This window comes from Colias philodice, chromosome 20 (assembly GCF_061535455.1).
Source record: "Colias philodice isolate Cphi_HAF_F1 chromosome 20, ilColPhil1 Martin Lab GWU primary, whole genome shotgun sequence".
Taxonomy (NCBI): Eukaryota; Metazoa; Arthropoda; class Insecta; order Lepidoptera; family Pieridae; genus Colias; species Colias philodice.
Window position 1 is genome coordinate 8,159,314 of NC_143105.1, and position 128,283 is coordinate 8,287,596.

General features: G+C 31.9%; 1 protein-coding gene and 1 long non-coding RNA gene across 2 annotated transcripts; both read left to right on the forward strand.

Moving 5' to 3' along the window:
• The first annotated feature begins 1,791 nt into the window (after positions 1-1,791).
• Positions 1,792-105,014, forward strand: LOC149479581 (uncharacterized). Its single transcript, XM_089708116.1, has 3 exons — positions 1,792-2,636; positions 80,200-80,522; positions 104,303-105,014. The coding sequence occupies exons 1-3, from the start codon at positions 2,486-2,488 to the stop codon at positions 104,450-104,452; spliced, it is 624 nt and encodes a 207-aa protein (XP_089564242.1). The 5' UTR covers positions 1,792-2,485; the 3' UTR covers positions 104,453-105,014.
• Positions 29,449-30,337, forward strand: LOC149479582 (uncharacterized). Its single transcript, XR_016317252.1, has 3 exons — positions 29,449-30,021; positions 30,149-30,210; positions 30,285-30,337. It is a non-coding gene; the product is annotated as an uncharacterized LOC149479582 (long non-coding RNA).
• Positions 105,015-128,283: the final 23,269 nt, after the last annotated feature.

A 128,283-nucleotide genomic window follows, 5' to 3' on the forward strand; every position in this document is an offset into this window, starting at 1 on the left:
ATGTACTGATTAACTTCGCTAAGTTCACCTGAGGTTGACACACTTAAAGATGATGATGCAATCTTTTAAATTATTTCTTTCTTAGTCACCATAAACAAAGATATAGGTACCTATATATTGGAGTGGCTCTTTATAAAACATTAAGTGTGTATTATGTGTCCTTTAGTAAAATGCTTAAGATATTGTTAAATAAGTAATAGGTATCTTGATATGCAGCCATGCAGGTGAGATGTTTTTTTTAATATTATAGTGTTAAGTACAGTTATATTATGAGCTAGGTACCTTCATTTTATAAATTCATCAACAGGAAATCTTATTTGTAGGATTTCTTGTTGATGTAAGAATACATTTCTTTGCTGTGAAAATTCAGGATAGAGTAATAATAATTTATGAGTAGTGTTCTTTTTCGTGAAAAAAATAAATTCTAAGTAGGTACCTATTTTCGGTATTTTTTACTATGGGCTGACGATTTGTGCGTTTATGGTGTTTCTGTACTTTTATAATAATGTTTCATTTTATTGTATGATATGATATTTTTATCAGGTATGTGTCAATGTGATTGTCTGTGTTAATACTTTACCTTTTTTAAAGCTGAAAAAAAATCATACGTTTTCATACATTGATGTAGAGTCCTCCTCAAGGTCTGACAATAACATAGACTTTTTAATACTACTTCAATTTAACTTATTTTAATGGGAAAATTCGCAAGGCAAACATATTCAAAGTTTTTTTTTAAATAGACGACCGACTCGACCTATTAAGTCTCGTATATAAACTAAATAAATTTGGCTCTATCAGACTCTACATTTTCTAAAAAATTCTTAACTGAGCAATTTTCACTGATTTCACTTGATTATTAGTTTGACCTAAATAGGTTTGGACGTGTAGTTTGTAGGATATAATATTATTCGAAGTTTTTAAGCGAACTTCAATATTAGAAAATAAATTCTAATTTCTTTTTAACGAAAAAAAATTCTTTTAAATTTTAAAATGTTCAGTCTAGCACTACTCTACTTACAGTCACTTAAACTACGGTTAACAACCATTTGAAAGACAACACTGCCGAATTTTAAATATAATTTATTCCTCAACGCTTTGATACACAATTTCATAATATTTACTCTAAGTGTTTAACGAAACGATTTTACATCTAAAGCAATCATTTTTATTGCTCGTATTGAGTCTAAACAAAGGTTCTCACTCGGCCCTAAACGCTAATAAACCCAAAAGCACCTTCGATTGCACAAACTACCTTATGGCAAAACCGCGAACGTAAAACCGACGTACTAAACTTAACCATTACCGAATTACTACAAATAAAGCACACGCGTAAATTCTATCACGGTATCAAATGGCCCGGTCCTAAACTCGCATTAAAACAAGATTAACGTTAGCGTGAACAAAGAGTCGTTAAAGTCATAGATATCGCGGTAACAGGTACACAGCCGAAAGCTCAGAGCAAAGTGAACGCGCCGGATCCAACAACCCCGTGCACTCGATATCTCCATTCTTACGTCACCTCACCCCATACGAATACGCTCCTCTCATTGGTCCATTCACTTTGCCGCGCTTTCTGCCACCAAATTAAAACCCCAATACGTTCATGCTATCCCTCTCGCAAAGGGATTAATTCCTGAAAACAGACCGAGAACACCTATATCTATCAATGCTGTTATGACAGTGATGTAACCAGCTCGAAATGAGACGGGAGACCTTTTCGCTGCGCGTGCGAAAGGGACGGCAATAGCCGTGTCACAGTTGATTGTAGTGGTAGAGTGCGAAGGGAACGTGCTACCGTGCGTTCAACTATTTATAATCAAATAGGGTGCAGCAGTGTGAGCGTATGTTTACGTTATGCACCACGCACACAGGCACGCGCGCGTCGAGCGAGGCAATGATGTGCACAAAGTATTATCCCTTATTACACGATCCGCTTCCGCGCTGGCTGCACGTACAATAGTTGTCAGTCGACCTCTTTTGTAGAGCGGTGTGCGAAGTTTCAGTTTGTTTACGAAAAGCCGAGCGATGCATAGTGCGTTAGTTAGCGCGATTGTGTCATCGACCGAGCGTCGGTTATCGCTAAATTGCGAGTGAATCACGGACAATGCTAGCTGCGGAGTTTTCGCAAAAACTTTTTGTGTATCTGTGAACTTTTGAGGTCGTAACTTGTGATCTCCTTGCCGCCAAATCGAACTGTGACTGTGTCCAAGTGTTGAGTGAACTTTGTGTGATTTATAAACAGTTTTATATTTTATTCAAGATTGAAAATAAAAAATTTTGAACTTTTATATCGCCGTCAAGTTTGGAAATATTTCGTCGAAATTAAAGTACAGTTGGTAAAAAAATTTAAACATTATATTGGATGAAAATTGAAAACATCACACGAGAGCGAAGTGCATAAAACGCGCACAGCATTTATGTATACAAAACAAACCGCAATCTGTCCACGCTTCTTCCGTCGAAAAAGGCGTTGTGAGAGACAAAGATGGCAATAGCATTCAACTTGCCGAGCGAGAGAGAGACGACAGAGGAGAACTTTTCACGTTTGAACCGGCTTCTAGCCGAGTTGTACGAGGTCCTATGCCACATCTTGGTATCGCGACAACCTGGCCAAGAAGTGCAGGACAATCGCCGAGGTGAGTGCCCTCGCGAGCCTAACATACCACCTTACCACTTAAGATGCAATTCGACCTACATCGTGAATTTGGTGATGGTAGTAGCCATCCTTAAAGTGTCCCTGGCGTCATCTCTCTTCAATACCGTGAGATAAGAGAAGAAACTAGATAAGTATTGTTAACGGTGATACTGCAAAGCAGATTTGGACTATTGTTACGTAATTTTAAGTCCAGTATTTGTATTCCAAGAGATGTTGTGTCAAACTGCACTTAATTTGTAAGTGGTGGTCACGAATTAAAATTTACAATCGCGAAATTGTTCGTTTTAATTCGTCTTGCAATTAACACACTTTTGCTTCCGATGAATTTTGCTTTACAAATTTTGAGTGAAGTTCGACAAAACCTCCACAATAATTATTGTACTCAAATAATACGTGCATTTATAATGTTGCATTACAACGAGATAACATAATTGTTATAATCGATAAAATGTGTTCATAATATTTTTTTTTTACGAAAATTTTCTCTAATTTTTGTCTCATCAAAAAATTAAATTTCTCTGCTGACCGTAGAAAATATAATTGCATTAGTACTGTTAAGTTTTTATATTTAGTTACATTTCCATTTGATCTCTTATTTTGTTTTAATAATTTTGCATAGTATAGAAACAGTTAGTTTAATTTATTGTAATAGTAATGAGGCGAGTAGCATTTAAATATTCGTATGATATAAATTTGTTTGAGGATCTCTTAATTTTAGTTCCAAATGATCGATAGTCATGAATTATTCGTAGATAATTTCGATTTACGCCAAATATTAGTGGAATACGCCTCGGCAAATAAAATTCAAATGTTCTGTAATTTATCTAAATCTAAATATAAGAAATTGTTACTTACATTACCACTTGTAAATATTTACTGAATTTTGTTAAAATAATATTTTAATCGATTATGTTCTGTTTTAATAAAGTGTAAAACGAAAAAAAAAATGTAAAAATCATAAATAACTTACTGGTGTAGAATTCGATTTTTGAATTGTAAATATTGCATTTAAAATTTGTGATTTCTATGTAAGCCTTTCTATACATTTATTATTTCACAAGTATCAATAATTTTAATGTAAGCCGCATGTAATCTTTATAATAACTGGATTGTGTTTAGTTCCCAGCAGTGGGTTAATATTGTGGAATAAATTTATTATTTTCTAGAAGAATCTTTGATTTTACTCCACTCCTATAGTCGTCCCTACATTATCTTTGCAATCAATTTATATCTTAGCTCGTTTATTGTTCAAAATATAATTATTAAAAAAATAAAAATATAATTTTCAGAATAGAAATGTAGCTCTACATCCAATCAACTCTTTAACTAAACTTAGAAAAAAAAATCTTTTAAAATTCGAAATTATTTTTAAATTAAAATGTGTACTATAAATATGTACATTAATAAAATAAACAGTAGATACTATTTTTAACTAAAAATGTTTATGATATACGCGCACAAGTCACAAATAATTATAAACAGTGTTCGTTCGTCAATCAGGACGAAAATAGCCGAACAGCCTGAGACATGTTGTTACATGTTGAAGCATTGTTTAATGACAAACTGTTTTATGTTTAGTGAATACCTATGGCTTTTTGTTCATAATTATTTAAAATTTATTTAGTTAATTTGGTAGTTTTTTTTTACTGAAAAAAAAATATAGAGTCCGTGAGTGATTAATTTAAATAAAAAGTATTAAGTACTAAAACTTAGAATATATATAGTAAAAACAATCTCTGATTTTAGTAGCAATAATTCTGTATACTTATATGTATAATATGTACTAGCCTAAATTCATAAAATACATATTAAGGCTGCAGTCTAGCAAAATTGCGTTTTCAACAAGTTATTTGACAATTTTTTCCCGGCTAATGAAATGATAAACTGAATTTTTTTTTCTTGTTTATCAATTAGTGTTATATACGCAATGCGCGTGAATTTTTTCACATTTGTAAAGTTACTTTATGTTACCTTAATCAGGCCTTCAAGATAAGTCTCTTTCCCCCAAAGACATTTCGAGCTAAGTTTGTGCACTCACTACGTTGCAACCGATTACAATTTACACAATCTGATCAGCGCATTATTATCCTTATATAGTCGTTATTAAAAACTGCTGAATACAATTGCCGAAAAACTTATGGTTTTCTTAATTAGAACGTTATAAATTCATTAAATTTCCCATTTTTTGCCTTACAAAATCTATTGATAAATACTGCTAAAAGTTATTTTTTCCATTATTTATTCGAGTTGGTTGAAGACCAATGAGTATTAATCCTTTAAAAAAATTTTTTTTTGAATTTTGATAATTCTTTAAATATTAAAAAAATATTTAAAATAATTAGGAAAAATCCTAGCGAATTTCTTTAGTCGCGCTCCTTGGGCCGGAGCGTTCTGACGTGTGCTCTACGCTCGATTTTCCTTCATACCGAAGTGAAAGTTGCTCTACTTCATTAAATTTAATACTTTTGTTAATTGATTATTTTTATCTTAGTTTTGTGCAAATATTCGTATTTTTAAACATTTGATTTCGATAATATGGAAAATAAACGAAAAAAATACGCGTGTAACTACTAGAAAAAAAATTATCTTCGAACATAAAGTTAATGAAACCAAATAGATTGCAAAGGTGATTGGCAACAATTTCTTTATTTTAAGGGGTGTCAGTAAAGGGATGTATATTTCTTTAAAACTAAAGTAAGCTCATAAATTTTCTTATAATATAATTTTTTTGAAGTTCCAAAAATGTTTATTTTTCGTTTGAGAAATACGAAATATAATATAAACTTGTATTGAGAACTTGAACTTCCCAAGTTCATCCGGGGAAATCCCCATACGGGGAAAATGATTTGTTTACTCCAAAATTGATCCGGGGTGTTTTAATTTTTTCTTCTAGTCATTTTCAACGTAGCGGCATGTTGTTTGATTATTAATTTTGTAACTTAAATACAGGATGTTGGTTTTATATTCTGATCTTACAGACGCGCTGACAAATTTAGTCCGCCATTTTTAGTTTAGTCTACCAACTCTAAGTACCAATATTAAAACGAATGGATTATCATCACATCATCAAAACTCAGATGTAATGGAAGATCACAATAACATAGAAAATTCAGTGGGTGTTGAGAACTAAACAAACAGAAGTAACAGAGACGCGAAGAATAAAAAAAGAGGACGAAAACGATAATTCGTTGATGCTTTCCCTTTTCGACGTATTGTTAGGGTACATCATCAATCTGCAAAAAACAAAACTGATGATTCCCAATTGCTGATTAAAAATGAAAAACAAATAATCGACAACAGTGGTGAAAATTGATCACAATGAAACATCCTTCAGTGGTAGCAGATTTACTCATTTAAAATGTATCAGTGAACAGCGTAAAGGAGAGGAGGACAGGAAAACATTATGAATGTGGATGGTGGATTGTATACAGGGTGTAATCGATAAGTATGTGCAGGCGATTATGACGTTATTATTGCAGGTATCAAAAAACTTAAAACTGATATCGAAATTACTTTACTTAATGAGCAAAATGACAATAATAACTTTTTAAAAGTATAACGAGAAATATCTAAAAAATTTACTTTATACACTCCCATATCAAAAAGGGAAAATGGGACTAGTAGAAGTTAAATGTCTAATTCCGGCAAAAGACATGAATGCGGAAGATGCGGTTAAAAAAAATTTAATATTTGAAATACAATGCAAAAAATAACACTTTTGTCATAGATAAGAATCATGACTATTTTTTCTAAATTCAGGGACAACTAAACGTTGCAGAAGCAGAAGTCTGCTTATTTGCTGTTTGGACTGGAGTGAATCATTCGTTAAAAATAGAATATATAAAAAAGTATGTAACGTTTAGGCAAAATAAAATGATGGACCATTATCAAGATTTTACATAAATTGCCTACTGTCAGAATTGATTGATTCGAGACTTCAGCATTCGATGCCCATCAAGGACCCATCCTATATCATTCAAGCGATTGAAAAAAAAGAGATAAATCCAGTGCAATCGATAAAGCATCAGAATGCTAGCAAAAGATTTATTAGGTTTATCAATATAAATCTATATATTATACATAATATAATAAATCTGTAGAAGACGCGAAGACTGATATCCGCGCGGACGGAGTCGCGGGCGGAAGCTAGTCAGAAATAAATATCTTTTGTTTTCATTTGCGTATTTTTCTATTTTATAATTTTTTAACACAAACATTACATTTTTTTATTATATACAAAATTTGTTTATCCGTTTTATTACCTAGTTAAACTGAACAACTTTCATTATGAAACTTAGGTCGAAAAAAATGTATAGAGTTATGCATTTTGTATGGAAAGCTTATTTTGCACGCCTCATAAGCGAAGCGTTGAGGTGGGTACTACTGTCACTTCGCGCAAAACATCTGATTTTTCAAACTTAAAATGTCTTTATGTATCATACATTGCACTTGTAAGATAATACATACACACACATATTAAGAAAAAACACTATTTTTAACGTTCATGATATTTTTGATGTCATTTTTGTTATTTAAACTAGTTAAAAAACAGTTTAAAAAAGTTCTGTCTTGGACGTCCGTGTGTCTGTATGTGCGGATCCTTTTTCTTGTTAACACGATAGCGACCGAAATACTTTACTAATCGAGTCTTTTTTTTTCTCTTACGCTTGAGTATGCTCAGGAATAGAACCCTTTCATTTTTCAGGGTCTGATTCGATGTGGTTTAATTGTTATTAAATAAACAAAAATAATAATTAATAAAAATTTATTAAAAAAAAATTATGAGGCGTGCACTTTTGGATTTTCCAAATTATTTTTTATATTTCGTCCAAATTTCTTTGTAAAAGTTGATCAGTTATATAAACATGAAGTTGAAGATATCAATAGAAAGTATTCGCAAATTTTGTGTACTGATAAAAAAAAATCACCCGGTGTAATTTTCACGAAAATTGTTTCAAATTGTCATTTTTAGGGTTCCGTAGCCAAAATGGCAAAAACGGAACCCTTATAGTTTCGTCATGTCCGTCTGTCCGTCTGTCCGTCTGTCCGTCTGTCACAGCCGATTTACTCGGAAACTATAAGTACTACAGTGATGAAATTTGATGGGAATATGTGTTGTATGAACCGCTACAAAAATATGACACTAAATAGTAAAAAAAAAGAATTGGGGGTGGGGCCCCCCATACATGTAACTGAGGGATGAAATTTTTTTTTTCGATGTACATACCCGTGTGGGGTATCAATGGAAAGGTCTTTTAAAATGATATAAAGTTTTCTAAAAAACATTTTTCTTAAAGTGAACGGTTTTTGAGATATCAGCTCTCAAAGTCGTAAAAAGTATGTCCCCCCCCCTCTATTTTTATAACTACGGGGTATAAAATTCTAAAAAAAATAGAGGTGATGCATGCTAATTAACTCTTTCAACGATTTTTGGTTTGATCAAAGTATCTCTTATAGTTTTTGAGATAGGTTGATTTAACTGTAATTTATTATATTTGCTGCTACGGAACCCTTTGTGCGCGAGCCCGACTCGCACTTGGCCGGTTTTTGGTACTTATTACGAATATTAAATTATACGAATGATTTAATTTTTAAAAATTAAGTGGAGCAACTTTCCCTTAGTACATTTGTATTATTTACATATAGGATGACAGGATGCATTTGTTTGCACTACTAGACCAAGCCCTTAAAACAATGTCAAATGTATTCTGATTTCTGATAGAGTCTTGGGCACTCTACCATATGAATTTTTATATTTAAATGATGAAATAGAGTTTTTTATAATTTAAATAATTGTGATAGAGTCTGGTAGAGTCATAATTTACAGAGCAAATTCATAAAATATTAAAATCCCGTCATTTATATCACCATAGAATCTTGGTAGAGTCATACGAATTTTTATATTTAAACGATAAAATAGAATTGAAATTCATAATTAAAATTGTGATAGAGTCATAATTAACATTTTTCTTCTCTACCAAACTTATTAAAATACAGATCCAACAAATATCAATTACGAACCATTTCATGTACCTTCGAGGTTATATATTAAGAAAATTGTAAGACCTTAGAAAGGGACAAACGATAAACTAGTTTAAACTTGAAATAAGACATGAAGTTGCTCTGAATCGTGGAAACGGTCACGAAGCAAAGTGGTCCAAGTTCAATTTAAACGTTTATCGTAGCAATGTTATAAAATTGAAGATATTTTGATCTCTAAATAAAAAATAAATCTCTAAATTAAAAAAGTGATGGGTAAATATATATTTGAAGCTTCGCGTATAAATTTAAATTAATTTAATAACTGGGTTCGATTCCCGGTGAAATTATTATCTTGTGAAATTGTGCACTTGTTTTTGAAGGCGATAAAAATAATGTTGTATAACAAATCATACAATAAAACCTAAAGTAAAAATACAGTGTCTTTCCATAAGAAAAAAGTGCCACGTCTTATATTAATAATTACTACAGATATTTTAAAATTATACTTATAAAGTATATTACTTGAACCGTTAAATATTGATAATGGACTCGACATTCGAGAGGAAAATCGATCACTATCTTGTAGAAAACGAAATCTTATTAAATAGAATAATTATTAAATAAACAAACGATTTGACGTAATTCATTATTTGTTGAGATTTATTACTAAGTAATAAACATTGCCCTATTAGAAACGCTTTTACACTAAAAATTGACTAAAATAGTATAAATATAAAGAATTAACTTTTATAATGTAGTAATCGACAAAATTAACACTTCAAAAACATAGTAAGTATAAGAGTCCAAAATATCCTACTAATATTATAAATGCGAAAGTTTGTGAGGATGTGTGTGTGTGTTTGTTACTCTTTCACGCAAATTCTACTGAACTGATTACAATGAAATTTAGCACTCATATAGAGGGTAACGATTGGTTTTATCCTGGAAATTCTACGGGAACGGGAACTATGCGGGTTTTCCTTTGAAAACGCGGGCGAAGCCGCGGGCGTAAATCTAGTATTATAATAATTTATAATGGTAGTTTTAACTTGTTCATATAAAAATACTTTATCGCTAAGTAAGAAGTTAAAACGGCGCATCGTCACTTTTAAAAGCTACTTTACTTAGAGAAGCCATAAATTAATGAAAATTAGCCAGAAATTTATTAATTTTAGCCTCAAATTCATTCAAAACACTAAATTTTACGACTAAACAGAATAACTAGCGTATAAATGCACTTTAAATATTTCTAATAAGAACTTCACTCAAAGCAAAATTCATCGTCTCGAAGCAAACTAGTTTATAACTATATATTTATATCTTCTTATTGTATATAACCTATTTCAAATGGTCTCCGTATTCCTTAGGTGTGGTCTATTACAATTAAAATATAACAACCAAAGGTAAGTCACGCTTACAATTATCATTCGAGTGGAAAAAGATCGACTTTTTTCCGATTTGTTTTTGAAAAAGCATCGATACCTCAATCGATTATTTTTTCACGCTCTTACAATGGTCGATCATTCTTAGAATAACGAATTAATTTGTGCCTTTCGGTGCAGTGAAAATGTCCCCATGTGGGGTATGGGGTAAATTCTATATTTATTTCACAGATTTTATTATATTGTGAAACTTGTAAGAATTATAATTTAATACATAGTGTATTTGCTAGAAATAAACATACGTAGCTCTGAATCTCAGTGGGTATTGGAAATAAACCATAATATATTTTTGATAGAGCCAATAATAATGTCTTGTCTTATTGGTTTATTTGATTCTAACAAAATATGAATAAAATGTGTCAATATTATTGAAGGAAGGCCTATAAGAGTTTTTTGATTATGATTCGAACACGAAACTTATAACTTGCACAAAATACTATTTAAGGGCCGATTTTTCAATGCTTGGATAAAACTTATCCGTCCAATAAAGTACGATACACGATAATATTAAAATGTCACGTAAACTGTCAAATATGGGCAATTAGAATACGTTTTTAAAATGGTAGTTTTATACATTATTCGACGAATAAGTTTTATCCAAGCATTGTTAAATCGGCCCTAAATGTAACTTCTCATAAAACCAGAAACCACCCTTGAAGATATAATTTAAACAATTATATTCCAAGCAATTAAACTTCTAAACTCCTAGTGTTGGCTAACCGCTATGCAAATGATATTATTTACTAAGGTACATTTCGCAGCATCTTAATAAATTCACTTGTTACATAAATTTCATTCATGGATAGTTCTGAAGAAAGGTATAAAATTGTGGTTAATCTTATTAGAATATGCATTATTTATAACGATATTTGTATTTGTTGTTATATTAAATACAATGGACTTTCTCTCATAGTGTTACTTTTAAATAGTATTTTGTGTTGTTTACATTTAAAGCTTTACATCTACGGTAACGATAGTCTAAAAGAATCTAAGTTTAGCTTCATTTAAAACAAAATTTTAACCTTAAATACCGATATATTTTTTTGATAAATACCAATATTTTATAGGTATTTTTTGGCTTCTAATACAAATATGTCTACTTATGCACTCTTGCCATTTTCTAGTTACACAGTTGTACCATTTTGTCATACATAAAAATAAAACTAAGTGCATTACCAAATACACAAAATATATTTGCACACCCAGTCAATGGGTAGAATGTATTAGACACATAATATTGTAACTAAAACATCTATAATTTGTAACTACATTCTTGCAAATAAATATAATTTGAATTTGAATTTGAATAGATATAAAAAGTAACCTTATATTATTACCTCTCTACATTATATTTAGTACAGGTACAGTTTACAAGATTCCCAATCTCCCTTCATACAAACATTTTATTGTGTTCAACGTAAACTAACAATGCTTTTACACCGATTACCCTAGTGCCAGATTTTTTGCTCCCGAATGGCTTGCACATGCAAGGGGACGTGGAACATAACACAGGTGTTGTATAAAGGTGTTTCTACACGGTCCAAGCATGATGGGTTGGCAAAACTTGACAGTATTGCTGATTGCAGGATGAATCTTCGTAGATCATGAGTGTGTTCTTTCAATTACCTGAAAGCTATGTAATTGAATAAGTCCACTGCAATGATTTAATATGCAAGCAACATGGATACATGAAAACTGATAAACAAACTTGTAGTTGTACAAAGTCTTGGGTTCGATTTTACGCAATATAATATGTACGTAGATAATTTAGCATAAGAATCTGTCAACGACCACAATTGCTTTACCTAAAAACGTATTCCAAACGTCGGAATACATTTAAATCAAGTTTTAAATCGTATAGAATCCTTAATATCTTAACTTCAATATAAATACACATTTTAACAAAATGTGTATGTATAAAATATTAAATTATATTATAACTTATAAGCCAATTCCACACAATTTAAGCATGACAAGTCAACATGAACAATAGTGTGCAAGCCTCATTTTTTCATCGAAAAAGGGGAGTTTAAATATTCCACAGGTGTTGTTTAAAACAGGTGTCTAGTCTTCATTTAGGGTTACGAAGTTTACAGTTTTAATTTGTTTCTTTATCTTCATTCAATGTTTATCTTTCGTGAGATGGAATAAGGATAAAAATAGAATGAGACAAGCGTTTTTAATTAAATGTCGATTTATTTATAGAATAGCATTTGATGATAAATGTAATTGTAGTGTTTTGTAATTATTAAATGCATGTTGTAACCACAGATACAAAACGATACTGTTATAATATCTTACTAGCTGTTCCGCGCGGTTTCACCCGCATTGCTCCGTTCCTGTTGGTCTTAGCGTGATGATAATATAATATTCCTTCCTCGATAAATGGGCTATCTAACACCGAAATAATTTTTCAAATCGGACCAGTAGTTACTGATTAGAGCGTTCAAACAAACAAACTCTTCAGCTTTATAATATTAGTATAGCTATAACTTATAATAAAAGAGAAAGAGCTTTAAGCTCATAGATCCAATATTGCTTTTGTATTTAAGTTTCAAACAATCAACACGCACAAATAATGACATAAATTAAGTATAGTACAACTTGTATTACGTCTTCGAGTATAGCACATTAGCACCACAATATTGTAAGCCAAATAAACCCGATTAACATTTACACATAACAAAATGACACACTGTTCCAAGCTATCATGTCCAGACATGTCCATTCTGTTCAATTGTTTTTGTTTTACGCAGAATAACAATTTATTAATACTGTCTATGAAGCGGATTAGAATACATTTTTATGGTACTTCAAAAGAATTAGTTAAACTGAAGGCTTAGGTAGAGGGTGTTTGAATAATCATCCATTAAGGCTATTGTCACAGAATATAATAATATAACAAGTAGGTAGTATTCTCTTCAGATTCACTCACAAATAACTTAGGATTTAACAATGTATATAACGATTGATAAATTTACTAATTACTATTGTATATAGCCTTGTAGTAGCTCAAATAATCTGTGTAACAAAGAAAGAAAGCATGTAACTTAAACAATGAAAACCCAACAAAGTAAAATTAGCTCTATATATTGAATGTATTATGTATTTATTATTTACCGGACAATGTGTAGTCAGACTGAGACTTTATTTTATTTGTCTCTACAAGAAAATTAATCCAGGTCATCCAATTCTATCCTTACTCATTATTCCTAACTATCCTTACCAATATTAAAAAGTGTATTTATTTCTTTACCTATTTATCACGTCGAGGTGTTTTGACCTGCCCTAAATGTGACCGCACATTCCTCGCTAAAATTGGCTACATTAGCCATCTCCGAGCGCACGACAGGGCATTGTTGATCCACCGTAACAACGACACATAGCAGTAGCTGCAGCCGAAATCGGCAAGGAGCGATTATTAGAGGATAGAGCGATTTTATATGACTTAAGACATTATATTAATTGACTCTGTGTACAATGAAGAATAAATTTATTATAAATGGAGAAGTTAATAATTAGAGAAAAGACAATATAGGTACCAATAACGCAGTGAAACCAACTTATAATTGTGACACACTAACACACTACATTCGAAAGGTTGCTCCTTGACATTTTAGCATTTTGCCCCCCTTGATCATTAGCTGACGAACTAATACTGCAATTTGCGAATAGTCCCTCTTATGCAATGTTTAACAACTAGTATAGATATCGGTGGCTTCGTATAACAAACATTATTTAAGGTTTTTGTTTGATTTATCAAGATGAAGAATACAATGTAGTAGTATAATAGTCTCTATATGGCTACAGAGCTGCTATTATATTTTTAAAAGCTTCTGAAAACTGGTTGTTTAGGAATTTTTTATATAATTAGCTTTACTTCGCTATTTAGGTACAAATAGTTGAAATAAGACTCTAATGTTAATAGAAGCCTTACTTGTACAATATCAAATAAAAAATCTAACTAAATCTACCAGAACTCAGTACATAGAGCAAAAAGTTAAATTCGCAAAATATAACATTGCGTCGAAGTTTATCCAGTTAATATTCATTACTGAACAAGTACCAGGACAACAGCAGAATACAGGCACACAACCACCAATGTACAACGATTCAATTTCATACACATTTAAACTCTTAGAAAACGTACACTTAAGTGTCAACAAATACCTACAATGCCCTAAGGCCCTTTGTCTCATAATTGGACACACGTGGTCAGTCTGGTTACTTTAATAACGCCATAATCATGCTTTATTAAGTTATATAATTTTTTGATTTAATGCAACTACCGCTATTTTAAACGTTTAGTTGTTATAAACAGGTTTTGTTTAGGTTTCTTTGACGTTGTTTAGGTTTTCTGCTATTCCTTCCTTCTAATTAGTTTAAGGATCGTGTTATATCCACGAGTTTATATCTCTATAATATAAAAATGAGTCGTTAAATGTGTTGGTAAGCGCATTACTCAAGAACGGCTGAACCGATTTCGTTAATTTTTGGCCTTTTTTATAATATTTTATGAAGAACGAGGATGGTTATTATGGAGAGAAAACGTTAACATGTTCCACGGGGAGAGCCGGGGCGGAGCGCTAGTCAATAATTATAAAAATGATTCATGATAGTCTAGAAGCAAAAACATTTCCGCGAATAGAATTAATCTTTAGATAACCCTTTACACCGCATTGTAGTAATTCCACAAATTTCTTGAATAAAAATAATAATAAAAACCTCTTTCAATTAAGTAAAATAAATAAACTCTAAAGTACACATTAGCTCTAGTTCACTCTACCTCTAACTTTCGAATAAAGATATTTAATTACTATCCAATTAAGCAAATGTCCAATGCCGATAAAATTTAATTATTTATACTCTATGAATTGATAATATCAATTCATAGAGTATAAATAATTAAATTAATATAATAATAATAAAATTAATATAATATAATTAATTAAAAATATTATTTTAATCACAAAATCTTATTCAACACTTTAATATATCTACAAATCTCCACAAAGTTTCTTGAAGTTTCATAAACATGAATTTAATTATTTTGTTAATGTTAACATGACATCTGAATGTTAATTTACCATTAATTCTATAATATGTAATGTACAATATATTATATTATATTTCAAGAATGAAATTATGTGATTTCGACTGAGTTAAAACATTTATTTATGACTGCTTGAAACTAGGCATTAAAAAATACCTCTGTCACGCAGTAAATAAAAGTGTCTAATTATTTTCTTCTCATTTGCTGATTACTGAAAAACCAATCCAATTTTTTTATTTTATTCGTTACAAAAATGCAAATATTCCTCCTTATCGTGTTCATTTGTTAGTCTAGTTAGGGCCGATTTTTCAATACATGGTTTAAACTTATCCGCCCAATTAAGTATTATACGATAATATTAAAATGTCACCCGTAAACTGTCAAAGACGGGCAAAGAATACATTTTTGAAATGGTAGTTTAATACGTTATTCGACGAATAAGTAAGGATTGAAAAATCAGCCCTTAGTCACTTAATGTATTATATAGGTTATCCTTTATAAATTATAATATTCCTAGATTAAGCCAAATGTGTGTAAAACGTGTATCATAAATCCAAACGATTAATCTGTATTCAAACATTTTTAAACAATTATTTTTTCTTACTCGACTATAAAAAACCTCTGGTGAACGACGATCCACTTAACGAAATGAAGTTATTATTTCTTTGAAATTATAAAACATAAAGTTTACATTTTGTAAACTAAATGTATCATAACAGTAAGTAAAAGATAATAACATAATTATGCATTTAAAAACGTGGGAAGAACATTCTCGCTTCATTGCATGAGAATTAAATTGTTCTAAACTTTTGTTTTATTGACAATTAAGCTGTTTAATTGTAGTCCGAAATAATGAAAATTGCTGGTGTATAGTTACTTGATGAGAAGACATTAAAGACTTTCTTTTCATATATTTTTACTAGCTGTGCTCCGCGGTTTTACCCGCAGTGCTCCGCTCCTATTGGTCTTAGCGAGATGATTTATAACCTATAGCCTTCCTTGATAAATGGGCTATCTAACGCCGAAAGAATTTTTCAAATCGGACCAGTAGTTCCCGAGATTAGCGCGTTCAAACAAACAAACAAACAACCTCTTCAGATTTATAATATTATCTAATAATATAGATGTTAGAAAAATGAAATTTTTGGCAAAACTAATTGCATCGCATTGTATTCAACTATCGCTGATTAATTGGACTGTGATTGAACATAAATATTACACATATTCATGGATGCGTCTGTCTTTGCTTTGTCACAATTGACTGAACTTATCAAACCTAAAAATCTTTCAGGAAACAATCCAAAATAAATACAACTCTTTCAAACGTAAACAGTCCTAAAATTACGACTTATTTCTCATTTGATATCTTCCCATATTATGAACATACGAACATTAAACATCTTCATATCGCAAATCATTTAGAAAGTCAAACCCAGACAAAGGTACATAAAATTTAACAAAAAACATAACGCATTTATTACCTCAACTTGTCGGGAATCTCGCATTTAATGAGCGGTTCAACCAGATTTTATCCAAACTTATATGTCGATTTTGGTCACGACTTACTTTGACGATTATGAGACTTAAAGAATGCTATTATGCGAGATATTTTCATTGAAAAGCTAATAAACAATGTTAATAGCTTCAAAACTGACAATATGAGGCAGATTAATAGCTTTTTTAAATAATTGTGCGTTGTGAGATGGAAAAGAAATAAACAAGGTTCTTCAATGAGTTTTCAGAATTTCTTGAGAATACGAGTTAAAAATACATTTAACACAAATTAAAATAATTTGGAAAATCCAAAAGTGCACGCCTCATAATTTTTTTTAATAATTATTTATTAATTATTATTTTTGTTTATTTAATGTTGTTTGTTGTAAAATTATGATGACATATTTTGTAGAAAAACGCTTGAAGCAGCTCATTTACAGTGATATGATGATCATATTATGTAATTTATATCTAAGAAGATGCAGAACTCTACATAATCAGTAAACTTTTAGTTAGATTTTATATGGTAGTTTAATATTTTGTACCACCTCTTTGAAAGAAATCCTTTTCAAAATTAAGGATACGCGAAAATGTTTGTACATCTAAGTATCTATACTAATTTTGTTAGTTTGTTTGTTTGAACGCGCTAATCTCAGGAACTACTGGTCCGATTTGAAAAAATTCTTCGGTGTTAGATTGCCCATTTATATCTCGCTTAGACCAACAGAAGCGGAGCACTACGGGCGAAACCGCGGGGTACAGCTAGTTAATAATATTATTACGTTAACTTTTTTATTCATTAAAATTTAGTAACACTGTTTTTCACCACAAAAGAAATACATAATCCATAATAACATTGACCCTATTTTCCTGTTATCTTATAATATCTCACAATCATTTTTAATGCAAATATATTAAGATGAACCGAAAAGAAAATGACTAACATTTAATAACTGTGTTTTTAGCTTCTCAGAAATGGCGGTCGATTTTCCTTCAGACCTTCTAAGAACGTTATACACATTTCTTAGAAACTCAGGCTTAATTCGGTCTGTTTGTGGAATAGAATTTAATATTATATTGTTTGAATGTGAATAATTTTAATAAAACTATATTTTACATGAATATGAAAATATAATATAATATGGTCTGCACATGACACATAATTATTTATTATTGAGAATGCGAGTTAAACATACATTTAACACAAATTAAAATAAATTTTATTTATATTTTAATTGCCTATTATACTAAATTTCCTATTTGTAAGTAGGTGGAGCAGTATCGAGAGTAATATTGAATAACTGCAACAACAATTAAGATTTATTAAAATAATTTAATTATACATAAAAAATATCACAAAAATTATAATTCGGCTCCACAAAGTATCCTATTACATATAACTATCACTACATAGTATAAAACAAAGTCGCTTTTTCTGTCCCTATGTCCCTATGTATGCTTAAATATTTAAAACTACGCAACGGATTTTGATGCGGTTTTTTTGTAATAGATAGCGTGATTCAAGAGGAAGGTTTTAGACAAAGCGGGCGAAGCCGCGGGCGGAAAGCTAGTTTACAATAAACTATCATAAACACACGAAAGCCAACTTACCATGCCTATGCTTATATTATCTGTATCATACGTATAGTACCTATTATATTATCTGTGCCCATACGTAAAAACAAAATTACATCAAATCACGAGAAACTTATGAGCAATCAGTAATGGCCCCCAAGCGGATCGGTAAGCCAATAGCTTCTAGTTAAATTACAACAATTTAATATAAACTATCCTATCACTGCACCTCGCCGTGCTTTGAAAAGTATCTGTTTTTTAGTACAAAATGCGTTTAAGATGTACCTACTGTTAATTACCAATGAGAACTTATTTTGAGAAAGAATGGATGGTTTACAGGAGATTGTGAAAAAATATTTATTGTATTATGGCGTAATAGTAATAGGAATTCTTAAAGGCAACGATATTTATCAAAATACAGTTTTGTACTCTATCGAAGCTCTAACTATAAGCTGAGCTTTTACACTTAAAATAAAAGTATGTTTGTCAATTACAATATGGTATGACCATTTTTAATTACAATTTTTTTATTATTTCATTTAAATTAAACCTAAGTTTAATAATTCCTTTTCTGTTTCAGGTATGTTACATTAATTATTTTGAGAAGCTTAAAACAAGAAGGTAAGTAAAAACAAAACATGGTTACAAAAGCCTTTATTTTCTATACAATTTCATCGTTACACGTGTTTATATTTTTGATAAAAAAATATTATTATCAATGAAATTACAGATACATAAATATTAAATAGATTAAGTAATGCATAAAGTCATCATTTAAATACAAATAAACAGATCTTAAGAGGTTCGATTTGAGTTTAAACTCAAATCGAACCGTTAAATTAAGTCAACCATAGGGTTCAGTTACACCTTTCTAATACTTCACCTTTTGTAACCCATCACAAAAAAGTGACACCGAATAAATCAACAACAATATAAATTACATTAACAAAATCAACTCGCACAATCTTGAATCTTATTTAACAGGTAATAAAGACGGTATTAAAACTATTTATTTTGTTCTTTAAACTTGTAAGATGCATCGATCGATCAAGGCGTATATATTAGACGTCAGATTAACTTTCATTTCAAAGTTGGAGGCATAATATGACATGAATTGTGTGACGATAGCATGATATATGATGTAGAAAATCAATAGATCAGTATTAAAGAATAAAAATAAGAAATAGGAGGAGGAATCCTGGTTAGGCCGTCAGCATTTTTTGCGCCATCCATGTCTTGTGATATTGTCTCGTTGACCAATAAATTCGCATTAAAGATTGACTTCGTTTCTTATCTGAAAAAAAAAGCAAAAAGAATATGTAAATGAGATTTAATAAATCATGATAACATAATGAACACCTCATAAAAAATATTTTTGATATATTCAATAACAAATGAAGAAAACTTCAAGAAATAATAAACCTGACGGTTGGCGTGGTTTAGGAAATAAATTGGCACATTAGAATTATAACTATGTTCGCTTTAGTGAACATTAACTAATCTTAAATGCAATTTAGTTTATATCTAAATATTGCATGATCGTTAATGTTTATTTCCATAACTTTATCCACAGAGCAATTTCCACAAACATATCAGTTTGAACTTTGCAACAAAACTGAAAAAAGCGGAACAAAATCATAAATCATTTGTAACACCAAGCACAAGTTCCAATAACTTCTGATGGCTTATTTTGCAAATATAAGAATAAAATGTAACAACTAGATTTATATCTTATGACAAGGGAATAGGGTTGAATTTCTTAAAACGGTGTAGATACGACAGCAAACAAAGGATTGTAATAGATGAGCTAAATAAAAATAGAGAAGATAGCCACTAGCGATATACAAAACCATAGAGTTGGCACGCTTCATTTAGCAAAACTATATCGAATTCATCCTCCATACTGTCTGCCTTATATGTTTTTACTAAAAATTGTGTAGCATAATGGAAGTACTCTATTGCTTTTTCTGTGCTGTGATAAAGTGGCACTTTGCTACATTTTCTTATATTACCATCATTAAAAGTTGTTCTTATTTTAGAATTTATTTACGCTTCACATTTCGGTAGAAAGGTTTTAAAATAAATCTAAGTAACACAATTATGCTGCTTATATAAATAATGTTATCTTACAATGCTAAGTTATTTATGATTATTATTTTAACTCTCTATTCCATTGTTATCGGAAGACATCTGCAATAATATTAAATTATGATGAATATCATATTGGGGAAAAGATCTTAAAAAAAAAAAATCGCTATCGAATTTTAGCGAGTTCTGCGACCGCCATCACCTTCCCACGACTATACTTGTATATCTGGTAAATAATATATGATTGAAAATATAATCAATATTGTCTTTATACTTTCGCCTTATTTATATTCTTCTTCAATACTGAAGTCTATAGAATAAAAACAATATCATTTACATTTATCATTTGTTAATGCATTTGCAAATAGTCACGACACAAAAGGTTTCAGTGGCATTCATCATTATCACACACATGACATTGATGTGCACACAGCCTTTTATTTTAAGTATATCGATAGCAACACTTTACAAAAGTTACTCAAATGAAGCCGTACATTACATACATATGATATTAAAGTCAGAATTGTTTATTTAAAGTATTGAACTGATATTTTTGATACTTGCACTGAAATGAACTGAAAATCTTTTCGATATAAAGTTTAAATAGGTAATTTAAACTCCCTATCTTAGCAAATTAATAACAACAATATTGTACAATTGCGTTAATTCATACAACTTATACTATTTACAATTTAAATAAATACATTTCTAAATATAAGTATGACAACTAAAACTACTGTTGCTGTCTTTCACGTTAAAAATAATCATAAAAATCTAACGGCACATTATTGGTGATTATGACAATTTTTAATACTAAAACATAAAATCTCATACATCCAAATAGTTAACCTACGAACATTAAATGAGACGATCAGCCATAAAACCCATTAAGTACCACATATTATAAGACATTAAATATATTATGCAGTGTTGGATGGCTGGTGATCGTTCTAAATGGTTTTACATTAAAAAAGATGCCATCAATCTCTCGCGATGATATTACAATTATGGCACGTGATTACGCACTGTTTTGAATGGTTTTAATGTTAACTGGATGGACAAATTGCTTTGGAAGTTATTTTCTACCAGCTTTAGTGGTGTTAAAACTAAGCGTATAGTTATTGTATTACGTCGCGCTCGCATAAATCCATTGTCTGTCCTTTTTTAGAATGGAACAGAAACTTCCTGAAATTATAAATAACCGAATTAGGATTTTTTTGCAAATCGTTCTTCATTGCATCGGAAGAAAAGAAATTCCTAAATTGCATTTTATTCGAGAAATTTCATGTCTAGTGTGTATCAAATATTTTATAATCTACGTCTATTATTATTATTACTCAAAAGTAAATTTTCTTACAAAAAGATTTGGTTTTTAAATGACACTACCTCTCTACCATAAAATACCGAGTTGTTTGGTTATTTAGTACAATATGATTTTGATTCTTATCTAAATTTTATGGATTATTTTAGACGAAAATAATTCCAAAACCAAACAGAGCGATAATAGAAGTAGATTTTTAAGGATTGTTTCAATAATGTCGGGTTATTCTTTCAATTCTTTCATTAGCTCACAGTAAATGGCTTTTATAATTATTACAAGAGCACTTTAAATTAAGCACAAGGAGATCAATCGTTCCGAATAACCTAATATCAATTAATGTTAGGAAAATTGGGTGTGTCTGTTTTATTAACTGGGTTCTGTATAAAATTCGTTAAAAAAGGAACTTTAGAAATATTTCAGTGAAGTTTAATTCATCTTTTTGGTAAAAAAGCAAATAATATTTTCCTTATAGACAACACAAACGAAAAGTTAGTTACAAGCTAACAATACTAAAAGTGATAAAGGAAAAATAATTTTCCAAAGTAAAAGAAACCTCATTTTTTTGAAATAACAAATAATGTACTTCTAAAATGTCCTACACCTTACTATAACCGTAACAAAATATCGTAAACTACTAGAAATTTTCTATTTTTTATAAAAGTCAACGGATCCCTAAAAGTTACAAGATTAGTACACGCGCGGCGCCTGCGCATCGTCACCGTGACATGTAATAATGTGCTGATGGCACTCGATATTAATGGACCCTACAAATAAGCCTCTGTTCCTTCTGTTATTGGAAAATAGTGTTATATTTAAGATTGGAGATCGATCTTTTGTGAAAACGGTTGTTGTAACGATATCTCTATTTTTTAATATTTATTTTGTATGCAAGTGTTAGGTAGATCATTCCTATGTACAAAAAGAAAACTATTTGTAAATACTGTACCTCCTCTATTACCCTTAGATAAAATTATATAATGCTTTCTTGTACAATGCTTAGATAAAATCATATGCTTCTATCATCTTACTCAAATTGGTATGATTATTTCTAATTAAAACATATTAACTTCAATTAAGACTATCTTTGTTGATCCCACTTAGTCTTAAATTTGAAAATTAGTTTTTCTTTCAATAATAATAAAGTAATAGCAAAATTAGCATAGCTTATGTTAAGTATGAGGTCTAACAAGCTCGTTAAAGTTCAAGTTAAATCATAAGTCTAAACTTGGCTAAGCTAAGGAATACAAAGTAAGGTTAGCTGGATACAGGAACATCGTAAAACGGATTGCACTGATCATAAGGTTACTGTTACACCGTTGTGTAATGAAATGAATGTATATTAATTATCATGTGTATGATTGTCTGAAAAAAAGTGTATCTTTTGTACATACATAAATGTATAAATAAGCGATTTTTCAATCTTTATTAAAACTTATCCGTCCAATAAAGTAAAACAATAAATTTTACGAGTAAAATTTAAAAATAGACCTTTATTCGACTATTAACAGGAATAGAAAAATCAGTACTCACCTACCTACTAAGCGAAATAAAGTTCGTTTCACTTCCTACGTGAAGGTGAATAATAGAGTTCCAAAAAAGAGAACATACTGGCGGTAACAACCGTATCAAAATGCGTTAGCTTGATGAAATGAAAAGGATAATTTTCTCAAAGATCGTTGAAATACTGCATTTCACTATCACTACATAGTATAAAACAAAGTCGCTTTCCCTGTCCCTATGTCCCTATGTCCCTTTGTACGCTTAAATCTTTGAAACTACGCAACGGATTTTGATGCGGTTTTTTTTAATAGATAAAGTGATTCAAGAGGAAGGTTTATATGTATAATAACATCCATTAAATAGTGGAGAAGTACTGGTATTTTTGAGGTTTCTAATGTGATGTCGTAAAAAATTACATTTTTTCCGCTTACATTGCAAACGCAGGCTGAACCCTACGAGTTTTATCAAAATAATGTACTAAGTATTATACACATTGAAAAGGTCTACAGAAAAGTCCGCGATGGTATATGTCTATCTCTTATGGATAACCCACAATAACTTTTTTTTGTCATTTACTTTTTACGACAAACAATGGCTAATTTTCGATGCGATTTTAACCAATACAGCATTAATCCTTAACCAATTAAATACCTTAAATACATTGTTCATTTAATATAGATCTATATGGATCTTACACCGTATGATTTAAGTGAATATTTTCGAAGATATTACAGATTTAAAAATTGCGGGACGTAGTGTTTGCGGCGGTACCGGCCGCGGCCGGCCGCCCGGCTGGAGAGGGCCGCTATGTTTTTAAATATACAACGTTCACAGTTTTTCTGTAGTGTATTTAGTATCAGGCATCAGCATTGCACCCGTGCGAAGCCGGGGCGGGTCGCTAGTATTATATAAAAGCAAGAAAGTTATGAATAGAATCAGCCTAATTTGAAAATTGAAGGTCTTGACAGAATATTTTAATTGTTTCTTTGCTTCGATTAAGTAAATAAAAATAACTTTAATTACAGTGTACCATCGGTGTAAGGCACAGCCACCTAAGTGGGCACACTGCACTTCATCTAGCAACGAATAAAGCGGCGTTTAAGTTTTGATTTATTAGCCCATTGCGTATCGCGGACAACGGTAAATGTGGTCATTAGTGCGCTTTCACACTAGCCGCAGTTGTATGACGCGTTTGTTGGGCGTTTTTTTTTAACTCATAAATATAAAATATGATTAAAGCGCGAATTATGTGTCAGTGTTTCGGGTCATTTGTAACAGGATGGCGGTTCTACAGGGGTCTTAGTACGCAATGACAAAAAGAAAAATGATGGTCCGAACGCTGATACCGGATACCTTAAGATACTGTAATATTTTATATTATTAGAGAATCTTAACATAAAATATTATAGTATCTTCACCGTGTTTGACGCCCTTAAAGGATCAGGGAGCAATGTTATTGAGAAAATATGATTTAAATTTAGATATAATATACAACAGCAATATAAGAGAGTTAAATCAATATAGTATGATAGTTATTCTCTTTTTTATACGATTGCAAAAATTATTTACTCAATCTCGCAACGAAAAAAATTATCAACCTGTTGATATAGAAGTTGTCTTTCATTTTAAAAAATTGTGATGCTACTCAAATTGAGTTAATTTGTAGACATACAAATGTATGAAAAACAACATCCTTGAAAACCCCTGAAACTAGACATCTAAATGTTTAAATATTCAAAACTTTATCAAGTCAAAACGAAGGTGTAAAGCCATACACACACATGCAACTACCTAAAGTAGCGGTACCTTATTACAAACGTACAACACGCTCGCCATATGATGAGATCTTAATGGTTTAAATGTAAGTTAATGGACGAAAATATTGCTCAATGCGTAATTTGACATAGTCCATGTATTGTTGAAGTGTGCTCTGTGGTTTTATGGTGATTATAATAATTCTTCTTCTAGTATCATTAACGTTCTGAATCTGGATTGACTTTACAAAGGTTAAACCTTTTATAATTTGAAGATATGAGCACAAGTATGTTATTTTCAATAGGACTATCAATGTATTTATGGTAAAATCCCACACACACGGTAAAATTACAATAAAAACATACTCCAAAGTTTATTTAAAAATAGATATAGATACTAGGCAAATGTTTCTCGTATTGACCATCTCCAACTAAAACATATACCACGAGTTATTCCGTTACTTTCTTATTACAAAACAAACCAATAAACACGGCATTTATATTACTAAATATATTATAACACCAAGGTGGTCAATACACCATAAAGTAATAATAAGAATAATATTGAATTACTGGAGTTACCGCACTGGCGCGTGCCCTGTATCTTTGTATAGTGTTGGATGCAGTTTATCGATAAATTAATCAGACTTAAGACAATTTAAATAACAATCTTGTTTATGAGGTAGTAAACGCATGACCGTAGCATAGCCTAGATCTCACACAAGTAAAGTGGCTAAGCATTTATGCAGACTTTTCTTTTTTCACTTACAGAGAATCAGTATGGTATATATACGTATATTTAATATAAATGATAAATTCATGTTTAAATCCCACAATAAATACAACCTCTTTAATTTATAATCCTGTAGGTTACGCAATATGTAATTATTATTAAAGTGAACTCTACCAAAACCATATTTCTAAAGTTATAAGTCTGTATGAAAATTACGTATAATATGAAAATAATATCGATAACGGTGCACATCACTAAACATTCAGATGTCGTATTGAGAAAACGGTATTGCGGTGTGTGTAAAACATAATATTATGCGGTCTGTAAATGGAAAGACGAAGTAACCTGAGCCGAATGAAAGCTAATCTAATATTGAAACAATTCTATATATTTTCCATTGCCCTGTAATTTTGAAGGTAATTTTCAAAACGGTAGCATCTAAGCTATTTCGTATCGGTTTCAAATTGCATCATAATTTGATACCGCTAATACGTTATGTTTACGCATTCAATTCTGGAATATAAATTAATGTTATTGATGTTATTTTGAAATATGACTGTCCGGTTGGCTTGGTTGGAAGTGTCCCTGTGTTCCAACTTCTAAGCTAGCGGTCATGGGTTTGATTCTCACCCAGGGCAAATATTTGTGTGATGAACATCGATGTTTGCGCTGTGTCTGGGTGTTAATTATCTAAATAAGTATATTATGTTTAAAATTATACATATAATATGTATGTTTATCAGCCATCTGGTTTCGATAACACAAGCGAAAACCTTAGTATGGGACCAGATCGTGCCGTGTGTGAAGAATGTCCTGAATTATATATAAAATAAATGTATTATAATAGTATTATTATTTATTTTAATGCACCTACGTTAAGATAATAATTTAATTATTCTTTCAAACTCAAACTCAAACTCAAACATTCATTTATTCAATTAGACTACTATTTAGTAGCACTTTCGAATCGTCATTACATAGTATTTTTAACATTTACCACCGACTCGGAAAGCAGTATCTATGGAGAAGAATCGGCAAGAAACTCCATAGTTGCTCTTTTAAAATAATGTCAATAAATTTACATAATATGTAACTTATATCTAACTACATACTATACTTTAATACATACATCTATTTAAACAATGTAATGAGATTGCACATGTAGTAAAGTTTATGTACGTACTAACTACAAAGTTTTGTTTTTTATAGTTTTTAGAATGTTCTAAGAAAATCATGTAATGACCAAGTAATTTGCTGCTTACTGATTAGAATCAGTAATTAGTTGATCATGAAATGATACGGATAAATGAGACATATACAACGACTTATTTTACAGCCACAATAATTATCTTATAGGGATAAAACGAACTCATATTATTTTAAATATTTATGTAATTGTTAAAATACTTGACATTATTTAAAATCGACGCATGGAAATTATCTTAAAAATTGTTCATTCATGTTTTTGATATGTGTATAAAACAAAACACCTATTTCTTTTGTTTAATTATACGTGTAAGTCCTTAATTACAGCATGAATGGGGGAAAAAACAGTGTATTTTTCCCCTACAATAAATCAGTGCAATTGTTCACTTAAAGAGCACTTGAAATTCTAATAAACTTTATTATCTGTGCCCCGATACGTTGTTACAGTCTTATCATACATGCCTGTGTTTGGTTTCCTTTGATAGCGCATTTTCAATTTATATTTTGTTTGTATTTAATTTTTAACTTAAGGTCAAGTCGTAGCGTTTATAGAGAATATTTACGGGGTGCAAATTGACATATTTATATTATGTAAAGAAAAATTAATTTAAGTAGTACATTCAAAACACGTTTTTAGGGTTCCGTAGCCAAAATGGCAAAAACGGAAACCTTATAGTTTCGTCATGTCCGTCTGTCCGTCTGTCCGTCTGTCCGTCTGTCACAGCCGATTTACTCGGAAACTATAAGTACTACAGTGATGAAATTTGATGGGAATATGTGTTGTATGAACCGCTACAAAAATATGACACTAAATAGTAAAAAAAAGAATTGGGGGTGGGGCCCCCCATACATGTAACTGAGGGATGAAATTTTTTTTTTCGATGTACATACCCGTGTGGGGTATCAATGGAAAGGTCTTTTAAAATGATATAAAGTTTTCTAAAAAACATTTTTCTTAAAGTGAACGGTTTTTGAGATATCAGCTCTCAAAGTCGTAAAAAGTATGTCCCCCCCCCTCTATTTTTATAACTACGGGGTATAAAATTCTAAAAAAAATAGAGGTGATGCATGCTAATTAACTCTTTCAACGATTTTTGGTTTGATCAAAGTATCTCTTATAGTTTTTGAGATAGGTTGATTTAACTGTAATTTATTATATTTGCTGCTACGGAACCCTTTGTGCGCGAGCCCGACTCGCACTTGGCCGGTTTTTTTAATGTTTTTTAGCTTTTATTATTATGACGACGTTACTGGCGTAACTCTTGCTCATGACTTCTCGTTACCGCTCTACAACTGTGTTATTCTAGTACATAATCTACTAAACTTCCAAATTTTATCAAAATCTATTCAGTAGTAAACCTTTCATACACCCATCCAGGTAGGATTTACTTTAAGTCAAATTATAATATAAGAAATGCACTTGCTTTGTTCATCATATTTTAGTTTATGCGGTCTTTCTTATGTATGTATGTTGTGTGTATGTTGAAAACAAGTGACCAAATTAATATTGTTATATTAATAAGCAAACCAATAGCATCATACTAATTAAATAACAATAAATCAGTATAATCATATAACTGATAATAAATGATCGTTTATTCCTATATGTTATTATTGTTCATACTAATACAATATTATATATAGGTACAATAAATTCAAATGGACCTTAATAAGTGCAATAACGCAATATGGCTTATCTACACTTCGACGTAGTAGTCGATTGTAAAATTATCTATCGTATTGTATATATAAATACATAATATTGTATGCATTTAGTCATAAAGCGTGAGAACTGCACTTGCAGTAAAATAAATATATCGACGTTTAAAAAATCGTATGGACAACCCTAATTTGGGATTTTTTGTAAAAATAGATTTCATTTTTTGATTAGCTGTATATGGGTTTACGCGTTTCTTATTTTTAATTTACATGAAATAAAATACGATTTAAATCCAAAGTTGAACTAAGTTAAACTTCGGATGCAATATAATTCTTAAAGAAAAAACCTTCAGATTGTCAGCCCAAATTTAAATGGGAAATAAAAAAATAATTATCGAAATCGGTTCATCCAGTTGAAAGTCCTAAAGTAACATGTCCAAAAAATTACAAGCGAATATAACAACGTCCATCTTTTTTGAAGTCGGTTAAAAAAATCGCGTAACACAAATATTTCGTTAAAATGACACAAGGAAGTAAATCATAATTGTACGTGATTAATTAACCGTGCAACTAATAAGGAATTCCTCTGCCAAAGTCATTAAGTAAAAAAGGTATTTACTGTAGATTCTAGTTCTTTGTTTTACTCTGGCAAGGATCCAAGTGACTTGTACTTCTAATGATATATCTCACAGATCCAATAAAAATGCATTAGTTTCAATGTGTTAGATTTCTTTAAGAAAAGAGGAGTTGAGCTTAGCCAATCCTAAGGAATTCTAAACCCATCTATCAAATGTAGAAAAATTCATTAAAATCCAGTATAGTCGTTCCTAAGCATAGAAAGTTTAAGTAAAATTTCAAATAGTTCAGTAAAGTTAAATTTTTATAAACAGTTAGATTTTTACCGTCCGAGTAATGTCACGGGTTCGAATCTACATAGAATTTTAGGACCTATAATTATTAATTGACTCATCACCATGCCTTTAAGGTGATGAATTAATTTTTCTAACATTTACGGCCCTTTTTAAACCTTCGTAATTTTTATATTATTAAAGTTGTCGTGATGAAAATTCTTGACAAGAAAGTTCAATAGTAACACAATACGTCTACCGTTTTAGAAACATGATTCCATGATATTTTCTCGATAGAAAAAAAATACAAAGTTCTCATTGTTATTTTTTTTTAATCTCTGGCATCTTCAAAATAACAAACGTAAAGTTACGACTTTTTGGATATTAACTATAAAACATACAACCTATACGTCTACCGATTTAGAATTTTGAAATATGCGATGGTTTTGAAATAAACAAGAAATACTTGAAATTAGCGCGCGACCAGCCAATATAGCGAGAGCCGCCCTGTACCTTCCTACCCCGATCGCTGCACGAGTCATTCCCGCTACGGCCGTCACACGGGGAACTTGTGTCGCTCGCGCCATCGTAAAAAAGGGTGACAACACAATAAGACAAAATGAGACAAATGGGTACAATAAAGAAAATAAGAAGAAGAAACATAAAGGTTGGAGGAAAAAGAATGCTTACAATTGGAACAAATTAATGAAGTAAGTTGGTTTTATTTTAAATTTGATGATAATTGTATTATAGACGATGTTTGATATGTACCCCTGTTTTAAGTACATAACGAATGTGTAAGATTTTTTTCATTTATAGCATAGATAATCTTTTCAGAAATCCGGAATCCAGAAGGAAAATAAACCCACTGATTGTTCACAATGTGAACCCACTCCTTCGTAAGTACCTTTATTCAGTCAAAAATGTATGTTATCAACGCTCTACTGGTTTTATCGCATGATTCCATTTTTAGCAAAAAGCAACAAAGTGCAAAGAAATAAAAAATCATGGTGAACTTAGTGGAAGTATGGTGGCCGTAATATGGAACAGGAGTTCATTGGAGTAGTATTATATTTAAAAAAATACGAAAAAATTTCAAGAATTACATTTCTTAGTAGGTGGTAGATAAGTATATTGTATAAAGAATTTGATGTTGATATTTATTTCATTTATACTTACTACACCTGTGCGGGAAATTGCTTTGTACTAAAACAGGTTTATATTCATATTTACATAGTAATGTGAGTTTTCATTTCGAAAAATTTTGTGTAAGTATATTAAATTGAGTTCCTGGGTGATCTGGAAACACAATTGGGCCCGGAAGATGGCGCTGCAGTCACTCCTCCTAATCACATGAACCGATTTGGATGAATATTTGTGTGCACATTTCATTGTTGTGGGATGATTGGTTGATTCGTTTTCACATTAGCTAATATTATGTATTTTTGTTGTAAACTTAATTTAATGTTTATAATACATTATTATTGGTATAAATAAGCCAGTGTTCGTCTCACATTGCTGTACCTGCCTACCTACCCTACCAGGGCCTAACTTTGTTCTGGCTATTTTATTTTGATTATTTGTAATGAATAATTACAATTATAATAGAGTGCAAAAAATAAATACATGCGTCAATATATTTTGTGTTTTTTTTAAAACAATTTTTTTATTTAAAAAAATATCATTCCGACCGCGGCTTTGCCCGCGTGGAATTAGGTTATATCGTGAATCCTGTTTTATCCCACAGAAGTGTTCAGTTCGGATAAAAAGTATCCTATGTGTAAATCCAGGCAATTAGCTATATTTTATCAAAATTGGTAATGTAGTCTTGACGTGATTAAGTAACAACTAACAAAAAAATATACAAATTAACATCCAAAGTTTCGCATCAGTTTTACTGTATTAGTGATATCTTCCACTCTTGACTTTGACTGAGAAGAATTAGGGTTTATAACTTCTTTCAGAAATAGTACCTTTCATTTCTGGGCATGATGTAATATCTACGTCAGCATCAAATTCTATCTAAATCAATTCAGTAGTCCGCGTTATTGAGTACCATTTCATTTTTTCAGAGTAAAAATATTTGTTGTTATTTTAAAGATTATTTATAACCTGTATTATTTTGTAATAAAGTAAACATTACGAAATGATAATAATTATTAATAATTTATTTATTTATTTATTTATATAAGGCACAGTTACAGGATATAATCCAAGAACATTTACATCAACTTACTAAATTAATAATGTCTAAGTAGTTGTTAAAAAGAAGATTATTTGTTTATAAGCAAGAAAATAAAACCAATAAATCAACAATTAAATAAATGTATGACAATATTATAACTGTATGACGACTCCATACATGTTTGTCCCGAGTCGGCCAGCGGCAGCGCGGCGAGTTTGCAAGAATGACTTCGCGCACACCCGCGTTCGCGATAGCGAGCTATTAGACTCCGCCCGCCAAGCAGTGGATTTTTTTTCGTGTATCGTCTTAAAAAGGAATTGAAGGTGATATTCTATGACGACACATCATGTCAATATAAACTTTATTCTACACATAGGTATCTAATCCCTAGTATAATATTATAAATGCGAAAGTAACTCTGTCTGTCTGTCTGTTTGGCTCAGACAATCTTAAGACCCTGAGAAAGAACATAGGCTACCTTTTATTGCGAAATGTGAACCACGGGCGAAGTCGGGACGGACCGCTAGTTGATAATAAAACTCGGGTCAACAATCTCCTAATTGCTTTTCAAAACACGGCCAGTAAAATATCCTAATAAACAAAAAACCGCAAACCATTGTTTTATTAATTGACTTCTCTTAAAATCAAACCGCATATTGATAAATTTAATTGAATCGCAGTTACATATTGCGAAGCATTGATTTTCAATTATTTTCCTTAATACTATTTTACTATAGTCACGTGTTTATATCGTGACGTATATACATACACGTATATATGTATATATGTGTATGTATTTATTGTGTAGAAAACGTGATTCCAGTTTTGCTGTATATATCACAAAGGAGTCATTTTAATTGATGTATAAACGCTATGTTATACTTATTTATAATGTTATGTAATGTTGGTTTGTGTATATACTCGTATTAGTAATCTATGCTAATATTATAAAGCTGAAGAGTTTGTTTGTTTGTTTGAACGCGCTAATCTCGGGAACTACTTGTCCGATCTGAAAAATTCTTTCGGTGTTCGATAGCCCATTTATCGAGGAAGGCTATAGGCTATATATCATTTCGCTACGACCAACAGAAGCGGAGCACTGCGGGTAAAACCGCGGAGCACAGCTAGTGTTGTTATAAAGGAATTAATTTTGTGTTTAGACTTTGGAGTTAAATGTTAGGGGAATTTTAAAGTGTACAAATACCCGTCATTACCATAAGATAGAGTTGTAGAGGAATATACATATCTCTTCATACAATTCAATATAATGTTTTACTAGTAAACAACTGCTATACATACCTACACCACAGATCCTTAGGATTCAGCCCAGTACAAATTTATTTAACGGTGTTCTCTAAACCTTGAATAAAGCTCTACAAACGATATTATATAACGGAAAATAATAATAAAATAAATTATACATAATCACTTTCTCACCCACCTGTGTTGATTCTGTAAGCCATTTACTTTAGATATTATTGCAAACATTTGTACTGGGACACTTGACTTGTGAGAAACCTTTATATCCATGTGATAACGTCCTTTATATGTTGCATTTATTATTGCCATACCTTCATAGTGCAATGGTTAAATTATTGGATTAAAACTGACTAAGTTTGAGCCTTGGAAAAGTGAGGAATTATTTAAAGCTAGATTTCCGCCTGCGGCTTCGCCCGTGTTTTCAAAGGAAAACCCGCATAGTTCCTATTCCCGTGGGATTTCCGGGATAAAACCTATCCTATGTGTTAATCCAAGTTACCCTCTATATGTTTGCTTAATTTCATTGTAATCGGTTCAGTAGTTTATGCGTGAAAACCATACATACAAACCTTTCCTCTTTATAATATTATTATAGTACCTATAGATACAAAACAATATGAATAAAAATATATTTTTATTGGATGAAAAACGTTGTTTATGAGATTATGGAATAAGAATCATCTTTGATTTACACATAACAATAGTACAATAACTCCTAAATAAACTATGTCGATAGTACCTGTCGTGCTAACTTGATTATTATTATTAGTCATAATCGTGCCTAATAAAATATCTATATCTTATTAATAATATAATAATATATAAATAGAGTGAACTCTATAATCGTTTGAAATAAAATTTAAATAACCATTCTAAGTAGGATTTTTAAAATCTAACTTTACAAGCAGAGCAGAATCCCCGTAAGTCCCAAGTTATATTCAAGTAAGTGAAATAAATACAATTTTAAATAACAGGGAACTTGAGAAACATCTTTAGCTATGGGATATCAACTATCTGGGCTTTGGAACAAGTTATGGATACAGCGTAAATTAAATGAAATAAATTTACTAATAAGAATAAGACGTATTGTCGTTCGTTATTTTTTCAAAAGCTTTTGGCAGAGCAAAACGTTAACAAAACGTTTTCGTTAAAGACAATATGAATGAATGAATGAATATGTGACATTTAAATAAAAAAAGATTTACGTGCGAATAAATACCTAGTCACTGATATAGTAGATGAATACATTAATATGTAATGTAGATCAGCCGGCCATAGTTTACTTTATGATTTATTAGTTTCTTAGGAAATAGAGTCGTTTGCTCCAAGTTTAATATAATTTAGGTATTTAATTTCAAGGGCTAAACAAGCACTGGAAGCTGCTGACCTTTTTTACCATATAGAGAATTGTACTCTATAGTATCAAACTGATTAAATTACAAAAAATTGAATAAAAAGCTTATGCAAAATTACATGTAATAACTTACTATTAAAACACGCTACATCTCATGCCTTAAAACACTATACTACCAACTATATCCTACTATACAAATACAATATATACATACATATGAACTTTTGCAGAGAAAAGCAGAAGCGGTTCGAAACCGGTTTATAGAATAGTGCACGAACATAGTACTTGCAGTGCGAGTTATCGCTCATTTAGTCTGCACTTCTCAAACAAATTACCGTACTTCTATTGTAAAGACGTAGTTTAGGTTCGTAAATATCGCGGGAACATATTATGGTCGTATTTGGTGGTGGAATAGCCAAAGCTTTATGATTAGCTTTAGCGCGCGGCTTAACTTTAATACACGGAAAAAACCTATGTCATAATACAAACTCTACCAACTAGCTGAGCCGCTTGGTTTCACCCGTGAACTTACTGACGGTCAAGTTCAAGTATTTCTATAACTCATGTGTTATTCTGATGTATAACCTATACAAAACATTACTGCGAAGTTTCCTCCAAATCCGTCCAGTCGTTTTCATGAAAGAGTAACAAAAAATGCATAAAATTTCGAATTTATAATTTAAGTAGGATATAATATGAAGCAAAATCCGTTCTTATACATCATAGCATACATCCATTCTCAGGAAACTAACAAACCTACAACTAATTTATTTTTGACGTAAAAACCAATCGCAATGTTTATTAGACTCTTTTACCAGCTCTCCAGAAGAATAGGGAATCGAATTCAAAAGAAAATTGAAATGCTATACATATATATACGCTCCATGGATTTATTGTTTCGGCTAAAACAGCACTTTATGGCGTCTTTATTGCCCCTTATGGCGATTCTATCGCTTCAGTAATATACATTAATCTTCTTTTGTGCAACTAATAGTGTTTCCTAAAAATAACAATTGACTTTTGCGTTTTTACTTAAATTTCAAGAAATTTATATTTCCTCTGTTTCAGGACTTCACGTGTGTTTCAACTTTTTAGAGACAACCTTTTACATACAGACAATTTTACATAAAAAATAAAATATTAATGAACAACATTCAGAAAATATAAAGTCACAACATTAAATTTTACTTAAAAGTATTCCTATGCTTCAATTATAAAAAATGATTTAGCTCAAAATCTTTATAAATTTCGTACCAAATTTTTGCATATTTGAAAATTTGAAATCAATATTTCAGTGTTTTACATCATTAAAATATTGAAGTAGGTACATAATATTATAGAAGAATGATTAATAATTTCAAAGAAGAACCAAATTCTTAACTCTACCTTGCAAGAAATAATAAAACCAAAAGACAATGTAAAACAAAATAATCAAACTGTCCACGATCTTATAACAACGGTTTGTAATTCAATCGTATTGTTTTACTATTTGTTCAAAACCATTTGTTAGCGTAAGGTAATTTGTTACATGACTGATGTATATATAGTAAGCCAAGTGGCTACTGCTTTGGGCTAGATTTAAATTATGTTACAATACAATTTACATGTACTAAATTGTTTTGTTTAAGACACACAATAAATAGCATGCAAATAAAGCAAAATATTAGATTTAGATTACGGAATGAATTGTTCAACATTACCATTTATTTCTTTTAATGAAGTTGTCATGAACTAGCGTTCAAAATGTAAGGTAAGATATAGATATCTAATATAATTATATACATTAAGATTAAACATTACGTCACGTAACAAGAAATCTTTCAGAATTATTCGAGTCCAAACTGATAGGGAAATGTAATAAAATAAAAAATAAAAATGCTGACACAGGCAACAAATAATGCTATTTTCTTACCAAATATCAATCGGATCTGATTGTTTGTATGTCAAACAGACAGCCAACACCAATTTGTAACTTAAACACTATTCTTATGCTGGCGCTACACATTGGCTTCAAAGTTTGAGCAAACATTTGTACAAACTTTGAAGTGAAAACTTTGACGCAATCACGATTACAAATATGCCTGCTAGACTTGTTTTCAAATGTTTTACGGCACAGTTATTGCAAAGATGGCTGATAGATCGGAAGACGATTTTGTGGACGCCGTCAATCTGTTTTATTTGAGTGCGTTCAATTTTTGGTTTCATTCTTTACATCAAAATGTACATATAATATAATATATAATATAATACATATAATATAATATATAATATAGAAATTCGATAACTACATCATTACTCCACTCCATTATGACACTCAAAATATACACACACAACTGCTCCGGTCAGCGGCGCGCGCGTTACAAGCATTGCAACAAGTGTGGCAGGGCGCACAAATTTTGAAGCAACTTTGAAGTTTGATTACTTTGATGTTCGCAGAAAAACCGACTCGACTCGGCAAACTTCAAATATGTGTTCAAACTTTGAACAAATAGGCAAATGTCAGTGCCACACTTCGCGACTTTGTAGGTATTTGCGTATTTGATCACATGTCTAGCGCCTGCATTAGCAGAAGCATTGTCTACGATTGCTCAATTTATAGCAACTACCCAATAATCAGAACAGTTTTTTTTTATTTTTTTTTTATTGTGTGATAGGGAAGCGCTTGACCACGATCTCGCCTGATGGTAAGCTAAGATGTGGCCTATGATGGAGCGCGCTTCCCTAGAAGGTACCCGTTCACTCTTCGCTTGAAGACCCCCATATTGTACTCGTCGGGGAACACATACTCAGGAAGCATGTTCCAGTCCCTCGCGGTTCGGATGAAGAATGTCGATCCGAACCGCTTTGTCCGGGTACATGGAACATCCACCATATGGCGATGCCTAGAGTCTGTGCGCCTCGACGATCGATGGAAAAACGGGGATGGCGGAATTAAATCGTGCAATTCCGCAGCGCACTCACCAAAGTGTATCCGATAAAATACCGATAAACTTGCCACTCTGCGACGGTGGGCGAGGCTCTGGAGTTTTTTGCCTACTAGCTCATCGTCGTTTATTAGCCTCTTGGCACGCCTCTCTATCGCCTCAAGCGCCTCCAGCTGGTACCGTCCCAGAGGTGAGAGCAGTACTCCATGCACAGTAAAATAAAAAAAATGCATCTAACAGTAAATTAACGTTACCATAAAAATATCGATCCAATATCTTATCTATATCTAAAGTAAACATAAAACCGGTAATCTGAAAAACTATCTTTCGACATAGTTTTAATCTTCCATGCATAAATTATGTGGCAGTCGTTAAATATCAGCTTTGCATTGACAGAGCTTTACAAGTTTATCTCGATCAGTTGTTCCTTCAATCTGGACCTTATTGTGTTAGTGTTTAGGATCGTTTTTAGTTTGTAATGTTATAATATCGTTGTCATCAACATGTTTAGCTTGCGCAAGAGCAGCACGAGCCAGTTTATGCTACATTGTGTTATGTTGACTTTTAGTTATTGAATTGTATGTTCTCTATTGTCGTATTTTGCTTGAATTTGTTGTATTCTAAACTGAATTAGTACATAATTTGTATCAAGTATAATTTATTTTGGGTCCTACATCTTTTAAGGAGTTTGCGTATTATTGATTGTCATGTATTTAGGATAAAATAAGATTTCACTAGTGTTCTTTAGAGTGATAATAATTTATATCTAATAAAAGGCTGATCATCTAATTCTCTATAAAGGAAAACATTTCAATCAAGTCTATTAATAAGTAAAATTAAACTGCAATGTCTTCAAAGGGTCGTGGGACTTCACGAATATACTGAGGTGAATAAAACAGAAAGGTCACTGTTTCTGCGAGGTCATTTTAGGGAAATACACCCTATAGACTATAGTTCTTGAAATATAAAAAGGATTTCTAAGTAAATTTTATTTTTCAAATGACATATTTTGACACATAAATGACCTTAATTCCTTACTAGCTGTACTCTGCGGTTTCACCCGCATTGCTCCGCTCAAGTTAGTCTGAGCGTGATGACATATAGCATATAACCTTCCTCAATAAATGGGCTATCTAACACCGAAATAATTTTTCAAATCGGACCAGTAGTTCCTGAGATTAGCGCGTTCAAACAAACTCTTCAGCTTTATAATATTAGTATAGATTCCAAAGCATATTTAGGATTGTAATTACAAGAACTACCACTTCATTTAGAACTCATACCAAATTAATAGTACCACAGCATGCACAATAAACTTGATCGTAAATAATATTATGTCAGCCGCAGGTGTTATCTATTTCGCAATGCAATGCGTAGGATCGATTCGACTTGAGCCACCGAATAATTCTGACATAAATCAATGCAGCCTTATTTGTTACTTTGAGATGGAGTATGGAAATTGTCTGTTATTGTGTTAGTGGTATTGTTCAATCTTCAAGTTGTTAATACATAAATAATACTCTTGATTAGCTGTTTGTATTTCAGGGTAACGTGATAAAGAACTGTAAGCTCTTGATCATAATTAGTATCATTTATTCGCTGATCAGAAACTGTTTCATAAGGAATTGTTACTTTTAGTTCGCTCGCTGTTGAATTTGGTAGATTTTCAACATACAATAATAGAATTAATGTTATTATGGATTTCAGGGACACAATCTTCTTCTTATATATAAAAATGAATCGCAAAATGTGTTGGTAAGCGCATAACTCGAGAACGGCTGAACCGATTTCGATAATTCTTTTTTTATTATATTCCTTGAAGTACGAGGATGGTTTTTATGTAGAGAAAACGTAAATATGTACCACGGGCGAAGCCGGGGCGGACCGCTAGTAACACATAAAATTATCTTGCTATTCACCGTCCTATAACTATTTTTCTACTGACAAAGTAAGATATAGCTAACTTAATAATTAATAACAACTAACTTAACGTTATAACTTTATAAATTTATCTGCCAATTATTATACAGCGATACAACTGAACAAATTAACTATGAATAAATTAACTTAATCTTGACTTTATATTTACTTAGCTCTAAACAATACAGAAAACTATGTTATACTAATTTACGCCCGAGGCTTCGCCCGCGTTTTCAAAGAAAAACCCGCATAGTTCCCGTTCCTGTGGGATTACCGGGATAAAAAGTAGCCGCTGTCTTATTCTGGGTCTTCAGCTACATACCAAATTTCATTGTAATCGGTTCAGTGGTATTTGCGTGAAAGAGACAAACATCCATCCATCCATCCTCACAAACTTTCGCATTTATAATATTAGTAGGATACAAAATAAGTTATAATATATTTTCTTCGTGTCTTGAGCTATGTTTAAGAGCATTCAACCTGATATTTAAGTGGTCATAATAAATAGATTTACTTTATAACCACCCACGGGCCGCGTAGGTGGATGTTGCAAAATGGATGCCAAGTGCAATTCAAGTATAATTATTATAATTAAAGACTAATTCAAATCATAACTATATTTTGTTTGTAATAATAGTTATTTATAAGATTTTTCAATTTCCAAATAAAACTTAAAATTCGTTGTATCCTACCGCTCACCATGGGATCGGGAGGAAATAATAGGTCATAAAGAATAATAGCAGATAATTACTGCAGAAATAAGATTATCTTATTTAATAATAGAAAGTTTTGTTTCAGAAAAAAATACAATCACATTTTTCAAACAGTTCGTACGATGTTAGACAATAAATCTTAATAAACAAATATGAATGATGATTACTATACATAAAAATGCATACAGAAATAGATAATTGTGTAACATTATGAATAACATCTGTTATTACAATACTTCCTTAATTACTTGCAAATCTGATAAACTTAAATGAATCACATCACGCACTTGACCTACATGTGTTCGTGAATGCCTCATAGACTATTTGCATATACTGCATCGTGTCTGCAATGGAATAGGAAAGGGCTTTGGATGCAATAAATTCTGGATGTTGTGGTGAAGGAATCACTTCTATTTATTCATTTAACTTCTATAAAATAATGTTAAAAATAAGGCATCATTTGCACTGGGAGAGGAGGCATTCTGCAACCTCTTCCAGGATACGTGAAGGAATATGTTATGCACAAAAGTATATTATGTGCGTCTGTGTATGTGGCATGATAAACTTATATAAGTGCTTTTTTTCAGTTGTCTATTTGTATTAGTATCGTAGTAAATGAAGTTTGATTTTAGTTTAAGTTTAATGTTAGGAAGGAACAATTTCCAACATTTTCTATCTCTACAATGTGTCTTAGCCATGGTTGATAAATCAAAAGTGAATGAGATATCGTTCATTAGAATTCTGTTTTAACTTCAGCTTGAGAATGTTTTTTTCTGTATGATTTCATTATATGATTTTCCATGTGTAAAATTGGAAGCGAATAAAAGGCAGCACATTTTAACATTTTGATCAGTGATTCTCATTTTAAAATCTGCAGTCTTCTTTTTTATTAATTATATACCCATACAAACTGCCCATTTTTTATACGTCTGGGGCGTTTTAAAACTGTATTCAATATCAAGATCCGACGCAATTACAAGATGTCCTTGAAGCGAATTGCAGGTTCATTTTGCAAACAGGTTTGAACTTTCTCTACCATTTTTAAACCTGATACTGACCTGTGACAATAATTACCATGGTCGTACCTTGTATGGACCGTTAATGCGTTTTGACTGGGAGCAAAATTATATTGAGCCACTTTTGGATGGAGAATCTTGCTTTTCTGTGGTCCTTTCTTTGGCGGACTAGTGAAACTTGCTGTTGTGTGATTTTGAATTTTATGAAGGTACTTTTATCGAAGGTATATTATCTTGAGAAAATCTGATCATTAGAAAAAACTTATTGAAATTGTTTTTTTTTTATATTAATGGGCGAAAGCTCTGTCTGGCTTCGCTGAAGCAGCTCTTCCCCAAACAAAGTATATCATGCTTTTGCAAATAGTAAGAACAGGGATAATATAGAGCCTAAAGCGTATAGTATATCTGTACCATGATATGTAATATGAAAGTATTGGAATATGTATTTCATAAAATCTTTATGAAATATTCCAATTCAGAGAGCTAAGACGGGTCTTCTATTGGCTCACCAATCTATATTAACAACTAGGAAGTATATACAAAGTAACAATAATTTTTAATTAGACGACCATTTCACTTAAGCCACCTTGTTTGCGTTCAATTTAATCCAATCAATACAGTTATTTGTCGTGATTGAATCAATGATTACTTAACAATGCATCCTAAGCACGTAGCTTAGGCCATGTTCTAGTGCTTATCTAGACCAAAGTTAGAATATTAAGTGCACCGTTATGTCGTGATGATGGTGTATCGAATGCTTTATTAATTATTACTAGGGAATTTCGAATGATGGAAAATAGGGCATCTTTTGCATTCAGTTATCTTTAAAGTGATGACTAAAAAGTAACAATTGTTGGGCTCATATCTACACTAATATTATAAAGAGGAAAACTTTGTTTGTTTGTTTGTTTGATTGTAATGAATAGGCTCATAAACTACTGGACCGATTTTAAAAATTCTTTCACCATTCGAAAGCTACATTATCCACGAGTAACATAGGCTAGGTTTTATCCCGGAAATCCCACGGGAACGGGAACTATGCGGGTTTTTCTTTGAAAACGCGAGCGAAGCCGCAGGCGGAAAGCTAGTCATCTATATAATGATGAATATTGTATTATATTATGTTGGAAATCAACCTTGAACCATGAGCTCCCTTGAGGGTAGTGTTTATTATATAAGTAATGCTTTATTAAGCTTACTACTGCTATCATTAGTGATCAATACATTTACCTATCAATATTTAAACCTAAGAACTCAAAATGGGTTGGATTATAGCATAGGAGGGCCGTGTCCCAGCAGTGGGAACCTATATGAGCTGATGATGACGAAGCAATCAAAAACTATACCTTTCATTAAAATATTTATTCAATATTATTTAAATTCATCAGGGACCTAACCCGATCAAATAACTATCAATGGTATATCAAGGATAATAAATGTTGAGAAGGTAATGATTCCAATACAAAAATCAAACATATCAAGATCATTGTACAATAAATAACACACGTTATACATTGACATTATCGTTTTAAAAACAGCTTAGACTAATTGAGGTCAGGACGATAATGTGGGGTAATCATCGAAGATTGATAAATAATTGTGAACATCGACTTATGTCACGATTTTAAGTTCAAGACTCGATGGTTAATGTCCCTAGTATGTCTGTTGGTATAAATCATTATTGGTATGAATTTATTTGGTTTATTATGCACGTGCGGATGAGGCATCCATAGGTAATAAAGGAGTAGGTATATTTGATGGATTGGAATGAATAAACTGTAAATTATTCACTAGAGTTACATAGAATTTTAGAGTGACATAGATAGTATTAATTATTTTTTATTACCACAGGTCAAGCCATCTATATTACTTTAATATCAATTAATAATGTTAAGAAAATTGTGCTCTCTCTTTTTCTATTAAATACAAATGATGTTTTCAACATCACCCATACAACGATCTCATCATCATAAATGGATTAATTTCCCAATTTCATCATCATCAAAAGATTTGATTGCCCAGTTTTAAACAGATTTAATCGAAATTTTATTCGAAAGCTTGTCCTCTTTAGTATCTATTTCCATCCCGGAATACAATATTACTTTGCAATTGCTTATTTCACACCGCGGGCAACTAGACCTTCAGTTCATACCATTACCATCGCATACATTGAAATCCAACAAATTATAGTTATCAGAAGCTTATTTGATGGAACAGTAGGCTCCATTCGTGATTCTAATGACGGCGCTACTGTACAAACTGGTTTCGAGATGCAGCTGCGCTAGAAATAACAATTATCAACACATATAGAACCTGTGACGTTGTGAGATTTGTGTAATTATTATTTTCATATATCGTAAAGTTTTAAGAGTTAAGACACAGAGATAATATAATAAAATTGTAAAATTGTATTTTCTTAATTTATGATTAAAAGGGATACAGAGATATATTATGTAGAATTATATTTTCTTAATTATTGACGATAAAACAAAAAATCGTCATTATTGGCACATTATTCTGTGCAGCGACACAAGCTTTTTACGAAACTTGACGATCCACGATGCTGGTCAAGTATCACATAATAGGTTTTGATAATTTTACTATGCCGGTTTAATTACAACCTTTTCTATCATAATCATGCAACATTTATAGAAAAAAGAAGATTAAATCTAAAATTATAGATAGGTTCCTAAGAATCAATTAAATCAATAATTCTTATTTAGATACATACTATGTATGTACAATACATGTAATAATGATTACACACATAGTTATATGCTAATAATATGAATTTAAATACAAAATATATTTATATCGGAGTTCAAAGTGAACACGTGGTGATATCAAGTTTCTGATAACATCAACAAACCTGGAGTCTTCAGTTAATTAGAGACAAATTTAACGTGTGTTCCATATAACTAGCTGTTAGATTTTTAAACCTTAGATTAAAGTTTAAATTGAATATTGTGAAAACTTTTTGATTCGATTAATAAATAATGTAAAAAGTTATAATTTAAATTTCATAATAGACATGAAGAATTTTTAAAATTTACACAAATTTTATATTAAACAACACCATGTTATCTTAGTTCTGATTTTAAAACAAGCAAGCTAAAATATTCACAGTACTTATATCAAAATCTAATAAAAGTAATGAACTCAAGAGTATAATTTAAATGCAAATTAGTATTTGCAGCTTAAAGTTTTAGTTCTAGATTAGGTACTCTTAATACTTTTAATGGCATCAAAGCATCATCACGAATTATAGTTTGTACAATATTTAAAAATAGGTAGGGGAGACCGGGGTTCGACGTTCCGATTTTGGAGTCGGAGGCAATATAAATGTAATAGAAATGTTTAAAATCAACAATTCCTATATAAAATGGTGCATAATTTATCCTTGTTTCAAATTGTAAACTTAAGTTCTTTGAAATAAGCATATATTATTGCTCAGGATATTTTTTCTGCAAAAAGCCTACAGTTCTTCATAGAACGAATATAATAATTATGTTTTTTCGCCCTCTATAATTTAGGTTTAAAAATGAATACTATGAACATATGAACATATGAATTAAAAACGATTATTAACTTATAATTACATATTTAGTTTCCGCTAAAGCTTATACCTTATACCACTAGTGTTTGTTTGAAACAGTCGCCCTTTGTTGGCTAACCCTGAAACCAGACACTGTTATGGTCCTGAAAGTCAATCTATATTTCATGTTTGGACCTTTTGCTTTATCTTTTATCTTTTCTTAAGTTACATTGTGGGCGGTGGTTGTTGCAAATGTTTTCGGAGTATTTATTTAGTAGGTAAACCATAAAGTCAATTATTATTAACTATGTTTTAAATATATTTTTGATAAATTTAATAGGTAGGTAGGTATATAATTTAATGACATTCTTGTGAATATAATCAAGGTCTAGCTAGCTTTGCAATCTTATTTTGTAAGATTAAAAAAGTCTTCAATGATAAATATGAAAGTGTGTAAATTATTACGTAACGACAAAATTTAAGAATTTGTTGTATTATAGTTTTCTCGTACATTCAACCCAATATCAAAATCGTACTTGACCGTGCACTAAATAGTCTACTATTACATTATCTGTAGTACATACTATATAGGAATGAAATGTCATATAATTCATAAGAATTAGTATCTAATATCTAAAAGTCGGTTAACACAGGAAAAACAAGCGCAGTTAATCGTAAACCCATTATATAAGTTGGCCACAGGTGTTCAATTATAGTCGACTAAATGTCTAGACGTGTCAAGGGCTAACAAAAACGATATAAAATTACTTTAACATTGGTTTTGATTTAATATTTATGTACAGTTTAGAATTAAATGTGTAAATAGTCAATATTAATGATCATCATATCGATTTTTATACTTATGTACTTTTGTAAGGCGTTTAACTTCGATGTAAGAGTGATGTAATCAGAAGTTAATAATAAATTATTATGGTAACAATTACTTTAATAATTAATCCTAGAGTCTCCCCATTACCACGCTTGCTGTAAAGTTTTCGAAACATTGGGTTAACAATAAAATGAAGAAAAAAAATCACGTTTAAAGTCCGTTGAAAAGTTTTGAATATTTTAGCTAATTTTCTTTTAGTTAACTATTTTTTGCATCGAGAGCATAGATTTGAATTAAATACTGAACTACTTACTTCTTACTTTAAGTGTACGCTGTAGGTACTTATGTAAAAGATAAATTAAATCCGAGCTTAAAACAGAAAAAAACATTAAAAAACATAATATGACACAGCTTTCACACAAGAAATAGTAAGTCCCATACTATAAACGTTTATAAAGTTTATGATACATTTTTACGCGCATTTAAAGTCCCATACACACTAACTGCACCAGATGAGCACAAAATTCCAAAATTTTTACGACTCGTCCCTGTAACACGTGCCACCAGATCGTGTGCATTATGCTTAACGTAAATAAATATGACGTTAAAACTAGTAAACATATCCTTGTTTTGGGTTACTTGGATGATATGCGAGATACTTAATTGTCTAGATATAAATTGTATGAGTTTTTCTTCCGGGAAGTAAGAAAAATGTATGTTTAGAAGCAATGAAGGAAGAAGGCCACTAAATATTGATCTACGAAACGAATCTCGAATCTATCTAATAGGTTAAAATTAGTGTTTAAAGACGGCACATCGAAAACAACAAAATTTGAGCAATTTTTATCATGTTTTTTTCATATGAGTATTGAAGTTATAGAGAATAGGTGGTATTTTTGACTATACGGAACCTATAACCTTCCCCTTATCTATGTGTGTGGCCACACTTTGATGTTCGTTTGTTTACATATTTTTTTGACACACCAGGTGCCGAAGGAAATAAATAAATGTATATCTTAAAAATATATTTTTAGCATAGTGTATTGGTTCCATTATCTGAAATATCAAGAAGAAAACCGTTTTTTTTCTCTTACCGATTTTCCTATATTTTTCGGTTGCTCAGCAAAAATCCGTCCATCCCTTCATGTCAACTAAACTACACACACACATCGAATTTTACAGCGTTCAGTATTTTTAAGATTTAAGAAATGGGATTCAATTCCTTTGAGATAGTACCTACCATTAACTGAAAGAAGCCAACCATTATTTTGTACCAAAATATAATTAATCTTAAAAAGAATTAGATATTTTCAATGCCAGTCTCCCAGGCGCCTAGAATGTCATTATTATTTCGCAAACCATTGACCTATAGCACATTATTTGACACATACAACCTTTATTATCGTGATATGCCAGACTTTCATGAAGGAAAAACAATCGTTTACTATTTATGATATTATTATTTATTGTTTTGTTGTCTTTGAAAAGCTATTGTTTTCGTGTTAACTTTGAAAAGCTATTATTTTCGTGTTTTTGAAGTGTATGAAGAAAATTCCATACACTTCAACGAATATATTATTATGTTACGCGTATTAGTAAATTATTATTGTTTGTTAATGTTGCTAATAAACAATAAAATTTCCTGCTTCGTTTTACCAGAGCGAGATATTTTATCTTGGAGAAGCAAAGAGGTCCTTCGAGGCGAGTCCTGTATATATAGTAGACTAGCTGTGCCCTGCGGTTTTACCTTTTGTTTTTTTGTAAGTGGGGAAATCTTGCATAGATACCCACGGCCTCCGGGGAAGAGGCCGTGGGTTATGTTGGATTTCTACCGACCAAAACCCCACTGTGTAACCGCATTAACGACAGGGCCACGGGTATTGGTAGAATTCGTCCGTGACCCTGCGGTTTTACCTGCATTACTCCGCTTCTTTTGGTCTTTGCCGGATTAAATATAGCCTATAAAAGGTCTATGTAACACCGAAATAATTTTTCTAATCGGACTAGTAGTTCCTGAGATTAGCGCGTTCAAACAAACAAACAAACTCTTCAGCTTTTAGCTGTTAGCTAACAAAATTTAGCTATCTGGATTCTGGAAGTCCCTAGTTATATTTTTTCCCAGAAGACATTACACAATGCACATAATTGCAACGGAAGTGCAGAAAATCCTTGAAAATGTTAGGAAATGCAGCATTACTATGCTCGTTAGGTTATTATAACAATAACATGGTTGCAGGCTTCAATCCAATTTGCATATTTAGACTCCATTATTTAAAACGTTTGTTTATAATTTTAGTTCGGGAGCTATTTCTCAATTGTCGTTTGTTTTGTAATATTTAATAGCAATGTGGTGAAGTTCTTTAAACTAGTATTGAAAATTTTATCCATCTATGCTCTATACTAATATTATAAAGCTGAAGAGTTTGTTTGTTTGAACGCGCTAATCTCAGGAACTACTGGTCCTATTTGAAAAATTCTTTGGTGTTAGGTAGCCCATTTATCGAGGAAGGCTATAATATATCATCACGCTAAGACCAACAGGAGCGGAGCAATGCGGGTGAAACCGCGGGGCACAGCTAGTATTAAATAAAAGCTAATTTCCACTCCAAGTAATAATAATATAAAGCCATACATGTAATAAACGGATCATAAAAATTAATATTATAATCTTTATGTCAACACATAATGCGCCAAGGGCAAACAAATTAAATTATTTTCCATAATACAAATGCATAGTAATCTTATAGAGTATTATATTATCTGTGCTTATAGTAACGCATCTATTATTACGATGAGCGTGTGTGTGTGCGTGTATTTGTGTGAGTCAGTATAATATGAATTATGCCTAGGTCAGTATTTAATATAGTATATTATAAAACAAATATAAATGCAGGGAAACCATAAGGTTCTTTGTAGTTGAATTTTAAATATTTTAAGTACTTATTTTTTTTAAGTCAAGAAAGTTTTTTTTTATTTAAGTCTTTATCTATACTATATCAAATATTGTAAAAGATATCTATCTAATCAGCTTTATTTCACTACTTTTGCTATATATGTAAAAATCCTAGAACAATTACTATTATTCTTGTACCACGCAAGTAAAGCCGCGGTCTCCAGATACCTAGCTGTGGTATATTCTATCTTATCTTAATACTATTATAAAGGCGAAAGTTTGTAAGGATGTATAGATGTATGGATGTATGGATGTATGGATGTTTGTTACTCTTTCACGTAAAAACTACTGAACCGATTACAATGAAATTTAGCACACATATAGAGGGTAACTTGGATTAACACATAGGATAGGTTTTATCCCGGAAATCCCACGGGAACGGGAACTATGCGGGTTTTCCTTTAAAAACGCGGGCGAAGCCGCGGGCGGAAATCTAGAAATAAATATTTTAATGAATATAGTATTTCTTGCAAAAAGGTTTTCATTAAAAAACTATTACAATACTGCGTATAACAGAAAACACGAGGAATAATTTTATAATATTATCAACATAATCACTGAAGATATCGGCAATTTTTCTGTAAATGCATTATTTATGCTCACCAATAATTATAATGATGAGAACAAAATTATAGCTTAATCTACCAATTGCTGTCTTTGTCTAGCTTAGGCTGTAATTTACTGGTAAGTGAGATGGAGATATGTTAGCGTAATCACGGTTTTTCTTTGTATGTTGCAGATCATTTCTGTTTTCCTAGTACAAAGGTACCGTTAGTAAAACAAGCAAATATATATTTTTAAAGGTCACAAGTTTTAAATAAAATAATAAAAATAGACTGCACTAGATTAAATAATAATTAATTATCGACACTATGTTCAATTATTGATAGATATTAATAAGTTACAACCTTTTAAAAGTTCAAAATAGTAATAAATTTTGAGGAAGTGTTACTTTTCAAACTGCAGTAAGTATAGGTAAAGTACAAATACTATAATGTATTAAAAAGTTACATATTTTATTCTTAATATTATTTACAAACTATCATAATATCTACTTCCGAACTTTCTCACGTGTAAAAATAAAATACAGCTCAAAATACACGCATAAGTCGTTACAAATCTCACAATATACTCCAAAGCAAACACCCCTGTATTACCAAGACTTATGGCTGATAATTGTATAAATAAATATTAAATTATAGCACAGTCTATTCATAGGTACATAAGTCGAGAGCTAAATATTGAGTAGTCAAGATGCTATTTTCCTTAATTAGATTTAGAAGTGGTTGATACAATAATACTTGAGTGTGTAACGGTATAATTTCCCATGCTGATATAAATAGATAAACCATTCGTACATTTATATTTGGTTATTTATAGTTTAATTATTTTGATCATTAATTACTTTAGCGTGGGATAGGTCATAGAAAGAGTTTGTAGGACGTTTAATTGTATTTTTAATCAACAGTACCAAAGGACGACGGCAGTATTCAATTATTGGCATTATATACTATGGCATTATCTTTTTTTTAATAAAATAATATGTAAAAAATGTTGTTGCTATATGTGTTGAGTAAATATGCATAAAATACCTTCATGGAAAATTAATAAGTTTATCTTACGATTGTAGATTTACTACAACGTAACATTCAACGTAAACTTTCTGCTTGGCTCTAGTTGCTTGGAAGAAATTGTTATTTAGCAATAAAGCCGCCAATTGCTTACGATACCCTGGTATCGTAAAATTAAAAATTGTGTGCAATAAAGAATATATAACTTTAACTATAACTGACATTCATTATCAAGTAAATGTTAAATAATAATTTTGCACTGAACTAATTTTGCTCTCGATATTTCTATAAATACATCTAAGTCATAAGATATAGCTAAGAAGACGAGAATCTTCATGAATAAAGATAATAAACATAAATAAATCCTCGAACACTTAACCACTGTCCATTGGCTTTAACAGCCAGCAAAGTAAACAGACGAAGTCATAATATAAGAATTATTGATCAATTTTAGTAAAGCCACGTTCACATGAGTAAGATACAATAATAAAATATTTTTTCCATACATCTTAGAGTTTTTAGTGTGAGCTTTTCAAATACTTAGATACATTTAGTATTAGTACATTGGAATAGACAGGACACAGTATTTTAAAAATTTATAAGTTTTTTTTTTAATTATGAAAAAATAAATCGTAATTGTATTGTATTGAATTTTTGCAATATTAAATTCTCAAACTATAGCAGTGAGGATCATCTCCTCTAAATGCGAAAAGCGAATTTAATTAATCTATTCAATAATATTTTCTTAATAGTAATATAAGAAAGTCGCACGAAATTTCATTTTAAATTTATAAAATTGCAACCCAGTAACAATAATCACTAAGAGTCCATAAAAACAACCACAACAGTTGATAGCTCCAAAGGATTAAAACAATACTAATATTTTTTATCAGATTACCGGAATCGCCTTGGAACATCTGCACGTAGCCTATATCCATTATTTTTTACGTTACGACGACCATTCTACTAAATGAACATCAATATGAGTGAAGTTTGCTCTAAAACGGTTCAGCAAAGCCACCTAACCATTGATAGACTCAGAAGTTACTTTTTAAACGTCATTAACTGTTAAAATTGTAAGTTTGAATGGTTATGATCGAATCATATCGGGAACGGAGAGAATTTTAATGATATTAATTTTCATATCAGCGGTTTTGAATCCCGTGGATGTTGTTGTTTGAACAGCTTTCGAAAATATTTTTTCTAATCATAGTCAAGTCATAGTCTAATGAAGATAATGCAAGTTTTGCATATGAGAGATCTTTGAATGGAAGAATTTGCTTTCAAAATCTGATTAATAAAAGAAAATATACCTCGATTACGATACTACTTGAAGTTACCTATAGAAGTAATTTTCTTGTAATCATCATCCTTCTAATATATTATGTAACGTAGTATAAATTAATTATTTTAAATATTTAGATTTTCATACCGTCAGAATAAAAAAAAATCGATACTGATAAAACACCGAAAGTTCTATCCAGATTAAAGCCAGATCATAAACCACAATTATAATTAGAAGATGCGTCATAAAAACAGCTTCCCACTAAGTTAACAAGACATTAAGATTAAGCTCAACACATTTATTTCAGAAAACAATTCATTAAAAACGACTGATTGTTTTCCCAATAAATCTAACGACGTATACCGTCAAACCAAATTGCCTTTCAACAAAATGCTGCTTAGTATAATTACAGTCAAATTTATTGGCTCGGTAGTCTCGCGTACGGAAAAAATCTTAAAAAACTATCATTAATTTTAGGCGTCGACTTTGAAGTATTGGCTCACTCTCGTAACTTATTCTACCCCAAATTAGGGTTCTTTTGTCCCCACTGTATTAATATTCGTTTGAGCAGATTTTGGAGTCGAGATTAAGGAGTTTTTAACATTGTTCTATTTTAGACTTGGAGTGTGTCATAGAAATTGAGTTTGAATAATAGTTCGCTATTAATTTCTGTTATTGTTTAATTTTTGGCATTTGTTTACATTTGATTAAGTTATTAGAAACATTTTAGAAAGAGAATTGTAAGTATTTTTTTTATTTGAGTACCATGGGAATGTTAAGTTTGTTAGCTAAATCTTTCATTGTTTGTATGATTTGAGCACACTCGAATGTTAGTTTTATTGTTTAAATATAGCAACCATTACACAATAAAGCAAATCGCGATTTAATAACAACATTCAAATTATTATTACGGTAAGGATTATTCATTCGAAATTTACCTCTGCATAAAAATAACTTTATTGTCCATAAAAAACATAAATCTCCCATCTGTCACACTGAGCCTTTTAACAAAACACCAAAAACGTAAATACATAAAATTAGAAGGAAATTAACATAAACTATTTACGGAATACTCCAGAATCACCCCAGAATTCGAAAAAATGTCGCCGCGCAATTGACAGATGGAACTGTCAAGTTGACACTGACAGCTACATTGATTTCCGACATTTTAATTACAGGTTAAATAGCAAACACCCCAAGTATTTTGGAAACACACGGAATTGCTCTTTTCTTGTTACTCTGAAATGCAGAGAATTTGTTTGGAGATAAACTTGACAGCTGATGGAAACTCCAATTTTGAGATTAATGAATTCTTTTTTTGTGTAAAAGCATTCCATTTTGGAACAAATATTAAATATTTCAGTCCATTTAGTAAGTTACGTCATGTAGCATCATTACAGGATACCTGATTGTATTTAATTTTTAGCCTTAAGCTATATTCCATCAAGATTTATCTTTTCAACGTTTACAAGATTACATTAATAATTTATCAATTGATAAATACAACCCAGCCAGTTACCAAATTTTAAACTCAGTTATCTTAATCGTCGTTTGTAGTCTAACAATCAGTACAATTCATAGAAAAATCCCAATTAGTCTAAGCACGCTTATCTACAATATCTCGAGTCCATTTGGTAAAACATTATCTTTAATCCTTTGTGTGACCACCCACCTGCAGTAGCAAGAACAGTATTTACAGCAAGTAATGACAATGCGTTCATTAGAATTGACTCAACCTACTAAATAGGACACACAAACTGTCAATTCTACAATATACTAGATATTATATCGCCTTTCGATATGGTCTGTATGCAAATGGGAAATTCCTTTGCCAAATCATAATTACAAAGCATGCTTCTTAAGGAATTTAGTCTCAGTAATTTGGTTCGTGCTTAATCACGTTTCCATATCAATATGTGAGCAAATCTATTCGGAAGATAACATTTACTGTTTTCTATTAGGTCTAATGCTTCAATTTTGCTGCTATCCAGTTATTTAATCAAAGATGCCTCAATAATTTTCGACCTTTTGCTGTCAGAACCTTGGGAGAGTGTGTGAAATGTGAATGTATCATATTATTATGTTTAAATTGTTCATATGTTCAACAACGGTATCCCTTAGCGGTATCCTAATATAACATATTTTATTTGAAGTACTTATTATTTAGACAAATCTAATTATGGTAATGGGGCAGATGCATTCGATGTGTATTTTCTGGTCAATACTCCATGCAAAACAACTAGGTAATCAATTTTGAGTAACCTTTCACACATCGGATTTTATCAGTCTCCGTTTTATCAGACCGGATCAGTCTCCAGTCTCCACCGTAGTTTGACTTGAAGTCTTATTATTTTTGACGTTTATACATTAACCTCTCTACCAAGAAGGTCTTCATCAAATGTCATGTTGTTTGAGAAGCCACCTTTTGCAAAATAGTCTATAGTAATAACAACGTTGCATCCATTTTTTTGAGAGAACAAAAGCAGATGTTAGCGACTTGTGTCTTGACTAAAAACTGGTCTAACGGTATATCCATTTATATACGTCCATTATTTATAGCCTTACCAGTTCTACATCAGTTTAAGTAATTATTTTTTAATCCTTACATCATTTACACAACTTTGTCGCAGAATCTTGCTTTGCAACCGACTTCAAAAAAAGGAGAAGTTTCTCAATTCGACTGTATTTTTTTGGGTTGCACCTCAGAAATTTATTTCAGCATTTGATGATTCTTTTTTATTCGAAAGCTAGGGCCTTCTAGTTGTACCTTTAAATGTTGTCTAGCCCTGACCATAATAAAAAGGCGCTTTAGTTTTGTATTAAAAAATCAGTCAGCGGTTCTGAGCGTTATTCAATCAGTTCATTTCAATTATAAATAGAGCTATATTAAGAGTTATTAAGTATTTATTCATAAGTATATATTTGGCCGCCGTGCAGTCTGCGTTTGTGTCATTCAATGACGCATACTTTCATCTGGCTGATGTGTTATCTCGGCTTTCGGTTATAAATTGCTGTTATAATGTAGAACATTTCTTTGGGTGTGATTTATGAAACGTCATAAGGATCTGTTGGCTCGTACTTATACTGGGCTTGGATAATATGAAGTTGAAACAGTATTGTTACAATAGGTAGATAGATAGATAATTCTTTATTGCACACACACAAGATTTACATTAAATACAGAAAAATACAAACAGATGCAAGTATGTACTAATGGCGGCCTTATCGCTAGGCAGCGATCTCTTCCAGACTACCATTAATTTGAACAGGGATACACACAGGAGGATACAATACTAGGAACGGAATATTTTTGAAAAGTTTGATGTGTTATTGATAAAGTTTTAATTCACCAGTATATTATTTCTGAATGACATAATATGTTTATTTTTTCTACCTGTAATCAATATAAGAGAAAGAAGAAACATGAACATTGAATTTGTTTATACATTTCAAAGGAATTAAAGAACACTTTTTACAGCTGCATATGTTCCAGAATGTAATGGCAAACACTATGAATCTTTAATAGCCGACATATTAAATACAAAATATCTATTAGTTTATCTTCCAGATAAACAAAATCTGACGATTTGCAGACGCTCAGTTTAAAACTTCAATGGTTTACTATAGCGGCACACAAAGGGTTCCCGGTCGTGTATGGTCGTGTTTGGTCGTGTATGGTGCACTGTTTAATATTTGCAAAGGACGGGTCCTTGGTGGGAACGTGATGTTATGTTAAACAAAGTACTGTCGGCTCCTCGAAGTCTACGAGATTTTTATGCGTCTTGTATTGTCCAACTCTTTATTGGCTTACAGTTTATCCGTGTTTATTTTTCTCTTGTATAAGGCTTTACCCTGTAAGCAATTTTTGTGACTTCAATATTGCCTCTTCTTAATAGTACCTATATTGGGGAATCTCCATATTACAATTTGCTGTATAAAATGCATTCCTTACTAGCCGCTTGTCCATCTGATCTGGAACAAAAACAAAAATAAAAAATAAACGTAGTTTATAACTGCCGGATTAATATAGCTATCTGCGGATGAAACAATTTTTAAAAAGTTGAGCAGTTTCCAAATTTATTTCACACAAAAAATAAAGACTAAATCTCAAAATAATTTGTATAATATTAATAATTTGAAATAATAAACAAATACGCATGCAAAATATTGTTAAAAATGAAACAATTGCCGCACTATCGAGTGCATTTTTTTAACGTAAACAAAGTTGACATTCAACTCGTACGCAGACCTTGATAGCAATACGTCTGAAGCGTTATATGCGAAAATAAGCTCTATATTGTAGTAATAATGTACATTTTAGATTGAATAATTATAGTGATAATTATACCATACATGTGTATTGCATATCGAAACATGTTTTACTGAAAATGGAAACTGGGAAAACGTCGTGTCCTTGGCATTACGGCATTGTATCGATTCTAGGTTTAAACATCTCTAAGTTATATTCAAACTAATGTAAAATTTCGTCATAAAAAGTATTTTGTATTTTTACCCGGTCTACGTTTCTTACTAGGACATCCTTATGGATCAGGGCCCGGGGTGTAATGTTGAACGAACCAAGATACTTCAAAATTAAAATTCTAAGAAATTTCAATCGGATTCACAAATCTGTTTTAACAATAAAAACATTACTTGTAATGTATATTAGTAGCAAATCGTATATTACATATTATCTGCATACATTCTGTTATGAATGTTAATATATTATAACTTATTACTTGCTATCTTAGCTTTCTGTTGCAACATTAGAACTTAAGTGTGACCTAAGCAAGTTAATTGCCACGTGCTAAGTTGTACTTAAATGGTACTTCCTTTGTGTAAGTTAATCATTTTCCATGTTAGATACAATACTTTTAATGTTATAGTTTGTAACATTTTTATTTTTTAAACGTTCGTTTAACAAACATACATACGGGGTATGTTAATTTTCAGATGTAAATATATTGCGATATTTTGTTTATCTATGTTAACTTCGTTGAAATGGAGTTGGACAGGGCACATAAGTCGCATGCCGGACGAACTGTGGGCCAAGATAACTACTTTGTGGAGCCCAGGAACACATAGAAGTCGTCGCGGCAGGCCGAAGAAGAGATGGCGAGATGAACTTCACCAATTTAAAAATGACTGGTTTTCATTAGGACAAGACCGCGATTCGTGGAAGCGACTTGGAGAGGCCTTTGCTCAGCATTCGGACACGACAGGCTGATACAATACAATACAACAATGTTAATTTGACGATATTCTATAGGACTAATAGTCATGATGTTACTTTAACCTTTATAAAAAGGACCATAGTTATTATTGTTAATCCAGGATCTAGTGTAGCTAAGCAATCAATTGTCATATTATGGACTTTTGAGTATATTATGCAATACTTTTTATACTCTTTTAATAGTTTTCTTATCACAATTATAATTTTAATGGTGTTAAAGATCAAGATCTTACAAGATCCGTTAATACTTGAATCCTGACGGCCACTAAAAACTAAAAGAAACTTTATCATTTTTGCTACATCAAAATAATTAAGTACCCTGATAACTAAGATATTAAAATGTAAATAACATTAGCGATTGATTGAAACGAGTGACCCGTGTTCGTACGATGTTTGTGTGGACTAAAATTAACGGGACCTGCGCAGGCGCCGCTCCGGCGTAAGTAACAGAATACCGTCTGGGAGCGTCTGCGTTTTCTTTGTTGTAATTATGTCATGTATAATGGAATAATAAAATATTTAACAACAGTGCTTTATTAGTTTTTCCTTTCTTTATTAGTTTTATTAGTTTTTTATTGATTTCTGTCAATAATAAAGGTCCGTTATTATGTATTCGTACTTAATAAAGAAGAAATCCGTCACTTGACACTATTTCAATTCAATCTTTCAATGTATAAAATAAATAAATGTAAATTATTCATTCACTGCTCGTTAAGTCAAGGATCTATTTCAATTTCTAGCTAGTGTTATATGAAAAAAATATTTTGTTATCTGAATTATTCAAGTGAAACTTCTTTAGGCTCTTTGAGAGTAAAATTTCAAGGTCGATTCATGGCAATACCGTCACGTGATAAGGCGACGATTTTGGTATCTTTGAATCTTGTCAAAAAAGTTTCACTTCTGACACGTGTGCTCGGCACACACGGTCTTTTTATATTATTTTAACGCGGTAACCCATCCCTTGGCCCTCACCAAGCAAACAGGCTTTTACTGCGCACAACCTTAACATTTGTTTATGATTTATTTTTAGCCATATATTTCGGAGCTATCTCCAACTTTACGTCTCTTACTTGCTTGATTTTGAGATAAGTAATTAATTGACTGACCTTTTATACGATGTTTTTAAATTGAGGCAAGATGAACCTCTGCGATGGGAGATTAATTTGCTATTAAATAAGTACTACTTAAACTCTTGATAAACGAAAAATAAAGCCTCTGTCACTCTGTCTCTATTATTTTTTTCAATTTTAGTTATAATAGTCCGGGATACATCGCCCATTTTTGCAAGTGATTACTATCAAGCTAATTTTTCGTGAGTAGCTTTATTTTGATGAGATGCCCAATAATTTCATGTACAAAACTCTCGATTGTGGTAGCTACCAGAGGAAACAAGGATAAAATATTTTGATTTGATGGTTCTCAAATATTAATTACTAACTGAATGTTTTTTTTTGTTCAATCTCAAGATAATTATCTAAATTATTCGAAAAAATATTTGTCCTACAAAATCTATGGTTTGATCAAAGAGTCCCCCTTTCCAATGTGTATCGATAACGAAGTCATCATAAATGATTACTAACCAGCAGATTTTTTTATTTTCACTTATTTAATACTTATATAATTCAACAGACATATTGTCCTACAAATTGCGTAATAAATATTTGAGAACCGTCAAATCAAAAATTTTTATCCTTGTTACCTCTGTAAGCTACCACAATCGAGAGTTTCGTACATGAAATTATTGGGCATCTCATCAAAATAAAGCTACTCACGAAAAATTAGCTTGATAGTAATAATCACTTGCAAAAATGGGCGATGTATCCCGGACTATAATTGTCTAAATTTTTATAAGCTACCCTTATGTTTAATTCCGTACTTTATATTTTTAAGAAAAATATTGAAAATCCATTTCGATACATGGACGATGTACTTGTACAACCACAAAATGTATTTACAGTAGATTATCTCATTTAGGGTAAAAGCCGGATAGTTGCGCCAGTGGGATACTTGCCGCAGTTTCGAATACACTATGTTACGGACATTAGTGGCAATAACGCTTTACTATAGTTGTAAGTACCCCTCCCGCAGACCTCAGTGCCACGTCAATGGTTTGTGTAGAATCACGCGTTTCATCTGTGTGAGCGAAATTGTTCCGCGGTGAAACTTCGATAGGCGTTGAAACTATATTGGTAAGTCATTTGTATTGAATATTTTTGTCACTAATTGTGATTTCAATATAGTTTATGTTTCTTTGCGTGCATTAGACTTTAAATTATACTGTTAATTACATTTTATTGCAAAATATTGTTGATTTATTTCGCAAATAAAAAGGGCAAGTATCCGTATCAAAAAGGATAGTCGCCTTAGAAACTTGTGCGGATAGTTGCTCTCGGGGCAACTATCCGCAACTACAAATTCTTTCACTAGCAAATATTAATATTATTGCGTTTTTATTGGTAATAAGGCATCTCCGTGCCGGTACAATATTCATTTCGCTAATTTTGTATTTAACTTCCAGGAAAATACCCTGTCCTTGATTTTGAAAATGAAAAAAGACTAGTGACTCATATACTAAAGCTCGGAGACGCAGGATTTCCTCCTGAAAGAAATACAATGCGTCAGCTAGCTTACCAGTTTGCCGAAAATTTGGGGTTAAAGCATAACGACTGGGCCACAATGGTTAAAAAGCTTTCTGGAAAGAAATCCCGAAATAGTTTTGAGGCAAGCTGAGGGTTTATCAATTGAAAGAGCGAGGGGTCTCAACAAGAAGACGTTGCAAAATTTTTTGATCTACTTATTACCTACTGTCTTAACTGAGAATGAATTGCTGGTTAAACCAGATGGAATATTTAATATGGATGAAACTGTATTGCATGCGATGTGGAAAGATGAAATCCCTCACTTCTGATGATTAATGCCAAAGTTGTAACAAATAATAAAGACTGATTAAGTGAATTGATATAAATTTGTTTTTTTATTTAAAAAAAAATATTGTGAGGCATCTATCCCCTCACGAGGCAAGTATCCTCTGAAGTATTATTTACGATAGGCAACTATCCGCTAGATTAGGCAACTATCCTTCATTTGAGAGGTCAAATAAAACAGGATTTACTCAAAACCTTTAATAATTATGTTTAATAAAATAGGCTAATATGATGGTTTAAAGACCTATCTTTTGATAAACATGTTTCATTATTCTTATTAAGTACATAATTTTTCATAATATAGCTTTTTTGAAAAGTGGCGCAACTATCCGGCTTTTACCCTACTGGATTCAGACTACAAGCGCTACAGTAAGATTTTACGGGTAAGCTTTTGATACAATAAATTATATTTTACATTAATTCCAAATCCAAAACAAACGCAAATTAAGGCCACATTAAATAAATTCGAAAAACAATAAGTGCCTTAAGATTTTCTACACGTATCGAGCAATCGGTCAATCGCCTACAACCATAGATGGCGCGGACGTGCCCCTGCATACAAATGCATCTTATATGAGAAAGTATATTTTGTTGTACAATATCAATGGGTGTCGCTAAATATGGACGTGATTAATTCACGAAGCGATCGCACTGTGGGACCTAGTTCGTATAGGATAAAAATAATTGTACATTTTCAGCACGTTTCACGAATGACGTTGGATGTTTAGTTGGTAACTACGTACTTTGTTTGAAATTGCATGGTCTAAACCATCCTACGTACATACTGCATAACTTTTGCAAATTCTGATTGGCTCTGCAGAATATAGAGATAAAATTAATTTAACGAATTACTTTGAGATTGAGCCTACATTAATGCAAATTCACAAGTCTTTTGGTTCCCAAACTACTCGTTTGTTCTTTATTTTATGAAAGTTAAAATACTTTACTAAGTATATAGTGAAGTTGGTACAGCAAACAGTACCATCTTCTTATATATAAAAATGAATCGCAAAATGTGTTGGTAAGCGCATAACTCGAGAACGGCTGAACCGATTTCGATAATTCTTTTTTTATTATATTCCTTGAAGTACGAGGATGGTTCTTATGTAGAGAAAACGTAAACATGTACCACGGGCGAAGCCGGGGCGGACCGCTAGTAATAATATACAATTAACATTAATTAGGTACTATCAGTTGTGAGTAATTTTTAAACAATATGATAATACTAGCTTCCGCCCGCGGCTTCGCCCGCGTGGTGTTTTGATAAAAGGTATGTTCTTTCTCAGGGTCTAAACATTGTCTGTGCCAAATTTCATCAAAATCGGTTGAGAGGTTTTATCGGGAAAGTGTAACAGACAGACAGACAGAGTTATTTTCGCATTTATAATAATATTAGTAGGGAAGTAGGGATTTTAGTCTTTACAATATTAATTGTGAGTAAAGCAACTCAAAAAGCGTCCACAAAAATTGACTCATATTCGAAATAAAGAAATTGTGAAGTCGAGAACATTCAATTAGAAGATTGTTAATGTTGAAATAACTTCAATCCGGAGCCTTAAATGGTTTCCTAGATGTGCTTATTACATGTAAAACGGTCTGTTTGTCCCAATAACTAAGATAAGTAGCATCTTATTTCAAGTTTTAGTACTTAACTTTACCGTTACTTTTGTGTTAGTGTTTCTAGTGTTCTATAGGATAATTTAAATTCCCGATCCAGAGGCGGCTCGCCCTAAGGAGCGCTGGTGCAGTGAACTCCCATAAATAATTAGGTATAATAAAATCATACCCCTTAATTTAATTATTAACATTAATTATTACTATTTAAAATCAATCGTAATCTTTAAAACTACTGTTAATACCAATGAATATATATCCATCATTCCATCATCCCATACACCTGTATAATACCTACTGTATTAATGTAACGCGCGAAGCGGTGCGCTCACGATTGCGATCCAATCAAAAAAGATTTAGTACATTTCCTAATACGAAATCCAATAGGAGTGAAAGAGAGGGTTTTGCCAAAACCCTGCGCGTGAAACAAAAGATTTTCTATGAAAAAGTAGCAAAATTCGGAGCGGCGCACCCGCAAACGTTGCCGGTTCGTTTTTACCGCCCGGCAGGACAGCGATAGCGCGCGCGGCGCGGCGCGACGTTGCCAGTTACCACTTCTATTAATATAAACAAACACTCGAGTCAACTTCAATGCTCGCGCGCGATTCATGCAATTTTCTAATTAAAATTATAAAATACGTGTTGAAATAGCCTGTAGTTATCAGTATTACTTGTGAGTGTTAAAATGAACAATAATTATAATGTGGCGTTCATTAAAAAGTGTGATAAAACGTTACAAATTCGGCTTGAATGTAAAGCTAAGGGACCGCCACGGCCTGAACTTGATCTTACGCAAAAATGTACGACAAAAACGAAAACATAATATACGCGTGTGTTTAAATCTGAACAATATGTGAAAACACCGTGGTTGTGTGGTTGTGATGAAAGCAACAAACTATTTTGTTTTCCGTGTCTTTTATTTAAAGCGGGCGCGGCCGGCGGGGGTGTCAGGTGAGAGTGCTTGGACTGAAACGGGCGTAGACGACTTAGCTCATCTTTCAATCAAGATGAAAAAACATTCACAATCTCGGTACCATTTGTTGAATGAACTGCAATTGGCGTCTATCGGACGCGGGACGACAAGACATTCGTAAAGCATAGGTACCTACCGAAAGTCAATACGCGAGTTCAATGACCGTGTCGATGAAAACAGACATATTTTACGAAGGTTAATAGATTGTGTCGTATTTTGTGGTGCATTTCAAATTGCTTTATGGGGGCATGATGAGTCTTCGGAATCCCTGAATCCCGGAATCTATATATATATTTTTTTAGGGTTCCGTAGCCAAAATGGCAAAAACGGAACCCTTATAGTTTCGTCATGTCCGTCTGTCCGTCTGTCCGTCTGTCCGTCTGTCACAGCCGATTTACTCGGAAACTATAAGTACTACAGTGATGAAATTTGATGGGAATATGTGTTGTATGAACCGCTACAAAAATATGACACTAAATAGTAAAAAAAAGAATTGGGGGTGGGGCCCCCCATACATGTAACTGAGGGATGAAATTTTTTTTTTCGATGTACATACCCGTGTGGGGTATCAATGGAAAGGTCTTTTAAAATGATATAAAGTTTTCTAAAAAACATTTTTCTTAAAGTGAACGGTTTTTGAGATATCAGCTCTCAAAGTCGTAAAAAGTATGTCCCCCCCCCTCTATTTTTATAACTACGGGGTATAAAATTCTAAAAAAAATAGAGGTGATGCATGCTAATTAACTCTTTCAACGATTTTTGGTTTGATCAAAGTATCTCTTATAGTTTTTGAGATAGGTTGATTTAACTGTAATTTATTATATTTGCTGCTACGGAACCCTTTGTGCGCGAGCCCGACTCGCACTTGGCCGGTTTTTTTTTAATAAATTGTACTGATTTACACCATGTATTTTCAGTGTTTTATTTCAAGTGAACACCCATAAAATTTTGTCACGAGCCGCCTCTGTCCCGATCCATGTTGTGTAATTTAAGCTTATTTTAGAAATTACTTCTTACATAAGCTACATTTAGAGGGTTTCGCCTGTTTCTCATATCCTACTGATATTATAAATGCGAAAGTTTGTGAGGATGTGTGTGTGTGTTTGTTACTCTTTCACGCAAATACCACTGAACCGATTACAATGAAATTTAGCACACATATACAGGGTAACTTGGATTAACACATAGGATAGGTTTTATCCCAGAAATCCCACGGGAACAGGAGCTAGCGGTTTTTCTTTGAAATCGCGGGCGAAGCCGCGGGCGGAATGCCAATAAATATAATATTAATATGGATAAAAATCTAAAGATGTCATAACTGGATTAATTCGTGGTTCTTTCGCGTTTGGTTCGTCAATACGTACCTATACCTAATATCGACACACTGCGGGTAGGTAAGTATACCTACTTATCAATTGATATATATTTTTGTCATACAATTTTTCATAGAGATCTGTGATCTGTGCAATTTTTATTATATCATACAGATTTTATAGAGTTGCAAAACCTCTGGATATATTCTGCATAAGCTTATCCGTCAAGCAAAATTACAAAGTTACGGAATACTACGTCAAATACTATTAACTTTACTATCAAGAAGAAGTGAGACTGACCCTTAACACGGCAAAGAAAACTCAGATACCATTTAATAAAGACTGTTAATTTTAAAAATATTTACCACGAACATAAATTAACATTGCATAAGCAATTAACAAATCATCGAGCTCAAATTATATACCTTTTTATACCTTATTGCAGGTGCAAATCGTAGCAATCACATCGTAAGATACTCCCAGTCATTTCGCGTAATGACTGACAATTAAAATCGTTCAAATTATTGCTTACCTGCGTCTAATAAATACAATTTATTTCTGCGGCTGGTTTGTTTACTGTGTTTATGTGGTTTGACTTTGTGATAACTTTGTTTAAATTTTTAGCGTATTAACTTTATGAATTTCATGAATTAACTTTATATAATTTAATGCATTAATCGATTTATCTATATTTTTCTATTCAAGTTTCTCTACATCGGATTGTTTAAGGGCGCTTTCAATTATTTAGTATGGTAGGTAGTATAGTATTCAATTATCTGTGCCTATATTAAAAAGACTCACAGAATTAAGAAATAAAGTGTTTATAGAACGACTACCTGAAATCTGTAAGTATATTATACCTCCCTATCTATATATATGTACTTCTAAATAGGTACCTAACTTAGTTCCAGCCAGACGATTATTTCACGTCATCCTTTTGATCTTCCCTCCAATAAAAATGCTTCTATACAATATTGTCTTATAAACTAAACACGTGGTGCTGAAAAAGTTTTGACTAATAACACAGCCAGATGTCCGTGACCTACGTCAATTCGTAGCACGCTTCATATATAAACAACGTACCGCCGGTTTTGCTATTTAGTTTCAGGGTTGCTACCGTACAAAAAAATCCTACTAATATTATAAATGCGAAAGTTTGTGAGGATGTGTGTGTGTTTGTTACTCTTTCACGCAAATTCTACTGAACCGATTACAATGAAATTTAGCACACATATAGAGGGTAACTTGGATTAACACATAGGAGGTTTTATCCCGGAAATCCCACGGGAACAGGAACTATGCGGGTTTTCCTTTGAAAACGCGGACGATAAGCCGCGAGCGGAAATCTAGTAATATTATAAATGCGAAAGTTTGTGAGGATATATGGATGTTTGTTACTATTTCTCGCAAATACTACAGAGCCGATTACAACGAAATTTGGTATGTAGATAGCTGAAGACCTAGATTAAGACATAGGCTACAGTAACGGGAACTATATCTTCGAAAATGCGGCCGAAGCTGCGGGTGGAAATCCAGTAAAACAATATATTATTGTATAAAATACAACTGCTGATTCGCGCTATTGCAGTTTCTTTCGCCATCTTGCGTAGTCCTATTTATTTATTTATTTATGACACTTTATTGTACAAGTACCAGTAATAAAAACATAATTTAACAAGAAATTAGAAAACATGAATACGGTAAGTGCACAAAAGGCGGCCTTATTGCTTAAAGCAATCTCTTCCAGGCAACCATATTAATAAAGGACATGTACGATGCTGGTTAAACGCGAAGGCGCAATCATAAAGAAAATAAATAAAATCAAGGTTATGAAAACAAAATCAAAAGCTATGGGAAATAAACATTAATATACAGGGATACAATAATTATAAAATAAATAATTATGTACACAAAACTCAAAAATATCAATATTACATACATACTACCTACATCAATACTTAAAAAATAGTAATAAATACAATTAAATAAATATAAGACATAAATATGCTAATAAATAAAATATAACATACTATAGATAATATTATTAATATTATTAAACATGATATATACAAATTCATATAAATATATACATATACATAAGATGAAAAAAAGGAAACTAAATAGTGGAAAAAAAGTGCTATGTCCTATTCGTATTCGCTTAAGCCAATCTTCCAATTACTCACACTACCTCTACTAAATGGGCACTAAATATAATATTTATGGTATAACGGTGTCAGATTACATGAAATCAGGTCTCATAGATACTAAATACTTAACACAATTTGACTAGATTGGGTCTATATATTTTAGTCAGTATCTCTAACAACATAAATGTGTTCTCTTTGTTAAGACATAAATATTTCACATCATAGATCGATATCAAGTCTATTTTACTTATTCAAGTGTCATGATTCTTAATAGCGGAAGATTTTTAAGGCACCCGTTACACGCTCAATCCAGATCACGATCCAAGTCAGGTGACGGATTGACGAATCTTTATGTGGATCGTCGCGACATTAGATGGTCAATCCAGATCATATCAGTCCACTGTTCGACATTGTCAAATGCACACGCATTCACAACCACTAAATAGATCTGAATAAGAACAAAGCTTGTGCAGCAATAATTATTGCCTGTTATTTGAAAAAACGCGTGAAGAGGAAACGCTGGGTTAAACCGTGGCTACTAAAAAGGAACATCTATACACATTCGAACTTGTTAGATGAAATTTATAGTACGGAAGAGGAAGAGGATTACGCAAATTACTACAGGATGAAGGAGGCATGTTTTGATCATCTGTTAAAAATGGTTACACCTGTGTGTTGTCGTCCCATACCATCGCGCTCCGAACGCAGACTGACGTAATTTGACAGCATGTTACATTACACGATCAATCTGGATCTCGACCAAAGGATCGAGATCGTTGATTTCTAAAAATCTAGATATTTTCTGATCAGATTTTACGATCCGTCAATCAAATACATTACACAGTCAATCTGGATTGAGATCAATGATCATGATCAAGGATCACATTCTAGATTGAGCGTGTAACGGGTGCCTAAGAGACTAAAAAGCTTGGGTGTGTGAACGCGCTAATCTCAGGAACTATTGGTCCGATTTGAAAAATTCTTTCGGTTTTACATAGCCCATTTATCGAGGAAGGCTAAAGGCTGTATATCATTACCTACGCTAAGACCAACACTGCGGGTAAAGCCGCGGGGCACAACTAGTTAAAAATATTTATTTATAATTAAAGACGTTGACAACCCTATCCGCCGAGAATAACACAAATAGTAAACCGTTGTAATGTTTACTATTTCTACGTTATTATTGTTTCGACTCCTTTGAGGCTGCCGCAAATAAATTGTTTGTGAGATAACTCCGATACGTTTGTATTTTCAATTTATTGAATGCTAAGTGAATTGTAAATTACTAATTATTTATGTACTTAGAGTTTAAGATACCTGATACCTAATGGTCATACGATACGGTTGATTACATCGTAATGTCTTATTGTATCGATAGTAATGTTCTTTTGTGTGTAAACTTATGTTTACTGTGAAGACACATTATAGAATTCTGAATACGTTTTGGTAAATAATTATTGTGAGCAACAACTTTTGAGACCGAGACAGGTAGGTACTTATTTGTTCTAAATATACTCATTTGATATTTGAAATTCGTAAAACATATTTTTAAATAAAAAAGGAACCTTTCGTAAAGCTTAAATAGCATATTTTAAAAAATATTATAATATTATCATACACGAAAAAATCATAATGTTGGTTGATTTACACAATACAGAAGGTGAACCAAAATATTATAGCGAACTTAACATAATCAAAATCGATTCGTCAAGTGCTACAAAAAATGCCATCAAAAGAATAATAATAATCAATATGCATAAAAATGTAACCTGTCCCCTTGTGGGAAGATCTTTATCCCTCCGTCCCTCGGCTACCGAATTTAAATTAGTTTTTTCTTAATGTTCCCGAAATTTAAATTTCTAACGCCAAGATATAATTGTATGCTTGATAAATAGCTATCGTTGACAGATGATGGTAAATCTAATTGATTGTTGTAGCTTCCAGAATATCAAGTTACATTGATTCGTTTTATAGTACCTATAAAGCGCGTGACACACGGTGAAGATACTATAATATTTTATCTTAAGATACTGTTATATTTTATATTACAGTATCTTAACGCATCCGGTATCAGCGTTCGGACCATCATTTTTCTTTTTGTCATTGCGTACTAAGACTCCTGTAGAACCGCCATCCTGTTACAAATGACCCACAATTCGCGTCATTTGTAACAGTATCTTAAGATAAAATATTATAGTATCTTCACCGTGTGTGACGCGCTTTAATTGTGTTGAAATTTATCTAAAAACTTTAGAGTTGGTATTGATCACACATTATACATATACCTAATCTATACTAATATTATAAAGCTAAAGAATTTGTTTGTTTGTTTGTTTGAACGCGCTAATCTCAGGAACTATTAGTCTGATTTGAAAAATTATTTCGGTATTAGATAGCCCATTTATCTAGAAAGGCTAGGATCATCAAGCTAAACCGACAAGATCGGAGCCGCGCGGGTGAAACCGCGGCGCGCAGTATTATACTAATAATAATTAAAATACATTGTTATTTGGAAAACATTTCTCGTTTAAAAAAACAATTAATATGTAATAGACTAAATTGTCTCTTTTAAATAATGTTATCTAATTATTATTGTATAATATGACGATTTAAATGTGCTTAATTGAAATAATTTTGTTGATAACTGAGCTAGATTTTGAAATAAACAAAATAAACTCAGCATGAGATTGCTCCTTCAGAAGATTTGAATTTACATAATATTAATTAATTGCTACTGTTTCATTCCCTTCCATCTTAAGAAAAAAAAAGTTCTAAAATAGATTCCCTGTAGAGATATCCGAATTCGATCAGATTCAATCCGGTTTTCTTATAAACAAAAAAGTAACTAGGTATGCTTGTAAAGTAAAAATTATTATGACTTGTCAATTTGAAAATTTGTATCAACCGTTGCCACTGATATATTTCGTTGTCTTGGTGGTTAATAAAAATGTCTATAACCACGTTTTTTTTTAATATTTTTATGATTCGTAAACCGTAGTACCTATTTGTTATACATACAAACTCGTGTAAAGTCAAACACAAGAGAAATCCATAAATCCTACTGAAAAACAGTGATTTCAAATACATTTCGATCTTGACCCATCCTCCGTATGGAATGGGGCAGCTACGCTTAACATCTGTAATCACTCACAACAACAAAACCCGCATCGTTTGAAGGATCTCACTGATGAGTGACATCAAGTGACGTTAATAAATCAGTAACTCGATATATTAGTACTATTTTCAACTTGCAAAAACATGAGTAAGAAAATGAGTAATTACGAACCATTTATCATACAACTAAAATATTCTGCTCTACGGTAATGATCGCAATAAAAATGATAAAAAAGTAATTGAAACAAAAAAGAGGGGGAAAACGATATGTAGGTAAGTATTAAAATAAAATCGATAAAACGATTTTATTAAATTTCAGTAAATCCTCGTGTAGTTGGATAGGTAGATATTTGAATTTGATATTTCATCTTCAAATCGTAAATTACTCGCTTGCATCTAATATAATTAAAAAAAAAATACAAGTAGTCCCTATATTAATAAAAAAATATATAGATAGTCACTTTTTCTAAAAGGTCACTATCTCAAAAGAACCATAAAATCCAAAGCTACTTAAAAAAAGTGCATAAATTAAATAAAATCCGACACCTTCGACCGATCGAGTACCAGGCGGACATAAAAGAGGTGCAACGTTCGAACGCTACAGTTACTTGTAACACGAAACCTCGTAAAATTTACGAGGTTATGCTATATTCATGCTATATTATTACATTTAATGTAATAATATAGCATGATCATTGTCAGTGATGCATTACGCGGCATTTCTATATGATATTCAATATAAGCATTTTAAAACCAACTTTGTCGGTTTTATTCGTATTTCGATTGTTATTAAATAGACAATAGAATAAACGCTGAATTTGTTAGTCTTTAAGTTACAAAAAATACCAATTTTTTCAAGATATAACACCAAGTAGTACCTTACCTAAAATAATTAATATTCACAAATAGTTATATTATTAATGACTCCAAATTTTTTCTTAAAATCTCGTAGTTTGTTAGCTCTCCGTAGTAAACATTTATTAATCTGTGACTCTACTGCATGCAACGAAAGTACCTACACAGTACACAGTACATGCTAAAAAACAATAAATTTGTGAGCAAAGCTTTATAAAAAAATGTGAGTACAACTGCCCAAAAACAGCAAAACCTTTTATATTACCCTCATATGTTGAAAGAACAAAAATTGCACAAAAAATCCCCAATTTACCTAACATTTATTTTTAACAATAGGATTAATGCAGAGAACAGGTGTTCCACTTTCATTATTATTACGAGACATTAGTTTACGCATTAAGGTAAAAAAAACTTGAGCTTTCGGAATCAAATCGGTATACGACAATGATTGCTTTATGTCAAAAAATAATATGGCCATAGTGGTCAAGTGTGCATTGAAAAATGCATCTTATTGCAACACGATAAATTTTAATGTAGCTTGCATATAAGAAGGTAGTTATGCTCCTATGCAATTAGACGTCTTTGAGGTCGTTGTTACTCTGGGGATACTAAAGCACAGGTGTCCAACGTTCGGCCTGTGCGAGAGAGATGTTCATATAAAATCCTTATAAGTTAGAGAGGGACGGTAAGAAAATAAACGAACTTGTTTACCACTTTTTCTTTTTTTTTCTCTCCCTAGCCTATGTTCGTGACGGATCTTTTTTTTCTCATTTTGTTTTGTTGCTTCGCCTTTTTGGATTATTCTGTTGCTTTTAAATATATTTCCACTTAATTTTTTCAATATCTTTATGTATTATGAATTCTTATTTTGTGGTATATAACCATAAATACATAGTAAATAATACACATACGTACATAAAAGCTCAAATAAAATACTTGGGTTTAGGTCGATTATAGACTATTAGAAATAATAGAAAAAAAAATCAATATTTTAAAGTGCAGGAATACCTACCTTGTAAGATGTAAGTTATAATACTAAACGTAGAAATAATATGTTACAGTAAATAACTTTCAAAATCCCTACTTAAATTATAATTATGCGAAAGTAACTCTGTCTGTCTGTTACGCTTTCCCGTTTAAACCTCTCAAAGTCTCAACCGATTTTGATGAAATTTGGCACAATCTTTAGACCCTGAGAAAGAACATAGGCTACCTTTTATCAAAACACCACGCGGGCGAAGCCGCGGGCGAAAGCTAGTAGTATTTTATACTATTATATAGTAGTATTGGGAAATTATATATATGGAATAGTTAGCCATGTAATAGGTAATAATAATATCACCCAACTGTCAATTTCATAAAGGCGAAAATTGATGCATTTTGTTGCCCAATCACAAAATAACTATGAACCGATTATTTTATTATGCAAATAGACTATAGCTTGAAATAATAGTTAAAATCTCCTTTAAGCACGTGGTTATTAATCTTTATAACTTCAAATAATATATTGGTATTATATCCTGGTTTCACTTAAACCAGTGTCATTATAATGAGTTCGCTTATTATTTTGGGATTGTATGGAATTATGTCGCCCTAATGGTATTTCTGAAGTAAATCGCATTAACAGATTATTTGTTCTTTTCTTTTATTATGGTGTAAGTATTTATTGAGATGAACATTTGCATAAGTACCTACTACCTACCTATAAGGTTTTTTGTGGACTTTTTGGGGAATTTTTGGAAAGAATACTTAAATGTAAATAATATTATATGTACTAATTTATGTGAAAATTTTTTGTGATCTAATAAACTTATATCACTAAGGTCAAAAAATACAAATTAAAAAACAATCCTTTTTTATGTCTGTTAAAAATAATGAACTTTTACATTCTGACTACCTAGATAAAATGATGGCCTACTAAAATGTAGGTATCAACTATCACCCTATATTCTATAAGAATATTTTACAAATAAGTAGGTAGGAAGGTACTTTAATTTTTAAACCGAATACGAAATCAAAGAATCAATCCATTGATTTTATTCTAAGAGCTTACAAAAGCATCGTACACAATTATTCACATGCAATGCCAAAGAATAATCATTACAATCTTGTGCGTAATCTGTTGGTCACACACACACACACATTATCAGTACACACACAGTGATACACCCACACAGACGCATAACGTAAAACCAGTAGCAAGCGAGTTTATACTATACCGAACGGTAATCATCGTGATATTGTGTACTGGTTACAAAATAGATCTAATCCTATTTATTGTGTGATTTAATATTAGGAATTATTGTGAAATAACCTAATTAATAACTAAAGTTGGATTACGGTTACTATGTTCGATCTATCGTAATAATATCTTATATATAAAATTCTCGTGTCACAATGTTAGTCTGCATACGGGTGGACCGATTCTCATGAAATTTTCTGTGCATATCGGGTAAGTCTGAGAATCGGCCAACATCTATTTTTCATATGTACCACGGACGAAGCCGGGGCGGACCGCTAGTCATGTATAATTTTATGCGGTTAGATCATGTCTCAAGTCAATTATTCAAGACGAGTATGTCTTGATAATTTATTTGATAAAGATTTAATTTGAAGACATAGTCACATAGGCTATAGCATGCTAGCACATAGGCTATTTTAAAGTCAGTTAGATGCAAGTGAAGTTATAGGCTCTAGCTACAAATTTAATCTTATCGTATAGGTACAATACATTGAGCAATATCATTCAAATGTACATGTTTTTTTTATTTCACGTTAAAATAATAAACGAAACGAGCTCGTGAATAACTTTAATTTGACATATTTCACGTTATCATAGTTTCACATTCTTTTGTTTAATGTAAAAATATACCGGCCGAATTGATAGCCTCCTCCTTTTTTTTGAAGTCGGTTAAAAACTATGCTACAGATCACGCTTGACCAAAACACAGAAATCGCAATAAAAAACTTTACGCATATATTTTGCGACAGATTTATGCAGTTATAAATATTACTAATGATTTCTTGTAGGGCTATTCTACTACGGACAGCACATAAATAACATAGTTATTGTGATCAGGGCATTTATGAATATGTGCTAGATATAATATAATGCATAAAATCATTTTATGTGCTGATATTGAGTGAAAATGCTTGCTATAATGATATCCTTTATCTTAGACGTGGTGAGTGATCCTAATACTGTTACAATATGTTCCTCATGTTTATAAACATGGATATACATATTATATATTACAAACATAGTGTTGAGTAAAATGAAGCATGTTCCTATTTTCATTGAATGTAGTATTGCAATTAAGTAATTGTGATTTTTAAACACAAAGATTTAGGAAATAGTTGGACACTTAAATTTTTTGCATTCATTATGTAGGTATTCTACTTACAGCGGTTATGAAAAATGTATATATCTACAGTTTCATAAATACACGGCTAGACCCTTCCTGCAGCCCTGACCCTTGGCTGTAATTACTATCAGATTTACAAACGAAAAGAACTAATGTGAGTACATATAATCATACAAATAGAATTTTTAAATAATAGATATTTCAATATTATTTGCGCACCGTACAGCCTCGCTAAGTCCCACCAAAACACGTGGTACGAGAAAGAGAGAAAATATAAACCCTTTAATTTATGCCACGATAGTACTCGTATCTTGAAAATAAAATATCATCTTATTCTTATTTTGGGTCACTGGCCTCGACTTGTTCTGTGATATGACGTGCAGTCGATTGTTTATTTTGTTGACTTGGCGAAATATGGATATAAGGGAAATGTTTTAGCGGTTAGCCTATATATAACTACCTAGGTATATTAAGTATATACGTAGTTTTGCTGTGAAAATGTAATATACAACAGAAAAGTTTGTTTAGCTTTCAAAGCGCATCTGGTATAAGAATTAATAGCATCCTGATATTTTGAGATTTTCTATATTATGTTTATTTTTTATACATTTTTTACCGTTTACCTTAGTTTATCGTCCACAATTTTTACTACTAGACGGCGTTGTAATAAATTTTATTTTTTAAAACTTACTAAATCCTGAATTCACATAAAAAGCCACGCAACCAAATTGTAACACATATATGATTAACGCTCATAAAATATGAAACATACCAAAACGGCCACTTAAATTCGTATAAAAAAGCCCATAAATCTGAGGTCAGAAACCACGGCTTCTGGAATTGGTGTTTCGATACGGGCCGAAAATATTTAAATGCCAATAAAATAACCTAAAATTGAGAGCCCAAAAGCGGGTTCCCGCAAGCAATATTTCTTGAATACGGGCTGGCCGCTGGACCAAGACATGTCACGAAACTAAGGATGGTAAGCCATAGTAGCATCTATCCTATACAAAACTTACTCCTTACTCAATCCTGAATATGGAAGTGAATCAAAGAGTCTTGTAAATTAGGATAATCTTTATCACATTAATATTTACCTAATTCCGTCGAAACTATCCCACGGGGCAAAATAAATTTTGTTGAAAAATATTGTTCTTAGCGATACTAAACTGCCACTACGATACCAGATACTAACTCTATATCGAAAATGAAAGAATGTTTTTATACTAAAATTGTTTAGGATTATTTTACATTCATGCACACAATCATAATCTTGCACATTTATAATATAAGTCAAATATCAATTCTACTAAATTCAAAATCAGAAACTATAAGTAGGCATAAAGATCTTTACGTAGCCAACGTTTCGAAATTATATTAGGTACATTGGCGTAATACAGCCGAATAGAATATTATTGAAACTAACACCATAAATGGTAATCCAATTATAATTTACGATTTTAATGTTATTTGGATATTGAAACGTGTTTATTTACTATGCCCATTTTCCACGCAGTCAATTTACAATAATTATTGGACCAATAAAAACGTAACGTACCAGCAGCGCAGAAATAGGTGAAGGTAGTTTCTATTTTGCATTGTCATCAAATCAAGAAATGGTATTCACTGTAATGTCGAAAGGAATATAAAACAATAATGAGTGGTCATTTACAGAATCCCTAACCATTTTTGAACGTTAAAAACCAGAAGAGCAACTAAAAACCTTTTGTATAAAACTCCATGCATACGTTTATCACGGTCATATTTCGTGCTATGTCACGTGTCACTGCACTAATGCTTTCCAAATGATTACCATATTTCCAAGCCGGTCCCGCGTAGCGCAGTAGCTGCAGATAAGATGGCTGGTTTTGTTTTCAATGAATCATTGTATTTCTTCACGTCGAACTTATTGACAAAAGGAACAAAAGTAGCCATTCTGTTGGTTGGACTTAAATTTGTTTACGTCGCTTACCAATTTGTAACGACGATGATTTACAGTTTTTGTTACCGCAGTATAGAAAACATTGTTTACTTAAAATGCAATGATAATGCCTTATCAGTTGGCATTGGATTTTTCTTTTGTTGTGTCATCGAGTGTTACAATGTAGACTGTTTCAGTCGCAGAATATATTTTCATCTAATGTTAGAGCCAATATTATTTTTGTTAGTTCCTACTGCGCATATTTTTGATATCTATTACAAAATAATATGCTAAAAATTAATAATGCTAATCACATATTTTCATTACCAGTATATTACAGTTACATTATGTACTTATAAAGTACTTACAAGTATGCACTTATAAAGAAAAAATGATTAAAGAACCACCCTAAATATTCATAACATCCAGCATGCCTGATAAACGTTAAATAACCTATTAAACTAATACAAAAACATCCAATAAGAAGCTGACAGAACATAGTTAGTTGCGTTGTGGCTGCGTCAAGCCGTCACTGTCATCGCACATTGTATGCAAATGCTTATGAAGTTTAACTTATTAATTGTAGTTGCTAGCGTATGAATAATGATGTACACGGGTTACAGACAAAGCGAGTAAACCACGGAGTAAACGTAAGTTATGAATGTTTATATCTGTCAAAATTGTGAAGTTAAATAAATGACAGTGCAAGTGCAATTAGCATCGCTAGAGTGTTTATAGTCTGTGTAAGGAATGACGTAAAGGTACCAATGTTTAGATAGTGTGGGAGAAAATTTAATGTGCAAATGCAATTTAGAATAAAGTGTTAAAAAATATAGTTATTTTTTTTTGCATATTATAATGATAGTTTGTGGAAATGGTCAACCTGAGAAATAGACAATAATTTTTAAAACAGGACGAACAATTTGTTGTGTGTTTTTTTGCTTGTTTTTTGTTTAAAAAATTGTCACATTTTGTGAGATCCTTATTTTAAGTTTTATTATTTAGATACCTTAGTTTTTATTGTTGAATTATTCGATACCTTAAGTTCGAAAGAAGCCTAGATCAAATAACAAAACTTTAAAAAGGTTATTTATAGTGTTGCCGAACTATCGATAGTTTGACTATCGATAGTTGACCTTGAAAATAAGTCAGAATATCGATAGCACTATCGATAGTATCGATATTATCGATACTATCGATACTATCGATAGCGTTAATCATGGAATACTATTGATGAACTGCAATAGTATCGATAAAATCGATAGTATTGATTGCCAATAGTTGCTATACTATCGATACTGTCGATAGTATCGATACTATTGCTACTGAATATTGCAACTACAATCGATACTATCGATAGTACTGATACTATCGATAGTTTTGAGCTATCGATAGTAGTAAATTGTGCAATAGTATTGTTCACGATTTCTTGGTATAATGGGTCAGTCAATGGGCTTATTGGAATACGAATTAACGAACTAAAAAAAATGGATTGTACAAAGCGCCAATAGATAACTTGAAAAGTATTATAACCAAACATCTAGTTCTCTGTCATCCACTATAATATTATTGATAAAGCAATACTATCGAGAAAAAGGTCACTATCGATGGGACGATATTATCAATAGTATCGACACTATCGATTGTATCGATAGTTCGTTCGATATTGAGCTTCGATAGTATCGACACTATCGATAGTATCGATAGTTCGTTCGATATTGAGCTTCGATAGTATCGATACTATCGATGGTATTGCTATGTGTCGATAGTATTTACGCTTATAGGACTATCGATACTATCGATAGTATCGACACTATCGATAGTATCGATAGTGCTATCGATACTATTGCTTTTCCCCAACTATCGATAGTTAATCGATAGACTATCGATAGTGGACTATCGAGCGGCAACACTAGTTATTTATGATATAGGCAATTCAACTCGTTTAAAAAACACGGCTACCGAGATAGAAAAATATCTAATATATTATTATTAAATAAGTATCTCCGTTGAAGATGATAGTTTGATTATATTTAATAGCCCTATGATTTACTATACCATAATAATTGGATTAACAATTAAGTGTAATAATGTATCGTTTTATTTAAACGGTCTGTTGCTTAATAGTAATATAGTAAATTCGAATACTCGATTGTTGTTTTTGTGAGTTATCTTAATTTTACTAAGATTTATGCATTCAAGTTTTAATTATTATTTTTGATACATTTTGATTGATGGAATTGTTGAGGTATAGGCTTCCAATTGGTACATAATTATTATGAAATATTCGATGAGACTTCTTTTAGAAGCACTTTTGAATCATCATTACCACATTTTACCGCCGTTTACTATTTACCACTTTTAAATCCGTTCTACTGATTGCAGGATATTAAGAACCGATTAAAATAGTTTTTCCAAACAGTTCCTAGATTATCATCTTTTAGACTTTCGTTGCGCATTAAAGCTGAGCCTCTAACTTTCTTCTGGCTTGTTCCATCGAATCTATTTATAAAGCCAATCTTCAGTGGCATCAAGATAATTGTCGTTAAGTGCATAATCGCCTTTAAACGCCTAACTGTGCCTGATGGCGTCTGATTTAAAGCAAGTATCAAATTGTTTTCAGGTATTATAATTAGTACCTATCGCTTATAATCCATTTAAATATCTTACTTGAATTTGAAATATGTTTGCATATAGTACGGGTATGGGGGGTAATGTGTACGTTTAATGTGTGTAGTTAAAATCCTTGTTAGATGCTTGAAGATAGGCTTCGTAACAAAGTTTGCAAATGTTTCGGCTCGTTTTATGGTTCTGTTAATTGGCTGTTATGTGCGATTATGTTTTGAATATACATACCTATTATAAGAAAAGTACAAATATTGTAAGGAATAGTGAAATGGATCTTATTCTTGTAATGTTTTCTAGATTGAAATGATAACAAGTACCATTTATTTATTGTTTATTAATTTAGTATTTTCTAGTGTTTGATTTTACGCGAGTATTATACATTTAGAAATTAAAGGCTAACGGATTTTAAACGCGATTTATTCATTATATATAATTTTCCCGACGTTTCGAACACTTTACAGCGAGCGTGGTCACGGGAGACTGATTACTGATTAGTATATATAATGAATACATCGCGTTTAAAATCCGTTAAAAAGTCTTTAATTTCTAAATGTTTATTAATTTACTCTTTATTGTACAACAGTCTTATAATATAAAATAAACAACACCATGCAAAATGTACAAAATTTCACGTGTTTGAATGGAATTTCTTTAAAAATTTTAGTAAGTTTATTTTTTAATATTTTAAACGTACTCAGTAGCCACAAAAAATTAAACTTATAAAGTTATAATTAATATAAACCAGTTTCGCTTACCCATCAAAATCTGAATAAAACATTCAACTGTTTTCGTGATAATTCAATTAATCACTGAATCAAATGAATGGTACTTATAGGATTAAATAGATGACAATCATCTTGTATGTGGTCAATTTCTTACTGACCATGTTGAATAAACTTGATGTATGGGAATTTTGAATTATCTGTGACCCTATAGGTCAATAACGACAATGATGTTTCAAGTATAGGTATTATATTTTAATTTATTCGATTTATATTCTAAATTAAATTGATTTGTCTGGTTGTTTGTGTATTAAAATCTCTTTTAAGATGTAGAAAATAGACGAATTATATATAATATTTTGCGAAAAACATAAAACATTTAAAACTTAACAATATTAATTATGAAAGGAAGCTTCCATTTCTTAGAAAAGTAATTTTGAGTTGAGAATTATTATCGTTGAAATAAGGTTTTTGATATATCGACATTAAAACTATAAAATTACTCTCAAATATTATTTTAACACGTATCTTTTACTCTCATTACTACCATAATTAAAATTACATAAACTAATAAAATAATTATAACATTATTTGAAGTATACTATTACGATATTAATCAAATAAATGAGGTTTAGTAGCCATTTCATTGTCTGACCAATGATGCAACATCTATCGATACTTGATTTATAGCTCATAAACCATTTTATCGATACAACACGTTTAATGGTCACCTCACTGTTTATGTTCGAGTATCAAAGACTTGCTTATTTTTCCTACTTCGGTTTAACTTTTCCGCAAGCTTTTGGTTTTTATATGCCTATTACTAAAAATAGTATCGGAATGTTGGTTGGTTTATGATTGTCGAAATGTTATAAATGTGATGCAAGCTTTAGTAATTGATTTAAGTATCTAATTTTAAACAAGTTTACACTTGAATAGATCACGGCTACAATTTTAATAAATATCAATATGCGATTTTACATTCTGCAACGTATTTAATATAACATTAAAATCTTCAATACATTTATCTTAATATATATAAATCTCGTGTCACAATGTTTGTCCTCAATGGACTCCTAAACCACTTAACCGATTATAATAAAATTCGCACACCATGTGCAGTGCGATCCAACTTGAGGGATAGGATAGGTTTTATCCCGAAAATCCCACGGGAAAGGGAACTATGCGGGGTTTTCTCTGAAAACGCGGGCGAAGCCGCGGGCGGAAAGCTAGTTTTATTATAAAATGTAGTTCCCTTCGTATTATAAAGATGATAACGAAATTATTATTTACCTAAAGCTTACCAAAAGAACTTTGAATAAATAATGAAACGGAGCTATAAATAAAGAATATACATTTTAAATAAACTAAATTCTATGTACGCTATAGAGCTACAAAACACCTGTGTTACGCGTCCAGTTAAAAAAAGCTGCGAAAGAATATTGAGGATAGTCTAAATTTATTTACATAGCTCTTGAAATTAAATTTATTAAATGGAAACTCGAGTACATACTTGTTAGGTTAATGTTTATGCGAAATACTTAGAATAAGTACGTTAACATACAAAACGCATAAAGGGTTTCAAAAGGTTTATGACTGTTCAGAATTATGATAAAATATTAAGTTTTAGATTGAACACAATTATTTGCATGATTTGTTATATTTTATATACTCGATACATCTAAAAAGTTTAATCACACAGTTATTGTATCATTATGTAGTTTCAATATCAATGAATGAAAACATATCGTACCAAATGAACATCTTTTCTGACGTTACATGAATGCCTACTTAGTAGTTGTTAAACGATGATCAAATTAATAAGTCAAAGTGGAGACAACCAACCAGTTTGAATAGAAAACAATAGCTAATCCGAACCGGACACCTTACGTAATGCAAGTTAGATGTTGCGGTTATTCATCCAACCTCATCCACTATATTACGAACGTTGCACTTTAGAGAGAGACGTACTATGGACGTACACCCATCCCGCTCGCACAGCGGCCGGTCGCTGCACGTGCGCCTTGACAAAACGGGTTTCGTCTGCGGACGAAGATTTTAATAATTTCTATTCCTTATAACCTCTTTGGATATCCTGGTCGCCTGGTACTCATATCATCGATCTCATTGATAACAAATTGCTCGTCCTTTGTTCTGTCGCTTCGAATCTCGATACTTGTACGTTGTTAATGTCCCATTTATTTCTGTGATTCTGCTTATATTTTTTGTCCTTTTCTGTTTCTTTTTTTTTTTTTGCTTACCCAGTTCACGTTTCTGCCGTTGCATCTTAGTTGTAGAAAAAAGTGGGGTAGTTGTTAAATTAATTAGGGATTTTGTATAATATTATGTCAATTCGTGACTTCGTTAGTTCTGTTTGTTGAGTGCAGTGTCAGAATTTAATTAATTTAAAAATTATAAACAAAAAACACAAACATCATACGAATCCTGTTTTATATTATTCAAATGCTTTAAACATTTCTCAGGGATATTTTTATTAATTATTTATATTAATTTATATTTTTTTCTATCCCCAGATCGCCCTTTCTCCGAGTCCGACATCGAGCGTCCATCACAAGCGCCTCCATTCTGCCGTTTATCTGCATCATCACCACCTTTAACCTTTCCACTGGACATGGACCTTGACGACGACGTGTTTGTCAGCCCTAGAACAGACAACGGGAACGATCCTTTCTCAACTACAAACATAGAAATATTCAGATATGGCAGCCCTAGGACACCAGCGGGGGTACTATTGAGTCCTAGACGGGATTCCTCCTTCAGTTTTCTGACGAGCGAGAAGCATTGGCGGGATAAGGGCGGGACAGACGTGGCTGACGGAATTATGGACACTGATGTGGTGAGTCTTGTGTGTTTATGTACTCCTGGTAGATTGGTACTAATTTTGTATGTGCGAAAGTATAGGCCGAATGTAAATTATATTTTTAATTTATTATATTTATGTATAACCTTTGTGTGCCTATGTTACAAAAACGGCTAATTTGACATAGATATAAATAAGTCTAGATTTGAAATACTTATTAGGGGGCTACGGTCTACGGTGCAACTTTTTAAAATCGTACTTGAAATAATTAACCAAAATAAGATCAAAATATGTATGTGAAATTGCCTATAGGGACTTTCCTTTATCTTATCATATAAGTATGAAACACAGTATCAGTACTCACTACACTTTAATGATCGATGGTATAGCTTCATTTGAACTTACTGACTCACTACTTTAATTCAGTTTTTCTTGTGAAAAAAGATAATGGCTTTTTTACCAGAAAATAATTAATTAACGATTGCGCGCAATTCACGTTAATTCCCGGTACCGTCTCCTATAAACATTTTGATTCCCTATTTCACCCATTTTGAATATTTTTTCCTAACAAGACGTACTCTCTAATATATAGAAATAAAACATACGTAACAAACATACAGGCAAATTATTATCATGTATAATATTAAATGTGTAAGTAGATGGTATTATTGCAAATCCACTAGGTCAATTAGTTATTTATCATTTAAGTTCAATTAAATAATGTCAGCTGTTTGAGATAAAGAAATAATAATGCGTGAAGGTAGGCTATAATGATTAGTTTTCATTATGTGTTACTAAATTGTCACTCATTCAGGGCTCTGTTTAAATCAATAGATGTAGATAACATTTGCTAGAACCAAAGTTCTCAGCTCATAATAGATATTATACGAAATGCGTACGGAATTACGAATATAAATAAAAATGAGATCAATCTATCACGAATCTCGAATAATTATTTACGCACTAACATACGTGCAAATTGTCAACATTTTAAATATATCCAATTGTTATTTTTTATACCGCACGTGCGGGCCTTTGTTAGCGCGCATATGAATCATACCTATGTGTCGATGAACCTGTATATTATGTGCTAACTTTGTATCTTATGGCTGTATCAGTTAAAAATATACGCAAATATTACGAGTTACGACCCATAAATATAGTGTTTTGGCCTAAAAAGCAATTAACATCTCCGAATAAAGTGTGAAACAACACTTTTACTTTTCATATGCATGTTTAATGTACCATTAACGAGTGTATCTGCTGTGATTAACATGTGCTAGTTTCAATTTTGAACCTACAAATACGGTTTTTCTGATAAAAGATTTTAGTTTTTCAGAAAAACCGTAAAAAAAAGGTTTTACTTTTGATAAAAGATTCACGATTCACAATCCCAATAGCGATTTAAAGTAAATTTTAGTAATACTATGCGCCTAGTGGAAATGCAGAGCAACAGAATTCCTATCGTAAAGATTGCTTTTCCTAACAGTCAGGCGTAAGAAAATAAATATGTCTAAGCAGTAAGCACTAAATATAAGGGTGCAATTATATTGTTAATGTAACAATACAATAAAATAAAAAGCGCTGACTGAAGCGGAAATTAAATCTTTTCCAATACGCACAGTTTTACGTTCAAATAAACTTTACTACGAGTGTTTTCTTTATTGATGAGATTAGACTATGGAATGGGCTTTTTTTTATTTTAACCACTTCCCTAAAATATACGTTTATATCGGTATAATTTACGTATTAGAATGTTAACAATAAAATAAAGTAAAGACAATATTGTGTTAAACTGTTTGCTAACTATTAACACGAGGAAGTGTAAGTAGACCTACTCAATTATCGCTGTCACTTAGCATTCGCTTTGCACTCGTAATAAGAAAATTTATTCACACGCAGATGTTACGCATTTTGGCGCGTCGCCAACTTCTGTTTACTTTTAATGCTGCAACTGGAAATCTGTGTCACTTTTACAAAAAGGTTTATACTATTTTTAGTTGTGATGCAATCCAATTTATTACACATAGTTAAAGGATGCGCTCTACATTTATATTTTTTAATAAGTAATTTTCTTGGTGTCGAGATTTCATGTTTCCTTTTTTTACATGACTGTTGATTCATGTAAACAAATGATTTTTAAAGGAATCACAATCCATTATTTTTCAATAGATAATATTATAAATTATTTTTTCATTAATTCGGTTGATAATAGACTATAGAAGATAAATACGTCCGCGTCAGTACAATTTCATTTAAAACCGAAATTAACGATAAAGTATAAGCTAGAAAAGCAAAAAAAGCGCTTCCATACTTACATATCCATTGACTTTGAAGAATGATCTTCGGTTTACGCTGGAAATAAATTTATTTTAGTATTTAGTAGGAAATTAATTGCGCCACAAAACATAGCAGGGGATGAAGATGGATTTACGCCTTATTGGATGGATTTCATTGTAGGTGCTTAGGATTTGAATGACTCATTTCCGTTAAGGTAATAAAATATAAGGGCCGGTGTAAATTCTTTAGCGAATTATTTGTTTTCTTTTGGTTGTTCCAGAAAATTCTGTTTAATGTTCTGGAAAGTCACACTTATAATTTCGTCTTTAAATTATTGCGACAGTAAACTGCTTTATTAATTTTCCTTAATTTATTCACAATGTTTCAAATAATAAAAATTCCACAATTAGATAAGTGATATTTATTTTAAAGGCGATTTAAAGTGACAAACTATTTAAAATTTTATAAAAGTACTAAGTATTAATTATTTTGCGTTACACAATTAACGACATTTTAATCATTACAACAATACGTTGTTAAGAATCACAACAATCGCAAATCTGAAAGAAGTTCCCAAACGACGCAACTAGAACAAAACTAAAAAATCAAAAGTAAACAATAGATCTATTTCAGTTAAGAACTACTACAATTTCATTTAGGACAAGGGAACAACGTGTAATTATTGCATCAACGAATCTATTTTTAGGCCACTCGGTGGGAGAGGCTGGGATATTTATGATTAGAATCAAACGCAGTTTCTATTGCGAAATGTTATTGTGGAGCTAGTAACTAGGTTCTAAATCTAGTTTAAGTTAGATAATATGAAATTTCGGCTTGGTAGCTTAGTAGGTTATAACTTGCGCAGGCATCAAGGCGAAAGGTTATAGTTTATTTAGGTTATAGGTCAACACTATTCCACTAGAAAGGGATTAGGACAAAGGCTAAATATTTGAAGAATGAAAATTTTGTAATTAGAGTATTTTCTGCTATAATTTTCATAGGTATGTGCGTAGTAACATAATTATTAAGAATGTTCTAAAAAGAAATTACAATGTAATCCACTATATTCCTTAAAAAAATAAGGTAGAAAGAACGCTCGTAGGCATTACATTTATAAATTAATTCACATATATTTTAAACATCCGTAAAAGCACATAATAAATTTAAATCCGAAATAAATCTACCGTATTCGAGGACACTCTCAAATATTAAAGGCGCAGAAAATCTGGAGTGCAGTTTAGATTACTTTTCAGTTTTGTCAACCGTCAAAATGTATTTTCGTATTTTCAAGCATCACTAGAGGGTTGGTTTCTTTTTGTTAAGCGTGTCCTTTTTTCCCGCCCTATTCCTTATTTCGGGTTGTTAATATTCATAAGTAAATTGCTGGGATGATCTGTTATGGATGCTGCATTATAATGCCTTTTACGTGGATTACTTGAGCACAATGTAAAAGTAATTTGAGTCGAGTTTTAAGCTAAGGTTTGAGTTCGTTTCTTTTGTGATGTCCTGCTATTACTTGGTAAGTAGCGTGTATTCATGTTGAAAGATTCGTTCTTTTAATTGATAGGTAGGATATAAATTTGTAAATATAGGGATAGATTGACTATATTAGAAAGGAGAATAAAAATGTGCAGTTTAGCAATTAGCAATCCGATATGATAAAACCTTTCCTTTTAAAACCACTCCTAAATTAGTACCTATACAAATTAAAAATTTAATTATTTGTTAAACTTACACAGTAAGTTATTACTTATATTTATTTTAATGTTACAAATAAACGCACTTTATTAGTTTAAAATAAATAAACTATGTACTATTTATTCTTATAAGCAAATGAACTAGCATATTAATTATTGTACTTTGAATCGAATGAAATCAGCGTGTTAAACAGAAATTCACACAGTATTTTTGATAAAGATATTTTCCTCGGAATCATTGAAACTACTCATAAAGAAGAATTTCTATCAAGAATCAGTTTACGAAAGTACCAAGGTAGAAGGTAGTACAATACCTAGTTAATTCAATGGATCCATTAAGGGGCCGTTCAAGTATTACGTGAGCAGATTTCTTACCATTTTTTACCCCCCCGCCCCCCTTGTCATCAAAAGTAAGCAAAGCACTTACCCCCTCCCCCTATGCTTACGTAAACATTTTTAGTAATAAATGTTTTTTTTATATTGTTATTTTTAAAATAGGAAAATTCATGAAAATATTAGGTTTAACTGTTACACATAGAGTAAATGACAAAAAAATATAATCAGAAATAAAGAACATAACTAACATAAAGAATATTTTCGGAACACATTAACAGTCTTCAGTCCATGAAACCTGAATCCATGATTCTAAGTTATCGATGACATTGGATTGCTGCTCAGTGTTGTGAGTCTGCTCACTTTCCCGATTTTGGAATGTGTATGTCACTCTCATCGAGCCATTCAACATCTTTGTGCTCTAAATTTTGAATAATGCACATCAGTTAAAACAGAAAAACCTTAAATAACTAACAATGACGTAATCATCATCTAGACCCCCCCACCCCCCATGTCATCCAAAATAAGCAAAACAGAGACCCCCCCGCCCCCCCTTGGTGCTTACGTAATACTTGAACGGCCCCTAACATCTTGTAAAGATATTATCAAGGTATTACGATATTCACAAAAAGTATCACAAAACACATCATTGACAAGACGCAAATGTAAAATCCGAAGTGCTCAAACACATCTATAATATCAAAGCCATACCTCGCTCATTTAAATATTCCTTCTCACCCCAACCTGGGGTCCTAAGATACTGTAAAAAGAAAATGTCATCCCATTGTAGATGCCCACTTGTAGCGACGGAGCAATCACCCGAGACGTTGGAAAAAAGGAGCTAGAATCAGAAAAAAGGACAAAAATTATAATGCAAAAAGTAAAATATGGGAGGGAGCTTGGTAAATGGAAATCGCGGGCTGGATATGCGACGGATAATGAAGTGGGCCTCGTTACGGAATACCACCGGTATTTTAACGTGTATCAAACAAAAGCTAGAAAAATTTGGAAGTTCACAACGGTATGCTTGCTAGACCAGAAGTGTTAGGAATAGGGTTGGTGACACGGTACGATAATTTTTTTTCAAACTCCAACTTTAACATTTATTCATTCAATTTAACTTCTTCTAGAAGCACTTTTGAATTGTCGTAACATAGTTTTACCAATAATCATTTTATTTTCATCATAACCGAATTTGATAACACTCGATAGAGCAAGATTGCGAAGCAATCGATAGTTGGTAGAGATGAAGAACAGAGAAACGATAGTTTTTTAGTAAATAGGTACAAAAGTCAAGTACATTCTATTTTCTACTCGTTTGTTTGTTGTTTTAATAATAATGTTCAAAGTAATGTACGATTCTGACCTAGTGGCAAACTGTCTAATTAGCTCCAATTTGACCAATCAACCATATACACTCATAATGAACTCAGCAGCGTAAATAAGAATCCAGAATATTAAAAAAATATTTATCAGCATTACATATCTACAATTCACAAATTATCATCAACTGATACTTCTTAGTCTAGGTTTATTTCCAAAATGCGTGTTATGACTTGTTTCACAGCATTCATAAACAAAGGCATCCTTTGGCAAGTTAAATGTAAACAATAAACATCGTATCATCAAGTTTATAAAATGACCTATCTACTATAAATTACCAAATGCAATTTTTAGCCTTATTCATTTTATTTTATATACCCATTACAATACTATTTTGCTGAAACGACAAAAAGTTTTGACCTCACGTCACACTGAATAGAAAATAAATGATGAAACGACACTTTAGAATCTTCATATTTTTTCCATCAAATAATATCGTCTTGACTCAAATGATCGACATCACTTACTACGATTAAAATTGTACATAACCAGCGCTTATACGGTATACCCCAAATGTTGGTATGTCTGATTTGGCGTCGTAATAAAAGGATAAAAAGTATATCAGCACAAAGCACTCTGCATTCGATGTTAAAGGTTGTAGAGGAAGCCAAGCGAGAGGTTTTTGTGGGAAAACTCGAGGAAAACGGATCGAAAATAGAGTAGAAAAAATCGAGACATCTCTAGATGCGACGGTCTCAAGTCTCGAACCTTGAAGTTTTGTGTGGACGCTTTTACACTGGAGCAGTGGAAATGATCTTGAAATGGAATTAAATTCAGAGGTTTTTTGTGTATTTTATTTATTTGTTTAGTATTATGTTTCAGATCCTCTAAACCACGTTAGAATAGGAATATTTTCTATTCTTTAGGTATTTTAATTTCTTCGATTTTGTACATAGCAGAACGAAACTGTACTAAAATAATTTTCTTTAGTTCAATAATAATATTTAAAATATATAAAAGGAAGCAATTGTTTTCAATAATTTAGAATAAGTTTCATTATTTTACATTTAAATTTCCGTAAAATTAAAAATTAAGAAAGTTTAACTGACCATCGTTACACCATGTTACACGTTACACACAATACAGCGAGTTACACATCGGTGTAACAGAGTCCCGAAGCTTTGTTTCACGTCGCCCGCCGTATCGTATCATTAACTCGAAGTGGATGAGGTTTTTTGACTTTTTAACGTTAATTCTTTTTTTATTTATGAAAAACGGGTGTCACTGCATCTTTGAGATTTTGAGAGGCGTCGCGCGAACGCTCAATATCGCTGATGGTATTAATTAGAAAGATTTTTTAATACCTCAAGTATGTTTTGACGCCAATTTTTTTCCTGTTTTTCAAGACCTTTGTTCGCGAACAGAATTCGTTATTCAGTTATGAATTATTTCTATTGTAATTTGTTCTTGTCTTTGTTACTAATTATTGGTCTTGTCATTTGAAAGTAAAAATTAGCTATGTTTCCATTACGATAACATTTTTTTTGTATGTTATCTTTTTCAAAACTGTCGTCGAAAACGAAACCGAAAACTATCAAAATCCAGATTGATTTTAAACATTGCTAACATTCCTTTAATTTCTACAGATTAAATAAGACTATGTTTACTTTTTCTTTAACATGAATTAAAAATTTGTGTCCATTTGGAGAAATGAATGTATAGTATAATACTATACACATAATGTGACTATATGAGACTCTCTCTGTCATGGGAATGACCACATACAATAGAAACTCGATCGTTATGGTACACCGGAGCATATGAAATTTCTAACCGAGCATTGTAATTTAATGTTTTTGAGACGATTTCTTGCAATTATTTTAACGTTTTCGTGTTGAAAATGTGTGCACTATTAGCAATGAAGAATGGGTGGTAATTTATTTTGGATTTTGACTGAATATTAGTAATTAGAAGAACTTTTTATCGGGATTAATGAATTATAGTAATACATGGGTTAACAAAGTTTTAGTAGGCTCTTGTTGTGGTCTTATGTTTTTTGTTTTAATTTAATATACTTAATATATACTTAATATAACTTGTAAAAGATGTTATACAAATGTGTGCATCAATTTTATTTTAAACTCCGTCTATTAGTTGCTGAGATTAGCGCAACTAAACAAACAAACGATCATTTCAGCTTAAATTATTAGTATAGATACAATATAATATTAAATTCCTGCTCTACATCTGTATATCTTGTAAGAAATCAAATCCAAGACTTCTCTCAAGAAAATTCACGACACATTACCAGGGGGAGTTTTAATTTCAAATATGCATGAATTACAGGAATGAAGTAATCCAATAAAACATTTTGACAAAAGAATCTCCTCCGATTTCATTATGATTCGTATCTGTATGTTCGTATGAAATACGTTCATTTCTTATTTAATATTACTTTGCAATTGTATTTGGAATTTATGTTTCCTTTGATGGGATTGTTAAAATCAAATACTTACAGCCAGTTTTGGGGATATTATTAAATTCGACATTGTTGATTTAAATGTTGAACACTACAAAAATGTTATAAATAGTAATTAGACAGATTATAGAAAATAGTTTTCATCGTTTCCCTTGTGTTTCTCATAAAAGTGTAAAATCTATAGTTATATTATAAAGATGAAGGGGTTGTTTGAACGTGCTACTATCGGTTACTACTGATCCGATTTGAATAATTCTTTCGGTGTTAGATAGCCCAATAGTCGAGGAAGGCGATGGGCTATATGTATATCATCTCGCTAAGACCAAAAAGAGTGGTGCACTACGGTAAAACCGCGGAGCACAGCTAGTTTTTTAGAAATATCGAGTTAAAACTGTACAAATTTTATTTAAATTGTCACTGATTTTTTTCAAGTCGTGTAACTGTAAATGGAAGACCTCCTGAAAAACAGTTCTTACTATCTTAGGAGCCTGGGTCACTCTAATTTGTAAATTTTTTTATTTAATTAAGAACATCAATCGCATAATGGATGTTTCTTCAAAAACATGTACTTGTCTGATTTCAATACTCCATGTGGTTACTTATTCTATGCAAACATTTTATTATCTTATACATTTTACAATAAAACGTAGGCAGATTACGAGCGCACTTCTTTATTCGCATATAAACCGTTTAAAGCTCAGACTGCGTAAAATATTTTCATAACAAATGTGTTACCTTATGTTTATTGTCTATAAATTTCAACGTGTTACCATATCAACACATGTCGTAAAAATATTAACTTTGTACATGATTTTTTAACGATATACCAGTATATGAAGGTAATAAAGTACTTGATTGAAATTCCTGATTACGTTAATAAGGTTATAAGTTTGTTAATTGGCAACTTTATATTCAATAAAATAGATGCTATAGATATCTAAAGAAAAACACTAACCAAACGTTATGAAAAGGTACCTACTAAGAGTATGCTCTTGTAAACGACGTTAACTAACGTTGTCAACATTTTCGATTCAAATGACATCAATTAAAACACGATCTATTGTCATAAAAAAATAGTATGAAAATAATATTAGGATACTAGCTTCCGCCCGCGACTCCGTCGGCGCGGAAAAATTAAGATTTTTTTTTCTACGTATTTTTACAGAATAAAGAGTATACCATTTTATGCCCAGGATAATAAGGTATAATTATACCAATTTTCATCGCAATCGAACTGTTAGTTTTCACGTGATGCCTGAACATACAGACAGACAGACAAAATTTTTTGTAATCACATTGGGTCTGGTATGGATCCAGTAACACCCCCTGCTATTTTTTCAATATTTTCAATGTACAGAATTGACCCTTCTACAGATTTATTGTGTGTATAGATTACTCATAAATGATTCGTCTTGGGCCGTAGAATAGGTCGGTAAAAGAAGGTAGGTATATAAAAAAGTAAATAAAAAGTTAATAAATATACTTACTACCTATTATACAAGCCACAGGTATATAATGTAGTCCTATCTCAGTAGAAAAGAAAGCTTTTTGCTAAATGTTAATAATTATATTGTTATTAGATTCAATTATTTTTAACACACAACAACATTTGGAAGAAATCATGAAATTTTAATAAATAGGCATTACATATATGGCTTTTACACACGAATATAAACGCACCCCTGTAGCATTATTGTAATCTGAACAATAAAAAAAAACATTAAATTTAAGACCAACGATTTTTTTATATCGGGAGATGGAAAACGCGTTTCATATCAGTTGTTAAAATAAGCGTTGGATTTAGTTATGTAGTCATTAAATTTAGACTCGTTATGTCGTCGTATATGTCTATATAGAAATATTTGTTTTATTGTTACATATTTAGGTCCACATTTAAGTAATTGTGAGATTTATCTTTTTTATAATTTTATAATCTATACTTAATTTTATAAAGCTGAAGAGTTTGTTTGTTTGTTTGTATGTTTGAACGCGTTAGTCTCAGGAACTACTGACGTCCGATTTGAAAAATTCTTTCGGAGTCAGATAGCCCATTTATCGACGAAGGCTATAGGCTAGGTATATAATATCATCCCGTTAAGAGTTAAGACCAACAGGAGCGGAGCAATGCGGATGAAACCGCGGGACAGCTAGTGTAGTATAAAAATGATTATTGTACATATTTGTAGGGTAAGAAAAACTACCTTTCAGTATAATAATATTTCTTCTATATCTATGCAAAGTACATAATATTATAAATTTCCGAAGGATCGTTATATTGTAACAAATTGCACTTTTCTTTTTGACCAACACCTTTTATTATGCCCTGAAAGATTATTTGCTTACTTACATTTTTCAAAACAAAAAACAATAAAAAATAAATTAGATTTACACTCACCTTTCTATCTTATTTCTCTTTTATATCACAGTAATTTGGGCTTATCTTTAAATGCCCAACAAAATCGAACGTTAAAAGAAAATGGCGGCGTTCGAATTTTAAAAAGCAAGATGTAAAAGGGCGCGTAAAATTTTTCAAGTAACTTTTTTATTGTTAAAAAGATGAGCGATTGTAAGGTTTGTTATAATTCAAGATAAGCGAAACATTTTATTTTTATTGCAATTCTTTGTTATACAATCGAATGGAATAAACTGTTATAAGGCGTTGTAAAAAGTAGACATTGTTCAATTAAATCTGTTGTATATAGTATATATTATCTGTGATAGTATGTAGATTGTAGATACATTTTTTGTTGTAGTAAACTTTCGATCCATCTAATATTGGTTTTAATTTGACCAGGAATATTGAGATACTTACACAGAATAAGTTTTTTCATGTAGGTATGTTAATTGTTATTGTCATTTAGGATCAATCATGACTTACTATCTTATACTAGAAGATCTTTCCTGGATACGTAAAAAAAAAATAATAATCCTAAGTATATATTTTTTTCATATCAAAACATGGCACTATTATTATAGTGGGGTAAAATTATTAACGTGACAGGCAAATATATTCAAAATGGCGCATTTAACGTTCCTGTAAAATAAAAATAATTTTAATACCACCATAAAATTAACGCAATGCATCTCTAATCTTGCATTATTTTATTATCCGTTCCTCATTAGTCACTTTAACAGTCAATAAATGTCGGTACATTAACAATGACGTCATAAACTTCCAGAAAATTCTTTTTTATGACTTATTAGACAGACGCGTGCGCATGTTAATTCGATCGTTTATGAAAAATCGAGTTATTTTACGATGTTCAGATAAAAGCTGGTTATTATCGAGTTTAGTGGTAATTGGACATTTTAATACTGAGAATAAAAATTATGGGGATTGTTAAAGGTAATGGTTTGATGTTTAGTGTATCTGATTTATTTCGCATTGTTTGTTTGGCTTTGATTTGAGATTTTTTCCTTGCGGTTTTTTTTACAGTGTTTATGTAATGAAGAATGTTTATAGTTAACTAGCTGCTCCCCGCGGTTTCACCCCCGTGGCTCCACTCCTGTTGGTCGTAGCGTGTTCATATATAGCCTTTAGCCTTCCTCGATAAATGAGCTATCTAACACCGAATGACATATTCTGAAACTAAATTAGAAAAATGGAAGAAAATGTAAATATACATACTTCACACGTCTTGATACCAAGGAAACGATAACATAATAAAGATGAAGTTAACAGTTAATATGTACGTGGATTTATAGAAATCAGCTGAAAAACGTCAAACAATAATAGCATATTAAACACTTGACCGTAATTTGAAGCTTACTTATTGAGAAGGTACCTAGCTTTTTCCGCCTATTTTCCCTCTCTTTCTCGTTGTATATATGCTATCTCTCTCGCACACGGCACACCTCCCACCAGGTGGCGCGGCCGGCGCACGATAATGTGCAGGCGCTTGATCTTCTTCATTGGCGTCTAGCTTCCGCCGCGAGAAGGTTGTCTACAAGACTACAACCTTGGTGCTATTAAGTATTAAGTATTGCTTAAAGCAAGTGCTAAAAGTGTTAAAAAGTGTATCCCGTCGGATCGGTACAGTGAGTTATTTTTACATCTATTCTAATAATATTTTACTTAAAAATGAGTAAAAATCTTTAAAGTCAACGGTATAATCGTTGGACTTTATTTAAAATGCTGAGGTTTTTAATGAATCCTTCAGCAATAGTTTATTTTTCAATATGCTTAAATACTTAATAGCATGAATAAAGATATTTAAAATTAACGATACAACCGTTACATTTTACTTGAAATAGTAACTTTTCTTTTGAAATATTTCATTATGCAATATGTACTAATTAATATTTGAATTTTTAATACTGTGAGTAAAGCTATTTTAACGGTGTTACCGTTCGGCTTTACTCGAATCGTTAATATTACTTTTGTGATTATTTGATATTACTAGATATATCAAATACCCTCTCTTGTATATAGATATTTTTAATATTTTATTTCATTTTTAATAATGTGTTTTTATTACAAGGGTACAAGTGAATTTTTCGTGGAAAAATTACAATTAATACTTAGTATGGATATGAGCCAACTCAAAGCTTTACAGGCATACAATCCATTGCTACGACTTTATTACATTGTCGTTATCGCTAGGAACGGTTCGGAATTCCTATCATAGTTTATTACTAAAAATTATCGAACGAGATGAGTCAGCTCCAAGAAGTCACGACATGTCAGAACACGTTGTGATATTATTTTATAAATCGTACGGGAGTTACCGCTCAACTGAATAATGATGGAATTCGCTCATGTATAGTAGATACGTACCATGAATGTTCCACACATTCAAAACTATCCGTAGTCTATACGTGTCCTTTTATGAGTATTATTCTGATCCGTTTTTATGTGAAAATAGACATATTACACACGGCTAATTTGATTGAAAATTACGTTTCCTATGTTCAAATGATGCAACTTTTTTGTTAAAACGAGTAAGTACCAAAAAATTTTACAATTAAATTCTTTGGTTTACTGAACTTGTGCTGAAAGGGTTATCGTATAATAATTATCGAGATATCTTAATATAATTAATTAGATTTAGATACACTTATTTCAAAGGATTTACAATTCACTTCTAACGTTTTAGAATAATATTATAAACTTGTACACCTTGACAAAAAGTAAAAAATTGCGGGTGAGTGGAGATTATTTTGTGCAATTAAATATTATAACGTCCTACGACGGTATGGTTGCGTTCGTAAGGAATGTTAACGGATATAAAGCAACTAAATGTTACATCGATTGCATGAACAAAAATAAATATGAATCGAAGTTCATTTTAAAATTTAGTGAATTGATTTGAATTATGAATTTATTAAATGTCGCTAACATTGGAAAATAAGTTAAAGGACCTTGTTAATTGCTATATTATTTAAATGATTATTTACTGCTATTTTTATATTAGCACTAAGGTGTATTCTTGCTCGAAGCAGAATACATAAATGTGGCCACTACTCCTCGCAGGGGTTAGCCAGGTCAAATTCACCCTCGCAGGGTGTCTCTTAAGCATTTTTTGGCAGGCCCTACTTATTTCTAGTTACAAACATCCCTCGCGCAGCTGTCGCTCGCAGGGAAATGGTGCAAATATATATCGGCCCTCGCGGGGCTTTGATTACAATCGTCCCTCACGGAAAAGATGGTGCGAATATATATCAGCCCTCGCGGGGCTTTGATTACAACCGTCCCTCATGGAGAAATGGTGCAAATATATATCAGCCCTCGCGGGGCTTTGATTACAACAGTACCTCACGGAGACATGGTGCAAATATATATCAGCCTTCGCGGGGCTTTGATAACAACCGTCCCCACGGGGAAATGGTGCAAATATATATCAGCCCTCGCGGGGCTTTAATGGCGATTGGTGCAAATATACAAAGGATTGATCATTAAAATGATCATAGATATTTGCTTTTGTCAACGAGGACCCACGAAAGAAGTTTTGGATATGACCGTATCGGATCTTCACTCTTCTAAGGTAGGTAGAAAAAGGTTTTGAAATCTACTTCACAGTGGGCAGTATAGTAAATGACCTAATAAATACAATAAAGGTTAGATACGTCAAATAATGGGCGCATGAAATTGATACTTCGTATCCTAAAAGTTTACGCTTCAGGAATCAGGAAACCACCATTGGTTTACCAATTATGGAAATTGGAATTGAACAAATTGTATTTACCAATGCAAAGCCTAATCACAACAAAGGAAGGCGAGTCGGATCAAATATCATCTCGCAGATGATTTGTGGCGGTGGTTTCGAGGATTGTCACCAAGCCTTGTGTCAACGGTATGTTTGGTATCGTAATTAAATGGCACTAGCCGACCAATTTTCATATACAAACATCGGAAGAGATTTTTTAATCGCAAAGCGATTGAATGTAACAAATGACGATTGATTACGTATAGTTGACCTCTCATAGGCCTATTTTAGTTGCCCGGTCTTGTAGGCAATTTATTTGACTCGTTTTTCAACCCATTTGACCTCATTATTGCACCCATGAGACTTTTCTTCGGGGCTCAAACAATAAATCGCTGAGGGATTAGGATAATCGTTTGTTAGACAAGTTTTTTGTCATCCCACCAGGATTATTATATTGTATAATAAAGTTATATACAACTATTAACGTAAAACGTTTAAGTACTCAACGAATGCTGAGAATACTGACTGTTGAGTTACATAGGATAGAGGATAAATAACGGAAAGTCAATCTTTCCAAACAAAAGCCTCTTATTATTAGATATTACTTGGAACCCCTACCCTTAACGAGAAAGCTCTGCCAAATGACTTCTCATTTCTTTGCTTTGAGGGGGGGGGGGGCAATAAATGAAATGTACAGGCTATACGGCTTTTAAAATATAAGTCTGGTAATCGAACTAAACCTTGCTGGTTTAGTTCTTGCTATATCGCTATCCGTGCCTGCTTCTCGTGTTTACGGGTGAATTAAGTTTATCAATAGTCATAAATGCAATGCTATTCAGAGGATATACTGCATTTAAAACATGACAAAGTCTGGTAAGCGAACTAAACTTTGCTAGTTTAGTTCTTGCTATATCGCTGTCCGTGGCTGCCTCGCGTGTTTACGGATGAATAAAGTAATGTCCTGTCTTCGCATCCACAGCTAACTGTCCTATACTGTCATAATCTTAACACAGATTCATTCGACATAGCTCCCCACGAGCTCAGTTCTTCATTTTTGCACTCGCACAACTGTGGACAACACAAGAGCAATGCCTCCATTGGTAGCAGTCACAATCAAGGGATAACTAACCTTAGGCTAGCCATATTACGGATGTTGGAACAACCGACTATATTCAGGGCAATTTTCTTTGTTCAGTGTAACGTTTAGACTGTCGTAGCATTCCTACGGAACAAAGATGGGATCAGATCTGCATCCTTAATGCAGTTAATCGAAAGGAGATACTTTCAGACGACGATAGTATTCAAAACCCACCATATTCCTTAACATAATAATGCATAGTTAAGCTTATAATCTCTCTTGCCATTATGTCAGTTAGAGACCTGAACGACGCGATAGAGTACCGCTATTTCAGTAGTAGTAACACCTAGAAGGGTGAAGGTATTCTGGAAAGCGGAACTGAAGGCCCGGTCAGCAGCATCAGCCACCTAATAGACAGTGTTCAGTGCTGCACCACTATAATCTGCAAAATGACTCTGACGGTATGAAAATGTGGAGTACATTTTCAAAATATCAAATGATATAGTTGGAATAAAAATCCTATTTGCCTCCGTCTATCCAAAAGACATACGGAGTAGCTAGTAGCAGTTGGTTGAATTAGAATAAAGTAACTATAGTTAAAATCCTTTGTTACTGACTGGATAAATTTGGCTCTTTTCCTATCTGACGTTCATATAGCTGTTGACTGCCTAGTGTTGTGCACAAACACTATTATTATAAACTAGCGGTCCGCCCCGGCTTCGCTCGTGGTACTTACGTTTTCTCTACATAAAAACCATCCTCGTACTTCAAGGAATATAAAAAGAATTATCGAAATCGGTTCAGCCGTTCTCGAGTTATGCGCTTACCAACACATTTTGCGATTCATTTTTATATAAGTATAAGAATAAGAAGATAAGTCACGTTATGTAGTCCCAAGGCTTTCGGTATATAAGTTCTGATGTAAATCATAATTATATCTTAAAACCGAATTGATTAAAAGTAACGTACTTGGCTGTAGTAATTGCAGTTTTGGGACACAGATAAGCTCATTATCATTTTAGTCTCTTAAGTTCAGTATATTTGTTTCCAGTACAGAGTTTATGACCTATCAGTTTTAAATAAATAATTCATGCATTGTACTGAAAGTACTAGCCATGTTTAGATTATGATTGGTGGCGTTGGCTCTAAACATTAATAGATACCGCACGGTTTGGTTGGATGTTAAAAATCTGTATTATAATTAAAACCGTTTACCTGTTTTGATATTTTATTGCCTTATTCAAGGGGTGACCTTTTAAATTTATTTCTGACCCCAAAAGTAAGGACCAAGTTCTCTTCTTGTCCGCTTGTAGCAGGTTGGGTTAAAACTGTGTGAGTTGAGACAGGTGGTAATTCTATGTTAAGATGATTCAATTGTGCTTCTACAGAGTTCTAATTGAATAAATAAAGGTTTGAGTTTGAGGTATTTTTGCCTCGTCGGGATCAGCTGTTGCTTCATTTTGTAAGTAACATCTAAATGCGTAATTGAAAGTCGTTACTGGCGCTTTCGCAGATTTACGCTAAAGATAGTGAAAATTGTAGTAACTTTAACTTTTCAAGCCCAAAAGGTTAACTAAGGTACGCTTGAACCAATCTCATAAGTTCTAATACTTTTAATCATTATGATTAACTTTTTGGTTCTTATTTGATTAACTTTTCATCTGGGATTGTTAATATAAATAATATAAAAATTTGTGTGATTTATTGGTATACTATCTGCACACCTTACTCTTTCAAATAAAGAAATAAGTAATTACTTATGTACCTATTCAAATTCACATTGGCGTCCATATATTGTACACCAGGTGGGTAACAAACAGGTCTCAATAAGTAAGCTTCAAATTACGGTCAAGTGTTTAATAGCTGTGTTTTACCTGAAAATAAAACACATATTAAATACTTACCTATATTTGAAGCTTACACTTAACGTCCACCTGTTGAGGATTTCGACTCAATGAAGAAGATCAAGCGCCTGCACATTATCGTGCGCCGGCCGCGCCACCTGGTGGGAGGTGTGCCGTGTGCGAGAGAGATAGCATATATACAACGAGAAAGAGAGGGAAAATAGGCGGAAAAAGCTAGGTACCTTCTCAATAAGTAAGCTTCAAATATAGGTAAGTATTTAATATGTGTTTTATTTTCAGGTAAAACACAGCTATTCAAAAAAGAAGTTATTTTATTGATCTATGAATCCGAATGATGTTAAAACTGAATGTTGCCAGCTATAAAAGGAGAGATTAGCCGAAATCCCTACGACTTGACCGTAAATAATAGTATGAAATATTATGTTACGATATAAAAAACGACCATACATGATGCATTATTTCTTTACTTTAACGCCGATTTTAGTGAGCATTATAATATAATAGAAATAAAATCAACAACGTAACAATATATTTATTATTTATGTTTCAACATAGGTAATGTGCAGTCCATACCATACTTATATACATATTTTGTGTAATTTCTGCGTCGATATCTATCTTCTTGCAATATATAAAAGTCTCTTTAGTTACCGTACTCCTCCGAAACGGCTGGACCGATTCTCATGCAATTTCGTGCGCCTATTGGCTGGATCTGAGAATTAGCCAACATCTAATATTCTCGAATCAATAAACAACATTTGCCGGCACAGCTATTACATGTATAAGTACAATCAACGATACATCTCAAATAAATAATAGACGTTTACATAAGCAAAGAGAACAATGTGTTTTTATGACAACGCGCTCAGCGCAGCCATTTTTTATAGTGATGTGACACGCGTCGATACCGCTCGATACATTTTACGATTGCATTTAATTTATTTGTTCGATCGTAAACGTCATGTGGAGCATCGATGCTCTCCGTTTGAAGATTATTATTCGTTACCCACGCGGTTTTTAACGATGCTATTACGAGATTGCGTCGTGACGATTCTGTGTGCCATAACTGTCCGTCTCACTTGACTTTGTTATGATATGAATTTATTTAAAAAACGGGCACTTCGTTTCTTTTTGTTTTTGCAGGACTCATGTTTATCTGGTTTATTTCAAACATGTGGATGATAACTCCCAATGAATAAAGAAAGGAATAAATAAATACAAACATGTCGACGTTGCATCCATCATGTAGTCCATTTTATGTACATACATTTAATATAAACCAACTCAAATAATCAGCTGTATAATATGATATAAGCAAAGATAATGTATTACTATACAAGTATGCATTACATAAAATATAGTGATGTACGTATGGTATACGAATAATATCGATAAAAATATCGCCACAATGTCCCACCACTATTCGCTCAAATGAAAAATTTTACAATTCCAAGACATACTTTGTCAATACCAATATTACCTCTAGTTATCTATAAAGCGTTCTCGTTTTAACGATATCGATATAGAATTCATAGTTTCGGCAATAAAACCCAGAATGCCGGGATAAAATCTTCAAGTCGATAGATCTTTTTATCGTCAAATGAAACGTCAGAATTGTCTTCGTAACTACATTGTTAGCTTAATAATATTTAGTTTAGATTTTAAATTTTACTTGAATTAACGTTTAAAATAGTTTATCTCCAGTAGTGATAATTTTTGGTTTAAAAATTTTGTTTTTACATGTGGTTTCCCTATCTATCTAAGTCTTAAAAATCGGTAGGATTTTATTTGTTTCATAGAAAATGTCTAACACTCTTACCAAAAAGGATCTTTAACGTATCCGTACAATTTGTCTATTCTCTCTACCTTTCTCGAGCAAAATACAATTTTTAAAAGAATCTTATCAATTTACCTAAATCAATTTTATTTCATAAATCTTAAATAACACAATTCTCTTTGATCACAGACTAAATATTAATATTCCAATATAAAATGCGCATAAGCAGACGATCATTGTGTTCACGGAAAAAGTATTGCGAAATTAAATATAACTAATTTCACGACTCCTTTCATAAAACCTCTTTTCTTGAGCAAATAGCCTGCTCGATCGAATTCTGTTTTAGGGAGATTAGACTCTATGTATGAGGGAGAAGGATTCAAATTTATTTGATTCAAATAAGCAGCATTTGGGTCGGTATTGAGTGAAAATTATCCACCCCAATCCCTTTGAACCGATTTGTCGTGTGTCTATTGTAGGTTCAAAGGTATTTTTTTGCTTATTATTACGCTTGTTTGGTTCTTGCAAGCATTGTTTACCTGTAGGATACAAATGTGTATACGGTTGAGAAGGAATATTTGATTTAAATGTACTTATAGCATTGATTTTTATGGGACATGTGAAATTACTTCATGTATATATCAATGTGTGTGTTATTTGTCATTTCAACACCTTACCATACCGTACCACCATAGGTTATATTTAAATCCATAATTTTCACTATTATATCTGGTCTTAGATCATTAATTATGTCAATAATTATTAATACTCAATTTTGTTTTACTGCAGTCTTTATTACATTCTGCTACCATTAATTTATAGTTTAATTCAGCAGTTATTTGTGTAGTACATGGTACGGAAAAGAAAATATTTTATTACTGTTACCTGATGTTATCATAAAATATGCATAACAATCTTCAGAAAATAACAATCCTTTGAACTCGAAAGCGTACCATTTGCTGAGTAAACAAATATTTGGAAACGATACCTCCATTTGAAACGATGTTTATCTACTTCGCCATATTTATTTATTGTATCATCAGAAACTATTCGATTTTATTACAGAGTTCAATACAAAACTCCAATCACAGTTTCTCAAATTTGCATTTTATCTGCTCCCTATTTGAATTCAAAATTGCATGCAACCTCCAGGGAAGGAATCTTGCCAACTTAATTTAGCTTTTTATTTACTCTCAAAGTATATGCAAATGTAGATGATTTCCCGCCTTTCTTGTTAAGATAATCAGGTGATATCTCTCCCTGTCTGTTACGTTTGTCCCTGTATATGTTTGTTTCATTTTTTCGGTATCAGAGAAAGTAATTTGTCGGGTGCGTTTTCAATTTAGAAACGAAATTAGGTATAATAAAATTATACAGTTCACCGCTAACGTTTCGATCTGAATGATATCTTTTAAGAGGATTTCTTTCTAATTTTATTTGTTGAGGGGAGCGTTTTACCTGTGATGTCATTAAATTTGGTTTTATGTGTGTCATGCCATTGTATTTTTACCATCTGTTAGATTTTGTATAGATAATCCATTCGTAAGTTTCGTCTGTATGTCTACCGTATTATCAGTATTATGTTTATTCGATTTAATATACTTCTAGCACAGACTAATAATAATATACTACGTGTTGTTTTTTTATATAAAAAACACAAGGTAATAATCCTAAGGTTATAAATTTTACCGACGCAGACTCAATATTTCTCAACTACGTTTATTATCACAGTTATTAATTATCTTCACTAGAAACAAAATAAAGCTAAGAGATGCATTTCACATAATATATTTATCTGATGTTCTTGATTTGTTTTACGTCCAATTAGAAGACCTTTTTAAGTCTTTAATTGGAGATGCAAAAATCTAATCACTAAGAACTCGCTAAGAAGTTGAATAATAAATATAATGAAACCCTACAATTGCTACTAAATAAATAAACCTAAATCGCAATAAACTCCATCACCACCTACTTTTATGACTTAGAAGTGTACTTGATCTAGAAAGCTAAAATAAACACTATATGCATTAGGTTTTACTTCGTTAAAAGCGTTGTAACACTTGAATAGTTTTACTATTGCGAAATTATATTAGTCTTTACGATGTTATAGATGGACTTAAACATCACTACATAGTATAAAACAAAGTCGCTTTCTCTGACCCTATGTCCCTTTGTATGATTAAATCTTTAAAACTACGCAACGGATTTGGATGCGGTTTTTTTAAATAGATAGAGTGATTCAAGAGGAAGGTTTTAGTATATATAATTTATTGGGTTTTAGACAAAGCGGGCGAAGCCGCGGGCGGTAAGCTAGTAAATGAATAAAAATAAGCTCAAGTCAGTATTACAGAAAATAAATTCCGTACAAATTATGAAACACACAAGAAATGTTAATATTAAAACAAAAAAACACTGAATATTAATGAGAAGATTACATGAATAAATGAAAAAATTGTACGCCATGAAATGACAATCGCTTTTTTTCAAACACAGAAAAAAACATCTCTGTAACTAAGTCGATTTCCAATTGAAAAATGGTATTTTTCATCAAATCTCAACTATGTATACAATTATTATAAAGTTGAAGAGTTTGTTTGTTTGTTTATTTGAACGCGCTAATCTCGGGAACTACTGGTCCGATTTGCAAAATTCTTCCGGTGTTATATAGCCCATTTATCTAGGAAGGCTATAGGCTATAATATTATATCATTTTTATTTTATTTTTTTATTAGGTAAATTTCATATTCCTATTACGAATTTCAATTGTGAATTCAAATGCCAATATCATTCCTATAGTTCATGTCTCCACTAAAAATCTAATCTCTACTATCACAGCACACGCGTAATTCGCAACCCCTTATAATAAAAACACCATTCGAATTATCCTAACAATAAAACCGACAAGTGTATCACTCTCTTGAATTACTTTTAATATCGTTTGGTACGTTACGATATATCGTATCGTAATGTCGGATATGAAAATGGTAAAACTCTTTTTATTTTCTTCAATATTATTATTTTCTTAAATTATTATATTTATTTTCTTAAACATCCTAAAATAATGAAAACTAAAATAAATATGTGCATCCTATCCTACTAATATTAAAATGCGAAAGTTTGTGAAGGTGTGTGTTTGTTACTCTTTCACGCAAATACCACTGAACCGATTACAATGAAATTTAGCACACATATAGAGGGTAACTTGGATTAACACATAGTTTTATCCCGGAAATCCCACGGGAACGGAAACTATGCTGGTTTTTCTTTGAAAACGCGGGCGAAGCCGCGGACGGAAAGCTAGTACGACTTATTTATATTACGTACTAGGCTACGTAAGAAGTTCCGGCAACTATGAGACATGCAATGTAAATAAAATATCGTGTTCCTTTAAAAATTTAATTATTAAGGAATGCTCTTCACTATAATAAAGCTTTACATTCCATACGATGAATCATATAAATTTAAAAATTAAAACTAGAGTACAAAACACGGGCACAAATAGATGTGTTAATTACTAAGTCTATCACAAATTATTGGGGTAGAAATAACTTTTGATTACATTAAACAAAATTCTTACAAACTGCACCATAACTTCCATAATATTTGTAAGGTAATGAAACAAGAGTGATTCATGCAACTTATTAGAGTCGTAATAAAATCGTATCGCATTCGTTTCGTCACTATAAAAGTACTCTACGACTCACGTACTAAACTTTATGAGGGCATTGTTTTATTAATATCTATAAAAAGTGCTTCCAAGTAAACCGTTTGAGTTTCAGTGTTTACAGACTCTAGATGCACTAAGTTTATTGGTCTCACTAACTTGTAAAATTAAATTATATTCGTGTTGTTTTGGTGCATTTGCCTGCATTTCTTTATTACAATCATTAAGGAACTTTTGAGTTATGTTAATGAATATTTTAATGATGATGTAGAGCTATTATTTACAGTTATACTAATGAAGTTTATTTTTACTAGTCCACGTTAATATATTGTATTACTAGCTTTCCACCCGCGGCTTCGCCCGCTTTGTCTAAAACATAATAAATTATATACTAAAACCTTCCTCTTGAATCACTCTATCTATTAAAAAAACCGCATCAAAATCCGTTGCGTATTTTTAAAGATTTAAGCATACATAGGGACATGGGGACAGAGAAAGCGACTTTGTTTTATACTATGTAGTCATCATCATCATCATCATCATCATCAGCCCATATACGTTCCCACTGCTGGGACACGGGCCTCCTATGAGGGTACAGGCCATAATCCACCACGCTGGCCAAGTGCGTGTTGGCGGATGACACATGTCGTCGAACTTTCTTTTTTTTTTTAATTCTTCGACATGTCGGTTTCCTCACGATGTTTTCCTTCACCGTTCGAGCAGTAGTGATGTTACAACATGCGCAGATAAATTGAAAAATCAATTTATTTCCTGCGCGCTCGCCTGGTCTCGAACCCCGGACTTATCGATTCGAAGTCCGAGGTCTCACCACTGAGCCACCACTGCTCTGCTTGTTTTATACTATGTAGTGATTAATAGGAAGGCAATTGTCTGTCTTATTACTACGTTATAGCGTCTGAACCACTAAACATAAATTACTTCTACAACTACAACTATTATTAATTATTATGAATTAAAATTACTTCAAATCTACGATAGAATAATACCACAAAAATAGAACAATATTAGCAATTGACAAAAGTCATGTAAACTTACTACATTAGGTATCAGGAACATTTTTACCAGCGAAGCCGTGAACAGAAATCTATTTTTGTGTAAAAATTTAAGTCTTTTACAATTTCGTTTTTTTTTACATATTATTTTATCATTTCAGACGGATGCCGTTCTACCGCAATGTACAGACGATAAAGGATCTTCAGAAAGCTCAATATTCTCATCAATAATACCAGACAAGCTCTCCGGGTCCATTTGTACTGCTGTCCTCTTCATGCTTGGATGGAAACTATTGTCAAATAAACGGTGAACAAAATGCCATAAATTTGTATCTAATTTTTAAGTATACTCTCGTCTGTTATTATATATATCACATTTGTAGAGAGTCAATTAATCGGGACCTTGTATAGGTCCCGGAACAACCCCAAATTGTATCTTGTATGAATAAGTATTGAATATTATAATCACAGATTTAGAATGTTCTAGATATTTTGGAAGAGGACAGGTCAATTGTTGTTTATGTTTTTACAATATAGTAGCTTACGTGTGCAAATAAATCTGATACTATAATATGAATGAACGATTCTCTAATACTTAATATTATTCACATCAAATCCAAGATAATATCAAATTCAATACATTCGTCATTAATCGTCTTCGTCAGACTTCATGTTAAAGTGAAAATATGATCATTTTGTAATCTAAGTCGAGCAGAGAAATTTCATGAATTCACTATATACCAAAATATAGATGAATATTTTAATCTGTGATTATAATATAGCATTGGCAGTTATTTGTATAAAAACTGATATGCCCATGTAATTATGTAGAGATACTGTACAAAATGTTAATAAATCAAAACCTATATATATATATATATATATATATTTATCCCTCAAACAAACAGCCGTCCTCTGAAGACAAAAATGCATTTAAACTGGCGTCCACCTGCTTTTGGCGTCCGAATACTGGACGCCACTTTGATAGCCAGTGGCATTCACGTCCTATTGGTCCTGACAAACCGTAGGACAAATATCGATAGATGCCAAAATATCGCTTAAATGGCTGCAATAATATATTAAAAAGTTCGAGAAAAAATCTTAGCGCAGATGAGGCGCTGCTGTCGCGCGTATATTTACAGTCGTATAACTCGGAGATTTCCTGACTCCGACTCCGCGTATTTGGCGTCCACAACTGCGACGTTGCCAGCTCGTTCGCACCGATAGATCACAATCATAATATTTACCACTGACTGCAATTATAACAATATATTCGCCGTAGGAGGTGTACGCGTTGCGTATCATTAGGAGCCCGAGTTTATTTAAAAACTTTTAAAAAGTCGGTGAAAATACAAAAAAAAATTACGTGCAGTTATTGAATTTTTTTTTAAGAATACTTGAGGCGTGATCTACAATCGATATAGAAGCCAAAAATATAGTTTTTAGAATTTTTGTCTGTTTGTCTGTATGTACGTCCGGCATAAACTCAAAAACTACTGCATGGATTTACTTGAAATTTTGCATGAATATTACTAAGAGGTCAGGTCAGGCTATAGGCTACATATTATCAAGCTATCACCTACGGGGCAGAAGAGTTCGTTTGTTTGGTTGAACGCGCTAATCTCCGGAACTACTAGTACGATTTGATTGATTTGATTCTTTCAGTGTTGGATAGCTCATTTATTGAGGTAGTCTATAAGCTATATAATATCACGCTAATAGGAGTGGAGCAGTAATGAAAAATGTTACCAAATTGGAGGAAATTTAAGCGATGATAGCGGAACAGTAATGTTTATCGTGGGTGAAATTCTTTATAAGCCATAAGATTTAAAGCGAAAAGACCACGAACGTAACTTTCAGTTAAAATAGCAACATAATAATATGTTTATATTGAACGGACGCACAATAGCTTTATACGGACGGCCAATAGCTATATACGGACGCTCAATAGCTATATATACGGACGTCCAATTGCTATATACGAATGTTCAATTCAAATCTAGTGGGATATTCTCAAAATCTCTCTTCTTCTCTCTAAAAATATTTCTTCCTACTAAATGCCAATAATTCCCATTGATCCCGGGGAAATCTGTGGGGACAAATGGGAATAATCCAATATGGTGCAAGTGATGCAACACGATTGGTAATAGTATTTCCATCATACAGTAGCTTGTAGCCAAACAGTACTGCCTCAAATAGTAAATTATTCCTCAATCGTAGTTCGAGGCATGCCGAGGGGTTTCATCCTTTCTCCTCGTCGCTTCGAGACTTCTTTCATAATTAAAACAGCCAAACAATGGAATTATTCACTCCCTACAACTATTTTTCCTGAGCAATACAACCTGGACCTCTTCAAAGCTAGGGTGAATAGGCTCCTCCTAGGCAGACGTGCACCCAAGTAGACCACATTGCCGCTTTCCATCAGGTCTGATTGTGGTCAAACGTTTGCCTATCGAGTATAAAAAGAAAAAAAATAGTGCCGTATTTTTACAATTAAAGTAGCCAGGTTATTGAACGTCCGTATATAGCTATTAGGCGTCCGTATATAGATATTGGACGTCCGTATATAGATATTGGACGTCCGTATATAATATTTGACGTCCATATATTATAATATTGGTTCAGGCCATGGTAGGATACAATCCCGATTTTATCATACCTATATTTATATTGACCCACAAATGAAGTTATTGCCTACCTAATTGTCTTAAATTTATAAAAAATAGACTAGATAAACATGTACATAATTATATGCTTGTTATTTTAGCAACTACCTCTGATTTTTCATGTAAAAATTACAGACAGGAGCTTAATTTTCTTTATCGTATTATAAACTCTTTGGGTACTAAACTTTATCAAAATCCATTGTTACTAATACGTGTAGATAGATAATAATTAATAATAAATGATAAAAAAAATAATGTGCATCCGTATATGTATAGATCTTACGAAATTGGTATATAAATGAAAAGACAAGCGTTAATAAAAGAAAGAGATAGTAAACCGAAATCTGGCAACATCGCACTCACAAATGCCGTTCATGCTATGAGGATGCTAGATAGTCGATGCGATAGGTAAATCACGATCAATATATCCAGGACGCCTATAATTTATGACCATGATTCGGGGCTCAAAAATGTTGCGGCACGAACGCAAGAAGAATATCGCGAAAAATTAAATTATCCGAAAATGACGTACCCCACGGAGCTGGCTATCGAAAAACTAAGCAATATTCATTAAAACATGTTAAAAAAAGCAAGGGGAACTGGGGGACGTCGTAATGATGCACAACGTGCATGACGCCAAAAAGATTGTATGATGTAAATATATATATATATATATATATATATATATATATATTCTCAGCTTAGTATTAAAGGTATTTAACGTAATTCTAAATTTGACTATTTGTATATTGTTTGAAAAATTAGGTTGAATAATGTATTACTGATTGTAAAACGCACAATTTTCATGTTTTATACCTATATATACAGAAATATTTAGTGAAAATTTAACTATTGCTTCGATGCTTACATTCCGCTTTTGATGTTGTCATAATTTTAAATAGCCCGAGAAAATTAAGCCGAAAATTGGATATTATCGGAAATAATTCGTGTAGTTTTGAAAATCGCTATAGTTGTTCTTGAAATATCCAGATCATATCGAAAGTCCTCAAGGGTAAAGGAAATTCTATGTAGAATATTTTCCTAGAAGTAACCGTGATGCTATTTGTAAAGGTTTTAGATTTATGAGCAAAAAAGGGTCCTTTGGTCCTACACATTTAGCTCACCCCTCACCCTTGAGAACTTTCGATATGATCACCTGGACAAGTCAAGGAAAAACTGTAGCGATTTTCAAAACTACACGATTTATTTCCGCTAATTTTACTAATTTTCTTGGACTAATATAGCCATAAAATATACGAAAATTAGACGAATTTATACGTTGTATTTCGATATAAGAGTTGAGCGTTGAATATCTGGATATATATTTCCCACAAATTGTTCCAAAGACACAGCCTAAAATTATCATCGATTGATCTCATTATATTATTTTTGTAATGAAAAGGTTTATTTTAGATAATTTAGGTAATGTAAGACGGTTCGTGCCAAGAACTTGCAGAGAAATAATATTTTATTATTCAATTAATTTTATTGTATTAAGGGCCGATTTTTCAATCGCTAGTTAAAACTTACCCATCCAATAAAGTATTACACGATAATATTAAAATGTCACCTGTGAACAGTCAAATACGGGCAATTAGAATACATTTTGAAATGGTAGTTTAACGTTATTCGATGAATAAGTTTTAACCAAGGATTGAAAAATCAGCCCTTAATCGAAATATGAGACAGTTTAAGAGCATATTCAATTATATAATTAATAATTAATTTAAGATTAGTTTAAGTGGATTGAATCGAAATGATTCGTTACCGGATAGATGCTTTTATATTATTTTTGCTATTTGTAAATACTATTATTATTAGTATAACTTGTAATTAATTCTGTATGGAATTCGAGGCTTCATTTTTAATTTGAATTTGAATTCAAGTGACATTTTAACAAGGTCCTTTTTACTCAAACGTTGCACTATTACATTGTTATGAAAAAATAGTTGAAACATATTAAAGGTACGACAAAAACAAAGGCAGTAAAACAGTGACATTATTAGTTTAAATTTAACGTTAAAAAGTTTTCAATAACAAATTGAGTGACGATAATAATTATTAAAAAAAAAAAAGTAACATTTGGTGGCCTAAAGTTGTTTAAACGATTACACAGTTACGTGCAAAAACATAGAAAAATGTCTGTTCTGCAAATGTTTAATATTACAAAGAACGAACAATTTATTTAAATGGTAATAAGCATTTTTGATTATTTAATTTTTAGCACTAATCTTATTGATAACAAAATAGCCATTTAAATTTAAAATGCCTCAATTTGTCACTATTTGAATTCCATTCAGGGATCATAATTTGGGAGCAAACCTTAGTTAAGTATAAAGTAATTTTTATTCCGTTTGTTTTAAAGACAAAACAATGAAGGATGTGTTCAATTGTGATATGTATTTATTTAAGGGAAAAGTTAAATAAAAAGTTTTCATAATGATCTCTTGAAAACTCTTATTTGCTTATAACTGCTTCACTATAGTGTATGTAAAAGATATTAAATATCAAACGTTACTACAGATTATATTTTCATCTTAGGAGCGTCCATAAATTACTAGGTCCTTAAATTATTAGGTGTTTTAGGGGGGGAGGGTCGAGTTAAATCTCATCTAACCTTACGTTGGAAAGAGGGGATGGTCTCGGCAAATATCACATTTCAAAATTGAAAAAAACACCTAACGTAATTTATGGACGCCCCCTTATTAAATAAACATTAAAATAAAGTCATTAAAGCGTTAAATATCTATATATTAGAACTTCAACAGTAATTTATAGATAATAATTATTAATTTGATCATCTTTTGTGTACACTAAAGAGAAGCCGAAAGAAAACTATGCATTTAAGAGTTTTGTAAATAAATTATAATTGGTATGCTTTTCGCTCTTTAATATTTATAGAGAAAAATTTCTAAATTTCCGTACTAACGCTTCACGTCTAAATGGAAGGAAGTGTGAGAATATTTCATTTGTAAAAGATTTGTAAAATAAAATAATATCATCATCAGCGCGGCACATCCTCGGACACCGGACACGTCTGTAGATGCCTATGGGCTGTGGAATTGCTTACCATCAGGCGATCCACATGCTCGTTTGCCTTCTTTCATATAAAAAAAAAAAAAATATATATACTATGTTCCCACTGCAGGGACATGAGCCTACTGTGATGGTGCCATAATTATCCTTGCTGGCCAAGTTAGGATTGGCACATGTCACTTATCGACGAAATCTGTTCACTAAAAGTTGATAAAATAAATAGTTAAAAGTGATAATTTAAGTGACTTTCATAAAGTATGTCAATTTAAAGTTTATTTAGGTAATAGTTATTAATCGGTTGATAGAAAATATTGCTTCCTAAAAAACAATTGCAATACGATAGTCTTAAACAACGTTTTTCTTATAATTATTGTAGGTACGTTGAAAAGTAAGTTTTACGAATACAGAAATATACTCAGACCTTCTTCCAACAATAATATTATAAAATGTGCTTTTGCTACCGTACGTATAGTTAATAATTAAGTGTATAAATTGATCTATAAGCAATATAATTGTAATAATTAGGTATAAGGCATCTCACTACCAAGTCTTTCTTTATTTCTTCACTGTTTTTGTATGGAAAACATTTGTCTTTTAGTTACATATTTTAATATTATATTATGTAAAATTTTCAGTCTAAACGATACGAATATATTTATAATTCCACTGAAAAAGCATTAAAAAATGGAGCGTTTCATTTTTTTATTCAAAAACTTTTCGTCATTTTAGTTTAACGATGATTTAAGACATAGCTCTACTTTGTAAAAAGAGTCGCTACTCAGGCAAAAGCATGATAATGATGTGAATATTATAAATATTACAAAAATGAAAATCCAAAAACTGACTAGGTCCTAATTTCAATGAACATATTTGTAACCTTTGGATTCAACCAAGTCCTGCTGTCTACATAACTGTTGCCCATTTTTTCAGAACACTATCTATATTTATAGTAATTCATAATTTCTAAATACTATCAAGAAAGCCAAAAGAATTCTGATACACTCCGTCTCAATATTCGACTTGGATATTATAAACGACTAGATTTCCGCCCGCGGCTTCGCCCGCGTTTTCAAAGGAAAACCCGCATAGTTCCCGTTCCCGTGGGATTTCCGGGATAAAACCTATCCTATGTGTTAATCCAAGTTACCCTCTATATGTGTGCTAAATTTCATTGTAATCGGTTCAGTAGTTTTTACGTGAAAGAGTAACAAACATCCATACATCCATACATCCATACATCCTTAAAAAGTTTCGCCTTTATAATAGTATTAAGATAAGATATGTATGTGTGTATATATATAACTACTACTATATATTTTTACGACTTAGGCTATGTAATGGCCTCTATATGCTGCTGTTAATTATTTTAGTATTACATTATAATTATTTTAAGCGATTATAATTATTAAAGAAATTATTTTAATACAAACGTGTGATTCATAACTTAGTTTAATTGACGGCCTGTATATTTTAGAATAATTAATTTTAGTGAAAATATATTATAATTTAGTTTTAATGCTTTATTTCTTACCAACTATATGAACGCTAGATTTTTTTAAATGTTTATAAACTGCCGATTTATTTTCTGTTTTTGTATATTCTTTTTTTAAATAATATAATTTTATAAATACAATTTTGTTTTATTTGTTGACTCTACCTACTCAAACTCAACTGAGTGTGATTATGACTTTGTATTATAATAATGAAGTAATTTAACAGTCATTGGTAACAGTTCTTAGCGTGATTAGGTATATATAGCCTTTAGGTGCTCTATAGCCTTCTTCGTTGAATGGGCTGGGCTATCTAACACCGAAATAACTTTTCAAATCGAACCTTGTAGTTCCTGAGATAAGATCGTTCAAACGAACAATCTCTTCAGCTTTATAATTAGTATATATCTATACGAAATATTAAATTTAAACAAAATCGGTTGGGTAGTTAAAGAAATTGGTTGTAGAGTAAAAAATATCCTGCATTCGTTCGGATAGATAATATCATCTGATAAAATTTGGATCCATGATCAAGTATGTTGTACAAGCATAGGCAAGTGAAGCTATCATTTTATGAAATTTCAACGAAATCTGTCGAGTATTTTCTGGTATGAAATTGTAACCTAGTATATACAAATATTCGAATTTATCATACCTATTATAAATAATATTTATGTCACTCAGTGGGTAGAAGGTGAATGCCCTATGAATTTTTAACTGTTTAAGAACTCTGAAGAAGCACCACATTGAAAGTACAACACTTAGCTAAGGAGGCAATAAACGAAAGCATATGGTGATAACATATTTTATTAGACACTCTAAAATGAAAATTATTTTCAGGAGAGGTGTGTGCGTGTTATATTAATTAAAAAAAATGTGTGCGTGTACTAGTGTACACACGTAAGAAGTGAAACTTCTTTATGACCTTATTTTTCAAAAAATAATTTACTATATGCAACTTTACAGAAATACGTCGAATCACGCGTGGTAGGGATAAGAAAAAGATAGCGCGTAACGGAAAAATGTCACGCGTAACGAAAAAATGTTACACTAAATTTTTTTCCAACCCCGATAAAGAAGTTTCACTTCAAAAAATTAAGACAGTTAAAATGTAATTAACAGTTAATTAACTGAAAAAAATACGTTAATATTTAATATAATAACGGGATTTTTTTAATGTATTACTTAAATTAAACTCAAATACTACTAGACCGATGTCGTTAAACGGTTTTGAGCTTACAGACAGACATACAGAGTAACTTTCGCATATATCATATTTTTAGGGATAATTGTAAGCTCTACCTAGTTTTTGTTGCTAAAATAAAATTTGATTAAATAATTATTAATTTATTTTTTTTATGTTTCGAGAATTAGTGTACTATAATTTGAAGCATGAGTGTAGTTTCTATATATGTATTTAGTACTTATGTAAAACTAGTGTTCCGCCCCGGCTTCGCCCGTGGTACATATTTAGTATCCTATGTCCTTCTCCTGGCTCTAAACTACCTCCCTGCCAATTTTCAGCTAAATCGGTTCAGCCGTTCTTGAGTTATAAGTGGAGTAACTAACACGACTTTCTTTTATATATGTTACGGCTAAAGGTAGGTGAGAACATAAACTTAAGATTAGCCGGCTAAACTTAGGTTTATTTTCGACGATGTGTTAATGTTAGTTTGTTCTATCTTTAGCCGGCTAAACTTAAGTGTAACCGCAGGCCCGTGGCTAAAAATGTCGGGGTGGGTAGATTTGGTTACTATAATACATGTAAGGAACAGGGCGAGTGTTTTCTGGCACTTCGCCGGCTGCTGCCGCAGCACGCTCGCTGCGCTCGCTCGGCTCGTGCGGGTCTTAAGAGTTCTAACCTAACCTAACCTAGCCACCAGCTTTCTGCCCTGAGTCGGGGTGGGTAGATTTGGTTACTATAATACATGTAAGGAACAGGGCGAGTGTTTTCTGGCACTGTGCGGGCCCCTCAAGCCCTCCACCGGCCCGGCGCTAACCAAATCTACCCACCCCGACATTTTTAGCCACGGGCCTGCGGTTACACTTAAGTTTAGCCGGCTAAAGATAGAACAAACTAACATTAACACCTCGTCGAAAATAAACCTAAGTTTAGCCGGCTAATCTTAAGTTTATGTTCTCACCTACCTTTAGCCGTGACATATATACTACGTAGATATCTTACTCCATATTTTCATACAAATATTTTTGCGCCCAAGTTCTAACACCATTAGCATGAAGCCTTTCATGAAAACTTTAAACCATTTTCGAAACCATTACATTGAATAAGTTTACTGCACTCCATGTAACTTAGATCGTGTTTGTAAGAATACCCACTAACTTAACGTGGTCACTTATTTGATGTATTTAACTTAAATCTAACTTGGATGGTTTTATATCTACTGTGGAAGTTTTACGAGCACTTTTGAAACGTATAGGGCTATTAAGCGCCTTGTTATTTTATTTTACCTTCTTGATACAGTGGTAAGCGGTTCGACTCCCGTCAAGTGACTAACAAAAACAACTTACAGAAAATCGAACATTGAAACAGATGTTTTATGTATCTAACTTATTATTCTTTTATTTGCAATTCATAATTTTTAATGACAACAGGAAACTATTATTTATTATTAATATTAATTTACATATTATGGAGAACCAAATTAACTTGATCTCTTTGCAACGTTCAATAAAATTAACAAATACCGAGCCCCAAGCTACTCTTATAACAAAATCACATTTCAATATTAATCAACATTAACGCGACGTTAATTTTAAATAAATTTATTTAAAATATGATTAATCGATAGACCATCAAATCCCCATCACGTCAGGAATATTGACATGCATACAATACAAGTGACGTATATTATCTACCTACAAATGAAAATTTTTGCATACAATATTGTTACGCGTGACGAAAAATACAATATATATTTGGTATTCAGATTTTTTGCCGCAAACTATTATTTGCATATAGAAGAGGTACTGTAATCGATCATCAACTAATTTCAATATTATCGCGTTGTTTACGCTGTATTTTTGAAGATTGATCGTTTGGTTTTCTCACGTATTTTTTATTTCGGTTGCATAGTAACTATTTAGAAATTATAAATAATCAAAAATTTTAATTTGGAACATTCTTATATGTGGCCGATTAATTAAGTAATATTCGTCGAGATAAAATATAGTTATAATTATTGTTAAATTTTTACACTTTACAAAAAGATAAGATTTCAGATAGTTCAATAGCCGCATTTTAAGCTGCAAATTCCTATTTTTTATATTTTTTCAACATTTAGGAAAATCCGATGTTTATCCATAAAACACGCCAAATAAAATTAACACATTTCTATCTCATTACGCATCCATCATTTTTTACCCAAAAATACTAAACATACGCAACCGTATCAAACGCGTCTACAAAATCCCAAATAAAGAAATCTAAACATAACGAACCTTAAACAGAAATCCTCTTTCCTCGCACCTATAAAGACGAAATAAAAAAAAACATACACACATCATAACCTACACACAATGCTTTTATTTGTTCGAATTATATCAGAACGGGTCCCTGTATGCAAAATTGGTACGAAATTGAAAAATAAATTTGCTACATATTGCTTTTTTGATTCGGTCGGTTATTCGGGTAGGGTTGAGGGATGCTATTCTGTTATCGTGCGATATATTTCGACTTAGTCAATGCATGGTTTAAGTATTAATATGGTAATGATTAACATTTGAAAACCCTTCCGCTTCCCAACAGCTGACCTGTATAGCGAGTTCGCTGTCCTTAGGGTCAGGCAGCTCTTCGTTCTCAAGGCTGTGTTAACTACTCACAGAACCTTAAAAATAAGAAAGGACTTTAAAAAACTCACCTCAAGGCGTACATTCTCACTGCCATGTCCTCGTGCATCCTCCCTTTTAGCTAAACGATGTCCAAAATTTTTGTTTCCTCGGATATACAATAGTGTCAACAAACATTGTAACATAACACTACTATCGAACTACACATGCAAGAAGGTCATAAAGAAATGGTTACATACGCTGTCTTTTGAAGAAACCGAACAATTACTTAAAGGACCACTGAGCTGACACACACTATAACAATATGCCTTCACTCACAAACAATGACACACACACACAAACACGCACTCACTCACACACACACACACACACACGTAAACACACACACACTATCACGAACACGCGTGCTGCAAACCGCAAAATAATGTACTTTGTTTTTGTTTTATTTTTTTATTAATTGTATTAACTTCCATTACATTAGATTATTTACCTACTTGTTAACATTCTACTGTCCATAACATATGTATATAACCAAGAAGCGCAACTCAGGGTCCCAAGACACAAGTACTTCACTTAGTTTGGGACCCACTGTCGGACATTAATTGTAAATCATATAATGGACAAATAAATTTATTTCATTTCATTTCATTTCATTTCATTTCATTTCATTTCATTTCATTTCATTTCATTTCATTTCATTTCATTTCATTTCAATTGTCTGCTTTACAATAAGCTCTACATCACCAATACCACAAATATTGTTTCCATTTCAATTTATAATTTCAGAATGATTATGCTGAATAACTTCTTTAGGTGGTTTAATATGTATATATACACCTTATGTTCAATATATACCTTTAAGTCATCTTCTTTATATATAAAAATGAATCGCAAAATGTGTTGGTAAGCGCATAACTCGAGAACGGCTGAACTGATTTCGATAATTCTTTTTTTATTATATTCCTTGAAGTACGAGGATGGTTCTTATGAAGAGAAAACGTAAATATTATGTACCACGGGCGAAGCCGGGGCGGACCGCTAGTTTCAAATAAAATAGTCGCCTATTTTCTAATCATTATGTTTATACATCTACTGTTTTGCGTGAACTAAACCCTAAACATACAAGTTTATAAAATTCTTATTATTTTCCAATAGTACAGAATAATAGCACTCCAGAGAGGGTTGCGGTTATGTCATACACCGACGCGTCGTGTTACTTCATTAAAGCTGTATTACTCTGTATTACTGGGGATAACAATAGGCAATACTTTTTCTTGTTTCCGTCTGTTTGTGCGTTGGAATCCACTGATACTGTGGAATTAACGATACGGAATTGAAACGATTTTATGAGTATTTATTTGTTTATCTAATTTCATGTCATTAAAAAATAGATCTGAAAATATATTAAAAGTATCCTCGTTAAATAAATTGTCATTGGGTTTATAAATGCTAATGTACATAGTGATATCTATTTAAATGTATGTTTCTAATTAGAAGCTTCATACACCACTCGCTTATAATAATAGGTGTACCTAACTTATTTAGCGCCAACTGCCAAGGCCAAGGTGGACTGAAAATTGCAGATATATCCGGTTATAGTATATCATCAAAATCCCCAATTCGTTCTGTTCATCACAAAAAAAGGTTTATTTTAACTTAGGACAATATTATGAAATACAAGAGAAAGCATTACCATCATCTAAAAATAGTATTCCTATTTCCTACAGTTTACACTTAGAACCTAGGTAACCTAGTACTAATTCGTCACACCACCGCGTCTGTATTGAAATTGCCGGAATCAATCATGACATGCGTGTTAGCCTAATGTCACTTAAACAGGCTGCCACTCCGCTGGAAGCCTTAATAATATTCGTGGTCATAGATTAAACACAACCTAGAAATGGCTTTGCTGGTTCTTAACTTTTATCGTAAACACTATATGTAGTCTTCTATTATTTATTAATACTCATACAAAAGATAATCTTAGATCTGTACATCACAGGATAATATATATTTACAAATTGGTTCAGCTTCTTCTGTTCGTATAATCAAATTTGGGAAGAATTGTTTGTTACCTTTCAAATTAGAATCCACATTAAGTGAATAATCCGTCCTTTTTCTTTTTCTTTTTTGAAGTTAGAAGTTAGTAAAAACTTATTTCAGTAAAATTTCAAGGTTGGGTTATGGCAATACCGTCCCATCATGGTGTAAGCCGACGATTTTGGTATCTTTGCATCTTGCCAAAGAAGTTTCACTTCTGATACGTGTGCTCGGCACACACACCCTTTTTTAATTTGCTTCTTTCTTCGTAATTGAAATTCAAAATATTCATATACCGTGTCTGCATTTTATACGCGAGATGTAACCCATCCCTTGATTGAGGCAGAATAAGCGCTGGACATTCAATATCGATGCAAATGTCTGGAGGGTGCGTACGTTCAGATATTATTACGATTAATTTATGTATACATACATGGATAATGACTATAGAATACCAGTTTTGTTGTTTGTATAGCTGTATCTGGTGTTTTATTTTTTTCGTCTCCAAAGTTTTTGGGCAGATCACAAATATTGAGGCTACGTGTTTCGACGTCACCTTCTATGATGATTTGTATGTTTGAACTGTTGTGTTTATCTATTATATAATATTATTGGCTTTTTCTATATTATCAGGTATGTAATAGAGAAAAAGCCAATAATATTATATTAATTTCATTACCATCATATAAGAGTTAAAAAATTTTAGTATAAGAACCTACTTAATTATAATATTACATTATGTAGGTACGAATAATCAAATACCATATTTCAAAAAATAATGATAATTTTGTTATACTTTGAATATTTGATAATCTTTTTTTTTTCTAGAATTTTTCATGTCTGCTTTTCTGACCAACCACCATTTAAGATAATTGAAAATCTTATCTTCCACAAATTGATACATGACAAGTACCTAACAACAGAAAAAAACATTGTAACAAAAAATTTAGAGAGCTTCCGTACGTTTCAAATATCAATTAATCCCTCACCCCTATTCACCCCAAAATCTATTATTAACTAACCAAAAAATTAATCACCGAAAAGATCACGTTAATCTCATTTATATTAATTTCTATTTGTTAGGAAATTATAAAGAATCATAACCACATAAAATATGTTCAAAAGGGCCAATTTTTCGCCACGTGACTAGAGGTAATCGTTTTTTACTAGTCATTTGGTGTGGGAACCGATTATTGGGAGTTTACAAGGTGTTGTTGTATTCAATGAGTTTGATATAAGTAATTTAAATATTTAATAGGTAGATAAATCGATTGGATCTCAAAATATTTGTTATGACAAATCTATGTTTCATGTAGGTAAAGCAGTTTAGATTAAAATTGATATACTTTATCCGAAGGCTAAAAAATAATCTCTTAATTAAACTGTAGCATTATATAAATAGCTCAATGGTTAAGTACACATACAAATTGTCCAAAAATGTTCTGCTTGCTTTGAATGTGAATGTGTCCAAAAATGTTCTGCTTGCTTTGAATGTGAAAGTGAATGGAATACAGCTTGATAGAAATACGATTGGAATTTATTTTTTTTTTGCAACAATAACAGATACAAATATTGTGTTTGGATTCAAACTTAAATTGAATTCCCATATTAGATTCAAATGAATTAGCCATAATAACGTGATGATTAGGTATATTATAAAACGGAGTACACGGTACACCATAACAAAAACCTCAAACTCATACCCCTATCTATTTCAAAACCAATCGCAGTAAACAATGCACAAAAACTATGTATAATCATATCTCTAATGACCGTATTTAAGAATTAATTCCGAAAGAACGCTTTTGATTTTCACTCGCGCCACGTGACCAGCACGTGACTGCCGCCGCCATGTTCGAAAACCCAACCAGTTTTAATAGAACCCCAGCCCTTACTGTATATCCAACAAACGGTACTTTTTAAATTGGTTGCATTATGTGTCATTATTCCAAACGTTTGAATTTTGAATTCGGAAGCACATCCTCTTATTACACAAAAAAGATGCTTCTTCTCAATACATTAAAGGCGATGTTACTTTAACGATAATATTGAATAAATAGGAAAATGAAGGCTGGTTTACAACAATATAATTTTCTGTTTTACAATAATATAGAATAGTTCGTATGATACGTAATTTCGGTATTGTTTATCTAGTTTGGGGTGTTGATGACGTGTAATCCTTACTTGAACAAACAAGGGTGATCGTTGAAGCCTTCAAATCTAAAATTGTTGTGATTGTTATTCACAATTTTGTATTTATTTTATATTTATCTATATTAAACACTACATTGCTCAAAAGTAAGGTATTTTCGATTATTATTTAAAATATAATAATCAAAAAGGAACTTTTGAAGAGAAGGTACCACTAACGATTTTTATAGGAGTCATTTACAAAGCGCCATTTACAAGAAATGCATCGAAGATTGAAGTCTAACAAAAGGTGTCTCGTCTTTTCATTAGACTAAGCAACAATTAATAAACCTTGTCCATCCTAAAAACGCAAACATTAAATACTTGTCATCAAAAACCAATTCATCAGGCGTTTCCAATCCACAAATCATAATCAGCGTACAGACTAGGAAAAATAAAAATCTATGACACGATGGGGACAGACGTGACCAGTCTAACTTGAACCCTCTAATCGTATCCAATTTATATCTTCGAAAGGATATTCCAAAACATGTTCAAGCTGTGAGGGGTCTTTGTGAGTGGTTTAGGATTAATGATACGGGAGCTACCGCGAAATTTAATCTTGCACAAAAAGTATTGAATGGAACGGATAAAAAGAGTGAGTGATAAATGAGCGTCGCAGGTCATCTTGGGCGCTCTAAAGTCTAAGCGATACGTTAAGTGATTTTCTTTTACGTATATGTTAGGTGCTTCTCATCTTAAAGTGGTTCAACTATTGTAAGGATTAGAAAGTTTTATAAATTTAACGTGATATTTTGTCTACTTTACGCAAACGGGACTGTTTTTTTCTTTCTTTAATATTATTTATTCACTGAGGAAATTTACAATTGTCTAAAATTTGATGGATCAAGCAACGTCAGTCGTGAATTTCATGTTGTACGAGAAACATTGAAGTTTATTTTTTAATAGATGTATCCTTCCTACTTTTATATATATCTATGTATATGGTAAACATTTGCTTGAAACTAAAATAAAAAAGGCTATGAACCCATACCCATTTTCTATAATTCAGTTTAACCTACAATATCATCCAGAAAAAATCAAGAGGTAAGCTAAACCATTGTAGTACATATTATTATACTGTAAATGCTCAAACATAGATCACTGTATAACCCGTTATATACCTTTGTTAGTAAAACTTGTTCAAATGTATTTAACACATAGCTTTCGATTCAGCTAATCTGATGATTAATGACTTGTTGTCAATAGTGTCTGCTCATATCGATTGACTGGAGTTAATTCATTAGTTAACTTTGAACGTGAAGTTATCTAGATGATTTTGTAGTGACTCTGTGTGTAGTGGTTTGTAAAAACTTTACAAGAAGGTAAAGGTTCAATTACAGAACAAAAAGTGGCAATTGTATAAATAACAATGATTCTAACTTTACTTTTGTGATCTTTTTTTGTAAAATGCATTTTCATACTTCTTGACTGAACAAAATTTTATTTATTCACTTCTCTGTTCTCGTTTAATGCTGTTACATCACCTCCTGTAATCTCTTTAATTCCGAAATTTTTATAAAAAAATATTATTCTTCAAATCTAGTCCAAAATTACTCTAATATACCTTACATTTGCATTGATTCGTCCTATTCTAAAAACTCTATCGTCATTTTTACTATAGTAGCTGCCAAGGCAAAATTTCATTTCCTAGCAAACAATAACAACGGTGATTACCAACTCTTTCCCAAAGGGTGGTGGTCGCTAAACGGTGATTGCTTTACCAAACCGATAGGCGTGCACCCATCCATCATGCGGCCACAATGCACGACGCATCATCCTAATATCTAGGGTAAGAGATGGTGAACTAAATGCTGTTAATGTTTTATTTAAGAAATTTTATAATTTTTTTACTATTATTAAATTACTATTAGTAATTTCATAATACCGTTGCAGTAAGAAATATTTCATTGTTTTTTTATAAACTGAAAAAAAAACTTTAGAATGACGAACACAAATGAAGAATGATAAAAATAAAAAATAGATGAACGATAAAGCCGTTCCGTTCATGCCGTGATCTAGGGAAATAAGAATTATTTTTTTAACATAGATTTTAAGTTACTCTAATATTAGGTATTATATCATCTAATCAATTATCAATGTAAAACTAACTCAAAGAAACGTCTGACAGCAATACTCATAAAATCACATTATTCTAAAACTCTCTCGAAGGACCAAAAATATCAGCAGCTCTCACACGACCACGTACAAGCAGTTCATTACACCATAATTACATGATCGAAAGAGGGTTATGATCACGGTCATTTGCTGTGTCACACACGTGTCTTTTGTTTGAATTCAACAAAAATTACGTACATCGTTGATTGCGGTGAAATTGGTCAGCTATTTGAAAAATTGTTTACAAAGAGGTTATAAATATGTATTATCTTTTATATTTTTTAAACACTCTTATAATATTAGCTTCACCTGTATTGTTGTGTGTAACCATCTCCTTTAGACTCGATTTTAAACCATTTTGAACAGACAGAATTAATTCTAACTTTGGATACTTATCAATTATCTGTATTTTTATATATATTTATGGTTATTAACTGTTAAAAAAGGCATAGTAATTTTACTGTCCGGTTTATATATTGATATGGGTTTATAACTCACGATCGCGAAAATAAACTTTCAATTTTACTTGAACCTACCTACCTACCTACTTAAACTAATAAATAGTAATGCAAAATTTGATTCTCTTGTGGAATCAAATTTTGCATTACCTTTATAAAAATATTATCTTAAATTGATATCTTCTACTTTCTATCTTCTTATTTCTTTTTCCCACCTCACCCTTAAGATTATATTTCGAACTGTGTGCGATCCTTTGTAAGCTTATCGCGAGGTATATTTATTTTCATGCTTATTACATGTCAGATTTTTATTGTGTTAATATTCCTTTATGAAATTTATTCTTTTCCTTTTAACTTTTTATTACCTACATTAGGTTAGTAAAGTAAATGGTGATACAAACGACCATGTTTCTAAATAACACTATGAGAGCCAATCTTATCCAACAACCTATGAGTAATCTAATTTTGGCGACCGAATAGCATTAGCTAATTGTGTAGGAGAGCCACTAACAATTTTTTTTAAACGTAAATTGTTTTCAGTTAAATATATTTGATTTTAGTCACTCCATCAATAATTGTTCATGTTAATTACCTATGGATTCTCTCCATATAGTCCGTTTTCTTATGGGCATGCTTGTATGGAAAGGTATACATTTTTGAGTAAAGCAATGAAATTTGGTTCGAATGTTGTACTCGTCCACCTCAGCCCAAATCGCCTGGTAGCCAGTGTCTACTCCCCGGCAGAATGGAGGGAGGGGGGGTTATAGAACAGAGCGCCCGGCGCTCGGAAAAAAAATTCTGGCGGATTCATTTGGCTCTTTGAGTCGAGTTTGGTGTCGTTATCAGGTAACTAGATGATGCCCGATTCATTCCCCATACCAGTTTTTTAGGGTTCCGTAGCAAAATATGTCACAATCTTTAAAATAATAAACTTTTGGCAGTGGCAAAATCCAAACAAACCAGTATAATTTTATATTTTTGTATCAAACTTGCTTTATAAAAAAATACTGTCTGAAAGGCCATTTCATGCAGATTATAAAAACATTAACATGTAACATATATCTTACCATTTTCAATGTGAAAAAAATTATAGAAAGTACAGGAACGTTCGACAGCGCAGCGTAGGGGACGGCTAATAGACCCGAAAAATAAGCAATAACATAAAACAAAAACCAGTCAAGTGCGAGTCTGACTCGCCCATCGAGTGTTTCGTACTTATTTGTCCTATACCATGTTATCTTGTCTGGTAGGACCTGGTTAACTGATACACACACACTTTCGTCTTTATAATATTAGTGTGATTTTTAATCATCTTTAAATTATAAATGAAGTCAGGTAACATTGTTAAAAATAAAGATAGATAATAATATAACGTTTTTGTATTAATAATAATGACAGCCACCTCCACAATTACATAATTCGGTACATTTGAGCTGGCGTATAAAACACTTCAATCTGCAGGAATTGCAAGATTTCACGCACCGACATCTTATCAATTCAAAACTTCTCTTTTCTTTTTATTTCAGGTGGGCAAGGAATATTTTGATTTTTTTAGGAATTAGGTCCCTAAATATATTATACAGCCTGTAAAACTGCCCTTAAGGTGTGTTGTTTAAGGGCAGCTTCTGTGGGAGGCACATTTTCGATTTGCCTGCCCGTTTTTGTTAAAAATTTGTTTGCGACCCTCATTTTCTGTCACAGCGGGGTACAATGTGAAAAACAAACATGTACTTATAATAATTATCATCAATACATATAATAAAATTCTAGAAAAGTGGTGTCTGTACAATGAAAATATGTAAAAAAAAATTAGCAGGGGTTATTATTAAATCGATCCCAAACCCAAAACTGTAGTTAAAAATTTTTTTGTCTGTTTGTCTGTTTGTCTGTATGTTTGAACACGCTAATCTCAGAAACGGCTTATCCGATTTCGATGCGGTTTTCACTAATATATTGTGGTAATCTTCATTTAACATTTAGTGTTTATTTCATGTCAATCGGTTCATAAATAAAAAAGTTATGACCATTTAAGTACTCACGGCGAACATTTGCTAAGGCATTCTATGGTACACATACAGTGTACGATAAAACGTAAGTTATCTGTATACGCTACAGTTATGTCCAAGTGATCATATCGAAAGTCCCCAAGGGTGGGGGGGTAAGCTGAGGTAGTAGGGGGGAGGGGTCAAATTAAAATTATACTTATTTCTAGGCATTTTCTAGGTAAATTTTATACATAAAATGTCCTTTATATTATGTCGTATTATATTATATTTTTAACCCCCGATGCAAAAATATGGGTGATAAGTGTTTGACCGCTGTGTGTGTGTGTGTTTTTGCCACCGTAGCTCGCTAGCAGGTAATCCGAATTAGATGATGTTTTTTTGTTAGGCAGGTATATAGTTGTAAAAGTGGGAATGAAAATAACTAAAGTTGTCGAATATACTTCATAGTGATATATTAAATGAAAGTGAACGACCTATCAGTAAAAATAAGTCAAATTTTACCAAAATCGGTTCATCCATTTATGTGATATAGGTATAAAAGTGGTAGATAATAAAAAAAGTGAATTTTGACTCAAGTGACATATGAAATGAAAGGGCATGACGTGTAAAGTATAATTAGACATATTTAATCAAAATCGGTTCATCCATTTACTATACCTATATACAGGGTGTAATCGTTAAGTGTGCACAGGCGATTTTTCCGTAAGTATTACAGATAACAAAAAACTTTTAACTGATATCGAAAGTACTTTACCTAATGAGTAAAATGGCCGTAATAAATTTTTAAAACTAAATCGAGAAATATCAAAAAAATTATCTTTAAACCCTCCCATACATTAAGTATGAAATATGAATATCCCGTATACATTTAATATGAAAGATTTTAGCTTTCTTTTTCTTTTTTGGTTTTCTGCTTTAATTACTTCGCAAATTTGAAGTGGCATTTTCCACGCTTTTCCGGACATTTTCACGCATTTTCCGGATATTTTCCGGGGATTTTCCGAGCATTTTCCGGGCATTTTCCAGGCATTTTCCCCGCTTTTTCCCGACATTTCCCGGATGTTTTCCAGACATTTTTTGGACATTTCCCTGGCATTTTCCGGGGATTTTCCGAGCATTTCCCGGGGATTTTCCAGACATTTACAGGCTATGTCAGGGAAATGTCCGGAAAATGCCTGGAAAATTCCCGGAAAATATCCGGAAAATATCCGGAAAATGCCTGGAAAATCCCCGGAAAATGCCTGAGAAATGTCCGGAAAATGCCAGGGAAATGTCCGGAAAATATCTGGGAATCATCCGGAAAATCCCCGGAAAATGCCTGGGAAATTCCCGGAAAATGTCTGGAAAATCCCGGAAAATAACCGGAAAATGCCAGGGAAATGTCTGGTAAATATCCGGAAAATGCGTGGAAATGTCGGGAAAAAGCGGGGAAAATGCCTGGAAAATGCCCGGAAAATGCTCGGAAAATCCCCGGAAAATATCCGGAAAATGCGTGAAAATGTCCGGAAAAGCGTGGAAAATGCCACTTCAAATTTGCGAAGTAATTAAAGCAGAAAACCAAAAAAGAAAAAGAAAGCTAAAATCTTTCATATTAAATGTATACGGGATATTCATATTTCATACTTAATGTATGGGAGGGTTTAAAGATAATTTTTTTGATATTTCTCGATTTAGTTTTAAAAATTTATTACGGCCATTTTACTCATTAGGTAAAGTACTTTCGATATCAGTTAAAAGTTTTTTGTTATCTGTAATACTTACGGAAAAATCGCCTGTGCACACTTAACGATTACACCCTGTATATAGGTATAGTAAATGGATGAACCGATTTTGATTAAATATGTCTAATTATACTTTACACGTCATGCCCTTTCATTTCATATGTCACTTGAGTCAAAATTCACTTTTTTTATTATCTACCACTTTTATACCTATATCAAATAAATGGATGAACCGATTTTGATAAAATTTTACTACTTTTTTTACTTTACTGTATAGGTATAAGTGGGAATGAAAGAAACGAATGTTGTCAAATATTGTGATAGTACCTACCTAAGTGATATATCAAATGAATGTGCATAACGGGTGAATTACAATTAGTAATGTTTTATCGAAATCGGTTCATCCGTTTATTACATATAGGGCACTTTAGGGGTGACAGTGGTTAGATAAATAAACCAAATGAAGCATCAAACGATAGGATATGACGTGTACATATAGGTACAATTAGATAATATTATTTACATTTTTCTTTCTTTCTTTCTTACATCAAAATCGGTTCTGCCATTTACTAGGGATGGAAAGGGAAGGGTTGAAAGGCTGTGAAAGAAGAGGGGGACATGGGAGCGAGAGGATAGCCACACCCTGGAAATTTTGAACTCTTCTGTAACAAAGTTTTATAGCTCAGTTTAGTTTTAATTTTACTAACAGTTATTTTGTGTTATTATTTATTTTATTTCTTAACTGTAAAATAATCTGTAAGTACTTATAATTTAGTTGTTTATGGTAGTACGTGTTTCAAGACGTGTTTACTCAATAATTGTGTGTTAAGTAGTAACTACTATGCAGTCACTATTCCACGCGGACGAAGTCGCGGGCACAGCTAGTAAAAAAATATAAGTTCTGGATAAGAGTATCCTTAAAATATCGTGGCCGTCCTTACCTATCATGCATTGTAATCACAAACTTTTCAATTTCACTGTCTGCATATTTGCCACGATATAGTGCTTCAAATCCTCGTGTGACATTCGGATATGCCTTCCATACCTCAAATGCAGGTGTTTCTATAGTTCTTTTAGACCTTCTAGCTTTGGAACACGTAGTAGTAGTAGCCAAAATAATGTTAAGAACAGTCGACAGATATGGCTCGTACAGAATATCATGTATTCCAAGCTATAAGGTCTAAAAGAACTATAGGAACACCTGCATTTGAGGTATGGAAGGCATATCCGAATGTCACACGAGGATTTAAAGCACTTTATAGTGGCAAATATGCAGACAGTGAAATTGAAAAGTTTGTGATTACAATGCATGATAGGTAAGGACGGCCACGATATTTTAAGGATACTCTTATCCAGAACTTATATTTTTTTATAATTATTACAAGTACATGTTTGTTTTTCACATTGTACCCCGCTGTGACAGTAAATGAGGGTCGCAAACAAATTTTTAACAAAAATGGCCAGGTAAATCGAAAAATTTGCCTCCCACAGAAGCTGCCCTTAAACAGCACACCTTAAGGGCAGTTTTACAGGCTGTATAATATATTCAGGGACCTAATTCCTAAAAAAATCAAAATATTCCTTGCCCACCTGAAATAAAAAGAAAAGAGAAGTGTTGAATTGATAAGATGTCGGTGCGTGAAATCTTGCAATTCCTGCAGATTGAAGTGTTTTATACGCCAGCTCAAATGTACCGAATTATGTAATTGTGGAGGTGGCTGTCATTATTATTAATACAAAAACGTTATATTATTATCTATCTTTATTTTTAACAATGTTACCTGACTTCATTTATAATTTAAAGATGATTAAAAATCACACTAATATTATAAAGACGAAAGTGTGTGTGTATCAGTTAACCAGGTCCTACCAGACAAGATAACATGGTATAGGACAAATAAGTACGAAACACTCGATGGGCGAGTCAGACTCGCACTTGACTGGTTTTTGTTTTATGTTATTGCTTATTTTTCGGGTCTATTAGCCGTCCCCTACGCTGCGCTGACGAACGTTCCTGTACTTTCTATAATTTATTTCACATTGAAAATGGTAAGATATATGTTACATGTTAATGTTTTTATAATCTGCATGAAATGGCCTTTCAGACAGTATTTTTTTATAAAGCAAGTTTGATACAAAAATATAAAATTATACTGGTTTGTTTGGATTTTGCCACTGCCAAAAGTTTATTATTTTAAAGATTGTGACATATTTTGCTACGGAACCCTAAAAAACTGGTATGGGGAATGAATCGGGCATCATCTAGTTACCTGATAACGACACCAAACTCGACTCAAAGGGCCAAATGAATCCGCCAGAATTTTTTTTCCGAGCGCCGGGCGCTCTGTTCTATAACCCCCCCTCCCTCCATTCTGCCGGGGAGTAGACACTGGCTACCAGGCGATTTGGGCTTAGGTGGACGAGTACAACATTCGTACCAAATGGCATTGCTTTACTCAAAAATGTATACCTTTTCCCATAAGAAAACGGACTAATAAAACCATCCGTTCTTTAACTTAATTGAACAAATTTATAACTTAATGCCTGATTCTTCATACATAAGATCTTGTGTAAAAACTAAAACAGAAAACATTACACATAAAATACGAA

Coding starts and splice junctions, on each gene's coding strand:
- LOC149479581 (XM_089708116.1), top strand. CDS start 2,486: ATGGCAATAGCATTCAACTTGCCGAGCGAGAGAGAGACGACAGAGGAG. Junction 2,637..80,199: donor AGTGCAGGACAATCGCCGAG/GTGAGTGCCCTC, acceptor TTCTATCCCCAG/ATCGCCCTTTCTCCGAGTCC. Junction 80,523..104,302: donor GAATTATGGACACTGATGTG/GTGAGTCTTGTG, acceptor TTATCATTTCAG/ACGGATGCCGTTCTACCGCA.